Below are 144,179 nucleotides of genomic sequence, written 5' to 3' on the forward strand. Positions count from 1 at the left end.
TATACATTCACGTTTAATCCTAGTTATAGCTAATTCTAAGGATTCATTACTTGAAAAGGTAGTCCAATATGCTAAACTGTCACCTGAGTATACTACAGTCCTGTAGAGGATCAATGGAATGGTAAATAATTGTATAATAACTCAAAATAAATGAAATGCAAAAAAATTAAAAATTGTCGGGCATCGGAAATGCACAAGCCGAGTTGCGCAAGGAATGGGCATAGAGGGAACCGGCAGAAAAGTTTTCAAGAATTATCAAGCAGGGAGCAAAATTTTGCGTACATAAATTTCAGCCGACTTAAATCCTTTGTGACCTTGACCTTTAACCCTTGACCAAAATCAATAGGCTTCTTTGTCTCATCAAGGGCGATAATCCATCTAAGTTTAATTGAGATCCTATAATTTGTTAAAAAATTATAGTGCAGAAAACAAAATTTTCTCCAAATTTCAGTCTATTTATAGCCACTGTGACTTTGACCTTGTGACCCCGGAATCAATAGGCTTCTTGTCTTACTTAATCGATCTAAGTTTGATTGAGATCCTATAATTCGTTCAAGAGCTATGGTGCGGAAAACAAAATTTTCTCCAAATTTCAGTCTATTTATAGCCAGTGACCTTGACCTAGTGACCCCAGAATCGATAGGCTTCCTCATCTTACTGAGGGTGACAATCCATCTAAGTTTGAATGAGATCCTATAATTTGCTCAAGAGCTATGGTGCGGAAATGAAATGTTGATGCGTGCCCGCCTGCCCACCCAAAGGCACTTCATCAGATCATAAGCCGAGTTCGACTTCATCGCAACTCCGCTAAAAATGAAACAATAGTCAAATAATGTTATTTATTGCCAAGGTATTTGGGATATTATACTGAGGCTCAAACAGGGGGTGAATGAACCTGACAGTATGGAAAGCATATAGTGGAATCAGACTTGTGATGCTTGAAATCTATAGTGATTAATAAACTATACATGTACAAGATCCATAACTATTTTTTTTTTCAGTTTGTGAGGGAGAATCCTCATGTTTCTTTTATCTGTAGACAAATAAACAATGTGTTTTGACCAGAGCAATTTCCAATCCTTTTTGCAGCATAAATTCAACATTGTGGCAACTGGGTTAAACTTTGATAGTGAAGTAATACATGGCAGCACCTTATCCCATGCTCTTAAAATTTCTGTTTGACACACACTCATGACATCCACTCAAACATTACAGAGTGCAGCAAAATTCCATTGTAATAGGGATTCAAAATGGATAACTGGTACAAAATATGGTACATACTATTCAAAAAGGATAATGAATTTGACATATTGATGTCTTGGAAAAGGAAATTCTGACATCGGGGCTCTAAGCGTTTTCAAACATTGTCATTTGATAAAAGTGTTCTACATTTTTAAAAATAGATATTAATATGTCTTTACATACATAGGTGAGAAAGTTTCCATTATTCCTAGCCGAGACATACCATGTATGCGCAAAAAATTCATAAACAAATATCACACTACTCACGTAGAAAATGTGGACCTTACCGTCATCAAGCGAAGCGAAACACGCCATTTCGAGATTATAGTCGACGAAAGCTCGGTAACAGTAATGAATAAGGTACACTCATTTTGTATCTATTTTGTGACTTTCTTTATTAAAAGGAACAGTTCTCTAATGTGTAACGTGCAATTACTACGTAATTCAATAACTTGAAGCATGAAGCAGTTTCACTTTGCCACCGGATATAAAAAAAATTATTTCGTATTCCGATCCCAATCGAAAGTTGTTGACTGGGAATGACGTGTTTTAATTCAATCTACATGTAACATCAAGCATTTTTTATATCACATTAAAAAAAACCAAATATATACACATACACAATGTTGTAGAGTTATTTCTTGTAAATTTTCTGAGGTTTCGCACCATATTCGATATTTCGCGCCACGGTGTCAATAGGGCTTGTGTGCAGTTGTCGTTCGTTTCCCTATCAATGTTTATAGGTGACGCTGCGTTACAAACGACAATTTTCAACCTTATCTTTTATTTTTCTATGTCTATCAGTATCAATTTGATCGAAATCTTGTATTCAAATTGATTTGAATACAATATCATTGCATTTATTTACATGTCAATTATCAAAATTAGATTAATTCAGAAAAGTTACAAGGATTATTTAATAGCGGATGTTTATAAAAGTTTATGTTGATTTACCTAGGAGTAAATCAGCTGACACAGAACCCCCGCTGACGACCACTATACAAATCAATACAAATTACTGCGCAGAAAAGTGCGTGATGACCCAGGGAGATTGAACACAGTTCAACTCCCAAAAACACCTTTTACGTTGTTAAAATGTCGATAGCTTCTGGGGGCCTGCGCCCCCCAGACCCCCTGCCTCGGTAATATTCGAACCCAAGCTACGCCTATGGGGATCTCTATCGTGCCACATCTGCTACGTCACAGGACCCCAGTATTTTATGGTCACATCCAAAGGACCGCCCCAATTAGTCGCCTCTTACGGCAAGCAAGGGATACTAAGAACCTATTGTAAGCCGGATCCCCACGTGATCTATATTGATAAAAGATCCTTCGATAAGTCGCACTCAATGTGACTGTGTTCATGAATGCCATCAATCATGCCATGCATATGTACATATAATTACAGATTGAATTGTTAATGAGTTTTTTCTCCAGCCTTTTTCTTATTTTACTTTAATTGTTCTGCAGGTATGGAAATTATACAGATATACATGTATGCACGTACTCGGATATCGACGACGGTAAATTAATTCTATGAGAACATGCACTGACATCAAATTATTCCAATATGATACTATTTCTGTAAAAATAAGAATATATAGAATACATTCCTGATATTCAGAACAGATTATATCCAATGAACAATTCAAATAGGTTTACACAAAGAATGTCTAGCTTTTAGAAAAAGAGCGTCATTGCCATAGCAGACGTCATGCAATAGTCCTGGATCCAGTAGCACGAACGTTAAAGTAAGCTGGTCGTTATCATTTCGATGATTTTCTCCTCAGCGGCAGTCGGTGGCTTAGGTGGGGAGCCTCCGCCTGTCATCTTCGCTTCGCTGAAACTCTTCTTGGCCCCCCTGCTGCAAATTCCCCCACTTAAACTTAACCTGGTCTACTGTCCTCCTCTTCATACCCATTGCGTTGGATTTCTGTCAGCTCCTGTCATTTTTGCGGGGGGGGGGGGTGCGTTTGGTATTAAATTTGAATGCATGGACGTTAAAACATTTTCGTGTTTCTCTACCAAATCCGCCAGAGCGATTATCTTTGCGAGGCTTCTGCTTTTCTTAGTGGCCATCTTTTTATTCAGTAGGTAAGGTAAATGCACGTGCAGACGGATTTAACGAAAGTTTAACAGAGTTTTCTCTGTTAAATATTAAATAAGAGTTAACAACTGTTCGTGCAACCCAATTTTATCTATCTATTAGCTAACTAACAGTTTAAAATTTAACTATTAGTTACAGACTTAACTCGAAGTTAATTTAAAAAACGTTAATGCAACCTTTTCTACGTATTGTTACGTTATGACATAATATCCCTTTTCTCATACATTGGCTCATATATGCTTAGCATAGGCCTAACTTTTGCAGCCATTCACCGGTAATGGTGACGTCTGGATACGAGTGAAAAATTCTCGAGCGGAACGTTAAACAATACACATGTACAACCAAACTTTGGCTCGGGTGAGCTAAAAACTGAGCATATAGGTATATTGAGAATGAAAGCCTCCATCAAAACTGCAAATTTCAAGGTCATAGGGTTAATATCCGGGTGTGTATGGATGATGTATTGAACATGTGATATTGTGTACATATGTAATTTGTCTGGAACATCTAGAAAACTAACTATCTAGTTATACTGAGCATGAAAGCCTGCAACAAAATTGTGAAATCCGTGGGTCAAGAGTTCAGGGGCCTGTTATTACAAAGTCTCAAGTCTTAGATTGCATTGCACAGTTAAAAGTTGAAGTGAATGAATTAAAACGTTTTTGAGACTAACTATCTAGTTATACTGAGCATCAAAGCCTGCAACAAAATTGTGAAATCCGTTGGTCAAGAGTTCAGGGGTCTGTTATTACAAAGTCTCAAGTCTTAGGTAAGGGTTAATGTACGAGTATCGCTCCATTTCTTAAAAGTAATGGACCGAGGCTCCGAAGGGGCCGAGGTCCATTGCTTTTAAGGAATGGAGTGATACGAGTACATTGACCCACTTAAAATTCACTGTAAACATTAATAAAAACTAAACTTTGTGCATTTTAATCATGTCTTACGTTTTTCATTCTTTTGTTGCATGCATTTATATCTACTTGTATAAAGGTTTACCGACTTTCCGAACACTCCATTCCTGAAAAATAATGGAGTGTTCGAACAAAAGAATGACGTTATAGGTGGATTTTAAATTGTATTGCACAGTTAAAAGTTGAAGTGAATGAATTAAAACGTTTTTGAGACTTAATTTTCAGCATTATGTCTTCACTGTTTTGTATTGGGGTGAATGATCTCACAGTAAACGAGAAAATGTCAGTATGTAAAGTTGGTCGCAAGTTATTAGTTCTTTTGTAAAACGCACCCCAGACTCCATAAAGACCATACAATGAAACGTCTAGAAGTATTAAAACTCTTTTTAGTCCTAAACATTTAGGAAACAAACTTTGAAGCTGCATAGTTATATTAGATATGCAAGTTGCTACCATAGTTGTTAAATTGGGGGTCAGGGGATCTGACTATGTAGCTGTACAGGGCGGGGCTAAATGGATCATAGGAAATGCAGTTTCGTAAAAATCTTCTTTACTCGTGAACATCAAGCATAATTATGGTTTAACCATTTGTGTGTGCCACAGTTTCAGTGGATTACGAATTAGTTATGATCAGAACCTGATAAATTAGGCATCTTTTTCTGTCCAGAGGGACATCCACTTTCTCTATTTCTTTATGATCTATGTTGCGTGATATCCTGGTTAGTGTGAAGGCTCATATGTCTCTCGTTCGTCTAATTACTGGTCAAGTCAAATCATCAGTCTGTATCAATGTGTGATATAGTTCGATATAAATTAGCGGTAAATGGCCGAATGATAGACACCAAAATAAAATACGATAATCTCTTGACAGAGCTGGTCTGTAAACCATACGTATGTACTGACGGGACACTGTGTATGTTGGGTTTGCGTGGGCGTTTTACGATGTCAAGTGTGCGATTTATTCCCATTCTGTAAATGAATGTCTCTAAACATTCGTCTGTAAAAGTCAAAATTAAAAGTCATAAACTCAAGAGTTGTTTTCTACGGAAGCCGATAGGTGCCAGGGTATAGAATTAATATTTATTTAACTGGCGGCCGCCACTTAATTTATGTGGCGGCCGCCACTTAATTTAACTGGCGGCCGCCACTTATTATCTGGCGGCCGCCACTTATTAACTGGCGGCCGCCACTTATTATCTGGCGGCCGCCATATAAATTAACTGGCGGCCGCCACTTAATTTATCTGGCGGCCACCACTTAATTTATGTGGCGGCCGCCACTTAATTTATGTGGCGGCCGCCACTTAATTATATGGCGGCCGCCAGTTAATTTAACTGGCGGCCGCCATATAAATTAACTGGCGGCCGCCACTTAATTTATATGGCGACCGAGACTCAAATGAAATCATTTATATGGCTGTCACCAGTTATTCAATTCCTCTCTCTTTATCTCTCTCTCAAAATAAAAGGGGTGCAATCCCTCCCAATGCTTAGTAATATGTATGTGATATATATACAATTAAGAGCATTAAATTATTGTTTTTCGATTGTACTGTTAAATACGTAGAACCAAGGGGCTGACCAGATAATAAGTGGCGGCCGCCAGTTAATTTATATGGCGGCCGCCAGTTAATAAGTGGCGGCCGCCAGATAATAAGTGGCGGCCGCCAGTTAAATTAAGTGGCGGCCGCCACATAAATTAAGTGGCGGCCGCCAGTTAAATAAATATTAATTCTATACCCTGGCACCTATCGGCTTCCGTAGTTTTCTCTCCTTGACCGACTGAAATAAATATTCCTGACTCAAAAGCTCTTATACGCGTGTTATACAGACGACTCGGAAGTTCTTGATCTCACGGTCCGATAGAAATTATGATATGGCACAGTGGGTCTGTTTGTCTGTCTGTCCGTAAAATCCTATTGTTTTCAAGGTCGAGCTTATATTGGTAATTTTATCGGTACAAAACAAGATAGAAAAGGTAGTAATAAGGCCAGTATATTCAAACTTGATGCATATATTCCATCATCATAGATAGTTTGTAATTACTGTATAGATGGTTTGTAATTACGGTATAGATGGTTTGTAATTACGGTATAGATGGTTTGTAATTACGGTATAGATGGTTTGTAATTATGGTATAGATGGTTTGTAATTACGGTATAGAAGGTTTATAATTACGATATAGATGGTTTGTAATTACGGTATAGATGGTTTGTAATTACGGTATAGATGGTTTGTAATTACAGTATAGATAGTTTGTAATTACGGTATAGAAGGTTTATAATTACGATATAGATGGTTTGTAATTACGATATAGATAGTTTGTAATTACGGTATAGATGGTTTGTAATTACGGTATAGATAGTTTGTAATTACGGTATAGATGGTTTGTAATTACAGTATAGATAGTTTGTAATTACAGTATAGATGGTTTGTAATTACAGTATAGATGGTTTGTAATTATGGTGCAGTGTTTCTGGTGTGTACGTGTCTGTTGTCTGTTCACTCGAAGGGAAGGGTGAGATGAGTACTAATAAGCATAGGATAATCAGCCTGGTACATGTACACATAGATCCCATGCATCATCGCAAGTCACGCCTATTGCTTCCGTTTACACTACGTCAAATGTCGTGGCTGTATGATTAAAAAAAATTCTCGACTTCATGAATATTTATGTTCATTAATCAACCAATCGATGAGCTTCCATGGTTTTTTGGTGGAAAGAAAATCATTCGGAGGTCATTGCGTGCTCGTAGCGGAATAATCCGAGGATTGCCGATTGAGAAGGTAGGTACTACCGAACTCAGTAATCGTGGCTAGCGACGTTTATATCCCATGGTGAAGGGAGATGCCTGTTATATCTCAAGGTCATATGATATAGCTAGGATCATCAAACTTGGTGTACATATTCCCCATTGGTGTTGGTGCAAAGCATATATATTTTGAACAGTAAGAATTCTAATTCTGAAGTAATTATTTATCTGACAAAGTCATCTTAGAACTGATATTTTATTAAAACGTTTCGATATGAGAGAGAGAGAAAGAGAGAAAGAGAGAGAGAGAGAGAGAGAGAGAGCGTCAAAATCATTTATTTTCTTTTTATTTTACCGAAGATTGGTTTATTTGGACGTTATAATTCCTTTCTTTGATTATTACTACATTTTGCAGCGCGAGTGTTGCTGTTACACGACTTCAATCATAACCACGATTTTTTATACTGATTCTATCCTGAATTTTACAGGTAGCCCATTCTCTATCGTGTAGAGGAAAATCTCGTATTTATCCGTAATTTTGATATAAAATTGGGAATATGATAACACGTCATTTACATTCTAAGAGCTATCGCCCAGAAGAAGACGGTCTTGATGTATCACGTTGCTACCACCAAGTTATCAACAATGGCGTACACAGAATCACCAGCGGTATATTCCAATACTTCCCAGTTCAGTCAACGAATTCCTTAAATGAATTGTCATTCAATAGAACTATTTAAACATTGAACATGTTTGTTTTAAAACTGAGTGGTGGTATTGCACTCTGCTTAATGAAAAACTTTCTATATGGCAATCCATATTATACCAATCAAGATGTCATTGCACCTCAGCACCCCCTACTCAGATAAACTCAGGTAAACTTAACCTCGCCCGAGACATTTGAGTTCGTCGTACCCTGTGACATTTTCGAAAATCCCGATCTTCAAATACTTGTTACGTTATCGGTCAATAAGGGTGTATTTACTTCCTTCTTGTTAATGGGAACTTCTTTTGCAATCCCTTTTTTAAAATCTGCATTAGCCTTGCATATCCTTAAAGGATCAATTTAAAGTTCATATCATGTTTTACCTAGTCTCTTGCTTTCTGAACTTTTTGCCCTGGTGATAAACGGACCAGGTACGTAAAACTGCACGATAGTTAGTGCTCGTGCTAAGGAGTTAAAATACAGGACGATTGAAAATCAAATTACACGAGTGCAATTGACACCTGTAATCAGCATCAAACGGTCTACGACAACAACAAAAATCTCTTTACAGCACTAAGTCAAATAATACTGCGTGAACGAAAAAATAATAATCCTAGTAATTAGAAAGAGGGAGAGGGGGTTATTAGTTTTGTTAAGTTCTTCAATCAGGAGCTAGTACAGTTCTTGTGGCGGCATGGAGTTTTGCGAGCAAAGGATGCAGGGCTTCCCGACAGCTTTCAGATTTGTGGATTATGATATGTACAGGCTTTCACTTTCGTCTCCAGGGACTAGGTGTTTCAGCACTGAAGTTACGCTGCTTGTTTTTCCATACATATATGTTCTAATTATAGTGATTTGGCAGCATAAAGTTACCCCATTATCGCAATATGCCATAATGATATGGAGCAAATATCAATTTGCAACATATCTTCATTTCATTTTGGTACCTTCGTGGTGCCATTGAACAATTTTAACTAACCTTTCATTTTTACAATTTTTTCCAGATTTGATTAATATAACTCCATTTTTCAAAGCTGTGCTGTAACGTTATCAAATGCGAGATGAAACACTTGACATTTGTTTACTTATTTTGAGTAGAAACGTTTGAGTGTTGCATCTTTCGGTCTTCTTGAAAACAAAATGGGCTCATACCTAGTTTGCCAATACATGTACAACCTGTCATCGGGTCAAATGCTGTCTGAGTGCTTCATACCCCCGTTCTTAACACACCGATTTTTTTTTACTGCGGATTACTCTGTTTACCTGATCAAAATATAGAGCTCTCGGCAGGTGTGACCGTTCGACAAGGGATGGTTACTCCTCCAAGGCACGTGATCCCACCTTTGGTATGTCCAGGGGCGTGTTTGACAAACTCATAATTTTAAATTCCTTATAGGAGTTTTGAGATTGATCACGGACGGTGAGGGTGTACAGTGAGTAGTTTTCAAGTATTATTAGGTTGGTTTTTTGTTGGGTTTTTTTTACACATTCAATATTATCTTCATCCATGTTTCAAGAGTATTTGTCATGTACGTCTTTTCAAATGTTTTTTTTTTTTAAGTTAAGAACTTACTAAGACTATTCTTTTGAACATTTTGGCGCATGATAAAAAAGACTTCATGCGTTTTCTAGATATCATTTCTGAAAATGATCTTAAAAACAGAATATTTGAATGACCTGGGCGACCAACAGAAATAGATCAGAAATGCTAATTGAGTGATATAAAACTGTCCCAGTGTCTTTTAAATTTGTTTCAGATGATGAGTTATATTGCTGGATGTATCGCTTTGTGACAGAAGCTTGAACACAAAATGGTGAGTACACATCTTATTATGTTATATTTTCATGACGTGTTAGTGATGGGGTATAATAGATAGTCCCGTGTGGATCAGGGTAACTTAGAATAGGTCCTCAGTACCCCCTTGCTTGTCGTAAGAGGCGACTAAATGGGGCGGTCCTTCGGATGAGACCGTAAAAACCGAGGTCCCGTGTCGCAGCAGGTGTGGCACGATAAAGATCCCACCCTGCTGAAAGGCCATAAGCGCCGAACATAGGCCTAAATTTTTCAGCCTTTCACCGGCAATGGTGTCGTCTCCATATGAGTGAAATATTCTCGAGAGGGACGTTAAACAATATTCAATCAATCAATCATAACAGATACATTAACGAGAGAGAAAGAGTAAATATCTTTTTAAAATAGACTTATATCGCTCTGTCAGCATGTCTGGTCTCCAGTTTCTTGTTGGTCGCCCAAACCACCCAAACTTTTTAAATATTTTAATGTTCCATACCAATTCTGGTAACTCTCTTAGGTGTGACACGGCCATGGCACGAGCGACACTCGAACGCACCACTTCCCTGTTAAAAAACGAACGCCCTCGCACTGATACTGCGACCGCTGCTTTTGTTTTTAAGGTCATATCCGAAAGTAAGGGAGACAAATCTACAATGTACAGTGTATGTGATAAGCCGTTGACATATTTTTTTCTTTCGGAATAACATTATCCTGGCGACAATTTGTACCAAAGTTCATGGCAAAATTGTACAACATATACTTCTATATTGCCTTAACTTCGGCTTAGATTGATGTGTGTCAATGGCCGAAAATATAAAGACATGTATGATGGGAAAGTCGTCATAAATTAGTATCGGCGATAGTAAAGGCACAGGCAATAATACATTCCACAACTGGGTGGAAAAAATATGTGTCCTGGATGGAAGTAGCCCGACTACACTACATAGTATGATATTTATAGAATTGTAGATGAAGTTTGGATTCCAGCATCTCCTTGAACTTTTAAATCATCCTGAAGAATCGGGTTTGTAAGTAACGCCTCTGTCTTGAAACGATCTTCCTCCAAGAGAAGCACGGCCTCAGCTCTGATTTAACTCTTTCCAGTATTATATGTACTGGTTAGAATCTATCAATGATGATGGATCCAATCTACTGCCCATCCGAGTCTGCTAGAACAAGGCACTACAGAGTCGTTGGTGATGCGAGTGAAATTGACAAGTTTACTACGAACTGTGGTTCGATGAAGATTCAAATTTCAATCATTTCACACTGCCGGCGTTTTCAAACTACAAACGACGACGAGAAAGAGCAACGGTTACACCGAATCCGGACAGACAGTATCTATTCTAACGTGTTACTTGGGGGGGGGGGGGGGGGGGTAGTTAGCGTTAGGCGAGTATTATCCAAATCTCTAACTTGACGCATTCTCTACCTCAAAATTGCCCTAAACGTGTGTCCTAAAGTCAGGTGAACGGAGACAGTTTAGTTGTCACTTCCAGTAGTGTAGTGTGATCAATTTGCTGCGCACTGAAATCCGCAGCCATGCTGTTTTAATTTACTTGTGTAGCTGCAACAGATGAGTCGGTCTAAATCGGGGGTACCCGAGCTAGAATGTTAATGTTTGTTGCAGGGGGACAATGTGGGAAATAAATTGAAATGCAATCGAGTATTTAAAAATGCATTCTTGTATATACATGTATTTTAAAGCCAAACACAAAGTAATTTGACTAGAATTTATCTAATAACATAAATATGGAAGTGAGTTTCAAAGTAGAATTGCAATTTTAGTCAAAAATACTGCAAGTGACAACAAACTATGATTGGGGCAATTTCAGGTACTAAGTATACAATGCGTACAGTGAGGGAGTTATAATTAGAAATGGAGAAGACGTGTTTCGTGCTGGCATAGTATCGGTACATGTAAAATACCCACAAGTCAAGTGGATACCGTGCTCTGTCATCTGACAATAGCTTCATAAATCACAATAAATATTGATCTTAGTCTGCTACCTTGCACCTGACTAAATCATGACAAGGTGAAGGTCAAACATCGCTGAACTCTTATGATTAACCTATATTGAATGAATGATTTCAGCATTCCATTAGTTTATATTGAAGAAGATTGATATTTATATCCTGATAATTACGGACTGCTAATTAATATTAGTAACTACCAGTCGTGCAAGAGTGTGGTCTGTTCTGATATGGGGTTTCAAACAACATGCGTTTCTGTTTTCGTTTCTAAGGGATTGCTGTTAATGTATTTTTAAAAATATTTCCAAAATTAATTCAATACGTACTGGACATTGAAGTTATTGTAAATATCAGCCTTTGAGTTGTATAATCTCTAGAAATGAATCAAGCGTATTTTAAACTTATTAAAAATGTAATAAACATTACAGTTGTCGATTTGTACCGCGTTTGTTTCAGGTTTGATTTATTTGATTTATTACTTTATATCTAATTATTCATTCATGAAATACTAAAAAGGTTGTTTAGTGTTTTGTGGAGTCAAGTCTATTTTTGCGGATTCACACACCTAGCAATATATTCAAGTGATCTTGAGGTGATAAACAAATATAAATGTACATCGCTATCCTTCTTAAAGCGTAAAATTGTTTCTACTATCTAGTTTTGCTTACTATATCAATTAAGATATCTTATGAATTCTTCCTCCTTCATATCGTCGAGTGGTCCGATCTGAAAAAAAAAAATCAAATGGAATGATTTCGTTCATGATATCGTCGACGCTTGAGTGAAGTTGATTTCACAGATATTTTTTTTTACAAAAAAAAAAAAAAAATGCTAGAAAGATGTGTAAAGAAGGACAACTCAATATTCCGTGGCTGTTATTTCGTGTATTTTCACCCCATTTCTATCAATGGATTTCCATGAAATTTTATGGAAGGGTAGAATTTCGTTAAAAGACGACTTGTATTGGTTAGATATTGAGGTGGGTGTTTATACAGACTTTCAGGAGTGATGGATTCTGGCGGTCCATGGAATTCGCGGAAACACCGGGTTATTAGTATTACTGGAAACACCGGGTTATTAGTATTACTGAAAACACCTCCAAAAGTGCCGAAAACACCAATGCACCATCAAAAGTGTTAGTTCATGTATATATTCCAAAATTTCCATTCATATTGATAGAAAATTGAATGATTTATTGAGAGTTTTCATCACCACATGCTTTTTAGTACATATAGCAACTTCATCGGACATGTCGTATTTGCTCTATTTCAGTCATACGTATTTTAATCTTAGGGTAACAGTGAAATGTATATTTATCCCCCCATTGAAAAAAAAGTTGTTTTACATTGATACATCCAAAGTAGTAGATAACTCCATCTCTATTGATTTTGGGGTCACAAGTTCAAGGGTCAAACTGGACATAGTATGATATTGTCTGCTTGTTATCTTTGAAAACCTTTTCCTTGACAGACATCAAACTTGTTACACTGATTCTACTTAAGAGTAGATTACCCCTATTTCTTTCGAGGTCACAAGGTCATTTCATATTCATGGTTTAAGAAATATTTATAATTTTCTCGTGCTGATTTGGAAGAAGTTTTGGGCTCACCTGAGTCGAAGGCTCATATGAGCTTTTCTGACCGAAATTTGGTCGTCGTTGTAAACTTTTTACATTTTCATCTTCTCCAGAACCACTGGGCCAATTTCAACCAAACTTGGCACAAAGCATCCTTGAATAAAGGGCATTCAAGCTTGTTCAAATGAAGGACCATGCCCTTTACCAAGGGGAGATAATAGCAAAAATAGTGAAAATACATTGACGATATTTAAAAATCTTCTCCAGAACCACTGGGCCAATTTCAACCAAACTTGGCACAAAACATTATTGGGTGAAGGGGATTCAAGTTTGTTCAAATGAAGGGTCACGCCCTCCTCCAAGGGGAGATAATAACAAAATAGTGAAAATACATTAACTTTTAAAACTCTTCTCCAGAACCACTGGGCCAATTTCAACCAAACTTGGCACAAAGCATCTCTGGGTGTTGTTGTTTCACCTGAATGGTCACAGCAAAGGAGGGCAAAATTTCCTATCCCAATGCCGAGGGCAGTCTTATATCCATAGGCTTTAGTAACTGGAAGGATTCTCTGCACTGTGGCTGAGTATAGATTTATCTACCTGCTACTACCCAGGAAAGGCTGAATCATTTGATGATGTAGCAAAGGGAGGCTACAGATGCATTGGACAGTTCGACAGTCGCCAACGACTTTGTTTCAGCACAGGATGGACGGAAATTTTATTTTTGGACGCTTTTAAAATGCAATAAAACAATGTATATGATTTAATGAGATAGAGTTTAATCTACATAACTTGCTTAATTAACAATGCTTATTATAAATCAATATTAAATGCTTGAATTAAAGATGATAATAACAACTTTGTGGGTTTTTTTTTAATCAGGTGATGTATTTAAGACATTGAAAGAATGGGGAAAATATCAAGATTCTGGTGGTTTTCTGAAATTAAGTCAAAACACGTTAGTTAATTAGTTAGTTAGTTAAGCCCACATCAACGCAGTTCGCCTCCCCAATGTCAAATACTTACTGACGTCATAATGGCTAACTTCCCTTTTAATTATTAATGAAAATATAAATTTCAACAATATTAGTCTGTTCCCTTCAGATTAAATCGCATAGCTGGGTTTTAAATATTTTCAGATTGCTTTCTACTAAAACTGCATTTTTTAAAATTAAATTTGACAGTTTTCAATTTCAAAATATTGTTGTACATGTCCTTCACTTTTCATCCATATAAAATTTTTCTAGTGTAGCATTTTTCCTTAAGCAGGAATTCATACTTTATGTAATCAAGATTGATTGATTGCATATTGTTTAACGTCCCTCTCGAGAATCTTTCACTCATATAAAGACGTAACCACTGCCATTGAAGGACTGCAAATTCAGGCCTATGCTCGGCGCTTATGACCATTAAGCAGGGAGGGATCTTAAAAGCAATCAAGATATTTGAAGACTTCAAGAGAATAAATTGTATCGATAACTGCTACAAATTGTGTCCGGGCTGTTACTTTTTTTGTCTTTTGTGGTAGGCTTTTGATATTTTACATGAACCGATAAGTGATCATCTCATGCAGATGTATTGGGTACCATGGATAGTGACCTTTGATATTGAACTTTATCAGTTTACGTTCACACAACTTTTGAAGCTTTTATGGGTAAATTCCTTAAGCCGATGTGTCGTGTTTCTAGTTTGTGACCTTGAAATTCCACAGATAACTTTAAAGATTCGGAATGAAAGATCACAAGATGTTGTTGGAAATCGTGGACGAGTCGACTCTGAGGCCCTTGATTATAAACTTTAACCTGGGATATCTTTTAAACCAAGGGGGATAGGGATGGGATATTTCACATATATATGCCCCTTGAAGAGACCTTTTTTACAAAACGTTTGACCTAGCATAGGCGTAGCTTGGGTTCGAATATTACCGAGGCAGGGGGTGGGTGTCGACGTAAAAGGTTTTTTTTTTTTTACCGAGGCAGCTGCCTCGGTTGCCTCAATGGAAGCTACGCCACTGCCTAGTTACCTTGACTTTGGACTAATTTCCAAAAACTAAGTTGGACTACATCTTTTTAACCAAGGGTGATAAGGCTTTGCTATTTCACATACAGATGTCTCTGAAGAGACCTTTCTTTTGTTACCAAGACTTTTTGACGACCTAGTGACCTTTACTGTGGACTTCGACCTCCTTTTAAAAAACCTTTTACCTGGTCTTTATGTTTTTAGGGCTTTGGTATTTTATATATAGATACCTCATGAAAAGATTGTTTTGGTTCCAAAACAATTGACCTAATGACCTTGGACTATCTTTTGAACCAAGGGTGATTAGGCTTTGATATTGCACACATAGATGTCTCATTACAAAGGATTTCTTTTGATACCAGAACTATTGACCTTGGACTTTGACCTTCTTTTCAAAAACTTTAACCTTGGCTATATCTTTTTAACCAAGGGAGATAAGGGATTTGATATTTCATACTCAGATGCCTCATGACCAGGCCTTTCATATGGTATCAAAACTATTGACCTAGATACCTTGGACTTTGGCCTACTTTTAAAAACTTTAACATTTTGAATTAAAGGGGATATGTGAAGTAGAATAATGCTTCCCAGCGAGCTATGTTGTCTTCTGACAACTCTTATTTCATATAAAGATTGCATCAATTAGTTTACAAACTCAGTGGCCCAGGAGACCCAAAAATACTAATAAATCATGTTTCACAAGAAAGATTTAATCATTAATAGAAAATGACAATGTTTAAATTACTGATAATACAAGAAAAATACAATTTAATAAGTAAACAATAACAATTTTCATATCCAGCATAGAAAATATTGGACGGAATAAAATAAAAGTAGTACATCTGCTAGCCTTCTAACGATTATTTTCCTGTGATATTGTAACAAGTTTGCTCATCAGAATGTTTCAAAAGAAGATACCAGTTTTTTTTTTACTTTCTTTTTACCATCAATAAATTTCAGTGAATGCCATATGACATTCAAATATTGAAATAATCATATTTAAGGTGGCTCATGACATTGAAAATTTTAGCCGTAGATTTGAAAAAAAAATAAATAAACGTTACAATTTTCATACATATCTTTTTTTTTTATTAAAAAATTACAGCTTCTATCTAAGTCTTTTAGGTATGTTTTATCAGATATGCATATCAAATTCCAACAAAATCTCTTATTTGCAAACAAAACACCCTTTTTATCACACCAGGAAAAAAAACCCACTAAAAATTCTTATTAAGTAAATTGAGAGCATCAATCAATCTTTCGATGATGAAATCATACTTCAAAGGAGGTGCTTTAACGAGCTATTAAAAATTAAATTTTGGTGTGATGAGCCACTTTAGATAAGTAACGAGACAGAATAGGGATGAGCTGCTAATATTTACACATACTACAGGTTTATCTAGTGATGATCCTGTATTGTTTCAATATAACATATTGATTGAAAAAACCCACAGATCTTTGTATTTGACATAAACAATTAACTTACACAACATGCATACCGGTATCAAGAACAAATGTCTAGATTGTTTGGGATTTGAAAAGAATGGAAGCGTGGGGGTAATGTCTGTATAATTGGCCTATATTGTCACTTATCCCATGCTGCCATTCCTTTTATACCCCTATAAATTAACCACCTACACAAGAGTAAAACCTTGAAATATCATCTTTATACCTTGGAAATGCTGTAATCTTTAGTAAAACTATTGGCAAGTAAATAAACAACCAGCACTGTGTTATAATATCACATTGATACAATAAACATAGTGTATGTGTACTTATTTGAACTGGATTAATGTCTAAGCATTTTGGCAATGAAGCAAGCCTGCTAATTTATGGTTGTGCTAAAGTATGAAAACCTCTTTATTCATCGTCATATAGAGAAGTGCTTAATCATGATTACACCAAATAGTGCATCAGCTCCAACTACGCCAAATTCTAAATACCCTAAAATAAGTACACATACAATAATTCAGATATCATCAAGCATGTCTTTTAGTATAAATACAGAGGCCCGTGGACCACATTGCTTATATGTAGCTTAACCTCTATTCTGCTGTTAATTATTATAATTAAATTTTTTCATGGTAAAGGGGTTTACAGACAATAAATAAAAAAAAAACGTATGGAAAACAAGTTTTAAATTTAATATATCGGTTTCACTGTCCTCATAAAGACTTGCTCAAAATCTCAACCAGTTAAATTAGGGAAAATACTTTTATCTGATTCTCAAGCACCACCATCCTAATATGAAAACTCTTGTATTGCTCAATATTATATGGAATTTTATTGAATTAAATCAAATTTATAAAATTTGTATTTAAACTATTTCTAAATTAAATTATTTATCACCAAACGAGAAAAATGTGGGAGGGTGGTGTTGATGTTAAATTTTTATATAATGCCTATAACTACAGCCTTAAATAGAAACAAAACACTTGAAATTCTTATCACAGGTTTAGTAAAACTGTATAAATTATGAGTTTGTAAAACAGCTATTGTTTCAATTACAATGTACTATACCATCACTGCAGACAGAACTTAAATGAGGTAGAATCTAAACTAAACTAAATGTGACATTTTTAAACATGGAAACCTAAACTACAGATTTTTCACATGCATAAAACAATCAATTTGTGCAGACCAGAAATACACATGTACCAAAAACCATGCCAACCATAAATAATATGAAACAATAAACAATTATGAAAATATACAATATCCTCTAAAAATAAATATCGGTTAGATATATTATTGTCAATATCAAATTGACATAAAAAAACACATTAAAATCTGATAACAGATATTTTCATTTTAGTCACCATATGAAGTTATATTAATGCTTAACATTTTGTATTTACTAATCTTATGTACACGCCTTGAAATACAATCTACTTTTGTGATTTGAAGAGATTATCACTAACAACAATTCTAATACAATTAGATTAGCAAATAATAACAAGTAACATTAATTATGAAATAAATAGACAATAATGGTTATTTCTAACAACTTGTGCATAACTTTATTAATTAGACATAATTTCTCTAATGAGTGATCTTTCTCTTGTATCCAACTTTTTTATTTCTGCTTCAAATACACCATGAGAACCTGTAAAGGGAAAGACCAAGTATTTTTATTGGGTATTTGTAGTTGTTTTGATGTTGTTTTTTCTCTCTTTTCAATAGTACACCAGTTTACCTGCATCACAGACTTTCTGTAACTTCTTCAGGAACTCTCCAAATGCTTGTGTCAATGCTGACTGCTCCTGCAAATTAGGAACATTTTTTTTTTAAAACATTCTCACCAATCAATGAGTATCATGCAACAACTTTTCATCTTGTCTCAGGGACACTATACATTCTCGGGGACTAACATCTTATCATGTATCTAAGAAATATAAAGTTTGTTAACCCGCTTTCTTGTAAAAACAAATATGAAAGGATTCTATGTGTCTCAGTGTATTTGCAAATTAATCTTACCCATACCCAAAGAGAATGAATTCCAAAATATAATAATGCCTGCAGTTTGTCAGATTGGTTCCAGAGTATCAAATAAAAATTTTCATATACATATCAAGTGCATTTCTAATATACAGTGTATGATGTAATAAAAGAGCGTCTTAGTGACCAACACTTTTATATGGAATATTGAACATCTATTCCATAGGGGCTGCTTCATCAAATCACAGGGGGTATTTAACAGTAAAGGAAAACAAAGCTTTGTTATCACCACCCAAGAACCTCATCCCCATCATTAACAGGTGCTCTCCCCTAGCAGTCAGATTTACATGGAACATCCCTAATGATTTATACAGTATTTTGCAACCTTCACTGATGATTACAAGAATTATATTCAGAGTCTTCTTATAATAGCATAGCATTCTACACTTGGCTGATTTACACATATTAAGATTACAATACAAGGTAATCACTGACCTCATTATCATCGTCGTCCCAGCTATCCCAGTCAGAGCTCTCAGAATCTTTGTCAGTTGGAGACTTGGTGCCACTTCTCTCACTGCTTTGGCTCAAAGAGCTTATACGGCCTGAAGGAAGGCTACTGTTGCTCAAATTTAATGTGAGGGATTCTGGGAAATGTCCTGGACTTCCTTTAAAGAGCACAAAAGCTGCTATGTTGTATATGAAAATACATGCATGTAATATTAAAGATTATAGAGAACAAGTCTGGTTTCTTACCTATAATGACAGTGTCTTCCACATCTAGATCACTGAGAGATTCTGAACTATTAGTACTGGTCAATGGAATGTCATTGGACAGTATGCAGAGGTCATCGTTTGGTCGTGGAGAATGATCTACACTGAAGTGTATACCCTGTTGACAAGTACAATATTTTCCTTTTATTTCCACAGATACTTCATAAATGCATAGCATATTAATATGAGACATTGATTCAAATTTTATCGCGTGGATCTGTCTCAGTCTCACTGTAATATATACGTATGAATGCTATTACACTGTGTCTTACATTTGAGTTAAAAGTGAGTTGGATATGGGAGACCCCTCTTGCAGTACATGCATGTAAACATAGTTATTGTAAATGTTACCATACCTCACTGACTCGGGAACAAAGGGCCAAAATAATGGACCGCAGATGCTTGACAGGATTCAAAGGTTTACACAGAATCAGATAGATGTTCAAGATCTTCTGCAGTAGATGTACCTCAGCACTCTGAAAATGGATATAGCCATTAGTCTCTATATATTGTGGCAGATTGATTTGAACTTGATCATTTTGGTTCAACGGGTATCAAGTTTCTATCTGTGTACTTTGAAAGTCGTGACCTGGGTTCATGTTGCAGACAGATATACAAACAAACAGAAAGAGAGACACCAAAAAACAATATTCCACTAACTTTCAATTTAAGGGGTTTAACAGATTTTAAAGTTGATTAACATTTAATACCACATTTTTGAAAGATCAAATTGAACAGAGTACAGGGTACATGCATGTTGCTCAGCCCCTACCTTCATGGTGATAATGGCTGCCAGTTCTTTCAGAGTGAGATGGAGACACATTAAACAGTTTTGTTTGTCCTCCCTGGCCTGTGTTACATACTCCACCACTCTTACCCCCACACTCTGTAAACTACAAACACAGACATTGATTTGAATACTTAGTGCTAGCTTGTAATTGAATACTTAATGCAACGGAACAATATGAATCTCTATAGCACACGTGACTCTAACGATCTGGCACATTCGAGTAAACCGGTGATTACCAGCAACACACAATTATGAGTCAGAATTGCGTATGCATCCCACCCATTGAGTCGGAAAACTTTGATGAGCGTGGACAGCTTCAAAATGGCGTCTTAGAGACAGCAGTATCGAAGTGGCTAATTCTAAGAGATAAGGATTTTAATTCGGGTACACTAGTGAAATAAACAGCACTTGTAAAAGTGTTGGCCTTTTCTATGCCAAATGATTTTCATATGATAGAAAGGCAACATTTTTATTACCGTACTTTAACTAGGTGACTTTATTTTTAGCATATCCCTGGGTACACCCGGCTTAGTTCCACTCGGATCATATCAGAATCAAGCAAGCTATATATCAACATTACCACAAGAGTTGGTCCGGAGGGTGTACATTGCTGTCAGGATCAGTTATATCGGAGTTGTATTGGTTGGCAAGAACGTTTTTCAGCAAAGAACATGAGTGTTTATGTCTGTTTTTCCAGTTTACTTACCACTCTCTCATGTTTTTGCAGATTGAACTCTCTTCTATGAAGAGTCCTGCACAGTGGGCAATAATGGGCATCAGAGAAGATATGCTCTCCACCGGTAACTTCTGAAGGAAACTTTGTAAAGCTCGATGTGACTCGCTGATAAACACTTTCTCAACCTGTGAATTTTGATTTGGTTGATTAAATCTTTTTTTTTTCTTCAGAGCATGAAAGATAATTGGTTGTGACTTCCTACTTCACTTCAGTGAAAATTATATTCTTCTATAAACCTTACTTTAAAAGTTTTTCTTAAGGATTGTCAAAAATTGTGTTTATTGAATCTGAAAAATTCATATTGTATTTAGAAACAATGTCACAATGTAAGGAAACAAATTGTATGAATATATGTAAAAAGCCTCCATTTAGCTGTCATGGTGGATGAAATTATGTCTTACCTGTTTGGCACATTGAAACTTGTTTTCTGGTTTGACCAGACAACAACTAAAACAGAGTAAAGTACAAAAAGGTGAGACATTAAGATATATGTTCTAGATATGTATACATGTATATGTTAAAGCAAAGACCTAAACGCTTTACGTCTATGGTTAAAGATAGGACCACAATGTCAAATAGGTTGCATGATAACTAATATTGTGCAGTCCTGTATATACAAAGGATATCATCATTATTATTACATTTCTGGTAATTAGCATATAAAGGATATTATTTTTACTACATGTATTACATTTCTGGTGATTAATAAGTCCTGATAACTATTTCTGTCAATACATGGATAATGATTTCTATTTTTGTCAATACAAATACAGAACATGCAGAATTTTTAATTTTGGCATTATTAGAGGGCATTTTGAGATTGATAAAATTGAGTATCCCTAACAATTCACTCTGCATCATAGTTAAAAATTCATTCTGCACCAGAGGCAGCAACAATACATTCCGAGGTATATTAATATTTATTTAATTACTACATGTTCAGTATACTTGAGAGCAATTACTGTCAATATACTGGTATCTATTACTGCCAATGTACTGGTAACTATTTTCCAAGTAACATTACTGTGTTTACCTTTCCCTGAATAAAAAAAGCTAATCATCTGAATTACCTTAAGTATCCTTCAAAAGGAGAGGAGAAGAGCCTTATATCCATGCCCTGCTGTAGGAGTTCCTTTGTAATCCTTGTGTTTGGATGGGTAAACCCGAACAACAGCTTCCAGTACGACAGCACCGAAGCAATCTGGCTGACTCTCTAGATAAAAGCATATCTTATTACTAACAAAGCTTATGATACGTTATCCAATGAGATTTCTAGGATTTATCATGTGATGCACTAATATATCTTATGATACTTGCATCTTACGAAAAATACACATGCCCTTTTCAAGAACGAGAAAAATTGGGCAAGTTAATGGAAAATGTCAAATGAAATGAGATCGATATGAATACAATACACCGGTTTCAAGATACACCCGAGTTATTTACCTTTGGAGAACTCTCGTATATAGTGAGGCGCGAAACAATTTGTTTACACGCGGGAGTGGGACTAATATTCATCACTGTGTAAGTGAATGTGTAAGTTTCTCATACACTGTTAGATCACCCGTATTCGACTGATACACAAACTAAGTAAGTTATAAGTATTTAGGGAGTAATTAAATACATAGAATTCTTATCATATCACGTTATTTCGTTGGTCATAAGTACCATGTCTAAGACATTACTTGCAAATATGACATTGTTTTTATGTTTCCACTTTAGTAAAACATTTCTTTCGATAGTATATTGTATTTCCCACATTTACATATTAAAAGAGAAGCCGCTTTTAATACATTTCATCATCTTACTCGCTGACTGTAGGTCCACTCTGTCCCACTTAGTCATTCAAAGTTCCACTAAATGCACCTCCTACACAGAAGAGTTCGTATCTCGAAACTGGCTTATTGTTTGTATGTTAAATACCTGGGTTAAATTGTTTAATAAATGAAGAAAACAAGTGAAATAGAAAAATAATACTGAAATAAATATAATCTTATGATTCAGTATTATCTATAAACATATAAAGTGACCCCTGAGAAACTTTGATCTTTGTGTTCATGCAGTAGAACTAATTTTTGTCCGAGATCAAAGTATCTATCATCAAAAGGCTATATTAATTTATATAATATCTTGTAAAGAATTTTAAATAATCATAGCTTTTATAGCTTATATACCGTATAAGGGATATTTTTAGCAAGACATAAATTCAGAAATTTCTCCATAGAATATGGGTACATATATTTAACGAGAGCTAATTTTAGCGACTTTATATATCCCAGAAAGATAGCTATTACCTTTGACATGAAATAAATATTTTAGCAATATTCAACACTGTTGCTAATAATGCCAAAATTAAATCCTCACTAAAAATTCTACTTATCTGGTATACTTCTTTAGATATTGCCTTATACAAGAACAGTATGTGCAAAAAGACCTGTTGTATTACCGTATACGATATCATTTCTGATTTAGAAATCATGAATAAGGATTCGCTTATTAGCCGTTTACAGTTATCAAAATTGAAATTTTTATAACCTGGTTGGATGGAATATCAAACTGAGCATGAGCCAGAATGATAGTCGTGCAGGTCATGACAGACAGTCTGTCGTATCGTGATCGTTGTACAAGTTTGTCCAGGCTAGGCAGACAAGAGGGTATCTGATCAGTAACAATGGACACTATCTTTTGGACAATCTGTTTACAGGAATCCTCATGCTACAAAAATAAAGAAAATAACTAACTATGATATATATCATAATTGCTGACCAAGTAGGATACTTCAGAGTGACATCAATAATAGATACAAAGATTTAAGCTTTGTAATTAGATTTCATGGAGCACATGGTTCAGTTGCCACAGTTGTCTTGCTAGTAACCAGAAGTTCACTGGTTTGAATCCAAGAGTGAGCACTTGATGTTTTGCATTGGACAAGCTGCTTTATCTGCTTTGAATCAGTCCACCTGGCTGTATCACATACAATGGACTCCTCCCTTACCCAGAGGGAGTCTGTAACTAGCACAAGGGAAACTGGGGACAAGCACCAGTCATACAGGCCTTGTGGGAAGGTTTCAACTTTTTATCTTTTTAATAAAATTTTATATAAAATCAATTTTTTGACTTTTGAATATCACTATTTTTTTTTTTAAAATCTATGTCATACCTGCCAAGTGGCTGGTGGTCTCTGTATCAGTGGATTGAGGCGAGTACAGTGGAGGATGGATTCCTGTAGAAGCATAACCGCAGCATAGGTCAGCAGACTGGGTCTGGGAGACAGATGAGTCTGCCAGATTTCCTCAAGTATGTTTATGTCATACCACCGAATCACCTCAGCCAAGCAAGGCAACACCTACATGTAGAGAGGAAGCAGAAATATTCATATGTCATACCACCGTATCACCTCAGCCAAGCAAGGCAACACCTACATGTAGAGAGGAAGCAGAAATATTCATATGTCATACCACCATATTACCTCAGCCAAGCAAGGCAACACCTACATGTAGAGAGGAAGCAGAAATATTCATCCTACATGATCATATATAGTGTATTTAAGAAATGAATTTCATTTTTTAAGATACATGAGGGTATGCACTGCAACACTTCAAGCTGGCATTCTTCATGAAGCACCTTAGTGTCAGTGGTACCAAAAATCATTCCTCCCAAAACCTATCCCAAAAGTACATATGTGTATGCATCACTGTCACAAGTACAGTATCCACTGCTTCTTGTTCACTTCCAGATGTCTACATGTCCTCAAATTGGTCAATACTGAGCTATATTCTGTATCTTAGTATTCAGAATCTCAGGAGAAAACTATTCATCCACACAATGGACATGGTGGATCCCATGCAGCATTAGAAGCATTAACAATAGTATATTGATTTTAGAATAAACCAGTTGTTAAGATTTTGACCTAGGATGTGAACAATATGACGGGTATAGCATGCATACTTTGTTGGGGTGGGGTATCAATAATCACCTGTTTTGTTATTCTCCTGAGTTCCCACTGTGAATCAGCCAAGCTCTCTATAGTTTGTAGAAGGATTCTGGTCAGGGTCTGCTTTAAGGGAGTTAACTGTACACTGGCCATCCAATCCTCCTCAATGGTGGTCCTTAAGATGGGGGAAATCATTCTATTAGCCTATATTCATATTTCAAGCATCATTAGAGTTCTAATGAAATTTCTTTAAAAATAGCAACAATTACCTGCACTGATCAGATTATAACTTACTTGTTACCAAGGTTGTCTGCAAGTTTTTGGTAAAAAGTCATATTCCTGAACTGCTGGCTAACATGTTGATGCTACAGAAGATTCTAGTAATTAATTGTGGGAATAATAAAAAAAAATATTAAAACAACCAATTCTGTTTACAAAACACTAAATAATGACCCAAGTCCATTTTACCGTAAACTTTATAGGTAAAAAAGAATTTGACCTTGACCTTTCAGTTCAACTACACGTAGAAAAAAGTCCTTCAACTGTATATTTCAAATTCAATGACTACAGTTAATGAACAAGATGGACAGACAAAACACATCAACAGACAGAGCAAATACAAATTTCAATCTCAAGAGCTTTAAAATTCCACATCACATATGATAATATAGTAAATGCAACACCGTGACTAATCCGGTGAACTATGAACATGTCCTACCTTATTGTTGACTGTATGGTCTATGTTCTGTAACTGACTTAAAACAGACAGAGGTATGTATCGTGAGATTTTTCCTCCTCCAAGTTCTCCATTCCTAAAAATGTGTTCAAATATGTATAAATGATACGTTGGTTAAAACTTGGTACATACAGTGTACATTACTGCGATATATTGACCATGATAACAAGAGTTGGATCAAGTGGCGTTTACAGGTACAGGTCATCAGATCACATGAGATGCAGAGCATGAAGTTTTATCTGATGATCCACACTTGTCCATGAGACGTTATCCAACTCTGCAGATCGAGGTATTGAAGTAATGATAAATTCATTATATACCCTCTTACATATATTTTAAATACAAGCTAAGATGATCACAAATTAATCATTGATTGGCAAAAAGACAAAGAATTTTCAATATATGCAGTCCTGCTTGTGATGTGCTCAATCCATTTCCATAAAAACATACCCTATAAAAATATAAATTATAAAAAACAAAAACAAAAAAACATACCCTATAATTTTATATGTGTGCTTATTATTGTGTATATCTAAAGTTTAGTGAAATCTTAGCTGATGCACTGATTAGCAAAATCATGAATTAGCACTTCTGTGGTCTACAATATTATATAGAGATGCTCAGATTTTGGTGCAACCATAAACTAGTGGTCTTGATCAATAAGCACAAAAGGCACAAAATATGAATCCCACTAAAATAGGTGCATATACACAGAATGTATTGTGATGTCATCAATTTCACAGGGTCGTGATACTCATTACAAACAGGGTGGTGATCCAGAAAGTCGGATCACATTATGAAATCAAGACACACAAAAAAGATAATGGGTATGCAATGCAATAATTCAATTTATTCAATTTGAATTTTGGACAAAATCTTACATTTTCTCGTATCCTATAACCCTTAGTCCTCCTTCACTTTTGAATTGCACCTGTGGATGACAAAATTTACTTTTGAATAAACCATAAAAACATCTTAAAGCAAGAACAGACAGCAGATAAAGGTATCGGAATGGTTCAAAATTTCACTATATTTTTCATACAATAATAAATAATAATCTTCATTTTTTAAAGTCGGACTTAACAACAAGAAACATTAGCTACACTGTATATACTAGCTATTTACCAACTTGCAAAGATGTTAACGCAAGGGGTCATTTTATGGGAGGAAACCAGAGTACCCGGAGGAAACCCACATGTCTGAGCAGGTGACCGCTGTACCCTATCACATACAACTACTACCGATCACAGGGATCGAACTCGGGTCGCAGCAGTGAGAAGCGAGTGTGTTAACCACTACACTACCCAGACACATGGGTTTTTTTCTTCAAAATATTGATATTAAGCTACATGTATTTTTGATCAAATGTTTACAAACTTCAAGCTTTAATCTCATAAATGTTTTTAATTTTTCTACATAATTTTGAAATGATCCTGTACCTAATCATTCAATACTTGTATTGTACATGTCTAGTAATCATATTTATTATGTACATGTAATTATAAGGACCTCATTGGAAATAAGTTAATTTCAGCTTTTATATATGTTATCATATCATTCAATGTCAGATTATTATATTAGTTACTCTATAACTGTTATCACTGCATAGTGCTATAGATTATGTCAGGTTTCAAATATGTTTTAAATTTATAATCACGACATTCTGTGATATCTTATACCTGAATAAAATGAATGAATGGAAATTTAATGATCTGATTGCAAACAATGTTATTTGTTTACCAGTTTATTTCTTTTGAACTCTACAACCAAATATTTATATCCGGTGTTTGAATCATATTATCCAGCACTTGTGCAGTAAGAACTACTGTACAAAACCACAGAGAATTCTGAGTTCTAAGTTTAAATTTGATATATATAAATTGGGTTAAAAATGGCTTCACATGAATATTTTGAAAAAATGTTTGTATGAGAAGTATAGTAAAAATTTCAAGTGTTTTTGAACTTTTTTCCACAGTCTGTACATTTTGGCTGTCCTGGGATGATAATGTTCTCTTAAATCAAGATCAGACAAGAGCATGCTCTTCTAGTTTATGAGAATAAATTGTCCTAGCACCAAGGACAAACAATATTACAGTACCTATCAGATATCAGTTAATTGCTTATTTAACTAAGATTCAAACGTGTTCAATAGAAATATAAAAATTCATTGAAAATGAATCGTTATCATATTGCTCTAAAGCAATCATATTATCATGAATTATTGTAACATTACAAGAAGATGTATGATCAAAAACCATCTACATGATACAAGATACCATTTCTGTTCTTCTTCAAGTGGTGGCACAGGATTTATTTATTTTTTCAGGAACATTGTTCTTGAATTTCGTTTGTAATTTATTTATTTTTTTTGCCTTTTCCAAGAAACTGGAAAACCAAGTTTTTGCTTTTACCCAAATACAGCCGAACATTCACATACCATATTAAGATACACATGTTCAAGATATATAAGGCTGTTAATGATATGCGGTATTTAATACATACAACTCCACACCACACAAAATTTCTACACCACAAATCCATGCAAACATCTCCTGACATTACACACACACATGTATAACAATTAGGAACACAGTTAACAAAAATAAGAAAAAATTTCAAAAGTTAAGACTTCTGACCAAAACCTGGTTGATCTTTGCCAAACCTTTAAAACATGTGTACATTGTATTTTTTTTCTTTGGTGGGGGGAGGGAGGGAGGGGGATGCTCCCCCCTTCTATAGCTATATTAATTTATGTATACTAAAGGATTTTTTTTAGAGATTTAGTGCAGTACAGTATCACTTTAGCATGTTCTAAATTTCCTTCAGCAGTGGATTTTTAATGCAACAGAGCCAAACATGCTAGGTGCAGCATGCTCTTTCTATTCCATGCCATATCTTTCAAAGCATATATATTTCAATTAATCTAGTATGGCAGAGCAGAGCAAAAAAGTAAGTGAAAACAATGTCCATGTAGAAGTGTGTGTCAGTACCAACAACAATACTCCTGCTATTGATATTGTTATCTAATTATAAATACAAGACTCAACAACATCATGGTAGACTTTCATCTTCAGTCTCCTAAAATTATCCTTCCAATGTTAAATCTATATAAAATAACAATTTTTGATACCCTACATTTCAGGAGGGAAACATTCCATGTAAAGTTATTTTTATAAATCTAAGCATCCCATTGTTTGATTTCATAACCTGAACATCAAGTTGCAATAAAGGTAACTGGTAGGAATCGGGAAGATTCTTCAAGGTGTTCCTAGATTCTGTCACCTTAGAAACTAGAAAATGCTCCAATTAGCATTGTAAACAAAATGTTTACAGATCACATGCATGGTGTATTCTTTAAGAAATCAGGGCTGCATTCAAGATTGTAAAAAGCTAGCCTAAGGGCTAGGTATGGTGGTGATTTGTGTCATTTTACACTTTATCGTCTTTTTGTTATTTCGAGGCAAAAAGCAACAAAACAATTTTTACTGACTTTCATCCTGAAATAACGAAAAGATGACAAAATAATGATATTAGCTACTTTTTAAATTCAACGTAATGAAAAGTGGCCAAATTGTAAAATGGCACAAATCAGCTACCATACCTAGCCCCTTGACTAGCCGCTACAATCTTGAACACAGCCCAGATTACAAGCACTGTATTAGATTTCTTTCTCCTAAATTTGCTACAGGGTGTCAGAGAAAATGAGAAATAAAGTACAGCTGGAGTTACAATATATATATGCATAATTCTAAAACTCTACAAAATTAAGAATTAAAGCATAAAAAACCAAATCTGGCTACATATTTAGATGCAGTATAAAAGTGTACCTTTCTGTAGAACATTCTTTTCATCTGCTATCAATACACAAGTGACATCTTTACACCATAGATAGGATATGTGGAAGCTACCATATTTCAGTCAAAAACTCTCTTCAGGTCAAATGCATTTCTAGCTAATACATGTATCAAAGTCTATATCTACACAGGCTCTACGCCACAACTGTATACAATATCAAAGTTTGAAAACGCATGTAATACTCAAAAGCCTATACACTGTACTAAAGTATAAAATGCATATATCTATAAAGTAAATTTCAATTTTGAAAATATATGACGGCATGAACCTCACGCTGACATGCTTCGTGAAGCATGTTAGTGCAGCTGTACTTCATGAAAAGCATGCCAGCTTGAAGCATTGCAGTTCATACCCTTATATATATATATTTTCAAAACTGAAATTTATTTTTACATTTACAATCTACTTTTATTTCTGTTGGAATTCCCAGTCGTTAAAATAATTAAAATAGACAAATTACTGGTGTAATATCTACCAACATAACACAGTGTTCACAGCTACATCACAACGAAATGGCTTTCATTACAATTAGTAAAGACATCAGAGGCAAAAACACTGGAAATGTAGATATTTGTATATGTAGTTTTCATCCAGGTCATTCTCTTTCATATGATTTAATAGCAATGTATCAAAATTCACAGAAACACGGATGAAAGTTATGATTAATGCTAAACGAGTAGGTTAATTAATTAGTAATTTTCTTGTCAAAGCTAAATGTAAAATCAGCTGAAAAGGTCAAGCAAGCTATATCAACATAAGAAAAAAAAAATGATATAAAGGTATATGATATGCTATATTATGTATATAGATTTTTTAATTAAGAACTTACTGGTAAGGATTGCTCCGAGGTAGACTCATGGAATACATTATTCATTTTCTCAAGCTCATCGGCCTGTTGAGCAAAATATATAAATTGAAAAAAGATATCATGTAAAAGAACATACTTCTATCTCTTGAATGCTGATAGGCAATTTGGATAATTTTGTTCTACAAATCTTCAAACAGAATTGGGGGGGGGGGGGGGGGGGACGTGGAGGAGGAGGGGGGGGGGGGGGAGGTAGTGAACAAATAGTTTTATTCAAAATCTTCTATAAATCAAAACAACCACTTGATTTCATATTAAGCTACACAGATTCAGATAATTTTGTTTGTTAGCTGTGCTTCTATGGAGACTGTTAAATTGTAGCTCAAACTTACACAAGATATACTCCGAGTTCTTTCTTTACCCGCTCAAACTTACACAAGATATACTGCGAGTTCTTTCTTTACCCATCTCAATCTTACACAAGATATACTGTGAGTTCTTTCTTTACCCATCTCAAACTTACACAAGATATACTGCGAGTTCTTTCTTTACCCATCACCCATCTCAAACTTACACAAGATATACTGTGAGTTCTTTCTTTACCCATCTCAAACTTACACAAGATATACTGCGAGTTCTTTCTTTACCCACTCAAATTTACACAAGATATACTGTGAGTTCTTTCTTTACCCGCTCAAACTTACACAAGATATACTGTGAGTTCTTTCTTTACCCGCTCAAACTTACACAAGATATACTGCGAGTTCTTTCTTTACCCGCTCAAACTTACACAAGATATACTGTGAGTTCTTTCTTTACCCGCTCAAACTTACACAAGATATACTGCGAGTTCTTTCTTTACCCATCTCAAACTTACACAAGATATACTGTGAGTTCTTTCTTTACCCGCTCAAACTTACACAAGATATACTGTGAGTTCTTTCTTTACCCGCTCAAACTTACACAAGATATACTGTGAGTTCTTTCTTTACCCGCTCAAACTTACACAAGATATACTGCGAGTTCTTTCTTTACCCGCTCAAACTTACACAAGATATACTGCGAGTTCTTTCTTTACCCATCTCAGACTTACACAAGATATACTGTGAGTTCTTTCTTTACCCATCTCAATCTTACACAAGATATACTGTGAGTTCTTTCTTTACCAATCTCAAACTTACACAAGATATACTGTGAGTTCTTTCTTTACCCGCTCAAACTTACACAAGATATACTGCGAGTTCTTTCTTTACCCATCTCAATCTTACACAAGATATACTGTGAGTTCTTTCTTTACCCATCTCAAACTTACACAAGATATACTGTGAGTTCTTTCTTTACCCGCTCAAACTTACACAAGATATACTGTGACTTCTTTCTTTACCCGCTCAAACTTACACAAGATATACTGTGAGTTCTTTCTTTACCCATCTCAAACTTACACAAGATATACTGCGAGTTCTTTCTTTACCCATCTCAAACTTACACAAGATATACTGTGACTTCTTTCTTTACCCGCTCAAACTTACACAAGATATACTGCGAGTTCTTTCTTTACCCGCTCAAACTTACACAAGATATACTGCGAGTTCTTTCTTTACCCGCTCAAACTTACACAAGATATACTGTGAGTTCTTTCTTTACCCGCTCAAACTTACACAAGATATACTGCGAGTTCTTTCTTTACCCATCTCAAACTTACACAAGATATACTGTGAGTTCTTTCTTTACCCGCTCAAACTTACACAAGATATACTGTGAGTTCTTTCTTTACCCGCTCAAACTTACACAAGATATACTGTGAGTTCTTTCTTTACCCGCTCAAACTTACACAAGATATACTGCGAGTTCTTTCTTTACCCGCTCAAACTTACACAAGATATACTGTGAGTTCTTTCTTTACCCATCTCAATCTTACACAAGATATACTGTGAGTTCTTTCTTTACCCATCTCAAACTTACACAAGATATACTGTGAGTTCTTTCTTTACCCATCACCCATCTCAAACTTACACAAGATATACTGTGAGTTCTTTCTTTACCCATCTCAAACTTACAAAAGATATACTGCGAGTTCTTTCTTTACCCGCTCAAACTTACACAAGATATACTGTGAGTTCTTTCTTTACCCATCTCAAACTTACACAAGATATACTGTGAGTTCTTTCTTTACCCATCTCAATCTTACACAAGATATACTGTGAGTTCTTTCTTTACCAATCTCAATCTTACACAAGATATACTGTGAGTTCTTTCTTTACCCGCTCAAACTTACACAAGATATACTGTGAGTTCTTTCTTTACCCGCTCAAACTTACACAAGATATACTGCGAGTTCTTTCTTTACCCGCTCAAACTTACACAAGATATACTGCGAGTTCTTTCTTTACCCATCTCAATCTTACACAAGATATACTGTGAGTTCTTTCTTTACCCATCTCAAACTTACACAAGATATACTGTGAGTTCTTTCTTTACCCATCACCCATCTCAAACTTACACAAGATATACTGTGAGTTCTTTCTTTACCCGCTCAAACTTACACAAGATATACTGTGAGTTCTTTCTTTACCCATCTCAATCTTACACAAGATATACTGTGAGTTCTTTCTTTACCAATCTCAAACTTACACAAGATATACTGTGAGTTCTTTCTTTACCCGCTCAAACTTACACAAGATATACTGCGAGTTCTTTCTTTACCCATCTCAATCTTACACAAGATATACTGTGAGTTCTTTCTTTACCCATCTCAAACTTACACAAGATATACTGTGAGTTCTTTCTTTACCCGCTCAAACTTACACAAGATATACTTTGAATTCTTTCTTTACCCGCTCAAACTTACACAAGATATACTGTGACTTCTTTCTTTACCCGCTCAAACTTACACAAGATATACTGTGAGTTCTTTCTTTACCCATCTCAAACTTACACAAGATATACTGCGAGTTCTTTCTTTACCCATCTCAAACTTACACAAGATATACTGTGACTTCTTTCTTTACCCATCTCAAACTTACACAAGATATACTGTGAGTTCTTTCTTTACTCATCTCCTCTGGAATGTTATCTTCATCATCTGAGAGTCTAAAATAATTCCAGAAATTCATTCATAAACATGTGCATAATTCTCAGTATATAGTGCATCTTTCTTCAAATACCTTGATACGGAAAACAGATCGACACGCTCATTATATATTTCAGTTCAGTTTTATTTGCTTGGAAATTGGTATGCTAAAAAATAATTTTATTTCCAAGCAACCAATAACCATGGAGATTTATTCAAAATTTGAAATATCATACACTAGAAAACTGACCAGTCAGCAAGAGCCCAGCTATTTGTTTATTGTAGAGCTGACCATTGTAATAATTCATGACTTTCAAACCCGGCCTGTATCTCCGTGACCTTAATTGACTTAGTGCAAATGATTTTATTATACTTCAATAGGTCACAAATATATGTTATCTTTGTGTCAAATTGTGGTAGTGTGAGTGATATTGGCATTCCTACTAGCTCTTGCTAGTGGGTTAACCCTTTAGCTCGATTTGTAGAGTGCTGGACTTGTGTGCCATAGACCCATGTTCAAGTCCCATCAGAGGCATAAAAATGTCTCTGTTACAAAATATAATAAACAAACATCAAACACTAATAACTACTCTCACAGAATGAAGATGATTGCATGAAACATGCCTTATTATCTGTACAAAAAATGTGAAAACTAGGAAGAATTGCTTTAGCACACTAAAACTGATGTCTCCCTTTATATTTTACATTGATTTTTAAAAACATTTTTAGGGATCAGCTTTAGTAGAAAATTAAGAGTTATGGTACATAACCTCTATGTACATTTCCTTCAACCAAGGAACAGTGTTGTGAACATACCTAATATCAAAGGCCTATGTCAAAAGACAAAGAAGTTATGGCCCGGACAGAGAAAAAAAATGACCCCAAAATTGTATTATTTGACTTTTACATAAAAGTTGAAGGTCAAAGGTCATCAAAAATGGCACGCAACACAATGTCTTATCATGGTATACCAACATACCAAATATCAAAGGCCTATGTAAAAAAAGACAAAAAAATTAAGGTCTGGATAAAAAAGATGCCCCCAAACTTCTATTATTTGACCTTTACATAAAAAGTCAAAGGTCATAAAAAATGACACATGACATACTGTCTTATCATGGTATACCAAATATTAAAATACAGACACACTTTGTATGAGAAGAGGAAGAAGAATTCACACTAAAACAATACATGTATATCCTTCTTCTAGGAAGGGGAGACACAATGAATACACGGTAGACTCCTAAAGCTTACACTGTAAAGCCTAACTTTTAGTAAAGATATCCATGAAATCTAGATAATGTAATTTAATTTAAAGTGAAAAAAGAACAAATAAAATGGGACAAAACACAGACTGATAGATGGAAATCCCATATGAAAAGTGGAAGAAGAAAAGCTAGCAAACCCAGCTGTCTTGACACTTCCCCAACTGTCGCTACGCAGCTTTAGATAAGAATTTGAATAATAGAAAACTATAGTCACATTTATTGGTCAAAAGATAAAGTGGGCGATACCATATAAAACGGATGAATAATTTGAATCAGGATTGAAATACATTACATGAAGTGAAAGTAAAACCGAATCAGACACACGTATCTAGGAGAAAAACATCCCTACTCCTGATTACAACATTCCAAATAAATACTATTTGCTTGTTGAATTTATCTGTGTGCCCCAAACAATGTTTACCATAACCAATTCAAACTAAACAAAATTATAGGTAATTTTGAATATCATGAAATTATGCCTACATTGACTATGTCTCTGTCTAAGGGAAAGATAACTCCTGTGAGAAAAAACAATGACACCTTCGAAAAAGCGGAATGTTTCATGCTGCAGGAAAATATGATGTTTCATCCATTTCAATAATGTGATCAATTCAACCATTCAGATAATGCACTCTACAGAATTCCAGGTGTATACGGTAAAGTGTTAAATGAGTTACAATAATATCATTGCTTAATTTCTTCCACATTTATTGTACAACTGGATACAGAGGAAGATAAACTCTTACTGTTCACTTTCTGTGTTCTGTCTCCTGAGCTGTGAAGAAGCTGCAGGACCAAATGTGTACAGCCAGTGATTCTTGATGAAGAACTTCATAATAAGTTCATATGCCAGTAATCTCCCTTCCCTGCTTTCCCAAGCATCAAGCAAGAATCCTATTTTCAATGAAAATAAATAATTATATAATTTTTTTTTATAATTCAAAGCTTACAAATGATATTCTAGGTAATTATGAATCAACCACAAAACTCAGCATCGCTGAATATTGGTAAAATAAACATTTCCTTCATTTATACACAATTTTAAATCCTAGAGAAACAGATTATACCTACCCTTCTCACTGTTTACAGATGCTCTGATATGACTAGAACAGCCTGGGTCTGTTGTTTTTTCCTCCCTCTGTAAAATGTCCATGCTAGGGATCCACCCTTGGACTAGAGATTGCAAAAGGAGACTGACCAGAATAGCACAGTGGCTGCATTTAGACACTGAAAATCAAACAGCAAAGAATCTATAAACAGGAAGTACAGGGAAACTTATTTGATTTAAGGGTACACACTCATAACTGCAGCTGTGACACTTCCTCTTCTTGTATGTGTAATTTGTCATATCAAGCAGAAGTTCAGCTATAATATTCAGAATAATAGCAGCTATCACATAGTCAAATAGACTTGGAATCTAAGTCTTGAAAGAGTTGTCATTTTTTTATGGTTGTCCACTTATTTCTCCTGTTTGTAGAGGATTTGAATTCATGGATATGCCATACCATGAAAATCAGACACTAACACCAACAACCCATCCCCCAATGAAATTTGTTATCATAACATGATTCTTATAAACAGCACAAGCTTTGCCTCATACATGTATTACCAAGTTACTGCATAGACTTACCCAGGTATTTAAAAATGGAGCTGGCAGCTTGTCTAACTGTAGAGGCAGGGTGAGACAGATACAGTAAAAATGAGTTGGTGTAGGTTGGCCAATTTGACAACATCATTTGTAGGGGCAACACCTGTATATAAATCAAAACAATTCAGGCAAAATACATGTACAGTAAAACTCGAATATAGCGAACACGGATATAGCGAAATTCGCTATATCAGAGTTTTACTGTACATGTTGTGAGAGTAATCCATAGATTAACGAACAATCTCTCTTACAATTGTTTTTACATTTTCATCCCTTGAAAACCATTCATAACCTCGGCTGCACCTTGGTTGACAATGGGTTGGGTTGGGGGGGGGGGGGGGGGGTGAAAATTTTCAATCTCAACCTCAACTACATGCACAATTAATATATTGGCAACTAAGTCATTATTTCTTGGAATATCATAAAATTGGCCACATTCAATCTCTAAGTGATGAGAAGATCAATGATATTTACTTGCACCAATATATTATACATGCATACATATGTATATCTGATGCGGGTTTTGTTCGATGTAGTTGAAGATCAACACTTGGTAGAAGTTTTGAAATCACTATGAGCTTCTTGTATGAACATATTTGATCTTTGTTTCACCTCACATTTAGTTTTCAATTAGTTCTTATTTACACTTTTTTTTTAAAATCTATATGTATCCAAAACTAAAATATATTTATAATCCCCTCTTTTATATTTGACCCCCAACAGGGGAAAATATTTGAATCACATTCTTGATAGATATATTACTTAAAAATACAAGCATTGTACATAATGTATTTATAAGCATAAAAAAAAATACAAGCAGTACTATATTTTAAAAATTTTAACCAATACAAGTATTTCAACATTCTATATATTGTAATCTAATGTAATAGCTTCCGCCTCATTCGAAATAGTACATTTCTTAACACCCAAGACAAGTAAATCTCAATGCTTTTTAATGTACCTTGATAATGGACAAACAGACATTCAACAAGCCTTCAGCTGCATAGGCATCCAGGAACTTGATTGGCAGATTCTAAAAGGTTATGAATTATCCAAATACTGATGTTATTGTCTAATGGGTACTGTTATTATTTATCATCATTCATCAAATGTGACTCAAAGTGAACTGTAATTATTCCTTAAAATACTTACAGTTGTTTGCACCGAGCTGAAAATGTTCTCGGGTCCAAGTATTCCTTTCAGAAGTTGCTGAATAACTTGCTCAAATGTTGAAAAAGCCTCCTGAAATACAAAATCATTTCAAACCACTTCTAATCTAAATCCTTGGGATGTTTGACTTCTAATCTAAATCCCTAGGATGTTTGACTTGGTAAATAACATGGGTGATTGAAATTTTCAGTCACAAACTCACAAATGACTAGGTATCAAACACATTCAACCAGGCATGTCTTAAAGGTGCACATGCTCCAATTCATATGTCAGATTTTAATGAAGATATCAATACTACGGTAGTCTATAAATAAAATGAAACTAAACACTCTATCAAATATGCTTACAGAAAACTATACTTGTAGAGGTATAAATGAAAATAGTTTTAAATGACAGCCTGTCTTTTTACACACTTTCCTTCCGAAACAACGAGTCTTGTAGAGATATAAATGAAAGTAATTTCAAAATACACATTACTTTATATACTTTCCTTCCAAAACGATTAGAGTGCTGACCATGTGACATTCTTATTAGCATACCAATTGCTATTTTCCAGCAATTCTTGGATCTGTGCATATCTAACTACACTTTAGTGTTTTATCTAGCATCATGAATTTATTCTGATAGGTCCTTACTCCTATATAAACAGTGAATGAATTTGATGTTAAACTTACAAATGCCTTTGTTTTCTTTATACCCATGTGTGAAGGAGGCACAATGCAAATATTACACAAATAAGGCCAACCGAAGATGTCCAAGAGTTAAAGAAAGAACTAAAAACCTTTCATTTGGGATGAAATTGAATAGTTTATGTTGCACAAATTAATATACATATATCATCATTATAGATACAATAACTGTGTTAGTTTGGAAACTTAAAAATACTGATTATCAGGACGTATGTACCTTTAACATGATATAAAATTATCTTTCTTTCTCTCCCTTTAGTTGAGCTATCTTTACCTTGATGTCACTACACAATATATAAGTGACAATGCTTTACCTTGATGTCACTACACAATATATAAGTGACAATGCTTTACCTTGATGTCACTACACAATATATAAGTGACAATGCTTTACCTTGATGTCACTATAAGATATATAAGTGACAATGCTTTACCTTGATGTCACTATAAGATATATAAGTGACAATGCTTTACCTTGATGTCACTATAAGATATATAAGTGACAATGCTTTACCTTGATGTCACTACACAATATATAAGTGACAATGCTTTACCTTGATGTCACTACACAATATATAAGTGACAATGCTTTACCTTGATGTCACTACACAATATATAAGTGACAATGCTTTACCTTGATGTCACTACAGGATATATAAGTGGACAATGCTTTAGCTGCATGTTCTCGTATGGTAAGCTGGGAATGATACAATAATTCAAAGACAACAGCATGAATCTCCTCAGATATAAAATTTGGCACAGGTGGGATATCCTGTAACATAATGATAAAATATGTATTGAATAATTGTACTAAACTATAAAATAAATTCCAAACATCTATAAAGTTATTTCAGCATGATAATGTAATATCTTCTTTTAAAAGAAACAAACTTAAACATGTGTGTAATTTACCATTTAATTAAGTTTCAGATATATAAAACTCTATACCAGTGACTGGCTGTGGAGACAAAACTGTGGGGTGTTGGATCTAGAATCTGCTTTCTCTGTGTATTGTTGGACAATGGAATTGATTCCTTTAACACATTTACAAAATAAAAGTCTCAAGTATACTAGAACCTAATTTTAGAAAAATCTGGATAAATATGTCTACATAAAAATGGAATTACACAGAGGCTCAATTTATAAATTCATGCAGAATTCCTTATATTTCATTGTCTTACCCATTACTGCACCCTCTACAGCTTGCCATGGGGAATTCTCAGAGACACAGAGCTGTAAAGATAAAATTTTAGAAAATTTTCACTTTTGAATTCAGTAAATCCAATTATGAAAATAAGACGCAATTTTTTCTTTATAAATAAACGACTTCAACAATCTCCTTAAATGACTAATAATTGATACATGTACTTATTCCATTTGAATACACTCAATGAATCATTTCCTTTTTACCATCATACCTTCATAAAGAAGGCAATCAGGATAAATTTTCTGCCAAGATGCCCTAACAATCTTCACCGAAAGTGCCATAGAAACAGGACACAATGAACCCTGGCATACAAGATGCATCACTGTTTAGCACATGGTGAACTCATTTGAATTAAACTGAATTTTCATGAGGATGTTTTCCAAATTCATTTAATACAGGTATATTGTAGCCATGCTGATCAAGAGAAAATATGAAAGTAGTTTTCCTACATATTCCAATGAAACTTTTAGCCCCCCCCCCCCCCCCCCCTTCAGTTTAAGGGCATTTGAATAAACTTAATTCTACATATGATGATACCTTTGCCTAAATTTTGTAATTTCGGATCCAGTGGTTGAAGAAAAGGAATTTTTATCTGAGCACACCTCATTTTCTCATTTCTATTATTTTCTAACTAACTCCTTGATAATTAAGGGATATAACCCTTTATTTGAATCAACATGAAAACTCATTACTCAAGGCTAGATGTGCCAAGTTCAACTGGTCCAGTGGTTTTTGAGAAGGGGATTTTTAAAATGTAAACATCCAATTTTCATGATTCTTCTTATCTTCCCTGTGTGATCCTTCATTTGTAAAACTTCAATCCCATTCAACAAAGGCACTTTAAGCCAAGTTTGTTTGAAATTGGCTCAGTGATTTTTATTGAGAAGATTTTTGAAATGTAATATCAAATTTTTCATTATTCTTAATTATCTCCCCCTTTGAAAAGGGTGTGTCCCTTCATTTGTAAAACCTTAAATCCTCTTTAACCACGAATGTGTTGTACTAAGTTTGGTTGAAATTGGCCAAGCAGTTATTGAGAAGAAATTCATTATGTGAAAAAGTTAACGATGATGATACAGATGATGAACAAACTTTGATCAGAAAACCTCACTTGAGCCTTCAACTCTAACGAACTAAAATTGTGGCACCAAAGTTTGACATGAATGTTTATATATAAAGCCACCTCAAAACAAAAATACCTTTACAAGCTCTTGGAAAATTTTCTCTTGGTCAGCTAGAGGAAGATAAGAAACTATTGGTCCCAAATTTTTGGCACAAGAATTTCGTATAGCAGACCACACGTCTGTTACTGCAGATATGATTAGCCTCTGAAAAATTTAAGTAGGTATTACATGAAGCAAACATTTCTTACCAACAAAACATCTTTTGTGGTAAGTTTAGTACTAAAACATGATTTATATTTCTTCTTTGGTTTTGTATATTTCTTATTCTATGGGATTAAAAAACCTGAGAATATGAATTTGTGAGTGAAGTGTTCATTTAAAAGATTTACATGTATATCAGCAGAGGCCTTTAACAGTCACCCGAGTCCATGCATCACATTTTCAAAAGTTTATGACTTGTGTGCATGAAATTTTAAAAATCATTAATACACAAACATTTCTAACATATCAATAAGTAATTTGCCATAGGACCCAAAACTCCTACTCTAAGAATATTCAATTGCTTGCTTATGTAATGATACTCAGGAGAAGATTTCAGTAGATGACTAAATGCTCATAATAATCATGCAAATATCTAGCCTCCTAGATGTCCAGAAGTAAAGAGATTTTTCTACAATGTGCATGTAATGCATTTTCAGTATATGACCAACTTAGCCCCACCCTGGGGCATAAACCCTAAATCCATGGGTCATGATTTTCACAATTTTGGTAGCAGGTTCATTGCTTATCATAATCATGCAAACAGTTTGACTGCTTCATATCCAGGAGTAAAGAAGGTTATTTCTAAAGTTTTCAATAATTTTGATGATTTTGGTCCCATTCCTCAGGCCCCAGGGAGGCAGGGTCAATGAAATTCCTAATTTTTGTTCTGCTTTACCCATAGATGCTATGTACCAAATTTGGTTAGAATGGATTCTGTCGTTCACAAGAAGAAGCTGAAAATGTTCAAATGTTCCCAACCAATGCATGAGACAGGGAAAAACAGATAGCAATATGTCATCTGCGTGACTCTGGTGATCTAAAAAGCAAGTAGTTTTACTTCATGAGTGATACTTCTCGTTAAATTATGTTATGATAAATTCTTTTTGTATAATTGGGGATCTACAGTACATCTATTAACTAATGATACTTTATTAACTTTTATTATTTACCTTCAAATACTATTATGGTGTATGTTTGTAGATTATTTTTTCATATCAAAATATAAGAATAAAGAAAATAAATTGTAAATGAATAATTATCAGCATGCAAAATACAAGGAGCAATTTTATTCCATACCATGTGTAGATACCCCAGTATCTTTTTTTAAACTATAAACCAGTACATACTATCTAAATCCTACCTGTATCAAATGGATGTGTTCAAAATCCAAAAGCTCCTCTTTATTTTCCCTCAACCATTCCATAAAGTGGATAATAGTTCTGTTTCGGACAACATGGACATCTGAGACTGAAATAAATATAGTAATGAAAAATCAGCAGGGAAACATCATCCTTAAAAAATGTATCTAAATTTCATCCTAGTAAATATGTGTGTTAAAAATGGATTGAATTTTAACAGATTTTGTGTCACCTTACCTTGTTTCATTGTGTATTCAAATGCATGTATTAACTGAACAGAAAGTGGCTGCTGTATGTACCTGAAAGGTAAAAATATAAGTTTTTGATAATACAAAATTTGCATGTGCAATCTCTTTAATCCCATTCACAATACTTGAAAAAAAACTTGATGGCAGGTCAATATATGTCCTTTAAATCTACCTCTAATTTCCACATACCATTTAATAATATTGTCCAAAAGATCATTCAACATGGCTTTTACATGCCCATCACTGGCTTCAAGTGTTGTTCCAGTGCTGGACATCTTTCGAACTCGTCTCCTACCATCTCTTCCTGCCTCTGACCACCCATATCTTCTATCAAAGACATAACAGGTCAACTTATTTAAAACATTGTCATTGGAAATCAGGGCCACTAGCTGAGTCTCAGTGTGTGGGGCACATATTTCTTCATACACATGATGATTTCCATCCCCCTTTTGGAACCCCTTTCCAGAGTCATCCAGGTTGGAGAGATGCTTGTGAATGGATTTCAACATGAGCTGCTCCTCTGAGGAGGATTTGGCCGACAAAAGTGCAGTAGCACTGCTGAAAAGTCCATCAGCATCTGATGTCATTTCTGTGCGGTGAAGATCATCATGTCTGCAATTTACAAAGCAAATCAGGTGAATTGTTTTCAATTTTTCAGTCGCTGTTAAACAAGATACTTACCTGTGGCTACATGTACGTTAACAAACACCTTTCATTGCTTGTATTGCCTTGGTGATGTGGGAAGTTTGGGCTCGTTTTAATATTTATATAAAAGCAGGAAGCCTAATAATCTTATTACACGTCATTCAATAAAGTCCAATCACTAATTAATTGCATATTGGTAGATGGTCTTCTGGATTAACTTCAGGCCAGGCCAGGTTCATGCATGTTTACAGAATACCGAGTTATAATAAGATTTAATGTGCAAATTGTTTTAAGCCTTTAAACTATTACAATCCAGTAACATTTAAAGAAAAGGATAACCAAATCTTTTAAATACAGCAAATCTTCACGAGTTGTGGATATATTACCTAATGTTACTTCGAGTAAATTCGGCATGCTACATGGGTTGTTATAGACGCTTTCAATCCTTGCACAATTTCACACTGCCATGATATTACGGCATCTCTGCCATTTTTCACAGCTACTAGCTAAAATGCAACTTTGATATACTGATATATGTTTCCATATCATTCAATTTTGATAAACCAACTAGAAATAAAAAATTCTATCCGAATTTCTTTCGAAAATATGTAAACTCCATTTTGTTGACGTCATAGATGAATTTCGATCCCGAGCGGTTCCCAAACTCGAGGATTTCGAACGTTGTTTTTTCAAATGTCAGGCGCATCGAACCAAGGGAGGGGACATGAGGCCTTCCCCTCCCACTTTTTTGACAACGTTCATTTTCCGTTATATTTACATGCAAAGTAGTACAATGATCCCCCTCCCAATTTTGTATGTCAAGACTACCTCACCCCCACGGTTTGGACGTAAAAACATCTTTTTATTTATTTTTTTAAATTGATAGCTGTGGTAGGGTGATTGTTATTGGGTGGGGGTTTTTTTTGGAGGGGGGGTGTTATTTTTTCCTTTGGGGGATGTTTGTTTGCATTTTTGAGGGGGTGTTGTTGGGAGTTTGGGTTTTTTTGTGTTTTTTTTTGGGGGGGGGGGGTTTCTCCTCCCGTTAATTGTTACTCTTGAAAGTTTGTTAATGTTGCGTCCCCCTTCCACTTTGAAAAAATGATGCCACATGTCCGCATGTACTGTCAATCTGACGTTTTCACTAACTGCATTTAGGCCTATACTTTTACTATGAAATGGTACATAATTTAAAAAGAAGAAAGGAAAAACTCTGATTATGGATTGAATTTTAGATCTTTTCCAGTGAGTATTAAAGGAATGTAATTATGGGGGCATATATACACATGTGACAAATAGGACAGCCACGAATGTAAGGGTCGGGATTTTTAAAAATCAACTTGTAGGGAAAGTATTCTAAAATCTACTTCTCATGAAACACCATCTTTCCAAGGTAAGGGTTGGAAACCCATCACATTTCTCGAAAAATGTGGTGGATCACAAACCTAGGTATGTGGTGGATCACAGACCTTGAACCTTGGCGGGATAAAAAAAAGTCACCAATTTCCTGCATTGTTTGTTTTAGATATGTTCAGAAAAATGGGGATGTGACACCTTTCCTCTTAATTCTTACAGACCTAGTGGTCCAAGTAATTCAAATATGGAACTCTATCTTCTGAAAATAGATGCTCTAGCTCTAATCAACATATGCACGTGTATCTCTAAGGGACGGATTGATAATGGGACGGAACGTCTAGAAAGCAAAATATCTCCATTGCTGATTCATGAAAATCTCTCAAATTGATCTTAACACATCTCTCAATCAAATTAGAGATACGGGCCCGGGAATTAAATATTCACAAGCACATGTACAATTAATTCTAAAATAACCTTATATAATATAAATACTATATCATGTCATATTTTAAACGAATATCTCGTTGGTGGAGATTTTAATCGGAACTCGAGTCAACACGGCACAAAATCCGTGATGTAATTTGCATTATTTCTTCTTCTTTTTTTTTTAAAGTTTGACCAGTGATAGTTGTGATGCTTTGGTTGACTCGGGATGTTTCACACACGTCACCTTAAATCATGTCATTACCTGCTCAGATGATGTTCCCATTTCCATATTTGACGTCAATATAGCATTCAGTCAACCTATCATCTTGTGTTCCTGTTTTGACGACCTTTCTCTTTTTTGATATATGAAATGTGTTGGGTCTTTTAATTAACTTTTATATAATTGGATCAATTTAACCAAACATGTAGTCTTAAATTTTAAATCTGAATTTAATATTGATTATAATATCCAGTTTCATGCTATTCTGTGCAGATATTGGCACCTTTGAAACCTGGTTTACCATAATATTCCTTCAACAAATTCCTATAACTCTTATATTTGTTTGGATCTATATATATACATTAGCAGGTATGTTAACTTTTGATGCTTTGTTTAACATTGCATCCACTAACATTTAAATACATATACATGATATATATGCATGAAAAGGTGAAAACAACGTACATTGATGATCACTGATCAATCTCCTATCTTCCTATATATATTAGAATGTAAAATTAAGAGAAAGGCATGTAAACGCGAACCTTTAGACACACCAGAGAATGTGTTTCTAGTTAAGTATCCCCTGGTAACCGGTCACAGTCGTCGTGGGCCATATATAAATAGGGAAGTCGTTGTGGCCGAGTGGACTTACGCACTGGTTTGACAATCTTGCTAGGCGGTGGGTGCCGTACGTCGCTGGTTCAACCCTGGGCTGGGGCGAAAATTTTCAGTACCTAGTTGTGATTATTTAGTGCGTTATATATATAAATAGACTCTATTGTATTTTCTCACCAAGATGGGAACCAATATGTAGGCCTACATATATACTGTGTACAGGTATTTGGAAGTTGTATGTTGTACATGTAACCGTTGATACCTGATTTAGCTGCCGTGGCCGCAAAAATGCAGAATTCACCCCATGCTTCCACCCATTATACAAACAAACGAGACATTTATTCCTTAAATATTTATGTTTTGTAAAATAAAAATATCATCATTTTAGTAGGCCTAGATCTAGATTGATAGTTTCAGTTCTATTTCACAATTTAAAAAAAAAAAATTGTTTTCTCCTCTCAAAATAGCTTAATTAAGCTGTATAGAAGCTACCCAAAATAAGAACATACTCTGCATAATGTTTGCAAAGTTATGGTGAGTAAATTTATACTAATAATTTGTTAAAACAGACGCGCGGCTGAGGCAATATTCGGGAAAGTTTGAATCACCGTTTCCGGTTTTGCTCTTTACACTGGTACTCGATCAACATGGCGGCTCCTTCACAAGAAACAGCACAAGGTGTGAACAAAGCTGTAGCACATGCTAGTCTTATCGAAACATAGCATATTATGACAACTTTTTAATGTTAAGTTGTATATGAAGTTTACAGACGAGTATATAGTTGTTTTACTTGAGTTAGGTGTAAAATGAAGACGCCTTGGTAACGGCCTCTCAGCTTCCTTGTGTAGTCGACACTTTCATTCATTCTTAAATTATATTTCAAATTTTTATGTATATTCTTTTAAACGTAGACTAAGTTTCAAGGAAAGCGAAAAATTATAATCGAGTAAGTCGCACTTTGTCATGAAATATAGATAGTTAAACTCATTCATTTACAGTTTGTAATATATTCTCTTTAGAAAAGTGGACAGGCATAGCTTACATCCATTTCTCTTCTCAAACTTTTTGGAAAATGTGTAAATACCAGAACCAGTGACTGCTTATGCTTTGATCAAAGTATTGTAATTTTACGAAAATATTGATTTGTGTAACATACAAGTAGTTTCGACATTCGATTTCTAGACATTCTGTCCCATTATCAATCCGTCCCTTAGTCGATTCGTCCCTTTACCGATCCATAGTTGATACGTCCCCTAGTCAATCCGTCCCAGAAAAAATAACTTGCCACGTTTTTGAACTGTTTTTCCAAGTGTTATTTACAGTACTGAAATGGTTTAATTCATCTGCGTATTTCCTCTTAATTGTGTGTGCCTCTGACATCAGGTGGTAATCCTTTGATATGCTCTCTGGTATTTATGGCTTGATTGCAGACTAACATAACATAATTCATGATGAAACAACTATTAAGCAATGAAATATGAATGAAATGGTAAACCTTTGTTGCATGTACAATGCTGCCATTTTTTGCACCTTTCACACTCTAATACTTGCTGCCGGGGACGGACCTCCTGGTGACAGTACTGGCATGGAAACTCCATTGTCAGAATGATGGGCCATTTTGAAGATTGGCTTAAGATATCCTTGGTTTCAGTAGATCAAAAAGTATTTCTAAGCTCTGAGCAATTCTTTGAACTTCTGGAGTTTTGTTTTAAAAAAACTTCTAATAGTTAGGTTACTGTAAGCTCGCAATTAATGATCAAAGATTGTAAAACAATGCAGTTATAAAAACTCTTAAAGTGTTGTTTTCATTAAGGTGTCTTCACAATGAGTAATTGCTATACAAACTTAAATAACAATGTTTTTACACTTTTTTATAACCAATTCTACTGATTATCACACTTCACACAAAAATCATAAAGCCTAAGGGTTGTACAAACAATTGTATTTACATACCTAACTCCAACAGTTATTTAATTTTGATAACTAACTGCAATATGTATGCAAAAACTTCCTTTTTTCTTAAGTAATTAATCATTTATTATATCATCATTAAAAAAAATTTGGAGGGGCCGGATCGACTAAGCAAAATGAGCCGAATCGACCATGGGACGGACCGACTGTGGGACAGATCGACCTGACACCCAACTTTAACATTAATTATATGATTAATACAAGAAAATCAACACTTGCTGTTAATCCATATCACATGTTCTCTGTCCTGGATTTGAAGTATGTACTTATCTCTATTGGTGGTTAAAAAAAATCCGAAATTGGAAAAATTTGGAAAAATTAGTGAATATGCATTTTGGTTCTCAGGAAGCTTTTTGACATTTAATTTTTATTCAGACATGCTTTTTTATTTATTTTTTTTTTTGGATATAAACTAGATTAATCTTTTTAACTATGACGAAAACCTTTTCAAGAACCAAAATGTGTGTTTACTAATATTCCAAATTTTCCGACTTTGATATATTTTTTCTACCGCCTTAGATATGAACACCAGTGATTGAAACCAGATCTTTGATCCACACTGATAATCTGATGTCACTAATACAAAAATCGCAAGACATCATGTATAGGGTCACATCAGAATGAACTTTAGATAAAGCAATCAAATCATCGCTGGCAGAATCGTTGGTGGTAGGAATAAGTGACTGAATCCCGAAGTGTTCCAGAGAATGACTTCCAAAGGAACCATAAATGTAGTCTGGTCCCCTCCTTACTGTCTGTTTGTGCACTCTCTCTGACTTCTGTGAATGCTGAATTCTACATGTAAGAAAGGTTTGATTGGTTCCTACAGAAACATTTGATTGGATGACCTCTGGTCACCAAAGTTCATGCCTATGTGACCCTATAAAGGATGTCTTCAGATATTTGTATTAGTTAGCGACATTAGAATATTGGAGCAGATCAAAGATCTGGTTTTAGTCATATTGAAATGAACACACGGTTCTGATATGGGACAGGGAACATTTGGAAATGGATTAAGTGTTGATTTCCTTGTGACAGATGCATTCTTTAATGTTAAAGTTGTGGAAATGATTTGGATGTAAGCTATGCCTGTCCACTTCCTTAAAGAGAATATATGAGTTCTAGTAATAGTATTTGACTTGTTAATGCAGCAAACAATGTTCTTATGTAAATGTATCATAGCTGTCTATGAATATGTTTGCAACATTGACGATTGCTTTGTGTTTTGTTATTGCATTGTCATAATGTTGTATGCTTGATATGGAAAAATGAATAATTAAAAGTATAGTGAGACTATCATAGTCCAATAGCCATAGGGCATGTAGTATAAAATTAGTTCAGTATTTTACGAGGGCTGTTCGATATGTACTGTTAATGTGTATTGTACCACAGCACGATAAAACTTTGCATGATTTCATGGATGATGATACTCTTGAATAGCTCTATTCAATACCTTTCTGATTGGTATATACACGAGCCTTCAGCTCCACAAAGTTTTAAACTTGTAGTCATTTCAATAGATCCAGTCGTTGACCACTGTTGTAAAAATGGTTGGGAAACGGGTTGAGAATATTGAAAAAATTAGAGCTTGTATAAAAGTTCTCACAAAACTCGGTCATTCGGTAATGCAGATTTTTACTGAATTGGGGGAAATTTATGGGTCTTATAAGGTATCTTATGAGACAGTTCATAAGTGGAGAAAGAAATTTCTGACTGGCAAAGAGTCCGTCAAAGATGCAGCAAAATCTGGACAACCTGTGACTGTAACAGACAAGGCAAATGTCTCAAAAGTCAGGGAAATAATTGAAAATGATGGCAGATACATGATTCGTGATATTGCCAAAGCTGTTGGCATATCGCCATCGCGGGTGCATTTCATTTTGAAGCGTATTGTGAAAGTACGAAAGATTTCTGCTAGATGGATACCGCATATATTGACAGATGACCAAAAATGTGTATGAGTACAAACCGCTAAGCAATTGCTCAAAGGGTTTCCCAAATTCAATCAAAGACAATTTGCGAACAATGTTACTGATGACGAAACGTGGGTTCACTATTTTGAACCAGTAAGAAAAGTTGGAAACAAAATACGGAGCCGTACAAATTCCGGTGCCGAAGGGCAAAAGTGTTACAGGTCGGTATTACCGAGATGTTATACTAAAACAGCTCAAGAAATATGATCATAAACGACGCCCTGTGTCAGGATTTAGGCATGTTCGTCTGCTTCATGTTAATGCTCCATCACATACATCTGAGCTTGTGAAGCAATTTTTTTAAGTTGGAGAAGGTTACTGTCTTGCCACATCCACCATACTCACCAGATCTAGCCCCATGCGACTTTTTCCTTTTTCCAAAACATAAAAAGTTCTTATCTGGTCGTCGTTACAAGTCCCGACAAGCCCTTGGCTCAGCCATTAGTCAGTGCCTCAGAGGTCTACCTAATTCAGCGTACCGTGACACATTTCAGAAATGGATTTTAGAGATTGAAATTATGTATTTCAAACCCCAGAGAATACTTTGAATGTTCATTTCACTATTTGAGTCGAATGCATTTGAGATGTACAATACACATTACATATCGAACAGCCCTCGTAATCTTGTACTACCACCTTTATTCTGTATCAAAACTCCATTAAATCTATATAATTCTGGTTATGAATATCATTTAGATAATGAATATGATAAAATAATTCATATTATTGGAATAAACATTCTTTTTGAAGAATTTATCGATGTGTAAACTCTGGACATTTTACTCACAAACTGAATAAAAGTGCAAAGCACTTTTATGTTAAGTTTGCATCACCGGGCATGCCAAGGAGTTGAAACTAGTAAATAAATATGATTGGTTACACTTCAGATGTGTAAAAAACAGATTTTTATTACTGTTACACAAAACAATCTCCTCATTAGATCCATCACTTCCTCTTTTGTATGATGAAATCAATTCAAACGAAGACAATGTCGTCACATCTATCCTCTTGCCATTTAGTTAATTATTTAAACTGAAAGCTGAAATTGAAAAAAAGGAGATTTGAAAATTCTGAAATATGTAAATGTTACTAATTTTACATTTAAGATTTTTGGACTGATTTATGTTTATTGTCGGACATTCATGATTTTTATCAGCAAATTTGACACTTTTCAAAAACTCTGCCATGTTTTCTCGACACCACTGATTCTTACAGTACGATAGGCATGATGAAGAACCTTTACAGCATTTGGCAGAATTTGGGTTTAAATTATTAGACTAACTCAATATAACTTAAAATTAAAAATAAACCTTTTATGAACTTAAAATTTAGCCAACAAAGTACATGCTTAAGTTGGGCCTAAGTGATTTTAAAAGTTTTAAAAAAACATTTCATTATCAACTACTTTCAAACTAGCAAATATCAAATGAATTTCTTATCAAATATGTATAATGGCGATTGTATTTTCATTATCATATTAGTTTGAAGGTAGAAGCTTGTGTAAGCTTCTCTAATCAAAATTTTTCTTCTGTCTCTTCGTAAACTTTCTACATTTTGACTTCTCAAGAACTACAAAACCAATTTCAACCAAACCTTGGCACAAAGCATTTTTGGGTGAAAGCAATTTAGATTTGTTAAAATAGAGGGATCACATCCCTTTCCAATCAGATATGAATAAGAAATACATGTAGTAAAAATTGGAAGTTGCAAAAATCTTTACAGGAGCCACTGAACCAGAAAAACTATACTTTGCTTAGAAGCTTCTTCTATATTGAAGATTCAAGTCTTTTTTAATTAAGAGCTACCTGAGTTCATTTTGTTAAACTAATATATACAAATTCATCTTGTAGTGTAGATTAGGATGAGGTTCACATTTTTTTTAAAATGATCTTCTCAAGAATCAAAGGGTGCAAAATGTCAAATGTGTATGCATGAGTCCTCATGGAATGTGCGTTTAAGTTTGTTCAGGGTGAGATCACAATCGGAGTTCAAAATGTTACATGGGAATAAATATATTTCCACTTAAATCTTCAAGGTCCAATAAGGCTCAGTGAAGTTGGTGTGTAAGAAGCCTCCTGTTGTGTTAGTTCAGATTTCTGCAGGTCACGGCCACTGGGTTCAGGGCAGAACCTTATATAGTGGTTCAACATTTTATGTAGGAATATATAATATGGGAAAATTCTTTGAAAATTTTCTTCTCAAGAACCATTAGGGGAACATGGCAAATTAATATGCAAGCATGTAGACTCAACTGTGCGTGGCAGTGGTAAGGCCATGATTAAAATTCAATGTATACATGGGAAATTGCAACTTTTCAAGTGTGTGATAATCTGTTAACAGAAAGTTAAAATCATGTTAGCAAGTGGTTGTTGCAGTAACACAGCAATACTGATAGTGAGTTTCACGAAAATATGAGAACATGTACATGTATTTCCCAGGATTTTGTCAAACCTGAATTCAATATCAACTATCGTGCAGTGCATATCATTCTTATCATATATTTGTATTTTCAGTTCCCAGAAACTTTAAGCTGTTGGATGAACTTGAACAAGGACAGAAGGGGGGTGATGGCAGTATAAGCTGGGGTTTAGACAATGATGATGATATGAGCCTGACATATTGGAATGGAATGATTTTAGGTCCACCAAGGGTAAGTGAGCTAAGAAGAGAATTCAGTGTTTCAGAATTCCTCAAGCCAGATATCCAGGACTTGCTGGTTTCTGGTTTGAACTCGACCATTAGAAACACCACAAGTCTAAAATAAAATAAAAATTTGACAAGACGGAGGTCAATATTGTAAAATAGAAGTGGTATTGTTGTCTATAATTTCATTGAAGTTTGTGTTGTAAGTAATACTTCAACATATACAATGCCTGGGCTGTCCAAAAAGTTCACGGACAGTGGTGTTTTATAAAAGTTCACGGACAGTGGTGTTTTATAAAAGTTCATGGACAGTGGTGTTTTATAAAAGTTCACGGACAGTGGTGTTTTATAAAAGTTCACGGACAGTGGTGTTTTATAAAAGTTCACGGACAGTGGTGTTTTATAAAAGTTCACGGACAGTGGTGTTTTATAAAAGTTCACGGACAGTGGTGTTTTATAAAAGTTCACGGACAGTGGTGTTTTATAAAAGTTCACAGACAGTAGTGTTTTATAAAAGTTCACGGACAGTGGTGTTTTATAAAAGTTCACGGACAGTGGTGTTTTATAAAAGTTCACAGACAGTGGTGTTTTATAAAAGTTCACAGACAGTGGTGTTTTGTCATTTTGATTGGGTTGAGATCTACATACTGTATACCAAAATATTTGTTATGAAATTCCAAGTCAAACTAAGTTGGTTTTAAAGTTTTCACTTAAAAAGTATTGGAGGGCATGCACTGCCTAGGAAAACAGTTACAAACTTTGGAATTAAGTTTTTGCATTCACTTGGTTATATCTTTTGATAAAACAGGTCAAAACTACACAGAATTTAAATGTGATGTAACAAAAACAACTACTGTCATTAGTGTCAATTATATGACAAATTAAGGAGGTATCAAGAAACAACTTTATTTAAGAAATAGATCTCTATAAATGCCCCCAAAACTGGTGTTGGCCATCCAAACGGAAGAGCATGCAATGAAAGAAAATTTCTGTGTTGACCTGTGAGAAGCTCGGAGATGAAAAAATAATGAAAGTAACGGGGAATATTTGGAATATACCCAGGTTGTTGATTTACAATTGACATGAACAGTTTTCCAATGATTTGGTAGATGTTGCAAGAAGTGAAAGACCACTTTTATGTAATGAAAATGTGAAATCCATATTCCTGACGTTACTGTGAGAGACAGATAGATGTCTTGTGGTGAGAGAAGTCGTGTCTGTGATGTCCTCATCGAGAACAGTAAAGCATATTCTAGTGTATTCGATTCTCAGCTAAGGAGATGTGAGAAGTGTGTACAGCAGACTGCATTGAAAAAAGGATATTCATGATCACAACGTAACAGAAATGTTAATCTGGCTATACATTGGGCTAGACCATGTGACTTGTACTTAATACAAAGTATATCTGCTGATAACACACTAAAATGAATTGTGCATTGTTCTGATATTTGTATATTTACATTATCAAGGCCCATATTAAACTGTTATCCCACACAACTGCCACAGTCATTAAAGAGAAAAATAGCATGTGTCCACAAACTTTTTGGACAGTCCTTTTATTTTCTATGCATTAATCAACATGAGTGATTCACCATATCAAACATTTTGTAATTTTGAATTTAAAAAAGCTAGGATTATGACATTCTACAACCAAACTGGACACATAGCCAAATAGGAATTGATCACTTGCTAACATCACAGTACTAGTACTACTGGAAAAATACTTTTATGTAGCTAATCTGTAATAAATGTACTTCCTTTTTAAGGCCAAGTGTAGCATATAGGCAGTTTTTAGTTCACCTGAGTTTGGTTTAGGGCTTAATGCTCATCATAATCATGCCAGCAGTGCAGACATAAAGTAGGAGATTTTCTAAGACACACAGTGTATTGCATTTGAACATTTTGGTCCCACCTACCCTACCCATTAGCAATAGGTTACATGAGTGACTTAGGTGACCTTAAAATATATTTATAGAACATAAATAGAAAATTGCTTTTTACTGGGATGTGATCAAACATACTGACTTAGAAAGAATTCTAATTTTTCAAATGTTTAAGATAGTTATACCAGTATATCTATCATCTAGTACAAAGTATAAAAATGGAAAAGTTTAAAGCAATACAAGCTGTAACTTATGGTATTTTTTCAACTATCCAATTATGCACCAAATAATTATTAATAATACGTGAAAGGTGTGATTAATATAATCATTAAGATCTGATGAAAAATTCAGCAAAAGAAACAAGAGAATATTGTTGGAGAGCATACCTACAATAAGCGTTTCATATAAACCATTATAGCATCGTATACACAGACATAGGAACATCGGGTTGCTGAGACTGAGGTCATATACAACGACGGAAACTGGTGTGAGTGACTGCACGTCCACATTTTGTTTATTCTATTTAAACTATTACATTGTGTCATGAATGACTTGAAGTATTATAAGTGTAAGAAAGTAATTAAAAATCACGCGAATGTGTCACTGAAATGAAATTTTGATAATGAATTTGCTGAAAAATTGGCATATTGAATTGTTCGCAATCCGACACGTGCAGTGCCTCTCTTTTAGGGCTGTGCGGTGCACCGAAAATTTCGGTGCACCGCGATTCATACCATTCGATTCGATGCACCGATTACAAATTCCGGATTTCGGTTCGGTTCGGTTTAGATTTTACTTACACCAAAACAACAAATATGGCGTCCGAGTGATGTTGAAAACATGTGGGTTTTTTATGCAACGGAGATTTAAATCACTTCTGTGTTAAGAGTTAGCATTTTCACCACTCAGATACCAACAGAATATGGTCCGTAAGATCATTGCAGATTATCTTTACATGGCATATAGCATTTCTGTCAGTGGTGGAGTGAAATCAACATCGTAGGTAATGACACAGATTTGACAGTTAACATGAGAGAAGTAAATCAATAAAGGAGAGATTTTCAAAGACTCTCAATTGATAGAATTGTTGAATTTTTGCATATCAATGAAAACAATATCATATACATTTTAGATTCACTATAGATTTGTTTAATAATCCAAAACTTATGCAGCACATTAATATAACAAATTTTGATAGACTGTCAGTGTTTTCTTTTTTCTATCAAAGTTATAAAATGCCATTATGAATAGATATGATGTTTACAAATGACAACATATAGTTATATAACTTGAATTAAATCAAATCAAATATGCTACTCATTAAAATTGTTAATTTTTGTGGTGTCATTAGATAAATTGAACCTAACATGAACCGAATCGAAAATAACCGAACCGTGCTGTTCTGAATCGAAACCGAACCGAATCGAGCTAACCCTGAATCATCCCAGCCCTACTCTCTTTCACATTTTTTACAGGTTTATTGCTTCAGATTCACCATGATTCTATCAAGTTACAGTAAAATATCTCGAACGAGTCGAAGTCCAAGGGACCTCGAAAAAACTTAGAGATATCCGGGGGTTCGAGATATCCAAAATCGATCTTGAATATTTATTTTTTGAAGGAGGATATTTGATGCATAGTATGAGATTTGCATTATAAACAACAACCTCGTTGCCGTTTCTTATAGTTTAATGCATTAAGTTGATATATTAATATGGTGGAATTTCAAAGACAAACATTTCATTTTTTTTAATATACATGTATATAAACATCCTATTGAGTTCACAATGTGTTTCAAAATAAAGATGATCGTGCTTGTATGCTTACTTTTTAAAAGTTTACTGATGTCCAGGCTCGACTGGGATGTAGTTATTGCGCTTTAGTGAAAGAACCTAGCACGTAAGAAACAAAAAAGACGGAATTTAAAAAGAAAAACTTAATTGTATGATTAAATAACTTTAAAGTGTTTTCTCTTTCTAATTTTAATGATGAAGTGTGTATTATGAAATGCATTATCGTTATTAAGAGCATTATCTTCAAGTGCACTGCGACAATTTTGTGCGTTTTTCTAACCCACATGTTAATGATATAGCGTGCATCATTCAAAACACCATCCCAGGAATCGAGTGTGTTAGTTCATAATTGGTGGTGAACTTTAGCCGTAATTTTGGAAGGCTTCACTAATCACCCAAGCCTATGACCCATTTATTGCAACCTGGGTCTACTCAGAAAAGGCAAGTGTGGATTAGCAGTCATTAATTATAATTGGTGTAGCCACGGGTGTGAATGTGTGACATAATGATGCCAGGTATGATAAACAGAGCGGAAAATTGACCGCACTTCGAGATAAACCAGGTGAATTTAGGGTATGGGACCTTGAAAATACTTCGACATAAGCGGGGTATTCGAGATTAATGTGTTCGAAATATCAGAAGTTTTTAAAATCATTTATATAGGGAAAATGGCCGGGACCAGCGGTCAGCTTCGACTCAAGCGGGGTATTCGAGATACAGATATTTTACTGTATATATATTCAACCACAAATATGTTACTATATTTGTTATTTTATTTTCAATTTATTTACTGCCTGTTACAGCTTATATTGCTTTAAAAAAATGTTCATATCCAGGTGACTGTTTAAGGCCCATGGGCCTCTTTTTTTAATAGATATTTTCAATAAAGGTCAAAATTATACTGTGTTGGAGGCACAAGTAACATTACTGTACTTTTGGTGGTCATTATTTTCATGACAGTTTGCCATAAAATATTTCTATTTACTTTCAGACGCCGTTTGAAAGTAGGATTTATTCCTTAAAGATAGAATGTGGCCCTCAGTATCCAGATAGGCCTCCCACTGTCAGGTTTGCCACTAGGATAAAAATGACGTGTGTAAACGAATCTTCTGGAGTAGTAAGTTATCCTTAATCATATTACCACACATTGTCCTGAAAGTTTTACGTAGAAGAAACGAAAGATAACATTTAAGAAGGATATAGATAGCAAGTCAATGGGAGATGGAAGTGAGTTGCGTTCCCGTTTCCCACTAGGCGGCGATACTTGTCCTGGTTCAAGAACATCTTATTTACATTGGATGCGAGAGATAACAGTGTAAAGTTTCTTCTCTTATATTTCCAATCAGTGCAGTGAACTTTTCAAAAAATTATCATGAAGAGTTAATGAGTTCAGTTTAAAAACGAATTAAGAAAAAGAAATATGGGAACCTTTGGTCAGAGGAGAGAAACTTGTCGACAGGTAATTTGATACTTGCGTGAATTTAAAAAAAAAAAAAAAAAAAAAGAAGGGTTTTTTGGGGGTTTTTTTTTTTTCAACTGTTAGAAATACCAACTTTGGAAAAGCAGAGAATCTTGACCCAGATTTTTATGTGACACTGCCTAATAACAATACATCCTCGGACATCTGTATTCAGATACCCCATCATTGTGTGTTTTGACAATCGGTACAATGCATAAATATTTTGATAAGAACTTAGTTACTTACAGGCGTAGCTTCAATTGTGGCAATGAGGCAACTGCCTCACTAGACTTTTCACAACCCCACTCTCACCCCACCCACCCTTTCATCAAAATAAATGCTGTATGCAATTTTAACACTCAATGATATTGTTATAAAGTAATGTGTATTGAACAAACAATTAATTCTCTACCATCAAGCAATCGGCATGGAGATTAGTTACACTTATAGCAGTTAATATAAGTCAATTAATGTTTCAATAAAGTTTGGGATTAAATTAACTTCAAAGAGATCAAACTCTAAATAGCTCTGATAAATAAACAATTTGATAAATAAATAAAATAGTCATTAAAAAAAATTTTTATGAAAAGGAAAATAGAAGTGTACAGTACTATGTCAGTTGGTTCTTTGCCTTGCGATTGAAGATCGTTTTCTACAATCAGATGTCTTAAGCATTGGAGCAGGTCTACTATGAACAGTGATCTTAGGCTGGTTGGTCTTGCTTTGCTGCATTCAAACTAAAATCAGATCTTCTCTAACTGATACACTCTAGTGTAATGGTTAGAGATATCTTATTTTAATGTAGATTTGCTTTGCTGTGTATTCACACGAATCAGACAATTTCAAGAATTCTTGATAGATTTGCGTTTTTTTATGACACCTGTTACTGGTGGAATTTACAAAATTGTGTGCAGAAAATGCATGATTTTTGCATTCACTATTCCTAAAATCTCTTTTCTCTCATCTTCTTTAGTGCTATTGATACTAAATTGAAAGTAAATAGATATTTAGGAAGAACAGGTAGTCCTTTACTAAAATTGTATTTTTGATTATTCCAGGGGTAGGGGTTTTGGTATCAGGGTGGGGCCAAAATGGTCAGTTATTAAATGTGTGAACAATAGACATTTTTAACTTCATCTTGACAACTATCATTCCAATTCTTTTCAAATTTGGTATGAAACATATTTGGAACAAGGGGAACATAAATTGTAAATTTCAGGATTCCTGCACCCCTGGGGCCTTAGGGGTGGGGCAAAAACTGCCCCAAAATGACAAATTTTCAAAAGTCTTCTTCTCAAGAACCACACACATATAAGAAAAACTAAATGCATACGTGATAGTAATGTAGAGCAGGAAGGTCTCTACCAAAATTGTAAATTTCATGATCCCCGGGGTAGGGGTTCTGACCCCAGGGCGGGACCAAACCTGGTTATATATTGTTTATATGTAAAACACTTAAATAACATCTTCTTTAGTGCTATTGATACTAAATTGAAAGTAAATAGATATTTAGAAAGAACAGGTAGTCCTTTACCAAAATTGTAAATTTGATTTTCCCTAGAGTAAGGGTTTTGACCCCAGGGTGAGGCCAAACTTAGTATATATGGTATTTATGTGTAAGTTTGCTGATACTGTATAAAATCTAAATGCATACTTAGAAATAGCAGAAAAGGATGTACAAAAAATGGTGAATTTCACAACCCAGGGTTATGACTTTAGGATGAGTCCAAATTAGTCTGACATATATTTTGATGTTTTAATGTTAATACACCTATTATTTAATGCCTTGCATCAGTGTTTGCACTTTTGAAGGCAGTGAAGTTTTAAGAACACATCTTGTTTTATACTGTTGCAGAACATTAGAATTTAGCTTAGATAATCAGAACAGGACATTTTTTCTAGATTTCATAGCCCATGGAAGTAGTGATACTTTTTCACTAGTATTCAGGTCACCGATAAGGCCTGTGGGCCTCTTGTTTCATGAGTGTTTACTCTTGGATCCAATCTAATTAAAATCAGATCATAAGATACACTCACAATCGCTACAATAGGATCTTACAAAACCCCACAGGGGTCACATCTGCATGACCTTTCGCTTGGAATATCCATGAGAATTATCAATTGGTCAGATTGCACCATACAGACAGTGATGGCTATTTAGGCCGTTCCCGGCAATTCGTAAACAAGTTGCAGTAATCTCTCTCCCATGAAGTTTATTCTACACTATAAAATTGTATATTCTCATTAGGAATTTTAAACTTTGGCAATTATAATGCCTTATTTATTCAGTTCATACAAACAACAAACCGTACGATATAAAATACACCCAAATTAAATTAATTGTGAATTGTGATTTATGTATGAATAGGGATGGGTACGATTTGAATAGTTTTCAAGTTGGTTTACTTAATTAACGGAATATATCGCCAGTCGATGTAAACGGTGCATTGTGACGTCACATCTAGCTGCGATGTTTTCTTTCAAACCAAACAATTGTAGCCATTTTCCTTGAATTGTGAACACCGATGATTTCATAGGTGACACGCTGATTGGCTAACATAAAGTTCACATGAACACGACCCCTACAGTCAGGTTATGTCAGATCTTCTTGCGTAGATCTAAGAAGTCTGATTTTAATTAGATTGAACTTGGACCGGGACACGTAGGACCACTATTAACAACAACTCACTGCTATCCCCCGTTGTTCACTGTAATTATGTGCATGTAAATTCATGCATGATCCCGTGAAAGTCATTCATTTTATATGTTGGTGTCAGCATGTAGAGGTAAATATATTATCTAATCACTGTCACTTTTTCAAAATTTGAAACACTTATTTTTATGCCCCCTTTGAAAAAGAGGGGACATATTGTTTTGCACCTGTTGGTTAGTCTGTAGCCCTAGGCTTGTCTGCTCAATATCTTTGCCTGACAGATACCAGACTTGGTACAATGGTTACCCCTAGAGAGTACTACTAGATTTTGCATGTCACAAATTCAAAAATCAAAAGTCAGTCTGTTAGTCTAAACCAAGTCCTGTCCTCTCAATATGTAAAGAACCCTTTGCTTGACAGTTACTAAACTTGGTACAGTAGTTGCCCCAGGTGAGTAGGTGACCCTTATTGATTTTCAGGTCACAAATTCCAAGGTCAAGGGTCAAACTGGACATAGTAAGATATTGTGTGCTCAGTGTCCTGAAAACACTTTGCTCGACATACATCAGACTTGGTATAGTGGTTTTGCCTAAGGAGTAGATGACTATCGATTTTGAGGTCAAAAGTCAATGGTCAAACTATTCTGGACATAAAATATTGTTCCCTCAATATCTTAAGAATCCTTTGCTTCACATACATCAAACTTGGTACACTAGTTCTACTGAAGAGATGATTCCCACTGATTTTGAGGTCACAAGGTTAATGGTCAAACTACTCTGGCCATAAGATATTTTCTGCTCAATATCTTGAGAACCCTTTGCTTGACAGACATCTAATATGGTATATCATATTAGGTGTAGATAACCCTTATTGATTTTGAGGTCACACAGTCCAAGGTCGTTGGTCAAACTGCTCTGGACATAAGGTATTGTCTGCGGTATCGGAAGAATCTTCATAAAACTTTGTACACTGGTGCCCCCTAATGAGTAGATGATCATCATTGGTTTTGAAGTCACAAGGTCATGACTCAAATCACTGGTTATTTGGAAATGTCTGCTAAGTATCTTCAGAGATCAAACTTAATATATGGTTGCCTCTGACAACAGTAGATAACCAATATTTATCACTATCACTACAGATATTCTAGATGTAAAAGTTAATCTTTTTAATATTACTACAAGGGGGCATATATGTTTGTTAAATTAAGGAAGATGCATATACAAGTATGTATTTTCTAGTAGATGTATGGACTTGCATCTGTACTCTAGCCAACATAGATGTGAACCTGTCATTGTCAATGCATGTCTTTTTTCAGATCGAGACAAAAAAACTAGAAAGTGTGAGAAATTGGAATAGAAGCATGTCAATAAGGAACGTACTACAGGATATTCGGCGCCAAATGACACTAAAGGAAAACAGTAAATTGTCTCAACCCCCAGAAGGAAGTTCGTTTTGATTGGACTGTACAATAATTAAAAAAAAAAGTGCTAGATGATTTTGAATTGTTTGACTGGAACATCACAAGAGAAGATTGGTTTGTGGACCTTTCTTGATACACTAGAAATTTACTATTCTAGACAAAAATAAAATTTGAAGGGTAAATCCTCTACTGATTCTGTTTAAGTGTGTACGCTGTGCATTATGTTTTGATCCTGCGTACCAGAATACTGAGATTGCTTGTAATTTGTAGGCATTTCTGTCATTGTTCAATGTCAATCCGGGGGAGTTTTCAGTATCAGAACACAAGAAATTGCTAGTATTTTTGTCTAGTGTATTTTTCATCCATAAGAATTGGTATTTGCTTTTTCAAGGATTAAGATTAGGAACTTGAATGAAATGTCAAAAAATTTTATCTTTCGAAATCTGATTTATATCCTGATGCTATACTATGAAGTGCTTACATACTGATGTGTTACATGTAAGGAATAGGATTATGGCATAGTTTTCCTCCCAAAGTATTGAATTATTCACATTGCCAAGGTCATTAAATGCCGAAAGCTGTGGATTTATTAAAGGGCATAGCAATACAACTGTACACTTTACTGCATCAACATCTTATGTTTTTGTTTATTTCATTTCTGGTAAAAATATGCAATAGCTCTGACATGAATTATGTTGTCATTGGTTTAGGACAATCACTAGATTAACTAGAATTTTATTAAAGTATCATTCAAAAGAATAATCACTAGATTAACTAGAACTTTATAAAAGTACCATTGAAAAAAAAATTATAACTGAAGTTCCAATCCCAGAATTTTTTATATAAATAAAACTTGCTAGTGCCACCATTATTTACTTTCATGCAAGATGAAATAATTTTAGTATACAAATGTATAGAAAATCACCAAAGTCATTTTCACTTATTGGAAAAGAATTTTTGAACTGTTTTCTGTGAATGTTACATTTAGTTTCTGTGTGATAAAGTTTTCTCCCCTTTGTAGATGGGATACCACTTCATCAGTTGGTGCAGTGGGGTCTTCATATTGATGCTTTACTTGTAAAACTTTCATCGTTAGATGAATGCTGATGATTGACACATGTATTTGGTTCATTTTGTCCTACTCTTGATAAAATAAACTTATTCTCAATTTTTTGGCATTTGGTTCTCAATTGTTTAGTGATAACTGCAACAATTATAGATTATTGACTGAAAATCAGGAAGTATTCCCACCTGAGTTTGTTGCATGGCAAAACGGACCAAGCTCGAGAGGTTTGACTCTATAAATGAAGAGATTTTTGACAATCTAATTATTAGCACATTCAAACAGATATTCAATGCCTTCTATTAAAATTAACATAGTTTTGTTTGAATGTGGGCACACAATTACTGATAAATGTGGGAAGAAAGCATCATTTTTACACATTGAGAAAATAAAAATACTTTATGGTCATTTATAAGACATCATATTCTGTTAGCAAGAGGTCCATGGACCAAACTGCACATTTGAGTCACCTAATTCACAAGATATTCATACCACTATCATACCCAATCCAGGCTCCATGGTGCAAATAGAATCCCTACAAAAAATTTACAAACCACAGTCTAGACTACCCCAGGACACCTGCACATTGTTTTGACCAATTGTAGACTGGAGCTTCTTGAAAATGATTTCTTCCAATATTTATACCATGTATTCCTCTGGAAATCTTTAAACCCAAATATTGGCCCCACCCTTGTCTCTGGGGTTATGATTTGAACAAACTTGAATCTATGCTACATAAGGATACATGCATATTAATTTGGTAAATTAGAGAATCAAAAAAGGGGTCATCGTCGGATACCCACGGCTGATCTAGTCTTCTACTTGTCACATGATTAGTAGAAGTCGAAATCAGCTGTGGGTATCCGACGATGAAAAGGGGTTCTTATATATTTCTATGTAAAACTTTTAAGATGAATCTATACTTGATCCGGATATGTGCACACCAATTTGAAAATTTGTAGACATTGCTATCCTCGAAAATTTGAAAGATTTTTTCCTGTATCTTGCTAAATCACAGTTGTGGCCTTGCCCTTTTGGAAGGAATCGTGGTTCGAGTAAACACTCAAATCTTAATTGTAAAAGGAAGCTTTGATACATGTTTTGGCTTTTAAATACTAGGTGCAAGTTTTACTTATCAAAAAAGATCTGACTGAAGAATTTAGCAAATTTTGACTTTTGAAATTAGATATGATACTTCTGTTTTAATAAGTTAAATGTATTTTCTTAGTATAGGTAGTTAAAAATTTGATGATGACAAGAAGGTTGGCCTTCATTTTTTCTCGAAATCTCCTGAGACAGCATGAGGGCAGCCATTTTTCTTTAGATGAAAGAAAACAACAAGAGACCCATGGACCACTTTGCTCACCTGAGTCATCTTTGCCCATATCAAAAGATTTTCCACATATATTCACATGTAAAACTTTGGTCCCTATTGTGGCACCAACCTACTGGGAGCCATGATTTTTACAAATTTGAATCTGCACTATATATATGTCAGAAAGCTTTCATGTAAATGTGAACTTGACTGCCCCAGCAATTCTTCAGATTTTTAATGACTTTCCCTATGTAAAACTTTTACCCCCCATTGTGGCCCCACCATATTCCTGGGGGGAGGGGGGCATGATTTGAACAAAGTTGAATCTACACTATGTCAGGACACTTTCATGTAAATTTTTAATTTCCTTGCCCAGTGGTTCTTGAGAACAATATTTTCCCTATATATTTGCATGTGAAACTTCAATCCCCTATTGTGGCCCCATCCTACCCCTATTGTGGCCCCATCCTGCCCCTGGAGGCCATGAGTTTTACAAACTTGAATCTGCACAATGTCAGGATGCTTTCTTGTACTTCCTGGCCAAGTGGTTCTTGAGAAGATTTTGCCTATATATTTGCATGTAAAACTTTTATACCATAATGGGCCCGGGCCTATCCTACCCCCTGGGGCCATGATTTTAACAAACTTGAATCTGCACTATGCCAGAAAGCTTTGATGTAAATATCTGCTTTTCTGGCTCAGTGGTTCTCGAGATTTTTCCTAAATATTTGTATGTGGCCCCATCCTACCCCCGGGGATCATGATTTTAACAAACTTGCACTGTCAGGAAGCTTTCATGTAAATTTCAGCTCTTCTGGCCCAGCAGTTTTTATGACCCCACCCTATTTTCATGATTATCTCCCCTTTGAAGGGGGCATGACCCTTCATTTGAACAAACTTGAAAGCCCTGATGCTTTTGGCCAAGTTTGATTATAATTTGCCCAGTGGTTCTGGAGAAGAAGTCGAAAATGTAAAAAGTTTACAGACAAAGGCGATCAGAAAGCTCACTTGAACTTTCAGCTCAGTTTAAGTTTCTCCCAGACATGATTACACAAGATATTTTTATTAGACTGATTTTAACCAGTAATATGTTTACAGTGATTTTTTAAGACCCATTTTAGGTCCAAATATCGGCCCTTTTCCTCTCCCAAAAATTACCAATTTTTAACTTGCACTTTTCCCAATAATAAAAACTGGCGAAAAACATTTGTTAAAAAATAATTCAATGTAAATAGTTTATGTATGACATGACAAAGATGCATCAATTCTAGATGATTTAGAAAGAATAGTAAAAAATCTGAAGAGCTTAAAGAATGGAAGTTAAATATGTAAAATAAAAGCAGAATGACATCAATTTGTGTTTGATTTCTTGTTTGATATGATATATTTAGCATATTTACAATAATGACCAGATTTTCCCAATTTGATCAAAATGTTGACAATTTTCCCCAAGTTGAAAGCCACAGGACCCTTTTGAAAAATCACTGGTTAGTGAAGCACTTCCTCCTAACAACCATGGTCTATTCCAACTGTGGCAAATGACCTCCGCCTATCATAAATATTTGACCCTGAAATTTCAGCTCACAAAGTAGCCTATGAAGTTTCTACCTTGTATAAATCAGTAGTAATGACCGAAGTACTACAAACAAAATACACCAAAATTGAGATCTCAAAATGAAAACATGTCAAAATTTAAAACTTTAATGTTATACAGCACTTGACTTATGATAAAAACCTTTTTCACATATATATTTATATTGCCTGGAAGATGGACTTTTTACTGTGTATCAATTATTCTGTGTTTCAAACACAAAACATTGTAATGCACAATAATTGTTTCACATCAACTCTATGCCCAAAGTGAAAAAAGATGAGTTCAATTTGTTAAGTACGTTTAAATATGAAAATGTATTCCACTGTTAATTGGCGAGGAATTCTCTTTCCACAGCTTCTGCCATTTCATCATCAACAGAGCCAATGGATTCTGCAAATGAATCCTGTGTTTCAGACTCTGAGTCAGGTGCAAACGCTGCCACCGTTTTTTCATATTTTTCTAGTTCATTTTCACTCTCTTCATCCCGTTGATCTTTCTTTTCTTCCTTATCAGAGCTACTGTCCACTGATTTGGTGGATGTGTTCCTCTTTTTGAAGTTCCATCCTCTAGGGAAATCCCCAGTCATGCTGTCTCCACTACTGGAGTTATCATCTCCACTACTTAGTACAGACTGTCGGATTCTCTCATTCCTGTCAATGTCATCTTCCTCCGATTCATCACCTTCTTCATCCATTAAATCTTCCACCTCCTTGTCCATGCATTCCAAATCTTCATCTGAGAAAGCTAACATTGGGTTATAACTGGTCGAGAAGCGAGCAGTGGTGATTTTGGCTGCTGATGGCACATTAGACGAGTCTCCCTCACTTTCATTTTTCTCTTTTTCAACCACTACATCCATTTTTTCTTGAGCAGAGTCCATGTCACCATCCTTGTCTTTCCTGGGTCTTTTTGCTGACTCGGGTTTTTCTTCATTTTTGCGTTTTCTATTAAGGTGTGCTGCATCAGGACTTTCACAATAGGCATTACCAGATGTGGAATCATTCAGTGGATAGAGCCTCTCATCTACAAGCTGCATCCTCTCTGCACATGTCCATAACCACTGCGGATTCACCAATTTCACATGTTTATGTTTTTGGGCCATTCTGACCTTCACTGTTCCTAGTCTAGCTGCCACTACATGAGTCGTGCAATCGGATTTATTTGACCCATCTTTTGCACGAAGAATAAAATCAGTATGAATATTTGCTCCAAGCATTTTAGCCACATGGAACGCCCTGCTCTTTTCTAACTGGACATTCATAGGGAAAACACCACTAAATAATAGATTCTTTCCCTTAAGCACTTTTCTTTTAACATATGGTAAAATATTTTTCATGTCGGGTTTTTCTGCATTCTCTCCCTTTGAATTTAGCTGGTCATACATATCATAAAAAGCTTTATGGACAGTGACCAAGATATCCTGTAAGTACATTAAATAGTCATCATCATCATCCCATTCAATCTCCACACCTTCTCCCTTAGCGTCTTCTTCTTTCCCCATTTCTTCATCCTTGGTTCCCTCACATTCATTTTTCTCATCTTTGCTATTCTTGCCTGCATCCACTTTTTCACACTTAGCTTCTGTCTTAATTTCCTCTTTTTTTTCTAAATCTGATTTTTCTGTCTGTTCACTTTCCTCATTATCTTTGATTTCCTCTGATTTAATCTCTTTTTCACTGTCCTCCTCCTTGGTTTTATTTCCCTCTGTACTACTCCCACTCTCTACCGGTACATCAGGTTCCTCCTCCTTGGCTTTAATCGACTGTGAATCTACCGTTACATCAGTTTCCCTTTCTTTGTTTTCTTTATCTGATTTCTCCCCAGCGTTCTCTCTACTTTTACTTTCACTATCAGCTGCCTCAGGACTCGGTTCTCCCGTCTCACCAGTTTTGCTTCCTTGTATCTCCTCTGTGTTCTCTCCACATTTGCTTTCATTTTCAGCTGTTTTAGAACCCTGATCTTCTGTCTTTTCGCTGCTGTCCTCTTTACTATTAGACCTTGAGACAACGTGTACTTTATGAGTGAGTGGTTCCTTGTCATGCTCTGTTTTATCCAGTCCTGGTGGGGCGTTAATATCAGCGGTGCCTTGGAAGAATCGGTACGGTTTTACATGGATTAAGTTTGGGGAAAAATTCCAGACATCTTCTCTATCATCAATAATACAGACCATGGAGTCTCCACAAGGAAAGAGAGCTCTGGAAAAAAAAAGATAATATTATTCTCTGTGGTGTGACAAAAATTCGCTACCCTTATGTTTAAGAAAAAAATTAAGCTCTTGTTTTACAGAACAACTCATCTACTTAATATAAAAAATATCACATTTACACAACACGACACCCATTAAAATCACTTTAAATATGAATAGATGTTTACTTTAAATTTGCCATTTTGGAATTCTGATTGAAGCACTCATCCCGGGAGAGAATTCTGTGAGAAAAGTATTTGCCCTCTGGATCTAAGAACTTGGCAATGATGTGAGCATACATGCGAGATCCAAATGTACAGATGTGTAGCTCATACAGTTGGGATACACTCTTCAAAAACTTGTCTGTTGTTGGACGAATCCGGGTATGATACCATGGCATCATGTTCCCATGGCTAAGTTGGAAGTGGTACACATCCTGCAAAGAGGATTTAATAACATACACCACTACAAGGTAGAAACATGTGTATCAGGCATGGTACAGCAGACACAGGGTATGATTTTCAGAAAGCTGAACTTCTATAACATTTTTTTTCATGATCCATCCAATCTACTTAAGATTGTGATCCATCATACTCCCGGTTCACTCTCTGTAAACTTGTGCATATACATGTACATATAGTAACAGTATAAAACAAAGTATCATGTAACCAGAGTCTTTGCTAAGCATGGAATCCTAACTTAGTCCCACAAAATCTTCAAAGAACATGAACTCTCCAGATGAATCCAACATAAATATTGAAATTTCACAATGATGGTAATAAAATTTCAAACATTACATACTGAAATTATACAGAAATATGTGATTACAATATTTTCTTGTAAAATTACCCCCACACGTACCATTCCCATCATTTAATATGCAATTAATCAACTGATGATGAATGTACTGACATCACGTAATTTAACTACACACATTATGGTTCTCAATGGAAATAAGTGTAATCAACAACAAGCAGACATACCCATGTTTACAGTACCATAAGTGAAAGTAGACAGAATCCATGACAAGAATGTCAATGAATCAGATCTGTAATATTGTGTCTCTCTTTTTCACTAAAAACTGTGTAATTTGATTATCAAGTCCTTGAAACACAACTTTATAAGTTTTATTTCTGACACAAGTTACCTTAATCACGATATAATAATTAATGACAGTCCCAAAATGTGCATCTACCTGTATAACATTCCTCCATGTTTATGACATTATGTACTAAAACTCGTGTCTGGAGGTGTGACACGTACCCATCTAGACAAACATATTCCTAAAATTTAACAAACCACAACACCACACGACTTCTCTGCTGACACTTAGTAACCCTCAGTGTACAAATTCAACCACGACTACAAGTTTTGGACTGATTATCTGTAGAAATGGGATCATTGGGGTGTCAATAAATATTTGATCATTTGAACAATTTTATATGTCCCAATATTTGATTATTCTATGAAACATTACACTTAGTGGTGCACTGAATTTTCGAGCTAGGAGACCACAAGACTAGGATGATAATCCACGTAAGTTCACAATCATATTTTTGACAAGGGACTTCTGGGATTGGCATCAAAAACATTTTCTGGTTAGCTCGGATTATTTCCCGCGCTCTAGTCATTAGAGCTCGCAGTACGAGTTCTATGAAATCAGGTTTTAAAACTTCTATTACATATATCATTTGTTGAAGAACTCGAGATATGAATAATTGTACGTTGATTAGCCTATATTTTGTGTTGTAATCACTTCAAATTCAGCCAGCCCCAAATGAAATTATTTCAACCTGAGATTCTGAAAAACAGATAAAACATGAACAACATATTTAGTTATGTTAAAGATTTTGACATCCCTAATTATTTCCCTTTGTGTGCTTTGGTATCAGTATTTATGACCTGGATATAGTTGACTTGAATTTGTAAATTTAAAAAATTCCACCGACACATCCACTTTCACAAGTCCAGTAAATCTTTCTGTGACCAGTCAGCAAAATCAGTTTACCCTGACTGGCTTCTGAAAGTTTGAAGCCACTTGTTGTCACCTTGAGATTGGGAGGAATGTTGTCGTTGGTGGTGTGAATCAGGGTTTGGTCCAGATCTACCAGTAACACAAGCTTCCTTGTCTTTAGTAGTCTCTCTTCATCCATCTTCCCCAGCTCCATGGCTTGCTACCACAACAATACAAACATTTCATGTTTCGTGAATCCAAAATCTTGGATAGAAATTGAGGGAAATCATTGTCTTTACAAGTCAAGAATCTGAGATTTATAAGTTTTATTTTAATTTTCTATTATTAAGATGAGATAAATAATCAGATAAAGAGCATTACACACACGGGACACACTGAATGCATTTCAACACCTGTGACAGTAATTTTTCATAATCTGGCATAATGCACAACTACAGGGAAACTTATGAACAGTTCTGTATGTACGAAGGCCACAATTAAAAGAATGTTTGTTTCCCCTCCCCCGGGTCTAGTTATTAACAGTTCTGTATGTACAAAGGCATGCTAAATAAAGCATTAAAAGACACTTCTCTACAATGGACTATCTAGACACTCATAGCATTACAAAGGCATGCTAAATAAAGAATTAAAAGAACTTCTCTACAATGGACTATCTAGACACTCATAGCATCATAAACAAAAATTCTCCATCTAAATACACAAGTTTACCTTTTCACTGACAATGAGCTCTGGAATGTTGTGTACCATAGCAACTGAAGCGCTAACTGGTTCTTTTCTGCTACCTGCAATCCCAGCTTCCCTATAAAATAACCCTCTACATAACAATGTTTGTCATTAATTATCAATACATCAAATAAATGAAAGTTTTATCCATCATATGCAACTGGAAGCAATTCTGACATTTTTCTAAAGTGAACAAGATGCATTTCCTAAAACACAGTCTATTCCTATTACATATTCTGTAAGAAAGGCCTTGTCATAAGAATTACATTAACAGATATAAAAAAAATTCCCACATAAACTTTAAAAAAATTATTAAAGCAAATTTTCAAGATTTTGACAAGGTCAGACACTTCACCTATTACATTTTCCGATGTAAAACATAAATCCCTATTATGGCCCCACCCTGAATGTAAGGTTCATGGCCTGAACATACTTGAATTTTCCGATATATTTCTAAATATTGAATCATCATCTATATATTGAATTTCCTCTTTGGCTCTAGAAGTCATGATGTTTTCTATCTTTAATATAATCTAAATGAGAATGCCTGCTTATTGACTATATTAATTTGACAAGATGAATCTTTATGATTCTCAAAATTATCTTAAAAGAATATTCCTACATATTCTAAAGCCACGAGGCTATGGTATGCTCAAGTAAGTGATCCCTGTACAAACCTACCGCTAATGCGCATGTAATTTTTATTCAGGATTTTAAATTTTTAGAATGTATAAATCGTGAAATTTTCAGACAAAGTTATTTTTGCCTAGGGTAGACATATTAAAAAAAGATTCCATCTCATCTTAAATTCTCATCTACTTCAGCGTAATGAGTAAATTTGAATTCACCCAGTTTTGAAATTAATACATTAAAAAAATGACGGAGAAATGAGGAAAAATGAAATGGGAATAAAAATATTTTTGATACACAGTATATGCAATAATTGCAGTTAAGATGTCTAATAAATTACTGTCGTAAGTCAGCTCCACAATCTGCACACATGTCCTTCATCACAGTGGGATGTGTACAAGACTCCATCTTCACCAGGCCTTCACTAGAATTCAAAATAAATTATCGTAAGAATCTTGAAAATTGAGTCATATAAGAAATATTTGTAGGAGCATCCAGTCAGATAAAAAGATAAATAATAATACCCAATCACATTGCTATCCCCCCCCCCCCCCCCCCCCCCCCATCAAATGTCAGAACAGAGGCATTATAAATTGCAATGTAAATCAACAATACAATGCATTTTGGTTGGTGTTTTTGGTATATAATATGATGCTTTGGAATGCATCTAACTAGAAGTAATGAACCCTTCAGACTCAAACTTTTACCATCAACTTGGGCTGACACCAAGAATCACAGTGTACGCGAATGATTTTTAATTTTATCACACATTTGGTCTGGTAAACAATCTAGCTTTACCAGACCAAAAATGAATTTACTAGACAAAATTTTCTTATGTGCAAAATTCAGTCTTTGCGCTTAATGTTTCTGACTACAAGCCTATAGGGTAAGTGAGAGTACAAAATTTGGTAGCCCAAAATAATGGCAAATAAGATTTTACTAGCCCAAATGCTGTGTAGGAATGATTCAACATCATTCGAAATTTCAAGTTTAAACATTTTTAATGAGTATAACAAAACAAGTTCAGCTCTCTTTCAACTTCTAATTCTGTCATTTCACAGTCAGTATCTTCAGAATCCCCCAATTCTGATTCTTCTAGTTCTTCATAATCAGTCTATGCGAAAGTTTTTTGAACCACACAGGACATTCGGTCCTGTGTAATCAATGAACACACCGGACCGAACCAAATTTTGTCCAACCGAAAAACCTAATGTAAAAAAGTGAAACACGTGAAAATGCAAAACCAAGGAAATCTTATTTATTATACTAGTATTTACGTATTTGGATTTGTGTGATATTTGTTTACTTATAACAAACATTTAAATGACTCCACGTCAAAATAGTAAAGCTCAAAACTGGACACCGAGACATTGCAATGTAAATCAACAATACAATGCATTTTGGTTGGTGTTTTTGGTATATAATATGATGCTTTGGAATGCATCTAACTTGAAGTAATGAACCCTTCAGATTCAAACTTTTACCATCAACTCGGGCTGACACAAAAAAAAATGATACATTGGACCTGAGGCATTGAACATCAGTCAGGTCCGACAGTCCGATGTCTTTTGCATAGACTGAAAGTGAGAGAACATTTCTATTTTTAATTTACCGTACTTTACTGTAGGATGGAAACGATATGTTCCCTTCAGGATACGTATTGCAACACTTATGCCACAATTCAATATTTTCAATACGATACAATTTACATATAAGAAACCAATAATAACTTTGAAGAAAAATCTAATTTAATATAAAGATTCAGTCACAAATTTAAAAGCAAAATATTTCCTTGCCACTGAACAGTAAGATGCCTTTTGGCTCTGTAGTTTAAACTGATTAAGTTCATTATTGTTTTTGTCAACCTCAAGACTAACGACAGTCTGACCGTTATCGGACACCATTTTGTCCCTCGTGTATCACGTGTATGTAAAAATAGTAAGTACAGGTCAATCCAGATGCATTTTACCGAACGCAATTTTAAAAACCGCATTGAACCAAAGATCGCGGTAATGAATCGAACATTGAATCGAGTGTTACTACAGAACAGTATTGATATTTCAGTGAATAGTTTCAGCCTTACTTAACTGAACATGATCATCACTTGGAACATGCCAATGACCATTTCATGCTTCGCTCAGTCCAACTGTCACATTGTTATGCATATAAGATGTCTGAAGGTATATCTTGATATACGTGTAGTGGAGAAATGTATCAGGAAATCTTAGATGTTAAAATCCTGGTGATGAAAATGAAGATGAGATACAAGACCCGGAAAAGCGCAGAAAAAGTCACATTGTAAATAGAAGGTTTTACAAAATGTGATCTGTTTTCATTTGATTTATCCCTATTGTTTTCTTTTAATGCTACAGTTCTGCGGTTATACCTTCCCGGGATAAAATCCTCTTTCGTTTCCAAGACGGTACCAACCATGTTTGACTTCAACTTCAAGTTTTTTTTATCCCCTGTCTCATACAAACAAAGAAGTGTTCCCTTTCCAACCCTTGAACCCTGTTTCACTTTCCATTTTGTTACTGTAATGGGTTTATCATCTGTGGGTGTAATCCATGAGACAGTTCCACTGTCTCTAGACTCCATCTTGAAATCCGCGGGGAACCGTCTTTATTGAATATTGAGCCCGACCTTCGGAAACTATTTAGAATTTTTTTTTTTCTTCATACTCTTTCAGTTCCATCCCATATTTTTCCTTTGTAAAATTATTGACTGTTAAACATTGACCGTATCTATTCATAGCTTCCAATGACCTACATTGCTATTCTTCGTAAGTTGAATACAATACTGAATAATATTTGTTAATTTTCTTAATCAATTTAATTTTGTCCGATTGCATGTGACAATCAAAAAATGTGTTGGGAATAGGCGAAAAATTGAAAATAAGAACCCAAGACAATAATCGAATTTATCATTATTAATTTGGTTGTATTAATTTTGGCTACATGTATTTGTCAGGAGATTCCTATTCTCTCTGATCGTTTGGTCATGTAAGCTGACTCTAACTATTGATTTCTGCGTTGAACATTATTCAGCACTTTTACGTGTAGGCCTACTGGAGAATTAACATGTCGTGGATAGGTAAGGCAACACGTGTTGTATGATTTTAAACGGTAGCACTCTTTATTTTGTCATAGTCAATTTAAGCGAAAAAAGGAGAAAACACGGTTAATGTTCAGAACCAAAGCTTTAAGGAGATATACGACATCGTCAGATAATGGCTGACATCTTTTTAAAACATTAATGGAAACATAAATATGAGAACCCCCCTTTTATGATAATTATTTTTGTGGTAATAATTTCTCTGAAATGTGTACATATGTAAATTCCCGGTCTATCTCATCCCTTTTTTTATTCATGTAATCGTTTCACGCTTTTTGTAAGCTTTAGAGAATGGCCCGAGCTACCGGTATTATAAATAAAATGCATTATACCGGTAGAAGGTCAATCTCTAAAGCTTACAAAAAGCGTGAAACGGTTTCATAAATCGAAAGAGGGATGAGATGGACCGGGAATTCACACATTTCAGAGAAATTATTCCCACCAAAAAATTATCAAGGGGGGGGGGTTAGTAATATCCATACTTCAGGTGTCTGTACTTGCTGCTAATCTGTAGATTGCGGGTTCTAGTTCAGCAGAAGTTTTAACTCCACCCCACCCCTTAAGATTACTTTACTACTAAAACTGCATTTTTGACTAAATAAAGTAAATTTGAAAGTTTTCAACTTCCAAAATATTGTTACATACATGTCTACCATTTTTCATCCATATCAAATTCTCTGGTGAAAGGGGAAGTTAAAGAACAGTGATCAATCTCATAACTTCTATAAGCAATACAAAATAGAGAGTTAGGCAAACACGAACCCCTGGATATACCAGAGGTGAGATCAGGTCCCTAGAAGGAGTAAGCACCCCCTGTCGACCAGTCACATCCGTCGTGAGCCCTATATCTTGATCAGGTAAACGGAGTTATCTGTAGTCAAAATCAGTGTGCCAAGAACGGCCTAACAATCGGTATGAAACACGTCAGACAGTATTTGACCCAATGATACGCTGTATTGGCAATCTAGATCGTTATAACGACCATATGTGTAGCATTTCTCCTTAAACGATGCATTCCCTTTGTGACGAGGATAGATTTATGGATTTATATTAATTTTTTTCATTGTGTGATTAGGGGGATCCATACATGCTATCCACACTTCAGGTGCCTGTAATGTGATCAGGGAGGGCTGAGTTCCGACTTTTCACACACACACACACACCCCTCCCACCAAGGGGGGGGGGGGGGGCGGGGGGCGAAGATTCCCTAATGGGAATTGTTTAAACATTTTCGTAATAACACCTACCGGCTATTCTCTGTGAACAATGTGATTTTTACTAATATCTCTTCGGAACAACTCGATATGGCGGGGTTAAACAATGACGGAATATGACTTTGGAAGGGGTATAATATACATAGATCTTGGGCTGCAGACGAAGTCAAAATGGAGACGGGTTTTCAAGAAAATTTGTTTGTGAAGATTCGTACAAATGTACGGGGAAAATGCTGATAGAACTAGTCTATAGGCAGAGGATAATATCACAGAAACTAGTGGTAACTTAGGGGAGACTTCAGTCTATAGTCAGGGGATAATAACACAGAAGCTAGTGGTAACTTAGGGGAGACTTCAGTCTATAGTCAGGGGATAATATCACAGAAACCAGGGCCGTAAGTAGGGTTCTAAATCAGGGGAGGCAGGGGATTGGGGGCCGCCGATTGACTTTACGACTGAAAATGACACTTTTTAAATCCCAATTTATCATGTTTGGGGGATTGCGAATTAGCACAGAAAGACGGACAGCGCAGTCAACGTGACTGAATACCTCTGAACTTCGTTCGTTGGTGTATTTGATTGTTTGACTGGTTGAATGGGATTTAAGTCACTTTCAGCAGTATTTCAGCCATACCATTTAGTCGGTAGAGGAAGCCAGATTACCCGGAGGGTACCACTCCAATTTTACTTTACATGCCACCGACCTTTGGCAGGTAACTGGTCAATTTTATCAGAGCGTAGTTTAATGCATCACTATGTACTGAAAGAGTCCGATATGACGAACCCCTCGAAAATAAATTATGATTATAGTTTTGACACTTACCGTTGAATTTAGCCACGGTCTCAGGACTGTGAACTGTCACGATTTCGCGGGAAATAAATAATTCAAGAACTAATGCCGGTTTACTGACGAAAAAAATCCGACAAAAAGATCGATGTCAATATTGATGTAGACAGTGTCACATCAAGTTGAAGTAAACACCTGTCATTATAAGTTTAACTATTCCTACTCAATTTTCCCTCTTCATTTCCTCTTTTTCTCTGACTTTTATTTTCTTTTTTGCCAAAAAATCAGACGAGGCAGTTGCCTCGTCTGCCTCATCGGCAGTTACGGCCCTGGAAACTAGTGGTAACTTAGGGGAGACTTCGGTTATCCAGCTATCGCCTAAGTCTGTCACCTCAGAGGAACACTACTGCAGGATAATTATCTATTCCAAATGATTAATGAACTTAATAGATGTAGAGGAACCAACACCCTTAGCCCTTTGGATCTATTCATAACGAAAGAGGAGAGCAGGATAGACAACATGGAGTACCAAAGCCCACTCGGCAAAAGCGACCAATGCGTGTTAGTATTTTTAGTATTATTAGTATATCTGCAATATACATGTCACTAGAGATATTAGAATGAGAAGCTACAAGAAAGGTGAAGATAACGAATAGCAATCAATCTCATAACTCTTGCAAGGAATACAAAATACAGATTGGGCGAACACAGATCCCTGGACATACCAGAAGTGGGATTAGGTGCCTAGGAGGATCGAGTAAGCATCCTCTGTCGACCGGTCACACCCACCGTGAGCCAGGTAAACGTAACAATCCGTGGTCAAAATCAGTGTGTCAAGAACGGCCAATCAATCAGAATGAAACATTCGGACAACATTTGACCCAATGCATCGTCGGAAATGGACCCAATGATGAGACCGGCGAACATAAAGTGAGCTTTAGAGATTGGCCTTACAAAAAGCGTGAAACGATTACATAAATCGAAAGAGGGACGAGAGAGACAGTGAATTCACACATTTCAGAGACATTATTGTCACAAAAAAGTTATCCCCAAAGAGAGAGGGTAGTAATATCCATACTTCAGGTGCCTGTGTATATAATAAACATTTGATTAAAAGAAAAAGACCTACAAAATTAAATTTCAATTCGTTTTAATTTTTCATTTTAAAAATCCCCAGTCAGTCCCTGATGAAAAATGTTCTCACTCGTGCGCGGCGATAGGCTTAGATCTTTTCTCCCAAACTTCTCGCAGAGAACTATGGGTAGTATGTCTTTTCTCCGTCCGCCCATAGTACTGTGACGTCAAATGTCTTGACTGTAACAGATGAGCATCACGAATGCTGTACATACATATATTTCATTTCTCGCCACTTTATGTTCGTCGGTCTTGGGTTGTATTGGCAAACTAGATCATTATAACGACCGTAGGATTTGCGAAATGCTGACTTTAAATGAGATTGTGTAACATCAACTTGTTTGTTAGTAGCTTGTCCCGATTTAAAAACTGATCATACGCAGAATAGACTCTTGCGTATTGAATCATTTGAGAGATATAAACACGATATGCAGGTGATAATGGAATATTGCTATGTAAATATGTGGAGTTAACAACGGAGAAGCTAAAAATCATCCCATTTATCATAAAGTTGTTAGTTTGCCGTTAATATTCATTTTCAATCAAATATCCAAGTACGAAGCAGATGTGGAGGACTCTCTGTGGTGTCGTTTATCTCGAGTTCACAGGAATATATTGAAAGAATGCCCTATCTATCCACCAAGGACACAAGAGTAAGAAAGAATCATAATAGAGTGGGGAACCAGGTTACAACGCTAACAAGGAAAGCTAGGAAATTCTATGCACCTGATCTATCAGCAGAAGCAAATCCAAAGAGAATATGGAAATACATCCAAAATCAGAAAAGACAGATAACGAGGAAACGGCTAACATATTAGCGGACCTTTTTAGCAGTGTCTTCATCGTAGAACCAAGGGAAGAAGTACCGTCCCTCGAAAAAAGGGAGATAAGCACAGAGTGTTTACATTTAAAAGGTCTAAGAACAGATAATCACCAGGAATTGATAACAAACATCACGTCTACCGAGGGAACTGTCGGAAAAACTTTCTTATCCACTCTGGGTTATTTTTAACAAAGGTTTAAAGGAAAGAGCAGTATCGCCTGATTGGAAAAAAGCAAAGATAAGTGCTATCAATGGAAAGGCCGGGTATCAAAGCACCGACCAGTCAGTCTTACATCTGTGGACTGCAAGCTGATGGGAAAAAACTTGTAAGGGGTGGTATCATCGATCATATAACAAGGAATAATTTGTTTACAACCGAACAGCATGGATTCATGTCAGGGCGTTCTACTGCATTATAGTTACTAAGAGAATTGGATGAATGGACTGAGGCAATTAATAATGGAACAGGACTCTCAAGGGGCGTTTGATATAGTGCCTCATCAAAAATTGCAAAAGAAATTGGATGTATATGGCATTGGAGAGGGAGCTGTTGAGAGGATAAGTCACTATTTGAGTGGAAGGACACGGCATATATCCGTCAACGGAGCATCATCATCATCATGGAGAGATGTAACGTCCGGCATTCACCAGGGATCGGTGATCGGCCCCCTACTGTTCGTTCTCCTCATAAACGATATTCCTGAGATTGTAGAATCTACGTTGTACGTTTTTGCTGATGATACGAAGATCTTCAACATTATTCATAGGGAGGATGACAAATTAAGGACACTCTGCAGAGGAATTTAGACACGTTGGCAGATTGGAGTACTATGGTTTCAACCAGAAGTGCAAACAGATGCATATAGGAAAACATAACCCAAATCAGGACTATGAATACATGTATAACTTTATGGAAGATAACCTAGAGGAAGTCACAGAGGAAAATGATTTAATTAAGAGTGATAATTGATGACAACCTTAGTTTCCCAAAACACATTAGTAAAAAATGCAAGAAGGCAAATTCTATGTTCTCATTCATCAAGGGGATATTTCAACATCTGTACACGATATGTGTACCTCTTTATAAAGCATTAGTACGTGCACATTTGGATTATATACAGGTTCGGCATTGACACTATGTAAGAGTAAACTCATTGACCAAATAGGGGGAGTCCAACGGACGGCCACGAAACAGCTACCGGATACGAGAAACCTTACCTACCCAGAAAGGTTACACAAACCGGGACTACCAACACTTAGCTATAGGAGGGTAAGAGGGGACATGATTGAAATTTATGTCAGTCAGTGGAGAATACGACAAACAAACCATTTATAAAGATCCGGCAATAAAAGCCTCAACTCATTCAAGAATAGATTAGACAATGGATGGGATGATCCGAAATTATCATCGGAGGTCATAAATTAGTTTCGGAGGTGGAGTCCGATAAAGAGGATCCAGAAGGAGCCCGCATCGGAAATCAAGGCTAAGTAAGTAAACGAATGCTCCAGCATCTCAGCTTTAATCTGTTATAGCATTATGGAAGCAACGTTGTTCGTTTTGACGCTCTCCTAGTACTGATATCCAAATACGAACTTGACCTGTGTAAGCCTGTGACGTGTCTATATCCTGAAGTTGAATCCAAAATGTTCATGTGTGACTGAGAGAATGAGCGGAAACTATACAACTAAACAGCGACCCGTAAAGATGTCATTCGCCTCTCCTTCGGTTCCAGATCTTGGACTTGAATGCCTTACCAGAGGACATCATCTCAACCGAGTCCTTAGAGGATTTCCGAGCTAAATTAGATCATGATGGCCCTGTAACATGAGCTAAATGTGCATGTACATAGTTTTAATCTTTTGATAAGGACGCAAGCTGTTTTTAGCTCACATGAGTTGAAAGCCCAAGCGAGCTATTCCGATCACTTTTTGTTTGGCGTCAGTCTCTCCGTCCGTCCTTCTGTAAACTTGTAACATTTTCGACTTCTTCTCCACAACTACTGAGATAATTTCAGCCCAACTTGCCACAAAGTATGCTTGGGTAAAGCGGATTCAGATTTGTTTAATTGAAGACCCACGCCCCTTTTAAAGTGAAGATTATAAAGAATTAGTCAATATATTGCGACATCTTTCAAGATCTTCATCTCAAGAACCACTGGGCCAATTTCAAACAAACCTGGCAGAAATCATCCCTGTTCAAATAAAGAATCATATGCTCCCTCGATCCAAAGGGGAGATTATTAAGAAAAGGTGAAAATAGGGTTGGGTCATTTAAAAATCTTCTTGAGAACCACTAGGCCAGAAAAGTTGAAAGTATGAATGCTTCCTGACATGGTGTAGATTCAAGTTAATTCGAATCATAGGTAGGATGAGGCCACAATTGGGGACCAAAAGTTTCCATGGTGATATAGAAGATCCTCCTCTCAAGAACAATAGGATGTTGATTACTCATATTAATATGTCGGCTTTCTCAGGTAAAGCAGATTCAAGTTTGTTCACATAGTGGTCCCCGGGGATAGGGTGGGACAACACCAGGGGATCAAGGTTTAAAACGGGATATATCGGATAAATCTTTAAAATCTTCTCAATAACAACAGGGCCATGATTCCTCAAATTAATCTCCAAGTATTCCCAGGTAGTGGCGGATTCAAATTGTGGTCCCTGGTAGGGCGAGGCCACAATATGGGATCAAAGTATTACATAGAAATATATAGGAAATATCATTTTAAAAAATCTTACAACAGGGCTGTGCATACTCATATTACATGTAATATGCAATCATCCCCAGATAGTGCAGTTTTAAGTTTGTTTAAATCATGGCTCCCGGGGGTAGGATGGGACCACAATAGGGAATGAAAGTTTTAAAAAGGGATGTATAGGATAAATCTTTAAAAATCTTCTTCTCAAGAACAACAGGGCCTTGATTACTGATATTTTATATGCAAGCATTCCCAGGTATTGTAGATTCAAATTGTGGTCCCTAGGGTGTGGTCACATGGGAATATATGTAGGAAAAATCTTCTCAATATCAGCAGGACCATGAATACTCATATTGATATGCAAGTACCACCAGGTAGTGCAGATTGAAGTGTGTTAAAATCACGACCATTCGGGGGGGGGGGGGGGGGTACGATGGGGCCACAATAGAGGATCAAAGATTTATATGGAAATATATAGGGACACATCTTTGAAAAATTCATACCATTGTTTTGTTGTTGTTTTGGGGTTTTTTTTTTATGTGTTACATTGTATCATAGCTAAGTGGGAGCCACAATATGGGGTCAAACCGGAGGCAGAACTTTTTATGGGAATAAGGATTGCAATTTTCTTTTTAAATTACAATAGCCTAGGAATAGCATGCAGGGCCAATTTGACTCGTAAGCAATGTGGCCCATGGGCCTCTTGTTACCTGGGTCGGAGTTTAAAAACACCCAAAGATGAGTTTAACCCCAGAATGGAAGAAGAATGGTTTGAAATTTTCCAAGGGGCACAACTTTGTCAGAGGTTAATCAAGAATTCTCATGATGTATTTCAGTTGAATTCACTTTAATATTTAAAGTGACAGAATTAGATTCCCCCTCCCCCTCGTGGCTAAAAATGATAAATAAGATTCGACTATATATGTTATTCATTTATTTTATTACGTATATAACTAGTAAAATATCCCATAAAAGTAACCTAAAGTCTCAAAACCCTGGAGTCCCCAGCCTAATGTTCCCCCTTCAACAAAGCCTGGATCCGCCACTAGTATGTGCATCCGTAGTCGGTATAATGAGTGGAAACTGAATTATGACGGAAGGGAAATATTTCATGACGGGGGCATATAAAGCACTAACTCTCAAATAACATGATTATACTATTTAGGCAATGATGACTCGAAGTCTTGATCTCAAACTCAATTTTATATACATGTAACGTAAAGGGTTTCGATATGTTTTTGATTTAAAAAAAAATGTTTTGATTATTGAAACAATTATTAGGTGATCGATAGTATGCACACCATCCATTAAGCACTATGTAGATTGAAATATTTCAAGTTGAAGCAACTTTGATTTTTCAGTCGTAATTCGAGCGTTGATAAAAGCACAGAGGCATGATGGATTTCTTCCTTCGCTTGCTCTTGCACGCATAAATGTACAATATGTTATAAATTATCAAATTGGCCTAGTTATAGACAGTTTGTATTAATCAACATCGTCACTTGTCATATTCAGATATTTTAAAATTTCCAAACTGTAATTATAAATTTGTACGGTACAATGGGTTTGGGTCCGTTATCATTTTATCGTAAACTTTACCTATACTCCCTGATACACGTGTCAATGTCACTCCGTAATTTTCCCTCACAGTCGCCTTGAACCTGTAGAATATCACAGCCAACTTTTAATGGCATTTAATCTCATGAATATTCAGTAGTATATTATTTCTTTCAAATCTCAAATAAAGATATATTTGTATGTAAAACTTGCCTTTTAAATTAAAAAAAAAAAAAAAACAACATTTATTCAGCATAAAACTATAATATTAATTCAAATTTACCAGCACAAAAATGGGATTTTTAACAAAAGGAAAAATAACATACGTTAACTAAAGATTTAAAAATAGACTGTCTGAAAATTAAGACAGTCACGTGATTGATTCCAGCTTCACAGGTATGTATATAAATGAAGTTTGAAGACCATCATTATGCTACATATTCATATATATTTCAAACATGCCGGTACTGAATGGTAAGAGCACTTTCATATTTAGTTGTACATTGCAGTTAGATCAGATTAGGCAATGTTGTAGGTTTAATGATGAAACGTTTTTAACATTTAAATTGTCGTGGGTTTTTTTTTTAAAATAATGATTAACATTCCGTTGTATATTTATATGTGTGTGTATGCATATATATATATATATATATATATATATATATATATATATATATATATAGTCTTATGTTGTATTTTCTTTTCCAATTTACCGGATGATTAAAATATTTTGAAATACAACATATTCAAAATAAAACATATGGCATTTGTATTAGGAATGCTAAATGCAGGCGTTCGTATGTAGAAGATGAAAGATTTTACTTTGAAGACATTTTTGCAACGGAGCATATAAACAATATGCATATTGAATTTGTTTAACACTGAACCTGTTTCTAAAATAAATACTCGTCAAACAACGAATATTAAAGTATTCTATTGGATTTGAAAAAAAAATTGTTAAAAACATTCAGGTCAAGCCGCCCCTTAGTTTTCACTTGGTCATTGCGTGACCATTGTCAGGAAATACCGATTACAAATAGTGAAATTTTGCAGGTGTATATTTGACATTTCTTTATTGTACTCGTCAGAGGCGCGTACTGCAATGGTGGAGTACTGGCAAGACCATTCCAAAGACGGGTCCTTGGAGGAGATGATGCTGGACAACAACGCCGCGACGGTGGCCGAGGAGGAGCTTCCGGAAATTCTCTCCTACATCCCCGACGTCACGGGGAAAGACGTGGTGGAACTGGGAGCCGGAATAGGGTCAGTTAATATATATAGAATTAAATACATGTATGTACATTATATGCAGTAATTATTTCCATATGCATGTATTATTTGTGAAATTTCCATTTTTGATAATTTTGTGGATAAAAGCATTTTACAGCTGTCTCTGCTATTTAAACAAAAATTGATTAATAGTCGAAGGGCAATTTAAACTTTCTTTGTCATCATATACCTCTACGTATACGCCGACTTGCAGGTTGACCTAGTTTAATAATTTGGACTACCTGGACAGTAAAATTTTAACAGGGTTGACGAATTGGGACATTTCTAACGGTGGCGGATTTAAGGGGGGCGACCTAAAATTTTCAAATATAAGATAAATCATGGTCTTTATTTTTTTTTAGAAAAAAAAGAATAAACGACAATGATAAAATTACAAGCATTTTTTTTCACTCTCAGAAAAATAAACGCCATCTTTTGATGTATTGTACTTTTATTAATATTTTATTTAAAACAAAAACCTTAAAATTTGTGTCATTTTGTTAATTTTACTTCATTAAAACTGATAGAAAATATTAAAAATGACTTCATAGGAGACATATTTCAAGTCCTATAAAATCCAGGGTCGAGCTTCCATGGGCTTCGCACTGGGCCCACTGGAAGGCCTTAAGGCGGTCCCCAGACACCCTGTCTCATGAAATTGCGCCTCCCCCTTAACTTCAATACCTGGATCCGCCCCTGTCTGCAGTAAGGTTATGGTAACTGCAATGGTTGTTACAACATAATTGAAATTGTGAGATAATTCAAGTTGTTTATGTTACACAAATCTCCTTTGACAAAAATATTTATATATCTGCTGAAGCCTTTCTGTTGTTTTTGTAAAATTTAAATTAAACTGTGCAGTGTAGTGTCATTTTCCAATTGACAGATCGCGAACCACAAATAATCAAGTATTTAGACATTCAATGGCCTAAAAGCTCTTGACTGTCGACATGACGAAAGACCTTTCTTTCTTTCTTTCTTTCTTTATTTCCTCCAGATGGAGATTCTAGTGCAATAGTAGTGCATTAATCAAGACATATGCAAATGTGCAAAATAATATAAGGAACACAAGTGATTACAATGGAAGAGAGGGAGAATACAAAAATTCCTAAAGAACATATTAGAAGCATATACAAGATTTAGTTACAGTGTAACTCGAAGTTTGTTATAATACATTGCTGCTGCATCTCTTATCAAACGAGAGTTCAGAAGATGTAGTTCTGGAATGTTAAAATCCTGCGCATACTGTTTCTTGTTGCCAATTTTAAAAGAATTGAAAATGAAGAATTTTGTACACAGCAAATGAAATTTGTAAGCAGTAGACAAGAATAGTCCTTTATCACACAAAGTTTGTTACATCAGTATTGTGACACGACTAAAAGAATGCACGAATAAAAACATCCTTTCATTGTAGACGATTCACAAAGGAATTGGCCAGAGATGCAAAGTCGGTTCTAGCAGTCGATTTTGTCGACAAGTTCATAGATAAAAACAAAGTGGAGACATCAAAATTTGGGAATGTTGACCATAAATGTGTTGATGTAACCCAACTAAAACTTCCAAATATGAGGTAAGAGCACATCCAATATCATCATCCCTGTCAAAGAAATTCTGAAAGTAGACAAATTGCAGATTTTATTGATAAAGGATATTATACTAGTAGTTTGCCTAGTACACTTATAAACAAGATAGTTGTATGTACATGTATATGAAGAAACGGTTGGTATTATTAGCAATAATTGAGTTCAAAGAATGACAGTTATTTAGCATTAATAGATGAAAACTTCAATGCAGTATTTGGTTTTAGCGCTGACTTTGTCTTCTCCAACTGGTTGTTGATGTATCTACAAGACGAGGAGGTTAAGACTTTGATCAAAGAAACACTTTCCTGGCTTCGAGAGGACGGATACCTATTCTGCAGAGAATCTTGTTATCATCAATCAGGTACGAGTTCTTTATCACCATCAAATTTGAATACTAAGTAACCAATTTCACATATCATTAGTTCTCATTAAAAAGTGCATTGATTTTTGTTTTAGGCAACAAAGACAGGAACTCAAATCCCACTAAATACAGAGAGCCAGGAATGTACGAGGCTTTGTTTACATCCATAGAAATTCCAACAGAGAACAACGAGGAAGTGTACGGATATGAGTTGGTGCTACAAAAATCTGTAGATGCGTACTACAAGGTTCTTATCTAAGTCCGCCATCTTTCCTGTTATTTACAGCTGCAATGAGGAAAAACACCGGGATCTTGTTTAATATCTTGATGTATATTTTTAGCTAAAGAAAAATAAAAACCAAATTGTGTGGTTATTGCAAAAAGTTAGACGAACAAAGAGCTGCAATCATGGTTGTCGGACGTTCCAAGAATTTTTAGACACAAAACAGTATTCAATGAACGGGATCCTCAGATATGAAAAAATCTTTGGGAGGACTTTCGTCAGCACAGGAGGGTTTGACACAACAAAGGTACGTATTGTTTTCTTTTGTTTATGAACAGTACGATATGTGATGTTTAATGTTATTAATTTTTATTTTCAAACTACATTTTACAGGAATTTGTGGACAAGTTAAACCTACAAAAAGGTGAAGTGGTGCTAGATGTTGGTTGTGGAATTGGTGGAAGTGCTTTCTACATGGTTAAAGTAAATATTGAACTTAATTCAGATGTGGTTCAATATTGTCCACTCGCAATAACTTCTAATGTTACTAGTAGATTGTAAACTCCTAAATGCTTAGTGACGGATCTAAAGGGGATTCTAGGGATTACAACCCCCTCCTTGGGTTCGGAATCTTTACCAGAGAAGGATTCTGATGCCATGATATGGACTGCAATCCTGTCTCTTTCTTCTTTCAGTTAAGATGTCCCCTTTAGATTTTGCAGGGATTTTATCTAAAGTTTTGCTGATATAGTTTCGCAACAATACAATCCGCGCAGTTTCAAAAATTTAAATACTTTTACAGGAATATGGGAGCAAAGTTGTAGCAATAGATTTGTCTTCCAACATGATCAAGATTGGCATGGAGAGAGCAGAGGAGGTGGGCGTGTCGCTGCTAGATGTAAGAATTCAGAATTGAATTGTTTCAAATTGCATTTAAGTAATCAATGTATAACGAAAGGAGATGATTTAATTCAAGATAAATGATAACGGTGAAATTCACATAACTGGTAAATTATTAAAACTTGAAACTTTATGGAACTTATTTGCTCTTTATAAAAGTTACAGAAATCGATTTTTTTTTAAAATCTGCATTATATGCTTAATTTTATTTCATGTCTTTATAGATAAAGATAACGTTTAAGCAACTTTTCAAAATATTTCAGTAAAATATACTCTTCCTACAGGCTTCAATGTAAAATTCTAGGTGATTTAATCAAGCAGTCATTAGGATTTTGTGAATTCCTGTAGTGGGTTATTTTTATTTGATAAACCGCTCAAAATGATACCATTATTACAAAAAATACACCATTCATTTACTACCGGTAGATATGAATGTGATTGTTATACATTGAATACTTTATACTTTCATTAAATCCTTATAGGTTTTACTAATATGAAACAATACAAGTCTGTGATTAACCTATTTAACAGGTTCAGTTTGAGGTAGCAGATGCCACGAAAAGGGTGTACCCTGACGACTATTTTGATGTTGTGTACAGTCGGGATACAATTCTTCATATCAACGATAAGCTGGGCCTGTTCAAAAGATTCTATGTAAGAAACATTCTACATAAAACTAAGCTTCATTGATAAAACTTGACTACTTTAACAGCTGTTTAATAGCTGTATATATCCTTTTACAAGTAAACAATGAATGACAGTCAATCTGTGTGGTCTTTTCAGAGGTGTTTGAAGCCAGGGGGTCGACTGTTGATTTCGGACTATGCATGTAGCCCTGATGAGCATTCTGAACAGTTCAAGGCTTATGTCAAACAACGAGGATATAATCTACTTTCCCCGGAACAGTATGGAAAGGTGCAGTTGTGATTTAGAATACTAGCCTTCTATAAAGTACAAACGTGACAATAGCAGACCGAACTTTTATTAGTGGACAGGTTTTTTTTAGTCCATGAATTATCTTCTGCTTATTTGAAGATTTAAACAAATGATTTCTTTCTCGCTTTTATACTCACTTAGTTCCATTGTATGAACAGGTTTTAGAGGAAGCGGGTTTTGTCAATGTAAAGGCAGACGACAGAACAGACCTATTTGTTGAATCACTGGAAAAAGAACTTACGAGAACTGAAAAAATAAAAGAGGACTTCGTTAAGGTAAAATTACAATTTTGATTTACATTTTTTTAAAATTCCAAATCGCATATTTTTGGGAAAATTTCGGTGGGTCCCCCCCCCCACCACCACCACCACGGTTTTATGTCTGGTGGTTTGTCTGTTTGTAATATTATGTCTTTGGTCATTATACTTTTGGAACTGTGAAACTAGAAATATGTAGGTCAAAGCTTTATTCAAGGTCAAAGTAAAGGTGAAAGGTGAAATTTTCCTTGATTATCCATGCGGTATAGTATTTCGTGCTTTCTCACAAGTTTTATGTTATTCCTTTCGGCGAATATTTTTTTTTTTTGGTTGAAAATTCAAGAAGTCACATACATTATTAGTGACACAAAATGTCAAGGAAACAATTCATATCACAGAGTACAACCGATATATATACATATCAACTGACAATAAGTAAAGCCGCTATATATGTAGATATCAATTTACAGTACAAAGTACATGTCTGTATCAATTTACAGTACAGAGTACACCCACTATATCTTCTTACAACACAGATTACAACCCCTATATGTACATATCATTGTTTCTTTTCAGGAATTTTCTCTTCAAGATTACAATGACATTGTCGGGGGTTGGAAAGACAAACTAAAGAGAACAGCAGCCGGCGATCAAAGATGGGGAGTTTTCTACGCCGAAAAACCTGCTAACTGAGATCTAATTTGACCGTTTCTATCTGCAAATATATTAGAGAGTGTTAGATCAGTTCTACCGTAGACTTCTATATACTGGAGTAAAGGACTCACTAACTTTTCAAAATGAAAAATCAAATGTTGAAAAGTAGGCAATGAATAGATTTTTTATATGATTGTGCCAAATATTTCTAATATTTTCAGGTATAAAGGGTCGAGGTTTACCTGAAAAATTATTTTACCGCATCATTCGGTGTGACAGGTGTAGATATATATATATATATATAGTATTGTTGTCTGTTGAGATGCTTTGGTTAGTTGTATTTTTTGTTTGTGTTTATGTTATATGATGCATATTGTATCGTGACAGAACATTTGCAATACTTACATTTGTTAAAGTTAGTACATGTTGAGCGAAAATAAAATTTAAAAAAAGACTTAATTTCTGTACTTATATATCCGGTAGAACGGGATAATCAGCCTAACTTCAAACTGAGGGCTTCCTCTTTCTCCCCATATATATACACTGTTATATCTGTCTGTGGACTATTTAATCACTTTTTTATCTTAATCCTCGTGTGTACTTGAATCCAAACATTCAAATTATTTTAAAATGGGTCGAGTGACAACTTTGTTATTTATCAAACAAATACTGCAGTTCTTTATTCAAATTAAAACATTCTATTTGTGACGTGTATACACCACAGGGAATTACATCGCGCTTGTTTTCGAATTTACTAATAAAGAGTACTCTCTAAAAGTAAATTCGAACCTTAGCGATATAATGGCATGTGATATAAACTTTAAAATCTTTTTCGAGACATATTTGATATATCCCCTTCTAATAAAATACTATTCATATTTGAAGTATGACTATTCATTCAAATATGTACATACCAAGATGGGCTTGAAATCTCATTTCCCAATCCCAGGAGATTTCATATTTGAATATGCACTTCGGTATAGGAAAGTTTGGACCATGTGAGAACTTAGAAGATTTTTCATTCAAGTGTCTTTGGGGACAAGAAGAGCAAACTACTGGAGGAAATAATTTAAACAAACTTAATTCTGTCCTTTAAATAGTGAGATTGGCTGCACGTTTAGTAACATTTTCCCCTGTAGTCAACCTGTTCTTTAAAAAGCATGTTGGACGCTTTTTCAAAGTATACATGGTATCTTTAAACAAGATTTACTTGTGAGACACAATGTCCTTCTAAGCTTAAACATTGTTATTGTTAATGCATAATGTTTCACAGATAGCGGTAGCGCGGTGGTGAGCGCAGGTCACTTTGCAATCAGGAGGTTCCGGAGTTTTTTGTAAGACTACGGACGTGTCCCTTCAATCATGAAGTCCCGGGTGCTTTTTATGATTACGGACGTGTCCCGTCAATCAGGAAGTCCCAGGGTGCTTTTTATGATTACGGACGTGTCCCGTCAATCAGGAAGTCCCAGGGTGCTTTTTATGATTACGGACGTGTCCCGTCAATCAGGAAGTCCCAGGGTGCTTTTTATGACTACGGACGTGTCCCCTTCAATCAGGAAGTCCCAGGGTGCTTTTTATGATTACGGACGTGTCCCGTCAATCAGGAAGTCCCAGGGTGCTTTTTATGACTACGGACGTGTCCCCTCCAGTCTTTTGTACTCGGGTTCACGCTACCGTGGGTAACTGTTCCTTCCTTCGCCAAGCTCCTGGCCTCAGAAATGAAAGTCACGGGATCCTGAAAAACCGGAAGTCCCGTTTCATGGTAGGCGTTAGCGCAATACAGAACCCTTTGAGTGCCATGCATAGGACAAACTCTGCGATATTTCACCTTCAGCTGGTGAAGTCTCTGTTTAAAAAACCCCCACCTCGAATCGGACGTAGGGCAACAAACAAACAAGGAACAAACACGATACCTCCGATCGTTCAATTGACCAATCACTTATAACCTGATGTGCATATATACCTGTGACCCTGGCTTTTAGTTGACCGAGTGTGTATTTGAAGTGTCTAGCTTGTTCCATATTACTGACTCCGATCTTTTAGGATACAATTATGACTCTAAGCTCTATGTTTAATTGATGTTTCTTTTCGCAAAAAGGTCAAGTCATAGTAGATCAGGAAGAAAGGTAATATAGTAGATCCGAAAGAAAGGTCAAATCAGAAACGATCCGAAAGAAAGGTAAGGTCATAGTAGATCAGGGGGAAAGGTCAAGTCATAGGAGATCCGAAACAAAGGTCAAATCATAGTAGATGAGGGAGAAAATTCAAGTCAGAGTAGAGAAAAAATTAACTGAAGTAAAAGCATTTCATCAATCACGGTATGAAAATCAAGATGATGTATTACAAGAAATTGATCTTGATAGACCCATAAGCAATCATGCAATTCCAGGAGTAAATGAGGGACTGGAATGAGGTTTTGATAGATATATTACACCATGAATTGCTGTCTATTCTAAAGAGAACGATAAGGAACTCGGTGCAGATGGTTTCACAGTTAATCTTTTTGGTCGGACTCGTACAAGCATAGAATACTAGTAAATTCTTAATATTGTAATTTTATAAAACAAAAATTATCTGCATGTATTTCTTAAAAACGAGGAATCATTTCTATGCATTTGATAGAATTGGGGAGGGCGGGTATCGTTATATAAAGATTTTCAAAGAATGTATATGTATGGGATAATAAAATACGTAAAGTGGCAAAATAATGTATCACTCACAGCTATGAAAATGGAAGATTAAGAATCATCAGTTTAGAATTATTTTTTTTTTTTTTGTTATCCCGAAATATCTCTCACTATTGTTTTATGTACTGTCTAATATAGAAAGTATACATTCTTCTGGAATAATATGTATGAGAGGGGAGATTTTCCATGCACAACACTTTCCTCATATTTTCGTTCCAATTTCAAAGGGAGAATGGTATGGTGAATTCAGGCATTGCAATGATAGAAATAATGCAGTAATTGACCATTTAAAAATTCAGAAATATACCCCCCCCCTTTTGTGAAATACATTCTCTTTATCTAAATTATATTATTATTATATGCATATGTTTTTTCTACCGAACATGTTCCATAATGTGCACGTTCTGCAAGTCCGCTACATTTCTAAATTCATGTAATGCAGAAAAACATACCCAACACAGATTGTTACATTTAGTTGCCAGTGTTTAGATATAGCTAAACCATACCATTCTCCTTTGAAATTGGAACGAAAATATGAGGAATGTGTCTCAATACATCAACAAAATTCCGAAGTTCAAGAGTATACTAAATAAAAATTGTTATCTTTGACTTCTGTACATTTTGTAACTTACATATGCAATGACCAGAAGGCGTCTATTTTGGGAATGTCCTATGTTCAAAAATTGTGAAATGATATTACAGAATGGGTCAACAGAAAAAATAATATCAGTTGCCACTGATCTAAGAAAGAAATGTTATAACTTGCAAAGCCACCAAATGAAATATATTCGTACAATTCTAAACTTGACAATGCGATATCCACCCCCCCCTCCACACCAACAATAGACATCCACCTTATTTAGTAGCTGCAGAACTGTTGCTCTCTGAAAAAATATGTTGGCGGAACAGAGAGCTACAGTTCCACCCCTAATAAAAACCGATTTACGGCGCACAAAAACTGCGCACCGTTGAGACCTAAGTTTTATGGCCCCAGAGCCTGATATCGTTGTATTCTTGTGTTGCTGTCTCATAAATTTAATATAAAAAATTCTTAACATATTTTCCTACTATAGTTGTGTCCAAACATACCTTCAAATATTCATTAAAGCCCCATACGACCCGAAAACTCCCAGCTTCAAATGAATGACAGCAACACAAGAATACAACGATATCAGGCCTCAACAGTGAGCAGCTTTTTGTGCACCGTAAATCGAAGGTTTTTGTTAGGGGTGGAACTGTAGCTCCATGTTCCGTCAAAATATATTTTTCAGAGAGCCACAGTTCTGCAGCTACTTATTTAGAAACTACTTTTTATCGTAATATTCAATATTAATTGTATACCAAAAATGATAATTTCACTAAATATAAAAATGGATAGGATATTTTTTAGGGGTGAAACGATGCATCGCGATGTGGCCGAATCGCGATGTAGAGGTCTCGATTCGATGTTCGATTTATTCCGGGTCTATTTCGGTTCGATACGATTCTAGAATCATAGCATATATTGCTTTTGATAACACGGTTTCTGATTGGCCAATGGAATTGACAATTGCCCAATCAACGTACGAGTAAACTTTGCTGAACCAATATGGACACAGTCGAGTTGAAAAATGCACCCCCAATGTATAAATCCCGGGTATAGTGACAGTTCAGTTTTAGGACAAGTGATACGAGTGTTGCTTTATGTTAAATGCTTTTATATTATGTACAATTTATATGCAAAGAGCAATAAATACAATAAACATAAAAAAAATCTAAGCATTATAAAGAATTTGGTATATGCTATTGTATCGAATCGAAAATCATCAAATCGAGACTAAAGTATCGAAAATCGAATCGAATCGAGAAGGTACTGTATCGTTTCACCCCTAATATTTTTACATATTGGGAGTTACAAATCCCCCGTATACATCTTAATGACATTTCTCCCCCGACGTATAGTTACTTTTTGATGACACATATCTGGTGTGTGTGAGCTGAGATGGGTCACAGATTAAGTTCTAGACAGAGTACAAGTATGTAGTTTAGTTCCAATCCTAAAGGAGTTGCTCTTGATTTCTTTTATCTATCCACTTTAAAAATTCAACCGGTCACGTGAATTTGTCATGCAAAACTAATTCTCGGATGATAATCAGCTTGGTTTCGAAAAGAAAAAATCCACGCTAGTATAAGTGGGGGAATACTTGTCCTTGAGCCACATATCTCTATTTTATTTCAAATAAGTTTACGTGTCCTTATTGAAAGGAAATTTTATATCGCAGCTCTCCACTTCGGTGGATTGCAAAATACTAATACTATTAGTATATACTGAGCTATGTTCAAACCTCTTGGTACGATTTGCATATTAGCAGTATTAGGAGAAATTATTGCTTGACCCACCACTGAAATCTTTGCAGAAACATAAAAGGGCGGGAAGGGTAGCGTATATTCATGTACTAGGCCTAAGTGATAAAAACACGCCGTTGGAATTTATACCTTTTCTGCTTATTCGTAATGAATAACGAGATGAGGAAAAACTGAATAAAATTTATAATATGAGGTATAAATTTGAACAACTCGATATGTGAAAACCCCGACATAAATAAACTATAACTCAGCTGATCTGCAACTGAATTATGAATACTGTTGATGGGGTATGGACAGTTTCTTTATGTTATATAATAAGGTACTATTTGGGATGGGGTTAAAATACCATTTGACTTGTTCAAATATGATTTCAAGATGTAAAATGTAGGGAAAGGAGGGATGTGAAGGACCGTACAGTCACCCCAACCCCCACTCCGAAGTGTGAAAATTTTATTCCATTTGAATCTGCTATTTGTGTTAGACTTCAATCTATTTTTTGTCATACATTTACACGTCATACACCGATACCGTTGTTTTATCGTATACTACTGTCAACCGGATGCAACCTGAGCGGAAAATTTAGGTGTATGTTTGGACTGATAAGATTGTACACTTAACGGTATTAAACCAAGTTCACCATGATCCCTTTGCCTGACATACTAAGTAAAGTATTTTACATAAGCAAGTGGACATTGCTTTATAACGTCAGGGCAATGTAACGCGAGTTAGTCATTTAGAACGGTCAATATCAATGATACTTCATCACAAAATCAGTACAGTGCCTTTTCCTCTGGAATACCTGCAGTTGTTCAAATGAGCACAGATAAAACCGCTCATTACAAGTTTTTTTTTTTTTTTTTTTTAATTGTAATGTAGCTAATTTGAAGTTTTAAAGCAGGCTGCTCATCGGGGGGTGGGGGTTACATACATCAATAATATTTATCGCTTGATTATGTTTACTATGTAAGGTTTTTTGTATAGATCTAATTATAGCAATGCTTTGTTTTAATTAAACAATCAGATTTGCCAGTCTGTTCTTTTGCCGGATGAAGCCGACGAACCCCTGACCAAGAGAGACTAAAGGATCCATTTGAACAATGTATAGTTCAACTAAAGAAGCTGTCATAACAATTTTTCAACTTTTGTGATTAAAATTACTTTTTAAAAAATGAAAGACAAACATGGTGACGTCACAATCACTTACGTTGGCAAAAACATCACAATAACCAAGATGTGACATCACAATTACTTCTGTTTTCTTAGTCACGTTAGTAAGGAATTTTGTTGTACAAAATGGAAGAAAAAGAAGGGAAACAAATGTCCCTCTATGGGAAGTTTATTCAGTCGCCTGTGGATATGGCAGAGTCGTGGAAGAATGTTCTTTGTGTAAGTAGTAATTTTCAAGCCTATAACTCATAGGCGCTCACCATCTATCTTAACTAGATAGTGAAAATAACGTGAATAAATTCATCCTCTATATACATATGTATTTATTTTACACAATTTTAATTGTTTCATATCAGTTTATCTACGCAAATTGGGCAATTTAGAACTCCTGGATGTTACAAAGCATATACAATACATATACAATTGGGAATATATTTTAGAGGACAGAAAATATTCGTCGTAATCACTTGGCAAATAAGGGAGATGGTTCGTCTCTTTGGCCCGGAATAAAACAGTGGTCAAGAAACGAATTGGAGGATAAGAAAGATTCCTACTTTGGAAAGAGAACTAGAAACACTGTGGTAAGAATAGATCTATATATAATCCACTCTAGTTAAAAAGGGAATACCCGGTATTTATTATGTTTCTCAACAACAACAAAATCATATAAAATAACCGAGAGCTTGTATCACCCTTTCGATGATGAAATCATTCTTCATACGAGGTGTTTTAACGAGCCATTAAAGAAAATGTTGGTGTTATGAGATACTTTAATTAAATCACCAACCTACACGCGCATGCACATGTGCTTCGTTTGAATGTTGTTGTTTATTAGTCAAAAGCAAATACAGTTTATAGACAAAGTATGCGATGTAATAAATCTAAAATCATATAAAGGTCAAGAAAGAATAGAAAGTGTGCTTATACATTGGTATTTCTAATTTCAAAGGAATTCTTAATAAATTTACCCAAGTTACATAATTCCTTTACATTCTGTGTCGATAAAAGTTGAATTAATTTAAAGGGTCTGATATAATAATGCTTTTTCAAAAATTTGATTTAAAGAAAAAATAAAACTAGTCTTCTACATTTAGGGTACATAAAGGGCATAAACGTCTTTCTAAAGGAACATTTTTGTATCTACCGGTTTCAATAACTAACCAGTGAGACGATAATCTTAACTTACAAATAAGCTTTTTCTACCGCATAGGAATTCTTTTAGTTAAGTAGGATTGCAAAGTAAAATGATCAATCAAATGTTTATAAATTCTACATGTTGAGGAAGAGATTGGGTAATGCTAAAATGCCATGGATGTAAATAAACTGATATTCACAGCATAGGTAGATAATACAAATCAGGACGGATCCAGGAATTTTTGGAAGGGGGATTCTACCATTAATTTTGATTTTCAAAGACATATTCACATGAGTTTCTTGTCTTATATTTGTAAACGAACATCGGACATCGCTCATTAGGCACTATATGGACATGCACTATATATATGGACATGCATCTTCATTGCTGATTAGAGGGGTTGACACACTTCATTGTTGATTAGAGGGGATGACACACTTCATTGTTGATTAGAGGGGTTGACACACTTCATTGTTGATTAGTATGGAGCACCAAATTAACTTAAACTCAAATAATTGAAGATATCTTCAATTATTTGAAGATATCATCAATTCAATTATTGCTCTCTTTAATTGAATTAATGCGCGCATTAAATCAATTATTGCTCTCATCAAATGAATTAATGTGCGCTTCAATTCAATTATTGCTCTCATCAATTGAATTTATGCGCGCATCAATTGAATTAATGAGAGCAATAATTGATTTAATGCGCGCATTAATTCAATTATTGCTCTCTTCAATTCAATTGTTGAGAGCATCAATTGAATTAATGAGAGCAATAATAGATTTGATGTGCGCATTAATTCAATTATTGCTCTCTTCAATTCAATTGATGAGAGCATTAATTTCGTAGAAATGTTGTTCGCAATAATTGATTTAGAGCTCGGTATAAATAATTTGATGATCTCTTTAATTCAATTGAAGATATCTTTAATTATTTACAATGCTTTTGTATAAGGAATTAATGCGCGCAACAATTTTTTTTTAAAGAGAGCAACAATTGAATTAAAGAGATCATTAATTCAATTGTGGATATGTTGAATTGAAGATATCTTTAATTATTTAGTTGCTCTCTCTAAAAGAATTATTGCTCTCTTCAAATGAATTAAAGATATCATTAATTCAATTGAAGAGAGCAATAATTGAATTAATGCGCGCATTAAATCCATTATTGCCCTCATCAAATGAATTAATGCGCGAATCAATTCAATTATTGCTCTCATCATTTGATTTAATGCGCGCATTATATCAATTATTGCTCTCTTCAATTGAATTGTAGCGCGCATCAATTCATTTGTTGATATCATTAATTCATTTGAAGAGATCATTAATTCAATTAAAGCGCGCATCAATTCAGCAGAAGAATTAATGCTATCATCAATTCATTTAATGCGCGCAATAATTCAGAATTGCAGATATCATTAATTATTTGAAGAGATCTTTAATTAAATTGTTGCGCGCATCAAATGAATTGATGATATCTTCAAATAATTGAAGATATCTTCAATTATTTGAGTTTGTGTTAATTTGGCGCTCCATAGATTAGAGGGGTTGACACACTTCATTGTTGATTAGAGGGGTTGACACACTTCATTGTTGATTAGAGGGGTTGACACACTTCATTGTTGATTAGAGGGGTTGACACACTTCATTGTTGATTAGAGGGGTTGACACACTTCATTGTTGATTAAAGGGGTTGACACACTTCATTGTTGATTAGAGGGTTGACACACTTCATTGTTGATTAGAGGGGTTGACACACTTCATTTCTGATTAGAGGGGTTGACACACTTCATTGTTGATTAGAGGGGTTGACACTCTTCGTTGTTGATTAGAGGGGTTGACACACTTCATTGTTGATTAGAGGGGTTGACACTCTTCGTTGTTGATTAGAGGGGTTGACACACTTCATTGTTGATTAAAGGGGTTGACACACTTCATTGTTGATTAGAGGGGTTGACACACTTCATTGTTGATTAGAGGGGTTGACACACTTCATTGTTGATTAGAGGGGTTGACACACTTCATTGTTGATTAGAGGGGTTGACACACTTCGTTGTTGATTAGAGGGGTTGACACACTTCATTGTTGATTAGAGGGGTTGACACTCTTCGTTGTTGATTAGAGGGGTTGACACACTTCATTGTTGATTAGAGGGGTTGACACACTTCATTGTTGATTAGAGGGGTTGACACACTCCATTGTTGATTAGAGGGGTTGACACACTTCATTGCTGATTAGAGGGGTTGACACACTTCATTGTTGATTAGAGGGGTTGACACACTTCATTGCTGATTAGAGGGGTTGACACACTTCATTGTTGATTAGAGGGGTTGACACTCTTCGTTGTTGATTAGAGGGGTTGACACACTTCATTGTTGATTAGAGGGGTTGACACTCTTCGTTGTTGATTAGAGGGGTTGACACACTTCATTGTTGATTAGAGGGGTTGACACACTTCATTGTTGATTAGAGGGGTTGACACTCTTCGTTGTTGATTAGAGGGGTTGACACACTTCATTGTTGATTAGAGGGGTTGACACACTTCATTGTTGATTAGAGGGGTTGACACACTTCATTGCTGATTAAAGGGGTTGACACACTTCATTGTTGATTAGAGGGGTTGACACACTTCATTGCTGATTAAAGGGGTTGACACACTTCATTGTTGATTAGAGGAGTTGACACACTTCATTGTTGATTAGAGGGGTTGACACACTTCATTGTTGATTAGAGGGGTTGACACACTTCATTGCTGATTAAAGGGGTTGACACACTTCATTGTTGATTAGAGGGGTTGACACACTTCATTGCTGATTAAAGGGGTTGACACACTTCATTGTTGATTAGAGGGGTTGACACTCCATAGTAGTAAATAAACGAGTAACCAGTCTCTTCATTTATCGTAAATAAATCAAATGTAAATTCAATGAACAAATGTTAACGGCGCAACTTTAGTGAAAATAAATGAATATAAATTTTAAAAAAAAAAGCGAAAGTACTTTGCTGTTTGTTTGAAAAAGTTCAACTTCCAGGAGTGCATTCTGCTGATTACGTATAGAATGTACATGTGTATCACAGATCCCGAGGTATGTTGAAGTGAATTTTCTGTCTTCTTGATAGTTGTATGCCATTCTCTGCCTTGTTGCGGGGATGCACGGTTTAGGTGGGTTTTTTTCCCCCCACTCTTCTACCGGTCGCGGTAGCTCCGCTTCGTAACCAGGAGGTCGTGAGTTCGAGCCCCGCTCGTGCTATGTCAATATAGGAAAAGATTGATTCTTCGCCAAATGCTCGACATTCAGAAGTAGGAATCGCGCGTCTTTCAGATAGATATGTCCCTAAAAACGTAGATTCTTTGCCGCAGTAGGCGTTGGTACGTTAAAAAACCCTCACTGTTACGGTTGAGCGCTAAGCATGGGTTTGAGGTAGTACTTCACCGTCAGATCAGATGGTGACGTCGCAATATGAGTGATTTCTCGACGGAATGTAAAACAACCAGTCAACCAAACGTTAACATCTAACATATCCCCCCCCCCCCCGAGTTTCTATGTAAACCTGAAAAGGTGTTATGGCTCTGTCCTGCCCCTGGAATTATGGTTTTATGGTTCTGTCCTGCCCCGGGGATTATGGTTTTATGGTTCTGTTCTGCCCCGTGGATTATGCTTCAGTTCATGTATAGGAAAGTTTCAAGCATGGACGTTTTAACTAATCTTGTCCAACTTTTCTTGAGAAACAATCTGAAAACAAATATACCCAACCTCTTTTCAATATTTCCTGAATAGCCCCCCTTTGAAGTACATGTATCTATGTTCCTTTATTTGGAGAAGCATGTATCTATTTCATGATGCCTTGTGTAAGGGTTATTTGACATCTGTCCTTTAATTCTTGGGGAGAAAAAAAGTGTATTGTAGTTTATGTGAGATCGACTTAAACGTTGACGTCACAATGCTAATCCGACCAATTACAATGAAGAAGGCATTCCTGGCTATGGCATGGCTATTCGAACACGTTGACTGCTAATCACGGAAACGTTTTGGGAAACGGAATATTACAATGACATTTTCAAATTTGAATTTAAAATAAATTTAAGGGTTGATATTTTTGTTTACATCTATTACGCTAATAATGCGTAACGGTCTTCAAACTTTTCGTAACAAGATAGCACGCGTTGGCTTAACTTGTCTGCGTACACCTGAGTGTTATCAGCCCAGTAGACGCAGAAAAGAAAATATACCTTAATTTATTGCTTGAATACACGACAGTCAGAAACTAAACCTCGCCGAAGCCATCGGCTCAAATAGATATCCAAGATGTTACCAAATGTCTAATTTCCCCAATAAATTCAATTGTACAACGGCATAATTACATTTATCGAGTACCTGTAACATAATCTGTGTGTTATGTAAACATTTTGTCGATTATTGCATATGTAGGTTGATACATGTTCAACTTATGAACGGCTGTTCCATCCAAGCACCCAAGCATACGATAGCAAGATTCATCGTGATGATCGCAACAACACACTGAAAATCGGGAGAGCCGTCTACGACGAGGTTAGTGTCGTAATTTTACTGTATAACTTCATGTACATTTCATTATATTTTTGAATATTGAAAAGAAATAAGGGTGCCATCATAAAAGACGTGTCAGATTGTGGTGCCTTCAAATCACCTGTGGAGTGGTTTTACAATTAATCATCTGTACACGACAGGTATTGCATTGAACAATCTAGTAAGAATGTAGTGGATCGGGCATTTTACAAAGATGATGAAGTTCCTTTATTTTAAAGAAATGTACCATAATATATATATGTTAGTGTTTTCAAGCTCTAGTCAACTGAGGCTTAGATCGGGTGGTGGCACAACAAACAAGAATTAACCCACAGGCCTTATTGGTCACCCGGGTATTAGTTAAAAGTATCACTAGTTAGTCCCAAGGCTACAAAATATATTATAATTTTCCTGTTCTGCATATCTAAGCTAAATTCTAATATTCAGCATCAGTATTAAACAAGACGTGTTCTTAAAGCGCAAATGCCATACAGGCGAACGACATTACATAATATGTGTTATATTAATTAACACCATATGACCATTGTGGACCCGCCTTCGAGTCGGGACCCTGCCGTAGCAGAATTCATAAATTTTAGTAATCCTTTTTTGCTTTTCCTAAATATGCAAGCCCGTGGGGATTCGGTTTAGAATAGGTCCTCGATGTCCCTTGCTTGTCGTAAGTGGCAACTAGATGGGGGCGGTCCTTCGGATGAGACTGCAAAAACCAAGGTCCCGTGTCACAGCAGGTGTGGCACGATAAAGATCCATTTCTGCTCAAATGCCGTTAATCCGAGATTCCTCTGACTCTTAACCCCGCTTTTATTTTGTGACTTCTGCGGGGGAGACCCGCACATGTCAAATATAAAAGCGGGGGTAAGAGTCAGAGGAATCTCGGATTAAAATGCCGTAAGCGCCTCAATTTTACAGCCCTTCACGGACAATGGTAATGTACCCATATAGGTGGAAAATTTTCGAGCAGGACATTCAGGAGGTACTCTACATCGTTATAATGCCTGACTTCCCTTTAAACCATGAATGAAAATATAAATATCATGCAGCAACATTTGTCCATTCATTTCAAATTTCAATGCCAAGCGGAGTAACTCAGTAGGTTAGCACGTTGACTGCTGAACTGTAAATCGCGGGTTCGAGTCCAGTAGGGGTTTTCATTTAAAAAAAAAAATAATTTCTACTAAAACTTAATTTTTTTGACTAACTAAAGTAAATTTACAAGTTTTCAATTTCAAAATATTGCCGACCTGTACACAACCTCCGTTTTTCATCCACATAAGTTTCTCTGGTGTAGCATTCCTCCCTAAATAATATACAACGAACCCACCAAAATATGTACAGTGTATCAAGATTTATATACTATCAGCCGAAATAAAAAAAAATTCAAATGAAGACATTTCATCAATCTGACCCTGACCATTGTGGCCCCACCAAAATCCCTACCCCTGGGATGATCAAATTTTACAATTTCAGTAAAGGGCTAGCTAACTGCTCCTTCTAAATATCATTTAATTCCAATTTATTATCAATAGCATTAAAGAGGATGTTATTTAAATATCCCAAGTTTGACCCTGTCCTCGAGTCAGAGTGTCCCAGGGATCATGGAATTTACAATTTTGGTAGAGGGCTTTCTGCTCTACATGAAAATGTATATAGTTTTCCTTACAGAAGAAGTTTTTTAAAAAACAAAAAATATCTCAAGTTTTGTCAGTTTTTGCCCTGACCCTAAGGCTTTGGTTATGCAGGAATCCAGAAATTTACAATTCATGATTCATACCAAATTTGATAAGAATTGGAGTGGTGTTATCAAGAAGTTAAATATGTCCAATTGTTAACTCACGACGATCGACGAAGACCAATGCAATAGCTGTGCAATGTCACTCGAGTTACTTAGGTGACAAAACACTTCTCAATACTAGAGCATTGAGTGTCATGCATAGATCAAAGTCAATCTAATTAAAATTAGATGTTAGATCCACTCGTGTACTCATGCATGTGTGGGAGCGGATCTAATTCTAATTAGATTGAGGTCAAAGTTTGTGGCACATCATCTACAAGGTAGTGACGTCTTTAACGAGTCAAAGTTTGTGGCACATCATCTACAAGGTAGTGACGTCTCTAAACGACCCCCCCCCCAAATAAGACGTAAAGAAACGAACAAGGAATACAACAGTATGACATGCCTTAATGGTTGCAAGGTGATGTCCCTTTTACGGGGCCCTTTCTGTATACTAGTACATAATAATGTATCCAATGTACTTAATGAAAGGGATACAATAATTAAGACTAGAAAACTCCCTGTATGTTGTGGGGTTGTGGGTATCTTCATAGTCCAAGCTTCAGTCTTGGCAATCTTACGTGAGATGACCCAGTGCTTCTCTGTTGGTGTTCTACAGTTCGAATTATTCACCTTATTTTTTTTTTCGTTTTTGAGCAGGAGAAAAAGAGAGTGTTGCCTTTACTAAGTTCTTCTGTGTATGGCCAGAGGGCGTGTCAGTTGTTTGAGCCACCGTGTAGAGCACATGTTCGGATTGCGCACATTGCGCAGAGCTTCTACCGCAAGCGCGGAACAGGACTGCCCCCTATCGAGAAACCGTGAGAGGATGTATAGAAAGCAACATTATATTACTTATATGTTAAAATGCTATTTGAATTGTACTGATAGTATCCAAAAAGAATTGTAGAAATGAAATACAATGTATAGTAAAAATAAAGCAGTTATTTATAGAAAGTTTTAACTTCAGTCAGAGTTATAGTTCTTTTGATATAGATTGATCGTCACGTTCAAACGAAGGCTTAATGTGACCTTGGTGATTTATTAACAGAGGGCCGATAGCATGTACGGAGAGATTATGATAATTAATCTTGTCATTAGACACAGCAATTACCATTTTCTCATTACCAGAATATGGTTTTCTCGCAAACGTTGCTGGATTTTATTTTATTTTCAATTAACGGGAACTTAGTAATCATAGTTTTTGGCCAACGATTACCAATCTGTGTGGAATGTTGTATTTAATGGAAACAAAACGCGGCAAGAGGCCGGGAATCATTCAGTAAATAGATACAGCACCACCGTGAATAAAACAAGCTTTCATAGCGGTTGTTTTCGTACAGTATGTTCAAAAAGTATTTTACAATCGATTGATATTTCACTGGTGTGGAGACAATGAAAATCAGAGAAAGTCATTGTATAGGAATGCAGATCTCAACGGAATCCTATTGTCTTTATACCCCTCTAACGCACGTATACCCGAGCTATGCACCGAACAGTCACTTTGAAAGGGGTGGGTGGGTGGGTTAGTTCGTTTGAAATCGAATTTGAAATTCTACCATGTAATACTTTAGTGGATATATATACATGCAGTTTGTTTTTCTTCGGGGTATATATATAGAAATGTAGATTGAAAAGAATCATATACAGAGCAATTTTTGTGACTTGGTGTGAACGTTCGTTAGATATTCATTTCCTAGAATATTTTTAGGCCTTTTCTCAGACGGTACACATATCACTCTCGTGAATGGCGACTCCTTGGTTAATTTTGTCATGATTGTGTGCAACACAAAGTGCTTGATTAAACTCCCAAGCAGTTAATGAAAGATTCGGTCTCGACCCTTCCGTCTAATCGATAGAATTAGTTAATCCAATCGCCTTTCATTTGCACTTTCTGGTAGAAACCCAGTTCTAGATAGAATTTCTGCTTTCTCTTTCATCAACAAATGTTGTCGTTTAATTAGATTGAAAGGCATTTTTGTTCATTAACTAAGAAAACCCAAAATAATGTGGACAGAGCGCCGAATGTCTATAATAGCATGCTCGCCCCCTATCGTCTGCTACGACGGGCGTCCATCTCAATCCCCAGAAGTGCTCAAACGAAAAATATAATTTAGAAGACGTCAATGAAGAAACGTAAAATTAAGTATACATTCATCAAAAGTTAATCATAGATCAGTGATTTACGGTCGTAGTCCAACCATCTTGAGATTTTGTTGGCAGATCTGTATTGTCCAAATGACCAGCTTGGAAGAAAAAAAATAATCATGAGGCACAGATGAAATATTGCACGTTGTTAACAGTCCCATATAGAATTTCGTACTAGTGCGAATTTATAATGTTAGAGGACTTTTGACATCCTAAAAACCACAATAACGCAAAATCGTTAATTTTCGATGGTGTGTAGTAACCGTTATTTTCGATGGTGTGTAGTATCCGTTATTTTCGATGGCGTGTAGTATCCGTTATTTTCGATGTGTAAACACATTTTAAAATCGCAGCGTTATTAGTGGTGTTACAAATGGCAAAACTAGATAATGGAAGCAAAAGTAACTTGTAACAACCTACAGACCAAATGTGATATTCTGAAAACTAGCTAGGTTTGGCATTTCATTGTGGTCAGGATTACTAGCCATAAAGATAACAAAACTGCCAGGCATAAATATTTAATAATGGAAAGAGATCCAATAGAAAAGTATTATCAACTGAAAAGGTACTCTAGTATCAGCTGTATGTACAATGTACAACACATAAAGACTGGAGTGAAAACAAATTAATTAAAGTTTTTCATTATGACAAAGTCCCAAAGTTTATGCCAAGTACACATAAATCAGATACAAAAGTAGAGATACTCAAATAAGATGAATCGTTTTGAACACATTGTAAAGATACTAAAGATACATGTATTAATTTATTACAACAAGAAATCGGAGGGAATTGGCAATAAATATATACATACAAAAGCATACAACAGTATCACAGATCATTATTCAACATTAAATTCTGCAGATACACCAGATCTTGATTGCAAATACACAATGTGGCATCAATGATCATCCATAAAGGTAAAAGATGACTACAGGTGGACACATTATATTGAGACAGATAGCAAGCATTGCAAGAAAGCACAAGACTGTTGAAGAACAATTCATTAGACAATTCAACTCATTCTCTATATAAAAGTCATTTCTCAAAGATCAAAAGAAGTGTGCTAACAAATTTAAGAATAGCAGTTTAATTCTACCAATATGCCACACACCATGCTTAATGGTGTGTTAGAACAAAGTTTCAAGATTTTCATTCAAGGTTACAGTTTAGACGCAATACTACATACAGAGTAAATTTTGTTCCCATTTTATTTTCACACATTTCACCATTACCCTAAATGGGTGATTTTATATCTGGGTGACTATACATTTACTAAAAGCAGCAAGACACAACTTTGGGTAAATTGAAATCTGGGTAAAATCATGTTCAAATATCGTTGGGTGAAAATAACATGGGGTGAAATTTCTCTTTATACAAGAATCTAAATGGGCTTGATTTTACAGCAAATATTTCTGAAAATGTGTAATAAATGTAAAAACATATATCTAAATGATAGAAATAAAATGAATAAAAAACATTGACAAAAAAAAAAAAGATGAACTTTATAAACCAACAAAATAATTTTCACCATAAAATAAAATCAACAGAGCAATGATAACAATTAACAACCTCATTCGCGATTGTCATATCTTTACAATCAACAATTCATATTCCCCTCATTTGTTAGTATCTTGTGAATGTAAACTTAATCCTATACTGAACTAAATCATATACAAGTATACGGAAGTGACACCACTGTATGTGCACTAATTCTAGCTTATTCCAAAATCTGTGCCAAACGATTGTCACGGATACTAAGCTCAGATCTAAATTAGCACCATCACTACTGCTCTCTATCACTGCTATACTATTCTACTGTGGCACATTATGAGCACCACTAACATCAGTACACATACGGTGTGCCACCCCTGAATTAATCTAAGATATAAAGCATGAATATCGAAGATATCGCCGTCTTTGATTACATGGATGAAGCTTTATTCCATCTACAGCAGTGGAGTTGTATATAACTGAACTATAAAGCATGCATATCTGTGTTTGGTTATACATGGGTTACATGGATGAAGCTAATCACGTCTAGATTTCTTCCACAGGAGGTATGATGCCACTGTCCAGGAGTCGTGTATATAGGTGGTGGTGGTTGTCATATAGATAGTGTGGAATCTTCCCGGCACAAACTTCATTATTTAAACCTGTAAATAACCCATAAAGATCAATCAGATTTAAACAAATGCAATTAAAACTATTTTAACAGCTGGGAATTCCAACAGAAATGAATTTACTAAATTTATTTATATATTGCGTGTTTATAATTACGATAAGGACTTTGGTATGTATGTTCCATTAAAATTAAAAGTGAAATAAGGTTTTCTAAAAACTGCAAATTCAATGAAATACATTTTTTTAAATTTATTTTACTCCACTGAAAAAAGAGCACAAAGTTTACTATTTTTGGATGGATTTTTTATTATTTATTGAAAGCGTGGAGATGTTATTTTTGTTAGCAACATCTGTAAGATGTATACATTCTTTTGACACATAGAAGGGTGTCATGATGCTTATTTTTGTGTCAAGATTGGTTCAAGGGTACACTTTTCTTTTCAAAGGACCTTGAAATTCCATTAAAATGTACAGGCATAAATTGCATACACTGGTGATTTATTACTAATTTTGTCCAAATTTGCATCATAAACATTGTGTATAAACACATTTCTGTCTGCAAATGAACTAATGAACACGGGAAAGAGAAAATGATTTTCACAGCCCCCCCCCCCCCCCAAAAAAAAATAAAGGGGGGGGGGGGGGGTAGCTGCAGCTCTAGAGAAAATATTGGGACAAATCTCTGATCTGTCCCAATATTTTGTCAGAGAGCTACAGTTCTGCAGCTAGGGGTAGAGCATCTAAAATGTAGCAAGTTCAAAATACTCTGAAAATTTACCATACCCCGTTACTTTTGTCAATTACAACTTATTCCCATAGTTTTGAAAAAAAATTTTTGTGTTTGTGTTCTACTGGAGAGAAAGGTCATTAATTGATATTTAACTAAGTCATTGATTGAAAATATAGTCCCCTGTAAGTAACAGTTCTTCAGACCCCATTTTAGCATAAAATTTTACAAGTGTAAGAAAGAGCAATGTGACATTATGACCCACATATTTCATAATTGAAGAAAATACATGCAGATATGATGCAGAATCATCTAATTTGTCTGAATTACGGCAAGAATCCATCCTTAAGGAATACATGTCTTAAGTTGTTTATACTATGGGGGTATATAGACAATGGAGGCATGGGATGATTTGTATAATCGGTAAAGTCAATTATACAGAAACTACTCCATGCTTCCATGTTTTGAATACCCTCTATAATACAAATTGCCTAGCCAGACATTCCTTTTATCTATACATATTTATAATTTCACTTGTATCTTTTTATGAATATTTAGGGTTTTATGAAAAGTTGAAACAGCATACTATTATTACTGACAAAACACTGGGAAATGTAAATATTAAGAATGACTGGTTTCCAATATTAATCTAAAATTATCCATTACAGGATTGTGATGGAAAAAGAGGAAATCAGATGAGGAGGAGGGCAAGACCAAAGAGGAATTGTGATTCATGCAAACTCAAAAATCCTCACGAGATAATTCAAAAGAAACCCAAATGACAAAGTGTGTTTACTGGCAAAGCCAAATGAAACCACATCTTCTAAAATCCTTTTCCTTTGTAGTCTACACTAATTCTTACGAGGTACATATTCCTGGGCTGTCTTAACAACCAGGCCTTATTTCCTGCTAATCAAAGAATGAAAAATAAAGGAGATATATGAACTGCTAGTATTCTAATTAACAGGAGTGATATCCTATTGCTCTGTAATGAACTGTCAATTTAAATGGTGTGCCACCATTGATTTTCCTCCTGAATCATTACAGAAAATTTTCACACCAATTAGCTCCTTCATCATTCAGCCCACTATGTCTCACAGCCAAATTATGACTCTTGATGAAATTCAGATGCAAAACAATTAACTGCATGGATCTGTGGGTCCTCTTTCTTTTCTGTTAAGCAAACTCCCATGGAATGAATTAGCAGACTGTTTTGTCAGCAACAAGGATTACTTCTCTTAGGTTGCAGACTGAATTGCATTAATGGGCTGAAACCTGTACATTGTCAAGAATGTCATATAGTTCCACTGTTTACGAAAACACACACACATACTAAAAGCAAACACATAACTTGTTGGTAGAGAAAAGCATTAAAGATATCCACTAAACTCAACAACATATGAAATACAGTGTAGTATGTGAAATGCAGTCAATTTCAGAACAGAATGATCTGTTTCTTTAAAATAACTGACTAGTCGTTTTTGCTAAACTGTTGCAGAATGATAACAAAGTGGAAACAAAATTCAACAGATCTACATTCCTTGAATCAGGCTGTGACCTTCAGGGTATTAACTAATAACTTCTCCCAAGTAATTAGAGGTCAGATAGAGGTACAAGCAGATCTGTGTAGTGATATGGCTATATACCTGTTACACTTCTTGCACCAAGACATGTTTTTCCCTCCTACATCTGAAAACTCTCAAATCCTACAAAACACAATTGTGGTATATTAAAATTTCTTCTTACGAGTAATAAAAATTGACAAAATAGCTTTTACTATCATCAAAAGCAAATGCTTCTCAGTATTATGTCTATAATAATGCAATTTCATTACTCCACACGAAATCCAATACATGTACAAGAATAACACATAGAGGACAAGTACAAATTGGACGAGAAATCTGACCTCACTGAGTGGGTAAAATTCCAGTAATAATATAACTGAAAACATCAAAAGGTACTTGGGGGTTTCCAAATACAATCACGCCCTAAGGTCTGAAAGGTGCACAAATAAGGTAGCTGTCTCCCTTAATGTGAGAGCCATACCTCATAAATATCAGAAGTATTTGGAATAGGAAAAAGCTCAAAACACTTCCATCTTGGTCAAAAGTAAAACTGAGGGATGAAAGAATTTGAATCTGAAAGGTATTCTAATAAAGAACTTCAAACTATCAAAGTCAAACCTTTAAAGGATTAAATGTTCTTGGAATTGGATTAACTTTAACCAAAATGTATAACCTTGACCTTAACACATGTTCAAATTGAAGTAAAGTAAGATTTGGACCAGAGGTCATGACAATTTTCTCTGAAAAGTAATCGTTCATGACTTAAGAAATGAAACTTATAATTCTTTATTTGATGCATGTATCAAACAAAAAATTGGACAGAAAACTTCATCAATGCGCATAGCGCATTGATGAAAAAGTTTTCCATCCAATTTTTTGTTTGATTAGAGTATCACAAACACGTCCTCAATTTTCATTTTGACAATCTCAAAAATTATTGACCAGTATTATTTTCTTTTTACAATTCTTGATATTCACACTTGATAAGATAACAGAACTACCAATGGCCTGCTTTATTTAAGTTTCTATTTGTAGTACAGAAGGTGGGACTTGGAAGTCCCATGTGGGTTATCAAAATCTACAAAAGATAGCATCCTATTGCCACTCCTAAACAAAAACAAACCATTTTGGGTCATCACTTGGATGACACTGTGAAAATGTGATTAATTTGTCATAAATGTATTCTGAGTAACAACTAACTACGTAAGAGCTGGCAAAAATTCTCTGACTTAACTTGGATGTGTAATATGGGTGATCAACAATGTGTGCGATTGTTCTTATACAATGCAATTTCAGAAGGAGGACAAAAAACATACTCTTGAACAAATTTACACTGATTTTCTATGTCAATTTTTTTTTATTCCTTCATTTTCTTTTAAATTATCTATCATCTACATGATTTTGAATCTGCATTAATTAATGTGTTTATTTACGGACCAAAGTTATTTACATTAAGTAAAAACAAATGCTTCTGTTCTTTTGTTTAAATGAAAATCATGGTTAAGTTTTATACAGTAAAAAAAATCCTATCTCTCTTATTCATAATTAGTAACAGATCCAAATTCTCCCCTCAAAAGTTGATTGCAATACCACAGAAATTTGATTTCGATTAAGATTAATCTGGGTTATGGAGAGGCTTGTATTTGGTAATCACCCTGGAAGCCCTGGCATCAGCCCCCACTATCAATGCAATCAAATGCTATAAAGTCTTGCATGTATTTGGTAATCTATCTTGGCCTGCACTCCAAGTTATTTGGAGTTTTAGCGATATTCATTTGATAAATGACTATCTTGTTTTCACAAAGACCAGTGATTGCATTAACAAACATTATTAACTTAGAGACAAAATTCCTGCAATTTCAAATCTTATGACTTCATTTATGATTTATAATGGAAGTAAATCTCACAATTTTCTTATTTTTCGTCCATCAATAGTTAATTTGAATTCCTTATTTATCTCTGTACATTACCCCAAGATCTGCAACTCTGCTCTCATAATGAATACTGTAATTTTTTATGACATAAATTCTGTCTTTGTTTTCTCAATTACAGACAATTGGACCTTCTTTTATTACAGACATTCAAAAACTTGTCTTAGTACAGGCCATAAATCAATTCAGATTCTGTTTCATTTATTAATTTGTCATGAATTTTGGACACTTAACAAGAATTTCTACCATGCTCCAAAAATCGTGATGGGTGTACGGAATAAACACTGGGCTGGAATTGCAATCAAAGCTAGGCAATACATCATAATTCATTATTACCCATCCAATCTAAAACATAGTCAGTCCTAATAAAATGTTAAAATAATAGTAGCATTTCTGGAAACTTCTAATGAAGGCAAGAAATAATGACTTTTGGGCCAAATATGAGAATTATCTGTTGAGAAATGAAATTCAATAGGGAATAGAGTTATAAAGTATTGGTGTACAGACTAATTCAATTAGAGATGCTAACCTAAAATGAGTGTCTAAGTCAACATGACCAACAGTCTATCTGTAAAGTTATACTCAAACACCAGACAGATGAAAACCTCTGCAAATCTCACTCACTCAAATTAAATGCAATCAAAAAATTTAGTTTTCCATTAAAATGTAAATAGGGATGTGATCACATACGAACTTTAGGGCTACAAGTAACATTCGAAAATCAGCATTCTGTAACAATCCACTTTTATTTGTTAATTGCCGACATGAAAACTGTCACTTTCAACATTTGGGGAAAAAAAAACCCCACTTATCATTTTCTGCCTATTTACTGTAAACAAGCCTTTATTTGTGTGCGGGAAATTTTCGGGAGAACTTCATCATCTTGAATATTTCTCACTGCAAACTTTAATGTTTCCTTTAGTGTTTCTTGTATGTTAATTTTAAAAAGATAATCTCGGTCTTGAAAATTAATCGCCACACACCAGTTCATCACCAGTAAATCGTGAAATCAAGTCACTGCGAATATAAGTTGGTTTACAGTATATTGTACTTAATAGTCACTTGAGTACAACACAACAGACAGGAACCTAAGATTATAAAGTACATATTTTTACAGGACAAACAGAAGAATCTTTCACCTACAAACTGGCCTTTAACTGCGGCCATTCCCTTTTCTACGATCTTTATCAACAACTCAAATTGGCACCTCATCTCACTCCAACCCACCCTTAGGGCAACCATTCTGATCCCTAAATCCTATGGCATGTCATTTGTTTACTTTCCTAGAACCTCTTATCCTCAAGTATTTTCAAATCTATTAACCCCAATAACAATTTTGATGGACAAAATACAAGAAAGAACAAATTAAACAAACAAATGCAAAAAAAAAAAGATTCCAAAAGACATGGACATCACTTACACAACGAAGTGTTCAGTATAATGATGGTGCAACTGGTGCATTTTCAAACTGTGAGAGCTGGATGTTGTCTGTTTCTTGTGATCAAAAGTGACAATCATTACTTCTAGGTTTCTCAATTAGTAGAATAGATCTAGCTTTTCTTTTATCATTGACTTTGGCCAATAGATCTTGGTTCAGGTCATGACACACTATCTAGTCACAAGCAACCATTATAATAAATATGAAAGTCAAATGACACTTCATTTCATAATTATAGTCTGGGAAAAATAAATCTACATTCCTTCTTTTTTTGATAAGTTGTCATATGCAATCATTGTGCTAAGTATGAGCTTTCAATGTCTTGCTATTATGAACTCATGGCCTAAACTAATATTTTCTACCTCTTTTATGTCACCGAAAATGAATATTACGAGCATATGGTTTTTTGGTCGGTCTGTCATGTTACAATTTTACCTTGTAGATCAGAACTTTTCTCAGTATGCAAGAAAAAGACTTCACACTTAAAGAGCTAAAATATCAAGGTCATTGCTATGAGACTGCTAAGGTCAAGTAAAATTGCCACAGTTGAACAAGGCTATGGTAAGCTATGGAGATTTTGTGTTATTTTTTTTACTATGACAATCGCCAAATAACCTTGACTCAGGGTCGCAACATAATGTTCGATTATAAGCAATGTGCCACGCACGAGTGTATAATGTCTCTCTATTACATAGTTATGGCCAAGACAACTATTTTTAACCTTTTTAATTTGTGACCTTGGCCTTATCTAAATGACTCTCTTAAGAACCTTTGTGCCAAGTAAAAGCATCTAGTGTCTTTTCATTACACAGTTGTAGCCCAGACAAATATTTCTCTAGTTTTTTTTTATTATTTGTGATCGTATACCTTAGCCAAATGACCTTGGTTGGGGTCATGACAAATTGTTTGGGCATAAGAAATCTTTGTGATGAAATATGATTTTCTATTATCTTTACCAAGGAAGATATATATATATATACACATGTATTACAATAGGTCAATTAAGTGATCTAAGTATAAACTACACCCAGTCTGAATAATCATTGATCTGCATTGTAATTATATCAGGAACTATTCACCAATACTCGGATCATCCATTTTGTTTGGTCTTTTTTCATATATAATGTAGTCTGTGTACAAAGGTGACCATGGTCCACCAATAGGTGAAAACCAATGCTTTTCATTCATTTTTAAAACAATGAATTTTAAAGATATATTACCAAGCTTCTCAGCCATCAGGGTGATGGTGTTGAGGGCTCGTGGGATCTGTGACGTGTCTGATGCCATGACTTCAATTTCTCCAACCTGGTACCCAAAATCTGTTAGATCTAAGTCAATAGTGCATTCTGGGAGGAAGTAAGTTTGCCTCGTTGTTGTAAACTCCACAAAAGGTTCTAAGTTCAGTCTCTGTATAACTTGGTTGATTGGTACATTACTGAGGTCTGCTCTATGGAAATGGTTGACTAAAAAATCTACTATCTCATTACTTTTTGTAATTTCTTGATATTGGGAAGCTAATTTTATTAATTTTCCACTTACAACCTTTAATTCCCAAGAGCCATTCCTTTGCCGTAGCCAGCAATCTTTTAAAGTGAGGGAATAATCTGGGTTGTCATAGTATCTGTCAAGAAAGGCCCTTTCCTTATGAAGTTCAGCACCAAACTCTACTAGTTTAATCTTGGTGTCTGCTGTGACTTTGAACTTTCTTTCCACTTCCACAGGATGTAGTTGAACATCAGAATGGCTGGTGACAGACTTGTCTGATTTGGGGTTTAAATCTGTGATGACCTTCTCCTCATTTTCTTCTAAGGAAACACTGGGATCACCAGGACATAAATACTGTTGAGTATGGGAGGTGTCTTGATTCTTCTGGACGCTTTGCTTAATCATTTCTGATTGCAAGGACAATGGAGATTGAACAGCTTCAGTCACCACAGCATCTCTCTTCTCATCTGTTGAAGTTTCAGTACCTTTGTAGACTTTTTCGTAAGACAAGAACATGGATGAGGCACTAGTAAATTCATACAGGGAGCTGGATTTCTTTGTACTCTCTCTGTTATCTGAAGAAGTTGTCAAATTTCTGTCCTCACAACCATTCATGACAATGCGCTCTGCTTCTGGTCTGCCCGCCTTCTCTTCAAATCCTGAATCTTCTAGTGATTGGGATATTTGAACTCTGTTCTCCATACCTATAGTATTGTCAGAACGACGGAGCTCTTCCAGCAAAGCCTCAGAGTCATCCCTTACAACTTTGTTACCTTCCACATTTTTCACCACATCTGGATTGCCATTCATGTCATTTTTGATATCCTCCAGTACAAACATTTTCTTTTTGTCTGGAGACTGGACTTTTGGTCGCTCTGGAAAGCTTTCCTTCCTCTCCAAATGATCGATAAAACTTAAGCTCATGTCCGTCTCCATCTTCAGGACTTTAATTACCTAAAAAACACAATAAAACAAACTTATGGAAGATGAAACTGTTCAGGTTCTTCAATACTTATATCTTCCTATATGCATCTTTTAATCTGTGTTTATTATAAAAATGTCTGTCTGTATGTTATATGCAGGACCATATTGAAAACTAGTGTTATCGCTAAATATGTAATCCTGGATAAATAAAGGTTTTATTATTATATTATTATCAAACCACTCAATATTTAGTATTTACTGAGAGCTTCTTTCAAAATACTTACAAAAATCAAATTATCTTGGATTTAACTGAACAATTAAGGTCTGTAGCACAGTAAATGCATCGATTTGAACTAGACTAGACATTTGTGGGGAATCTTTGTCTATTTATAGTTACATGTAAGGCTATAGTGTAGACTGACTGCTACCAATTTTACACAACTTCATTACATGTCTGTAGTTGAATACAGTGTACATAAATTCTATATGGGGCTTGAGCTTCCCTCGTCGAATATACTAGCCCAGAAACATATATAACAGAGAACTTCCCCAGGTCTTGTATTATCTTGAGGACCCGTTTTTCGGTAAAAATACACACCCTGATTCAAATTACGTAAACCATCTTGATAATGAAAAATATACCTTAAGTTCAAACCTTCCAAATCCTATCACAAAAACATTTAAGATACGTACAATATAAGTATAAACAATAAAATGCTTTCTTTGTTGTTTTATTAAGTATGAAGGTTGCAATCATGGCAGAAAAAATTTGCATAACCCACTAATGTGGGTTATACGAATTTTTTCTGCAATGCTTGCTACTTTCACCACCTGATACTACAACAACGAAAACATTTCATTGTTTAATTGTATTTTCAAAAGTGAAATTTATATCTTAATAGGCTGCGTTTACGGAATATATATGGTCTTCACATGATCAGTGTTAACAATGATACCTTAAGAAATTTGCAGTAGGTAAGAAATAACATCATGCTTGGAGCTGTCACACAATCTAAGCAACAAGAAGCTATGATAGCCATTTTAATTTTCTTGAAAATTGAAAAAGATCCTATAGTAATCTAAAAAAATCGGAATTATATCTGCCTGTATGTTTTTTGTGTGAAATACACAGCTAACATTATTCACATATTCCCCAATACTAGAACCAAAACATTCTGTGTATATCAAAAAACACTGCATAAAGCAATAGCACTTTTAAAAATTATGAGAAATGAATTTAAGGAGGTACTCTACATCGTCATAATGGCTGACTTCCTTTTAAAACAATTGGATGAAAAAATCAATATCAGCAATATTAGTTTGTTCCTTTTGGATTTAAATACCTAGCCAAGTAGCTCAGTTGGTTAGCATACCAACTGCTGAACTATAGGTCGAGGGTTTGAGTCCAGCAGGACGTAAAAAAAAATTTCAGATTATTTTCTACTAAAAACTGCATTCTTTGACAAAATAAAATAAATTAAAAAAAATTTTAAATTTCAAAATAGTGTTGTACATATCCTCCACTTTATTTCTCTGGTGTAGTATTCCTCCTTATAAACAAAACACTTGAGTTAATTTCATCATATTGAAATATAAGATTTACGACAGAACAGGAGCAGTGCTAATTTGGTCCACATAAGCCATAGATAAGTCAAAGTTTGTAAAATAAACCTTTGCATAATGCAAATCAGTCTAAAATGGGATCAGTTAGGGCTTCGTGATGTAATGAACGCAACAGTTGAGATTATAAGTTTGCCCAAATTCAGTTATAATTACTACCAAATCAGACCCAACTATCAGACATCAAAACTAGAAATTCTTCCAAACAAGTTCTCCTGCATTTTGCTTTTCTAATGAAATATCAATCATAAATGCCAGCAGTCACTTGAAGTAGGAGAAATTAGAGGCTGCAATTTGTGAAAACGAATTCTTGGACTAATGAAAACTGACACACCGCTATAGGCACAGCCATCAAAACTTGATTATCGCATGATGCATACTGGTGTCGAATAATTTGTCAAACTCTGTTTGCCATTGTACAATAAAAGAACTTAAACTATATCAGTTTCACATGCTAAACATTTCCATATATGTATTAGCACAGTGAATTCTTCACAGTTTTAATAATAATCAACGTTGTTTGATTGTACCCTTATGTGTCATTTTTTTCTTAAAGCTCAACCCTCATTTAGAATGAGTACAACAACATAAAGCGAAATTTGCTTTAAAACAACATGGTTTATTTTCCTCTGTTCTCATCATTAAAAGTCAATCTCTGATCAAATGACACGCTATATGCATGATTATCTTGAAATCAAAGGCAATCTGATGAGGCAATTATTAATGAGGACTTACAGCCTGAAAACAAGGGTTTTAGATTACATAATAAATCTCAGAATTATGACAGCACCAACAATTATGTTGAAATAAAATTGCAAATGACTCTCTCTAAATCTACACAGACAGCAGTTGTCTCTCTTTGATTACTACAAAATGGAAGCCATGAAATGTCACATGCTGAGCTAGAAAAATAGATATTCCCAATTGTTCTAGGAGTTTGATCATGACATGCTAAAGTCATATAGTCAACTGTTTCTAGAATCTACTCTCCAAACTCACAACTTAAAATATATCAGAAACTCCACAGACTAGCAGAGACAGCTTATATAAAGATGGAATTCATAGACATATTGCCTGTTGCTCATTTCCATGTTTACGTATTTTAAACCTGAAAATGTGGCATTCAACTGGACGCTCTGCTGTCATGGTTGGTATAGGAGTTAAATTTCTCTAGATTTGCAGACAGTCGACCAATTTTACATCCACAACTTTTCTCAAGTTTGAAACAATCAATCATTGAAGTTTTACCATCGATTTAACGTAAATGTTACCTTCTGCTAGAAAAAAAATATTAATTCAAAACCAAAACTCTACCATTACTGATCCCTAACTATTTGTTGTCTATGGTACTGTCTCAAATTAATACCCTTCCATAGATCAAGCCATATAGATGCCAGAACTGATGAGAAATTTCCTTACCTACACATAATGCTACACTAGTAAAAAAAAAAGTCATTCTGGTGTTGTTATGGCCAGCTAGCCTACTGATCTGAGAAACCAAGTTTAAACATGCCAAAACAGATTATGAAAGGGATTAAGAAGGAAGATCACATGTCCCATTTATATAAATAAACAAGGATTATCTAGTGAATAGCAGATTATCATCTTTTTCCCCATTGTTTTCAGAATATCTCCCTGCAGTGATGAAAACATCTGATCTGGATAGTTACCAAGTACTGCACATGTCACCATAAGAATGTTTCCACAAAAACGTGAAAAGACTAACACTCAAAATCATCAGGTTTATTCCCAAATAAATAAAATCTAGGAATTTAATCAGTACAATATATCATGAACTTACAAGATACAAATTGTGACTTTAACTTTGCACTTCTTAATTCTGATGGACTAGTGGGGATATCAATGATTTAGAAAAATTCTCCTCAGTGATATATACTTGTCATCCTATTGGTACTGAGAAACCCCGGTACTCGAGCTTCCTGATGTCATAAAACAAGCCTATAGATTTAATTATTAAGTATATTCTCTAATATTCACTGATATCTAAATTCCCCGATGTAAAAAAGATGATCTACAAATACATTAATTGATCTTTCTAAAGATATAATAGGACTCGATTAAAGCTTGGAAAACTATGTAAATGGATAGTATGTGAAAATGAGCCACAGATATGTGAATTTCAGAGAATTAATGAGAAAACAGATTTCCAATCACAGCATAATTGTCAAATTTGAAAAATAATTGCATAGTGAAATTACCAAGATTTCTGTTTTTAATTGCATGCGCAAATCCTTACCCTTTGCAATTTCATGACATTGGAGACATTTAATGCTTTCCATAAAACGGGTTCAAATGATAAAGTAGGGTGGATATACATATAAATGCTTTCAAACTCCAAGACAAACCCAAATATATCAATTAACATAGACTGTAAACCTATACACATGACACCAGTCATTTGTTAAATTTTTTATCTTCCAAGTTTGGAGGAAAAATTTCTGAATTAAACATCCATCACTGTTTGTTCTCTAAACATGCAACAGGTGACAGAAACATTAAATTTTAAAAGGATAACCAATAAATGCAGGTATGCACAGATGAACCAAATTACATATTTATTGCCTTTTTAAAATTTTGTCCAAAAAAGAATGGATTGATGATTGAACTGAAACTCGTCAAATGTTTCCATGCTAAGTTCTTGATGGCCTTCAAGTCCGTGCATAATATACTGACCCAAAAATCAGAGAAGTTAATCAGTTTGGGAAATTTTATAGTGAATATATTATTTATTTTTAGCATCTAAGGTAGTCGATGTGCGAGATAGTGGCAGTAAATTTTGTTTTTAATTTTACACAAATTGCATACCATTCTGTGATAAAATATTGACAACGTTGATGAAGTAGTATTAGAACCTTAAAGAAAAAGAAAAAAACTCGACCAAAATGCATCTTCTGATTTTCAGTAATTGACCTGGATGATCAGCTGAATGACATACAAGAATACAGGTAGTGAAATTCAGTTCTATAAAGCCACAACTTCTGAGTTGCTTTGTATAAAAAGCATTTGGATTATTTAGTATGTGTATCCCCTTATGGATGCTGTGGGTGGTGGGTGGGGTGTGTGTGATCGAAATGTGCAAAAAACATTTCATACCATGAACTGCAACTCTTGTAAAAGACTGTATGTGAACTGGTGTGACATGTACAAGTCACATACTTAAAATGGGCAGATATAGAAAGCGTGGGTTGCAACCCCCCCCCCCCCCCCTTGTGCCATAAATGGTAAATTTTTGCAATTTTGGGGTTCTTTACCCACCCCCTTTTTTCAAAACACATGTGCACTCAATTTTTTTTAATCTTCCATTATAAATCAGAGATTTTCACTACAAGAAGCTAGGTATACAGGTTTCTCAATATCTCAGTTAAGGAGGTATACAATAAGTTAGGTACACAGGTTTCTCAATATCTCAGTTAAGGAGGTATACTACATCGTCATAATGGCTGACTAATCCCTTTATAACATGAATGAAATATAAATATCAGCAATATTTGTCTATCCTGTTGATTTAATTGCCTAGCTGGGTAGCTTGGTACTACAGGTTAATGTGTTGAATGCAACTCTGTTTATCTCGAGTTCCAAGTCCAGCAGGAGTTTTAATTTCCCCCCAGAATACTTTCTACTAAAACTGCATTTTTTGACTAAATAAAGTAAATTTAAAAGTTTTTAATTTCAAAATATTGTTGTACATATCCTCCACTTTTAATCCATATCATATTTCTCTGGTGTAGTATTCCTCAAGTCATAATGACAAAAGTGTGGAAAAAGTGAAGGAAAGTCCCCCCCCCCCCCCTTCTCCCCCCAGTATCACAGGGAGAGGACAGTATACAACATTTCCGACTTTATATTGAAGCAATTAAAAAGATCCACCACTCTACAAAAAGATGCATTGTTGGATTTTCAAAATTTGAGACGCTTTGCAAAGAAATATACATAGTACATGTGTTTATGATGACTGTGCCCTTGATCTATTTCAACGAACTTCATTACCAGTGATCATGGTGATAGTTTGTAAAGTTTTTTTTGTGGAGGAACACTGGTTTTCTACATTTGTTACATGCCAGAGGAGGAATTTAATATCTCTGTAATTCCTAAACATTAGAAAATGCTAATGAATAAGTGTTGTCCCTCCAATGCAGAAAATCATTACGCTCAGATTTATGCTGAAAGCTTTGCTATATTCCATAACGGTATTACTCAGAATAATTAAGTTGACTGAAATGCACTCACATTTGCAAGATTAAATTCTGAAGTTCTGCATACTAATACACTGTAAAATGATTTTCCTATAAAAGAACAAGACCCTAACATTCTTTTATGCAAAAACAGAGAAATTAAACTTCTTTATCTGACTCAGTGAGATCAATACATTAACCAACACGTAACATAATAGTTTAAAATTATAATTTAGCATGCATCAGATCACAAATTATCTCCCCCAATGCATTTCTTTGTAAAAGTGTTACCTAATTGATTAACAGTTCAAGATTTGGGTTGAATTGATATTTTCTCTAAATGCTCAATGTGTGCCATACCACAGTGTATTGATTCAGAAAGACCCCGATCCTTGATGACTGCAAAGTTTAATTAACAAGCCGCATAATCCATACATAAATAATGACGAAAACTTGACTGATATCATTTTATGTCATTAGCGCTCAGAAGTGTGAAGCTTTGTTTCAGAGGAATCGATTCTTGGATCTGGCCTAATTGTATATGATATTAACCCATTGTTTTTGATTGGAACGAACCCAACAAATTCTCCAATCAATGTACAAAAAAAAATAAAAAAATAATAATACAAATTAAAACAAAAGCTTGAATTTATCCACATGATCTACTGTTCTTCTCTGTGATCAATACAACACACTAGGTTACAACTTTATAAGTTTTTAAAAATTCTGTCTGATGGCTAGCTAAATATAAGTACAACATCAATACCAGTGTTGTAATCATTGTATCTAGAAATGGATATGTTGGGAGTGGTTGCATTCTATCACAAAATGGGTATTATGCATGAAAATCAAAAATACTCTGACTAGTGCACGTACTGTAAAACACCGAGAAGAAAAGAAAATAACAAATGTTTTGCAAAGATATATGCCCCCCCCCCCCCCCCCCCCCCCCCCCCCCCGTTTAACAATATTGAAAAGGATAAACTTTTTCATTCAAGGTTTGTAGGGATAATGGAAAATATGGGTTATCTTCTAGTCTAAGGCAACAATAATTTTGTTTGATCTCACAAGATACTGAGCAGGCATTTCCAAACAATCAGTCATTTCAATTATGACCTTTGACCTTGCGATCTGAAAACAAATGGGAACCATCTATTCTTTCTGGGGCACCAAGTTTGATGTTTGTCTGACAAGGAAATGGTTCTCGAGATACTGAGCAACAATATCTTACTATTTCCAGTTTGACCCTTGACCTTGTGATCTCAAAATTGACACAGGTCATCTACTCCTTAGTTAGAACCAATGTACCAAGTTTGACGTCTGTCAAACAAAGCATTCTCAAGATAATAGGCAGACAATATCTCACCATGTCCAGTTCAACCCTTGACCTTAAAATCAACAGAGGTCATCTACTTCTAATTTTATGCCTGTCAAGCAAATGGTTTTCAAGATATTGAGTGGACAATATTCTATTGTGTCGAATTTGACCATTAACCCTTGATCTCAAAATACGGATAATTTACTTCTTAAGTAGAACCATTGTACCAAGTTTGATGTCTATCAAACAAAGCATTCTCAAAATATTGAGCAAACAGAATCTTACAATGTTCAGTTTGACCCTTGACCTTATGATATGAAAACCAATAGGGACCACATACTCACTAGGGGCAACCACTGTACCAAGTTTAGTAACTGTCAAGCAAAGGGTTCTTTAGATATTGAGTGGACAATATTTATCATGTCCAGTTTGACCCTTGACCTTGTGATGTCAAAATTGATACAGGTTATCTACTCCTTAGGTAGAACCTGAGTATACAAAGTTTATTAAACATTTATAATGTCTTGTCAAGCAAAGCCTCAATATTTTGAGCAGACAATATTGTACTATATCCAGTTTAACCCTTGACCTTGTGACCTGAAAATCAACAGAGGTCATCTAATCTCTAACTGTACCAAGTTTGGTCATTGTTAAGCAAAGGGTTCTTGAGATATTGAGTGGACAGACTGACCCTTGAACTTTCACTGAGGTCAATAGGAGTCACCTACTCTCTAGGGGCAACCATTGTATCAAGTTTGGTAACTGTCAAGCAATGGATTCTTTTGATACTTAGTGAACAAGACTTGGTCTACAGACTGATGGACAGGTGCAAAACAAAACTTCCCCTCTTTTCAAAGGGGGGAATAAAAATAAATTATTGGTCTATGTTCTGGTTGGACAAAGAACCAAGATGGCTGCCTATAGGCCTATGCTCTGGTTGTACAAAGAACTAAGATGGCTGCCTATAGGCCTATGCTCTGGTTGTACAACAGGGTTCGAAATTAACTTTTTCAAGCACTAGTCCGTACGGACTAGTCACTATTGATGTTCACTAGTCCGCAAAGCATTTCACTAGTCCGTCCAGTATATGATATTAAATGATCTTCATTTTATTCCATAGTATTTAATGAAACCAAACACATCACAGTTGCAAGCAATTCAGTTTCTGACACCTACAGAAGAAAAAGACCATAATACTTTATTTTGCATTCAAGATCTCCAGAAGCATAAAGTAACCCCGAGCTAATTCTTTTATAAACGTCCATAAGTATGTTCGATATCGACGTTCGAGGACAGTTGTTTTCCTGCTCAGTTCTTGGAGTCACAGTAGTCGAAATTTTATCAATAAAGTCAATAAAATTTACTCGATTGACCGAGTCATAAGCTATAGTGTTACGAACTCCTGTGTTAGAGTCACTAATGATGAGAACATGTGCGCACAAACGTGCCTGTTCTTGAATCACACTACTTGCAGTTCTTGTACCTCGAACCAGTTATCGTGATGCGTACTCGGAGTTCGGAATCGGCAAGATTTTGTGCTTGTTCGAAGAACAGCGGTCTTGAACTCACTCCATGTGTTTGATTATTTTAAGATCAGGATGTCATAGTCACACAAACACTTAACCATGTAGGTAATCGACCACAAGTTCAAACATCTAAGAGACTCAGACAGATCTTGCTAAAATCTTAACCAATTCAAGATTGATTTCCGGATTTTCACTAGTCCGTATGGACTAGTGCTATGGAGAGTTTACTAGTCCGACACGTTTTTTACTAGTCTTGGACTTACGGACATGATGTAATTTCGAACCCTGTACAAATAACCAAGATGGCTGCCTTAATGGTTGATTTACACATCATTGAATGTTGCACAGTGCAAGTGATTTGTATTCCTCAGTATTGTACACATTTCTTTAAACAGAGGCTTGTAGTTTTGCATTAAATTATAAGGAATGAAGCTTATTTTTACCTTGTTATACGATATAACCTATAACTTGGGTTAGTTTACACTTTTTTATAACCAGCTTTGCAGATTATAAAAAGTAAACAGCCCCAAGTTAAGTTATATTTAGCTGCAATAATGTAGCCATCTCCGATTTCTTTTCGGGAGAGGGGGGGGGGGGGGGAGAGAAAACGTCAGAAAAAATATATCAGATAAGGCTACATTATTACAGCTAAGTTACATTGTATAACATAGAAAACAAGATGTGTTTGTGAAACACAAATGCCCCCGATAATGGCCAATTCCAAAGATGTAGTTAGGTCAAACTCCAAGGTCAAAGGGTAAAAACAAATCTTAATATCCTGAACTCGATTTCGTATCAATATGAAAGATTAATTCACTGAATGTTAAATTCATGGAAACTTTGTTTCAGGGAATATAGCGAAAATTAACTCTCAAGTTAATTTCCTGCTGTACAGTATTTTCACACATGTAAGAAGATGACACTATTCAAGTGAATCAAGGCACATGTAATATTGTTTAGAAATGTAAATTGTGTAAAATATTAAAACAGAAATATTTTAATTACTTATGGCTTGAAAACCGGTTTCATGCAAGTTGCATGAAATAGTGTATCTAATTCAACAAGAGCACCGCAAACGGTACATAATACGCCCGTGAAATGCTTACATAGGGTGTTTTTCTTGTGCTATAATTTGTATAACTTTGCTTCAGGTGGTATCAGCCATCATGAGGCTGTGACAAACTTTCATATGATCAAAGGGTCTTAGCTTAAAAATCGAGATTTCCTCAAGATGGACCAAGTTCAACCTGTAATTTTTTCAAAAATGGAAGGAAATCAAAATCCTTCCCCAGATGCACATCTTCAATACCTATACAAACACTCCATAAAATAAGATGGTCCTCACTTGAAAACTGTGGGAGGAGTTGGGCGGACAAATTATGTACCCTCCATAGAATATTAATTTCCAAATAGACTAAGTTCAACAACCTGTAATTTTCTCAAAAATTGTAGAAAATCAAAATCCATTCCACATGCACATCTTCAGTACCTATACAAACACTCCACAAAATAAGAAGGTCCTCACTTGAAAACTGTGGGAGGAGTTGGGCAGATAAATTATGTACCCTCCATAGAATATTAATTTCCGAATAGACTAAGTTCAACAACCTGTAATTTTCTCAAAACTTGTAGAAAATCAAAATCCATCCCACATGCACATCTTCAATACCCATACAAACACTCCACAAAATAAGAAGGCTCTCACTTGAAAACTGTCGTCGGAGTAGGGCGGACAAATTATGTACCCTCCATATAATAATTATTTCCAAATAAAGGGGCAAAACTCCAGGAAAAAAGGTCGAAATGGATCAAAATTGCAGTGTGATCTAGAGTGACCCACAAAGAAGCTACACAGCAAGTTTCAGCCTGATATGTGAAAGGGAAATTAAATTAAAGAGAAAACCTCGAATGGACGGATGGACAGACGGACGTACGTACGTACGTACAGACATCGCTGTACCATAATATGTCTCGTCTAAAGACGGGCGTATAAAAAGGGGCACAACTCCCAGACAAAACAAGAGGCCCATGGGCCACATCTCTCACCTGAGTCACCTTGACCCATATCTGAAGACTTTCCATATATAATTGCATGTAAAACCTTAGTCCCTATTATGGTCCAAACTACCCTTTGCAAACTTGAATCTACACTATGTCAAAAAGCTTTCATGTAAATGTCAACTTCTTTGGCCCAATAGTTCTTGAGAAGAAGATTTTTAAAGCTTTTTCCTATATTTGTATGTAAATCATTGACCCCCCCCCCCACTTGTGGCCCCATCCTACCCCCCCAGGGGCCATGATTTGAACAAACTTGAATCTGCACTATGTCAGAAAGTTTACTTGTAAATATCAGCTTTTCTGACTCAGTGGTTATTGAAAAAAAGATTTTAACTATATATTTGTATGTAAAACTTTGATCCCCCTTGTGGCCCCATCCTACCCCTGGGGGCCATGATTTGAACAAACTTGGATCTGCACTATGTCAGAAAGTTTTCATGTAAAAATCAGCTTTTTCTGGCTCAGTGGTTCTTGAGAAGAAGATTTTTAAAGATTTTTCCTATATATAATTGTATGTAAAACTTTGATCCCCTATTGTGGCTTCATCCAACCCCAGGGGCCCAAGATTTGAACAAACTTGAATCTGCATTATGTCAGGAAGCTTTCATGTAAATCTCAGCTTTTCTGGCTTAGTGGTTCTTGAGAAGAAGATTTTTAAAGTTTTTCCCTATATATTTGTATGTAAAACTTTGATCCCCCCTTGTGGCCCCATCCTACCCCCGGGGGCCATGATTTGAACAAACTTGAATCTGCACTATGTCAGAAAGTTTTCATGTAAAAATCAGCTTTTCTGGCTTAGTGGTTCTTGAGAAGAAGATTTTTAAAGTTTTTCCCTATATATTTGTATGTAAAACTTTGATCCCCCCTTGTGGCCCCATTCTACCACCGGGGGCCATGATTTGAACAAACTTGAATCTGCAATATGTCAGGAAGCTTTCAGGTAAATTTCAGCTCTTCTGGCCCAGTGGTTCTTGAGAAGAAGATTTTTAAATGACCCCACCCTATTTTTGCATTTTTGTGATTATCTCCCCTTTGAAAGAGACATGGCCCTTCATTTGAACAAACTTAAAAGCCCTTCACCCAAGGATGCTTTTGGCCAAGTTAGGTTGAAATTGGCTCAGTGGTTCTGGAGAAGAAGTCGAAAATGTGAAAAGTTTACGGACAGACAGACAGACGGACGCCGGACAAAATGTGATCAGAATAGCTCACTTGAACCTTCGGTTCAGGTGAGCTAAAAATTGATTAAGAATTTCCTGTGAATATGCATGCCCATATTAAATACAAAGTTGCATGAAATTCTGTTTCAGCAGTTTTCAGGAGTTGTACTGACAAACTATTTCAGTAGTATATTTAATTTTGGCCAAACGTTCCAAAATCAAAAGGGGCATATCTCTCACAAACCTTCCAAAATCAAAAGGGGCATATCTCTCACAAACATTTTCTTGCGAAAATACATATCTAAACAGTATATCCTTATTAACTAAATGTTCTATAAAAGTGAGAAATTGATCAAGTGAGTTTGTCCAAGATTTATGGCCCTGGTGCATGGACTGACGGAGGTCAAACTTCTAGGTTCAAAAGGGGCATGACTCACAGAAATAAAATTTAATCAGAATTTCATGCGAACATGCAAATTTAAAAATAAGTGGCAAATTTTCTATTTTGGCCTTTGATCTCCAAGTATGACCTGAATGCAAGCTGTATGAGTTATATTCTGAAGATCACATTGATATGTGTAGTGTGGATTGTCAAAGATTACGTGAGCAAATATTGTGGAAAGACAGACAGACAGGACAACGGCACCCCTTCATTGTTCAATGATGGTGGAAATAGTAAAATTGTATTCAAATGGAAGAGAAATCATGGGCGCCACAAAGCCAAGTGGACATTCTTGAACCTGATTTAAAAAGATAATGATCCTGACAATTACAATCCCGTAGCAATACAAACTCACAACCTTGTGAACATAAGTCACATAGCTAGTATACTCTACGCCAGGGCAAAGCATGTCTTTATTCAGAGCAACAGTTGGGCCTTCCATTGTGTAATTGTGAGTGTTCATCACCAGTATCAAGTACTTCCTACTGCTTACACAGTACACTAAATTAAGTCCTGGTAAATAATATCATTATTGATTACAGCTTTATTTAATTTTCAGTCGAGGGATCAACTGCATGTGTTGTTTCATGTCCTTTATTAATTGTCAGCAGCTGTTACAATTTTGTTCAAGTAATTACAAAACAGTCATAAACACTAATGCGCACACAGATGAAGAAGCAGGTATTATGATTCCTCCATACTTTTCTTGTGCTAGTTCATCAGTTAAAACATCTATATAAATTATGTGCAATCAAGTTACAATAGAAAATAAATAATATTTTTTATTGATTAGTTATGCATATAGGTACCACATGTCATTTCTATAAATTGCTATATTAATATTTTCATGATTTTAAAAGTTCCTTTTGACAGTTTGTCTAGTGGTAAAAAAACCCACAACAACACCCCATCATGATGCTATTTCTTAACAATGATGGGTTCCTTAAATAAAATCTAAATATCTGAGGTGAAGGTAGAAAAGATAAAACATCAAAAAATATGTTATTAAAAGAGAAACATTAAAAAAAACTGGTCATTGAAGTTTACTTTCAGTTTTTTCTTCACTCCTGATGAGCCTTTCTTGACTTCACCCTTGCGTTTTTTTTATAGCTGCCATGGATAAAACACTGTGTAATATTTTCACTCTATATTGTGGCCTCCCACTAAAACAAAGTATCCCAATAGGCCCCACCCTGGCCTCAGGGACACATACATTGGACTTACTTATGAGTAAACACTTTATAGGGATTGATGCTTACTTCTTACTTTTACAAACAATAGACTTCGCATTCTGGACAGGATTTGATGAGATTAAAAGTTTCATATATATATATATATATATATGTAAGACTCTAAAGTGCGATGGTCGCTCCAAAGTGCGATGGTCACGCCAAAGTGCGATGGTCTGCGCTAAAGTACGATGGTTTGTCAACGTTACGGACACCAAAGTGTGATGGCCACGCCAAAGTCCGATGCAATCGGATCACGCGCTCGTCTTTTTCCGTAACCGGTAAGAAGACTCGGACGTGGATCGGCGCAAGAATTGCATCAAATCGATGCATTTCTTCGCCGGAAGCGCGCCCGTGGATGAGAGTAAAAGGCCATGCAGAACCGAATCCCTGAATAATATGTTATTTATATTTTCACCACAGATTCAGTTTTGGTATCATTAACGTCTTATTCACTCTAATACATAACATGTAAGTGGAAATTGATAGTGGTACAATACCTTAGATGAATTTGAAAGTTCACGTTTCATAGTGTAACGTACGACTGTGACGTCAAAGTTACGTTTATGTATACGTAACAACCAACTCTGATGGCGTCGATCCACATACGAGGTTCATTTGCAGTTACGGAAATAGCCGAGTAGTTACGATTGAGTCTGATGGTGCGGAGTTCAGTGATGTCACGTCATTCTTAATGTCTTTCAAAAATGCAACACGGACTGGCAAAGTACATTTGTTATCGAACTATCTACTTCGCCCAAACATTCTTTAATTCTTTAATTCATGATCATTTATTACTTGTGACGTACACATAATAAAATCCTGGAGATATGCTATAATGCAAAACATTCTATACGATTTCGCGTTGGAAAGTTAACTAAATGGTAATGTAATAAGTTGAACTTCTTATTTTTTATGCATGTGTTTTCCACTGATATTTGAGTGAAACAACACACCGTTGGTACAAACCAATGCATTTCGGCGTGTCAGACCATCGCACTTTGGCGTATGAGTGTGGACCATCGCACTTTGGCGTGTCACACCATTGGGGATTGGCGCAGACCATCGGGGTTTGGCGTGACCATCGCACTTTGGAGTCCCATCGCACTTTGGAGTCTTACACACACACACACACACAGATATATATATATATATATATATATATATATATATATATGTATACTCTTGGGTAAAAAAACTTTAAAATCCTATTGCAACCTTAGATCTATGACACTTAAACTTAACATCTGTATAATTCTGTTTCACCATGAAATTCAACTTTATGTTCTTTGTGAATTGGCTGCCCCCCCCCCCCCCCCTAACTTTACACAGTGCAATCTGAAAGACTTTCTACTCCAACACAAAATTGGTCTTCCACCGATGTTGGATTAAACAGGTTTCACTGTGCAAGCTCAAATCTAGTTACTTAATGATGCTTTCACTGTAAAGTTTTATTAAAAATCATTTCTGGTGAATTCTTAGGAAGGGATTTTAGGAACTTTGCCTTATTTTCATCATTTCTTATAATCCCTTTCCCCAAAGTAATTTACTATTTGAATGCTTTTACTAAATTTGGCTGAGAAAGGTTAAGTGGTTCTGTAAATTAAGAATTATGCGTAAAAAGTTAGCACATGTCAAACTTTGTATGACAAATAAACTTTTATGAAGAAAGATAATTTGAACTTTCAGCTCACATAAGCTAAAAATAAACAGTAACAAGTGCAAAAAGGTTATTAAGTTCAACATAAGCAGAAGTCATTTGAAATCAATATGAATACCTTTGACTTTTCTTGGCTAACAATACAGTGAAAAGATTTCAAACTTTTCAACAATAATAGTAACAGGAAATTCATGCACTTGTGATACGATCCCAATAGTTATAAAGGGAACTCAAACTTCCTCAATACAAAAAGAAAGAAAAATCAAGAAAATAAATGCACTCTGTTTTTGACACCGTATCAGATATATACGTATAAATATATAACTGTATGTTCTAACTAAAAGAAAAACATGTTTCCTAAAACTTCTTAATCTTTTAATGAAACTAGTTAGAAATAGAAGCCTTGAACTGCCAGTTGCCTGTAGATGAGCAGAAGAGAATACACTAAAAGATTACGAGACACTGCCTGCAATGGTGTGCAGGATTATCAGCAATGGTAATATTTTTAAAATGTTTATAAAAATATCACTGTGCAACACTGGAAAAGTTATTAAATATTTACACATAGCAAGTGAAGCTCTATAGCTTCCAGTCTGTTGGTTTACCATCTTAGTAAAAATGGAATTGATAACTAGATAAAGTTTTCTTTTTTGAAGTAAACTGAAAGATATGGGTTAAGCAATCAAGTCTCATGGTTAAATAATTAACATTTTGATTAACTGAAGTTAATTTTCCACACAACCATAGGATTATCAGAACATTTGCTACAGGTACTGAAAAATCATTTACTTTTGTAATTTTTGTTGAGATTTAATTTTCATTGAATTGAATTTTTTGAAATCCTCCACAACCAAAAGAAACTGAAAGTTCTGAAAGACCATCAAGATGAAAATTTGAACATATGAGGAATAATTTAAAGTGTGTGGTCTGACTCATGTTTGAGTAATTTTTAACATTTTGTGTAATCATTAAAACAATTATTAAGGTTTAAAATATGATATTTAAGTTTTAAAATTCATATGCTGATTTGACGACATAAAATGAAAAGAATTTTCAGCTGAAACACCTTAAATTGTGTGTACATCGAGGATTTTGTGCATGCATAATATCCTGAGTAACCTCATCTTTTACCTGATCACTCTAGAGGATCCAGAAAATGCTGTTCTGATGCAGCATTTCAATCATTAGTGATTGCGTGCATCCATTTTGCAAGTTTGAACATTTCCAAGAAATGGTTCTCCTGAAAACAATGTAGGTGCACAGAGCTGTGGAAAACTGCCGGTAAGACCGGCTTAATTTGGCCAGTCCCAAAATAAGTTGGTTAAATGTCGAACCGCATGACCGATGTTGTTTGCACCGCCCGCATTAAGAAAAACTCAAAATGCCACCGCGGAAACAGTCTTTATCCAGAGTTGTCGTTTCTTATGCATCGGTAATCCTCGGATGACTTCACTGTATACGCAATGCTTTAGGCCTATACAATGTGTGAGGTGGAAGCCACTCGAGGATCTCCAAATGAAACTTTTGTCTGGTTCCCTGGCTCACTAACAACGACGCATAGTAGGGACAGGAAACCAGGCAAACTAAACCGCGCGAAAGTATGGCGTCGTGGCCGATCAAATTTACACCGGTAATTGATTAATATTAGATGAGAGACAGAGTGTTACGGATGGAATAAGAGTAGGTGAGAGAATGGATGATGAAGAGAGTGAGTGTGAATCAGAGTGTGAGCAAGATTTTGATGAGAATGACAGAATGGTGAGAGAGGTTGTGGGAGAATTAGAAATTGAGTTTGAAAACTAGTGTAAGACATGTTATAATAAACTTCTAAAACCTGTGATCTGTGTGTTACTTCAGTTTTATAAATTATGTTAATTTTAACTCTTAATATTTGGACAGGCTTAAATCTGTTTGGACAGGCAAAGTTGATAAACATGTCTGTCCGAATGACAGCCTTCTGAAAAAAAAATTCCACAAATCTGGGTGCAGATGCAGCCTCCAAAGTATTAGTAATTCTGTGAGCATCAACAAATGCATAATCCAAGCAAACTTGAGCCGTGTAGGTGAGAGATAGCTTTTGGATCTGGACCTCCTACAAAAACTTTATCCTGACAGACCATTCATCTAGAGACTTTACCTACAAAAACTTTATCCTGCCAGACCATTCATCTGGAGACTTTACCTACAAAAACTTTATCCTGCCAGACCATTCATCTGGAGACTTTACCTACAATAACTTTATCCTGCCAGACCTCTGGAAAACACGGGTCAGATGCAGAATGATTATACACTTCACATATTCTATTGATGACTCATCCACACATGTAGGGTCTAAAAAGGATTATAAATGCTCTATGTTTACAATTATTTGTTTACTTGAACAACACAGAAGTAAAGTAAGCATAATTTTCACCAAAACTATCACAACACTAGAGTTTGTATTCTTTGGATACAATGTATTCACAGTATTTCCCCCTGATCCTTTCACTGGGCTGACGGTTGTGTGATTAATGGGTCAATATATTTGTTGGATATTTTGAATAAGCAGCAAAACCAACAAAAAACACAAAATAATTCTGGAAAAAGGTACAATATACGCCCGTCGGACAATGAAATTCAACCTGGAAGCATATTGTGCACTCTGAATTGATACAACACACATTCTGAATAGAAAAGCCTTAAAGTGGGTCATGGTACACCAATCCATCTGACATGTCAACTGATTATGTATTTCTCTGAGAGGGAGGTTGTAACAAAATGTCAGTACAATATCTACATGTATCTATGATGATAAAAAGTCCAGGAAACCATTTAATCTACTTTTAGCCCTATAAAGTAGGTCATGGTGCACCAATTAAGTTGAAATGTTAACTGATTAAGCATTTATCTGACAGGGAGGCTGTGACTAAATTTCAGAGCAATACCTGTGACCATACCCCTAAAGTACTGTTGGTCACAGTGTGCCAATCCACCTGAAATGTTAACTTGTCTTCCTCTGAGAGGAAGCCTTTGACTAAATATCAGGGCAATATCTGTATCCGTAATGAAAAAAGCCTGGGAAACTGTCTGACCTATTTTTAGTCCAAAAGTAGGTCAAGGATGGACCAATCCAGCTGAAATGCAAATTGAACTTTGAACTTATAATCATGACATTTTGCGATATTTCATATCTGAATGAAGTGAAAAGAAACGAATTAGTTTGATGTTTCGTTGTTCATACAGTTGATACATGTAGTTTTCATTCCATTTTCAAGAATAAACAAATATTCATTCTTTACAATTTTACAAACAAGCACTATTTTATTGACCTCCAATTTTTTATTTAAGAGGAAGTGAAGAAATTCTATTATTTGTACAACTTTTCATACAAAGTGAATTACAAGCCTCAAATTACGAAAACTCATTTTGTTACTGGACATTTTTTAACCTCAAAATTGGAAAAAATCGATAGTGTTTCGCATAGGAAATGGTACCTTTCATCGGTAGCAGTTATATAAGGAAGAAAAAAAACCCTGGTGAAATGAAACCCCAAGAGAAAGTAAGATACATGTATTGTAACACCTTCTTTTAATTAACATTATAAAACAAATTTCAAATACTTTCCTAGGTATGCACAGCAAAACCATCAGTAAATGAAAGAATTCCACATTTGCTATCAGGCTTACTCATTGGTCTCTTTTACTATCAATTGCAATGCATATAGCTTTCTTACTCTAAGCGAAAAAATTAACTGTGGGCACAGTTTTCTATATTTAGTGTTAGCCGGATGACCCTGGCTGGTATAGTCAGCATGGTCAGGAATGCCCATGCCTGGCAGGCTTGTAGAATTTATGACAGTGACTTTCATTTCTAAATCACCTAACCTGGTGTCTTACCTGTAATTAGTAGTAATAAAAACAATGCTAATTGTGTGTGCCAAGGGACAGTCTGTGGTTGACTAGTAGGTTTATAATTTTGAACATCAATTGAAAGATGTATGCATTGAAGCATTACTAATCAGACTGAAAATGTGGATAGTGCAAATTGAGGGGGGTGGGGGGTGGGGGGGGGGGGTTAGTTATGAATAAATTATTATCAATGAGTTTCAAAGATTAAAGTAAATTTGTGTTAGATTTATGTGTTGATTTTATAAGCATATGACCATCTTCATTAACCAGCGATTTTTTTCTACCCACTGGTACTGGTACCGGTACCCATTCAATTGTGAAAAATAGCGTCAAAATCGAATAAATTGGGAATTTTCTACCAATGTATCGGCAAATGATTTCAACTAAACGAAAAGAAAATAAAGAGAACAAAACAAGTAGTCATCTCTTTACAAACTTTTTACGGTAATATTTGCTGTTGTGAAACATAAGGAATCTTTGTAAGCTTGTTTTAGAATCGTCGTATCTCTACAAAACACGCACACTGCCATGATCTGTACTTTCGATTTAATACTGAAGTGAACATTTTTGTTAACTCAAACGATGTTTCAGACTAAGTAAATTACGATGACAGCAGTCTATTTTTCGGCAAGAATATTGGGAATGTTTTGTCTCAAAATTGGGAAAAATCATTGGTTTTTGGCATTGGGAATGGTACCGTTTATCGGTACCAGTTATATAAGGGGGGAAAATGCTGTTTTAACTAAGGATTATGATCCATCCAGATTTAGAAATGCATAGTTACATATACAGGGAAAGGGGGTGGTATTATTTTTCTGATGAACGACTAAATTTTTTTTAATGTAGTTGTCTACAAAACTAGGGTAGGTAGATAGGTAGGAAATAAATTATATTTTTTTCCTAAAACTTTATTCTCAGTATACACAAAACATACTAACCACAATCTCCTTGCAGGTATATATGAGTGGCTCATTTTTCACTATCAATTCCATTACATGTGCATACTTGCCAACGTTTATGAGTGACCAAAAGGAACATCAGAGTGCCAGAGCAGTGCAGCCAATTCCAAAACAATGTTAATTTGATAATCTCTTGTACAATTTGACGAAAAAAATTTATGGGGGCAGGGCTCGAAATTACCTCATGTCTTTAAGTTCAAGACTAGTAAAAAAAAAACATGTCGGACTAGTAAACTGTCTATAGCACTAGTCCATACAGATTTAGTGAAAATCCGGAAATCATTTCTGAATTGGTTAAAATTTAAGCAAATTTGTTCCAAGTCTTTTAGATGTTTGAACTTATAGTTGATTACCTGCATGGTTAAGTGTTTGCATGACAATGACATGCTGATCTTCCAAACACATGGAGTGCATTCGAGATTGCTGTTCTTTGCACGAGTACAAATTCCTGCCGATTCCATGCCACGTACGCTTCATGAGAATGGGTTTGAGATGTAAGAACTCATACCACCTCTCTAAGTAGTGTGGTCAAAGAATACGTTCGTGCGCACATGTTCTCATCACTCGCGACTCTAACACTGGTGTTCGTAACACACACATGTTCTCATCATTCGCGACTCTAACACTGGAGTTCGTAACACACACATGTTCTCATCATTCGCGACTCTAATACTGGAGTTTGTAACACACACATGTTCTCATCATTCGCGACTCTAACACTGGAGTTTGTAACACACACATGTTCTCATCATTCGCGACTCTAACACTGGAGTTCGTAACACACACATGTTCTCATCATTCGCGACTCTAATACTGGAGTTTGTAACACACACATGTTCTCATCATTCGCGACTCTAACACTGGAGTTCGTAACACACACATGTTCTCATCATTCGCGACTCTAACACTGGAGTTTGTAACACACACGTTCTCATCATTCGCGACTCTAATACTGGAGTTCGTAACACACACATGTTCTCATCATTCGCGACTCTAACACTGGAGTTTGTAACACACACGTTCTCATCATTCGCGACTCTAATACTGGAGTTTGTAACACACACATGTTCTGATCATTCGCGACTCTAACACTGGAGTTTGTAACACACACGTTCTCATCATTCGCGACTCTAATACTGGAGTTTGTAACACACAGGTCATGGCTTGGTCAATCGAGTGAATTTTATTGACTATTGATAAAATTTCAAACTCCCATGACTCTAAGTACTGGGGGGGGGGGGGGGGGGGGGGGGGGGGGGGGGGGGGGGGGGGGGGGGGGGTATAATTTAGGGTCAGAAGAAATACAACTTTTTAAATTTTATGCCCAATGACATTCTATTATGTCCAACACTTAACAATGTGCTAGTAAAATTTCATTGAGGCTTGTACTCTCACTTGCCCAGGGGCTTGTAGTAAAAAGGATTAAGTGCAAAGATTGTGGGTATCAGACAAGGTTCACATCTTGGACAACTCTCACTGCTCCCCCTTTATTTATTCATACATTAAAAAACCAGATTGTCAGTTATTTTAGTGCTCTTTCTTGGTTTGAATATATTTTAATGCATATCTAATACACAACAGGTTTGAACACAAGTTCTTACAACTTACGAGGTTCTCACCTTAAATTAATTGACAACAATTGTCATAAAACATATGTATAGACAAAATGAATACATACTCTTCCTTATGGCTAAGTACAATCAGATCTCATATTAGAATTTGGTACCCTATTGGTAGAGACTTCATGAAGTAACATTTCATTACCGAAGTACATGTATTTTCAGTCTTTGGTGTCGACCACATCTCTCCAATGCCCATACTGGAGTTTTCTCTTTACAAGACTTGATAAATGTGTATATGAGTAAAGTTGCATATACAAAAACAAAAATTATGTAACCAGTTAGTGTGTTATTAGGACAGAAACAATCTGTTCAATCAAAGCACCTGTAACTTATTTTAAACAGTTAATAACTGTTTATGCTAATTATAATGTAACAAATTGTAGAAAAAATATCAATGATTCCTAATACAGTTGCTGTTGTTTTAAGAGCTACACATATTCCATACCTAACTAATTACAAGATGGACCATGCACTATGTTTATATCAAGTTGAACAAGCCATTTCCGAATTTCGCCGAGAAAATTCGAAATGAATCATGCAACCCAAATTAGTATCGATTCCCCGTTCGTATCGAATAGAAAGATAACTTATATTACATTAAGATAGTGTAGATATATAAAAGGTAATATCAAATGATTGTAAGGGCGATGAAATAAAACTATTAAAATTACCTAATCTGCATGCATGTATTACCCGACAGGAAGACTAGCAAATAGTTCTCCAAAATTGAAGAGTTCTCTTTCCCGCCATCGTGTCATGCATGTGAAAATCGTGCTCATCCAGAGCTTCTTGAATGCCGAAGATGTAAGTAAATATGCAGATACATGCACTGAATAGCTGCCTGTATCATTTTTGTGAGTACTTTGACTACTCTATGGATGACTATGAGGTTCATTTTTGTATGTCGAGGGTTAATAAACGTTATGGAAATGTATGTATTATGTAATGTATTTCGAGCGGTAAAATTGAAAGTTAAAAATGAAAGTAATCGTCATAGTTGTCACAAATTAAGGTATATATATATATATATATATATATATATATATATTTATATGAATATATGGTATGAATTATTGACGAATTATGGACCCACAGTGGGCTGCATGAAAGAACACTTGCATGTATAAAACATACATGTGTAACAAAGTTAATGATAGAAGGTTGTTTAACTTTGAATGTATTTTACATCGTAATCTGACATATTATGGTAAATTAAAGTATTTGTTTGTTGCATGGATAATTGGTGGGTTTTTTTCCAAATTGTTCTTTTGTTTAAATGAGAGAAACTTGCTTTGATCATGAATTGATCACAGTATGCAACTATATTTATGTCCCACATTTTGCTTTGTCACCAGAGGAATATTAGGTTGTCTGTCAATTTGTGCACAATCCAAGTCACACACATAGACAATCAACTCGTTCACAATCAGCAAGTGTACACAAACTTGTACATAGACAATGAACTCGTACACAAACTTGTACATAGACAATGAACTTGTACGTAGACAATGAACTTGTACGTAGACAATGAACTTGTACGTAGACAATAAACTTATACGTAGACAATGAACTTGTATGTAGACAATGAACTTGTACACAAACTTGTACATAGACGATGAACTGTACACAAACTTGTACATAGACAATAAACTTGTACGTAGACAATGAACTTGTATGTAGACAATGAACTCGTACACAAACTTGTACATAGACGATGTACTCGTACACAAACTTGTACGTAGACGATGAACTCGTACACAAACTTGTACGTAGACAATCAACTTGTACACAGACTTAGAGAGTGAACTCGTACACAGTAGCTGATTTGTTACAATTTTGAAACGTTTTGTGTTTTAATTGAAATAATACATTTAGAATCTGTCCTGCTCTGAACCATTGAATATGCTCCCTTTGTGCTAAAGCTTTTATATTTCACATGAGTATACCAACATTTTTGACCCTGTGACCTTGACCTTGGAGTTTGACCTACTTTTTGAAAACTTTAACCTTGCTTATAGCATTTGAACAGTAAGTGCCAGAGCTTTGATATTTCATATGAGTATTCCTTGTGACAAGACCTTTCTGTGGGTACCAAAATTGTTGACTTTGTGATGTTGACCTTGGAGTTTGACCTACTTTTAAAAAATTTAACGCTGGTCATAACTTCTCAATGGTAAATTTTAGACCATTCATATTGCACATGAGCATTTCTTGTGACAAAATCTTTCTACTGGTACCAAGATATCTGTCCTTGTGACCTTGGCTATCTTTGGAATTCGGGGGCATTTGTGTTTCACAAACACATCTGGTTAATCATATAGTAATCAAACATTCTAAAATAAAGTGATTTATAGGATTATATTGTTACAGTGCTGTTAAGGATGTACATCGTCAAAATGGCCGACTTCCTATCAAAACATGAATGGAAATAAAAATATCAGTTGTAATTGTCTATTCTGTTTAGATTTAATTACCTAGCTGAGTAGCTCAGTAGGTTAGCATGTTGACTGCTGAGCTGTAGATTGCAGGTTCAAGTCCAGCAGGGATTTTAAATTTTTTCCAGGTTACTTCCTATAAAACTGCATCCCCCCCCCCTACTTTTCAATCATAACCGCTGCGGTGCATGGTCTATAGGTTAGAGCATTTGCCCCACATGCGGAAAGTCGAGGTTCGAATCTCAGTCGAGACAAACCTAAGTCATTAAAATGGGTAGTGACAGTTCCATCGCCAAATGCTCGGCATCAGGTGTGAATGTCACGAGTCCTCGGAGATTACCTTAAAAACGGATGTCCCGTGTCACAGTAGGTGTGGCACGCTAAAGAACCCTCAATGCTCAATGGCTGTAAGCGCCAAGCAAATTTGGCCTAAATTTGAAGCCCTTCATCGGTCATGGTGATGTCTCCATGTGAGTGAAAAATTAAAGAGACATTAAACAAGATACAATCAATCAATTGATCAACCATATCAAATTTCTCTTGTGAAGCATTCCTCCTTAATCACAGGGTTACTGAAATTACAGCTCGTTTACCTTTATAGTGTCACCATACTTCACAGACTCGATACAGAAGGTGCATGATCCCTATCTAATTTTGGGTAAAAAGTTCAAAGGTCAAGCAAACTAGACAATGATGTGCATAAATGATTTCTTTTCCTCAATGTTTTTCATCTGAAATCATCATACTTCACATGCAGACTCGCTAGACCTGTATTAACATTTAGGACAAAAGGTCAAGAAAATTGAACTCTGGGGGGGGGGGGGGGGTGTCTTTTTGGGTCAGGAGTTATTTTTCTTTTCAACCATCAAAGAAGCATGCTTCCACCATTCCTTGATCTCCATCCCATTCATAAGGTAGAGCATTATCTTCCTGAGCAAGATCAGGGTTTAAAATTGGTAAGGTTTGGATCTTACAAACTTTTCAAATGCTTGATATTATAGAATCTAAGCAAAAAAAAAATCAAAAAGGTATTTTTAATGTTGGATTGGAGTTAATGTGATGGTAATTTGCATGATAAAGATCTCTCACTTGGTCAAAGCATACCTAAGTCCCAAATTTAGCAGTTACTTCTATAGCGGGCTTTTTTAATATATTACTTATTGAAATACTAAATTTTCACAGGGACGTGAAATTCCGTAGAATCAATCAGGCCTAATGGGCATTAGTTTAACATACATATGAAACAATTAAGATGGATGGACTACCATTTTTATGTTAAATAATACTTTTGCAACACAGGCCTATTATTTGGGATATTGATCTCCTTTGTCATTTAACATTTCTGTGGTTTCTTTGTCCATAAAATGTAATTATCCTTATAACCTGAACTTTCATTTAGAAAATTGCAATCCCTTGTTAGTATTAATTCTGGCATAATTCATTAAAAGCTAGTTTTATGACAAAAGATTTATATATTGTTTGTCTGCCTGTCTACAGAGACCAACAACGTTCTGTATATTTTCTTGATTAGCTGGGATAAAATGGCAAGTTTCTGCTCAATTAGACATATCTGAGATTGGTCAAATCTAAATCATTGCACTATTATTATATTATACATTGGTTTCTCAGATTTGACGGGCACACATTGCATAACTCAGACATTTTTTATTTGCCATTTTTCTCTAGGGAACCCGATAACCAGACAAATGTAAATTGAAAGGAATGAAGAAGTAGGGAACCTCAATATAAATAACGAACAGTCCTTATGATTGTCAATTTTGTTAAGTCAGTGATTAAGATGGCATATATAATTTCTAAAGAGTGCCTGAATATGGTGCTAATTAATTCATTATACCACCAGTATAGTATATAACAGCATTTATGCACAAAATATTTTCGTTCAAAATAAGACAGAGAGCCACATGTGCAATGATTATCATAATTTTTTCACTTGTAATTTTAACCTTAAGTTGGAGAGGTTATACTTACAACAGGCACCTGTTGTTCACTAAAAGTAAAATCGACTATGGAAGTCTTGGGAAGTATTCTGACATATTTTAAATAGTAATTTTCATATACGGAAGTTTTTTTTTGTTTTTTTTTCCATAGTTAACAAGAAGTGTAAGTGTAAATAAACTTTAAATTACATTTCTGCTAAAACAAATTCAGTGCACTTTAGGCAGAAGTTTTTATACGCCTGTCTTTAGACAACTTCTTTCTCCCTCAAGAAGTGCAAGAATGTTTGCTTTTCAGCTGGATCGGTGCACTGTGACCTCCTTTATAGCTAAAAGTAGGTCCAACAGTTTTCTGGACTTTTTTCATTATGGATATGGATATTGCCCTGAAATTTAGTCACAAACTTCCTCTCTGACGAATACAAGTTCAGTTTGCATTTCAGAAGGATTGGTCCGTCCGTTGGTGACCTACTCCAGGGCTTAAAGTAGGTCAAACAGTTTTGCAGACTTTTCACCACGGATACAGGTATTGCCCTGGAATTTGTCACAACCTCCATCTCAGTGAAATACATGATCAGTTCACATTTCAACTTGATTGGTGCACTGGGACTTAATTTAGGACTAAAAGTAGGTCAAAAAGTTTCCTGGAATTTTTCTCATCATTGATACAGATATTGCAATCTCCCTCTCTGAGAAATACATAATGAGTTCTCACATCAGATAGATTGGTGCACCATGTCCTACTTTAAGCCCTTGGTGACATCTCCAGACAAGGGAAAAATTCTCGGGCGCGGCATTCAGTAGGTACTCTACATTCTCATTTTAAGACAGCCAATATTTGTCTATTCATTTCAAATATCATTGCCTAGCTGAGTAGCTCAGTAGGTTAGCACTGTGACCGCTGAACTGTAGATCCTCAGTTCGAGTCCAGCAGGGGTTTTCAATTTTTTATGCCCCCACCACAAAGTGGTTGGGGCATATAGTTTTACCCTTGTCCGTCTTTTCGCTACACCCAGTTTTCCGGACTTTTTTCTAAATGCCTTGAGATATTGACTTTTGTATGCAGGTGTGTATTGATGAGTTACAGATTGAGTTACACTCGGAGTTTTGTTCTGGTTAGTTGATTTTTATGGAGTATGCCCCTCTAACGTACAGAAAAATTACTGTTACGACCAATTTTTCAGACTTTATATGCTCCCCAAAAAAATTTAGGGGAGCATATAGTCGCTGTCGCACCTGTCCGTCCGTTCGTTCGAGCTCATATCTTCTAAACCTTTCATCAGAAATTGATACAATTGATCACAAAAGTTCCTTGAGACAAGGACTTTTGGACCAAGGCCTTTCAAGTTCATTTTGAAAAAGTCAAGGACACTCAGAACATATAAAATTCCTTATTTCAACAGTTTTTGTTATCAAAGTTCCCATCTCCTAAACCTTTCATCAGAAATTGATCATAATAGTTCATAATTGATCACAACTATTCCTTGAGAAAGGGACGTTCGGACCATGGTCATTTTGGAAAGGTCAAGGTCACTCAGAACATATACTTAATATAAGTAAAATTTCTTTATTTTGGCTGTTTAAAAGGTACTGATCATATATCACACAAATATGTAATTAGACAAATGGCTTTCAGACAAAGGTCACTCAAGGTCATTTTGTATAGGTCTAGGTCACTCAGAAACCTCATCTATATGAAAAAATATACTTCATTTCAACAATATTGCAACAGTTATTGATCTTTTAAACCAAGGTCTCACAAGGTGATTTTGCAGATGTCAAGGTCATTCAGAACATAAACCTTATATAAGGAAAAAGTGCCTGTTTCATCATTTTTTTTAACAGCTATTGATCATACATCACACAAATTAATTATTACTTTTGTGTGAACTACATTCAAGGTCATTTTGTAAAGGTCAATGTCACTCAACATATACCTTAGATATGAATAAGAAACCTTCCTTTCAACAATATTTTAGCAGTTATTGATCACTGTGTGAGTCATTCGTCATATGAAGTAGTTCTGACATTGGTTAGATACATTTTGGGGAACATCCATCAATTTACTGATATTCTTGTTTTCTAAATGCCTTGAGATATATTGAATTGATTTTTTTGTATGCAGATGTATATTGATGAGTTACAGATCGGGTATGAATTTTGTTCCAGTTTGTAGATTTTTGATGGATTTCTACCCCTTTAACTTAGAAAACTTACTGTTATGACCAGTTATACAGATCTTTTTCTAAATGCCTTGAGATAATGAATTGATCTTTTGTTCGAAAATCCCCTAGTGATCTAAGTTTTACATGCGAATCTTTTGTTTGAGAATCCCCTATAGGGATTAAAGTTTTACATGTGAATATATATATCTAGGGAAAAGCGTTGAGTAAGGGCCAAGCTGACTCAGGTGAGTGATGTGGCCCATTGGCCTCTTGTTAACATTTTAATCTTCTTGATTAATGTAATTTGATATGAAGTATCTTTGAAACAAAAGTGACAAAAACTGAAAATTTGAGGACTTGCGCATTTCTGGGGCCTTGCAGTGCTCCAAGTCGCATCAGCTATCAGGTCGCAAAATGGCGACCTAGAAATATTTCTGGTCGCCATTTTCAAATTTCTAGTCGTCATTTTCAAAATTTCTACTTGCCATGGCAAAAGATTTTGTAAATAAGACTTGCAAGAAAAAAATCAACACCCATGCATGCGTTTTGTTTGTTTTATTAGCTCTTCTGAGCCGAAGGCTCAAAGAGCTAATGCTATGGCCATTTGTGCGGTGTGCGTAAACTTTTTAGAAAAAGGGCTATAACTCAAGAACCCCTTGGCCAATTTTTTCAAATTTGTTACAGGGTATCATTGGCCCAAGGGCTTTCATACATACTGAATAGAGGGATGTGACCCTTTAACAAGGGGACATAATCAGGAAAATAAAAACAAAATTAGTGGTTGCTAAAAAATCTTCTTCTCAAGAACCACTGGGCAGATTATCACCAAACTTACACATAAGGATGAGGATATGTTGTAGATTAAAAATTGTTCAAGGCATTACCCTGGAGCAAAGGGCGTGGTCTCAAGGTCACTTCAAAGTTGACCTAAATTTATATTTCCTTAAATCTTTGATATTTTAGTCATTATAAGGACTAGGATCATCAATTTTTGACAGTTGATGCATCTTAGGACCTTGTGTCAAGTTATCTCAAAAGTAGGTCACGGTGACCTACTTTTTAAATTTTGCAGGTATTTATTTTAAAATTAATTTTGATGCATATCTTGGACACTTTGAAGCCTATGATCATCAAAACTTGTCAGTTGGTGGATCATGGGACCTTGAAATGCGTCAACTGAAAAATAGGTCACCGTGACCTACTTTCTGAATTTTATGGCTTATCATTTATAGATATATTTTAAGTTGTTATTTCAAATACCGAGAGGTTTAGAATCATCAAATCTTGTAAGTTGATGCATCTTGAGGCCTTGAAACATATTTATAAAAAAAGTAGGTCACAGTGACCTACTTTTTGAATTTTACAGATACTCAAATTTCACATTTTCAATTTTAGATGCATATTTTGGGCAATGTAAAACCTAGGATCATCAAACTTTGTCATTTGATGCATCTTCGGTTTGTGTCGACCAAAAAGTAGGTCACCGTGACCTACTTTTGGTATTTGACAGCTAAATTACTATATTTCAGACACTATTTGACCTACAATCATCAAACTTTGTCAGTTGATGCATCTTGAGTCTTCGGAGTGTATCGACCAAAAAGTAGGTCACTGTGACCTACTTTTGGCATTTGACAGTTATATTTATATATTTCAGTCACTAATTGACCTACAATCATCAAACTTTGACAGTTGATGCATCTTGAGTCTACGGAGTGTGTCGACCAAAAAGTAGGTCACCTTGACCTACTTTTGGAATTTGACGACTATATTTATATATTTCAGATACTATTTGACCTACAGTCATCAAACTTTGTCAGTTGATGGGTCTTACATGTTCGAAGGGTTTCGACCAAAAAGTAGGTCACCTTGACCTACTTTTGGAATTGGACGGCTATATTTATATATTTCAG

The 144,179-nt window shown here is 35.3% G+C and overlaps 7 protein-coding genes and 1 long non-coding RNA gene across 12 annotated transcripts in view; 5 read left to right on the forward strand and 3 right to left on the reverse strand.

Moving 5' to 3' along the window:
• Positions 1 to 8,691: 8,691 nt before the first annotated feature.
• On the forward strand, positions 8,692 to 21,608 carry LOC125654520 (uncharacterized). The gene is made up of 2 exons (XR_008796248.1): positions 8,692 to 9,532; positions 20,812 to 21,608. It is a non-coding gene; the product is annotated as an uncharacterized LOC125654520 (long non-coding RNA).
• On the reverse strand, positions 15,777 to 43,286 carry LOC125653195 (uncharacterized). Of its 3 annotated transcripts, none has more exons than XM_056141958.1 (31): positions 43,006 to 43,286; positions 42,164 to 42,586; positions 41,964 to 42,025; positions 41,729 to 41,835; positions 40,402 to 40,530; positions 39,177 to 39,228; positions 38,944 to 39,029; positions 38,630 to 38,767; positions 37,289 to 37,378; positions 37,098 to 37,169; positions 36,119 to 36,239; positions 35,560 to 35,715; positions 35,235 to 35,382; positions 33,174 to 33,240; positions 30,175 to 30,237; positions 29,318 to 29,341; positions 26,372 to 26,421; positions 25,473 to 25,566; positions 25,049 to 25,119; positions 24,797 to 24,929; positions 23,981 to 24,166; positions 23,356 to 23,535; positions 21,891 to 22,033; positions 21,222 to 21,267; positions 20,791 to 20,945; positions 20,067 to 20,187; positions 19,651 to 19,770; positions 19,277 to 19,412; positions 19,016 to 19,188; positions 18,279 to 18,345; positions 15,777 to 18,188 (listed from the first exon to the last, which is right to left on the reverse strand). In XM_056141958.1, exons 2-31 carry the CDS (start codon positions 42,559 to 42,561, stop codon positions 18,106 to 18,108), a joined length of 3,471 nt encoding a protein of 1,156 aa, XP_055997933.1. In that variant the 5' UTR covers positions 42,562 to 42,586; positions 43,006 to 43,286; the 3' UTR covers positions 15,777 to 18,105. The 3 variants fall into 3 exon arrangements, with proteins under 3 accessions (XP_055997933.1, XP_055997926.1, XP_055997936.1); XM_056141951.1 differs by having other exon boundaries at positions 29,318 to 29,344; XM_056141961.1 differs by lacking the exon at positions 29,318 to 29,341.
• Positions 43,287 to 45,851: 2,565 nt separating this feature from the next.
• On the forward strand, positions 45,852 to 62,201 carry LOC130047324 (ubiquitin-conjugating enzyme E2 variant 2-like). The gene is made up of 4 exons (XM_056142004.1): positions 45,852 to 45,914; positions 51,694 to 51,830; positions 56,491 to 56,616; positions 60,927 to 62,201. Exons 1-4 carry the CDS (start codon positions 45,884 to 45,886, stop codon positions 61,065 to 61,067), a joined length of 435 nt encoding a protein of 144 aa, XP_055997979.1. The 5' UTR covers positions 45,852 to 45,883; the 3' UTR covers positions 61,068 to 62,201.
• A 2,895-nt stretch (positions 62,202 to 65,096) lies between these two features.
• Positions 65,097 to 73,150, reverse strand: LOC130047304 (RNA polymerase II subunit A C-terminal domain phosphatase-like). Its single transcript, XM_056141965.1, has 6 exons — positions 72,903 to 73,150; positions 70,857 to 70,940; positions 69,872 to 69,962; positions 69,237 to 69,362; positions 67,377 to 67,624; positions 65,097 to 67,198 (listed from the first exon to the last, which is right to left on the reverse strand). The coding sequence occupies exons 1-6, from the start codon at positions 73,112 to 73,114 to the stop codon at positions 65,329 to 65,331; spliced, it is 2,631 nt and encodes an 876-aa protein (XP_055997940.1). The 5' UTR covers positions 73,115 to 73,150; the 3' UTR covers positions 65,097 to 65,328.
• A 9,788-nt stretch (positions 73,151 to 82,938) lies between these two features.
• LOC130047309 (uncharacterized) lies at positions 82,939 to 88,479 on the forward strand. Its single transcript, XM_056141979.1, has 11 exons — positions 82,939 to 83,107; positions 84,528 to 84,683; positions 84,921 to 85,057; positions 85,153 to 85,304; positions 85,399 to 85,587; positions 85,674 to 85,763; positions 86,083 to 86,178; positions 86,712 to 86,834; positions 86,964 to 87,095; positions 87,275 to 87,391; positions 87,950 to 88,479. Exons 1-11 carry the CDS (start codon positions 82,947 to 82,949, stop codon positions 88,064 to 88,066), a joined length of 1,470 nt encoding a protein of 489 aa, XP_055997954.1. The 5' UTR covers positions 82,939 to 82,946; the 3' UTR covers positions 88,067 to 88,479.
• A 5,874-nt stretch (positions 88,480 to 94,353) lies between these two features.
• On the forward strand, positions 94,354 to 102,667 carry LOC130048528 (cilia- and flagella-associated protein 90-like). The gene is made up of 4 exons (XM_056145387.1): positions 94,354 to 94,446; positions 94,668 to 94,808; positions 99,796 to 99,915; positions 102,365 to 102,667. The coding sequence occupies exons 1-4, from the start codon at positions 94,354 to 94,356 to the stop codon at positions 102,524 to 102,526; spliced, it is 516 nt and encodes a 171-aa protein (XP_056001362.1). The 3' UTR covers positions 102,527 to 102,667.
• Positions 102,668 to 104,351: 1,684 nt separating this feature from the next.
• On the reverse strand, positions 104,352 to 136,493 carry LOC130047314 (uncharacterized). Of its 3 annotated transcripts, none has more exons than XM_056141992.1 (4): positions 136,383 to 136,493; positions 112,852 to 114,070; positions 108,344 to 108,403; positions 104,352 to 106,002 (listed from the first exon to the last, which is right to left on the reverse strand). In XM_056141992.1, the coding sequence occupies exons 2-3, from the start codon at positions 114,050 to 114,052 to the stop codon at positions 108,381 to 108,383; spliced, it is 1,224 nt and encodes a 407-aa protein (XP_055997967.1). In that variant the 5' UTR covers positions 114,053 to 114,070; positions 136,383 to 136,493; the 3' UTR covers positions 104,352 to 106,002; positions 108,344 to 108,380. The 3 variants fall into 3 exon arrangements, with proteins under 3 accessions (XP_055997967.1, XP_055997973.1, XP_055997961.1); XM_056141998.1 differs by lacking the exon at positions 136,383 to 136,493 and adding an exon at positions 122,655 to 122,760; XM_056141986.1 differs by lacking the exon at positions 136,383 to 136,493 and adding an exon at positions 122,369 to 122,758.
• LOC130047291 (zinc finger homeobox protein 4-like) overlaps positions 129,171 to 144,179 on the forward strand; it is a 182,491-nt gene continuing 167,482 nt past the window's right edge. The window contains exon 1 of the mRNA XM_056141941.1: positions 129,171 to 129,739. The gene's annotated coding sequence lies outside the window, so the exon portion shown is untranslated. The remainder of the gene's footprint in view (positions 129,740 to 144,179) is intronic.

This window comes from Ostrea edulis, chromosome 1 (genome assembly GCF_947568905.1).
Source record: "Ostrea edulis chromosome 1, xbOstEdul1.1, whole genome shotgun sequence".
Taxonomy (NCBI): Eukaryota; Metazoa; Mollusca; class Bivalvia; order Ostreida; family Ostreidae; genus Ostrea; species Ostrea edulis.

What these genes read in the sequence shown, in the direction of transcription:
- LOC125653195 (XM_056141951.1), bottom strand. Translation starts at nt 42,561, where the DNA reads ATGACATCAGATGCTGATGGACTTTTCAGCAGTGCTACTGCACTTTTG. An exon ending in AAAGAATGTTCTACAGAAAG is followed by an intron (nt 26,422 to 29,317) that starts GTACACTTTTAT and finishes TGTCATCCACAG; the next exon opens with GTGCAATTCAAAAGTGAAGG. An exon ending in CAGCCATTATCACCATGAAG is followed by an intron (nt 19,771 to 20,066) that starts GTAGGGGCTGAG and finishes ATCCATTTTCAG; the next exon opens with AGTGCTGAGGTACATCTACT.
- LOC130048528 (XM_056145387.1), top strand. Translation starts at nt 94,354, where the DNA reads ATGGAAGAAAAAGAAGGGAAACAAATGTCCCTCTATGGGAAGTTTATT. An exon ending in AGAGAACTAGAAACACTGTG is followed by an intron (nt 94,809 to 99,795) that starts GTAAGAATAGAT and finishes TTGCATATGTAG; the next exon opens with GTTGATACATGTTCAACTTA. An exon ending in GGAGAGCCGTCTACGACGAG is followed by an intron (nt 99,916 to 102,364) that starts GTTAGTGTCGTA and finishes GTTTTTGAGCAG; the next exon opens with GAGAAAAAGAGAGTGTTGCC.
- LOC130047324 (XM_056142004.1), top strand. Translation starts at nt 45,884, where the DNA reads ATGGCGGCTCCTTCACAAGAAACAGCACAAG. An exon ending in TTCACAAGAAACAGCACAAG is followed by an intron (nt 45,915 to 51,693) that starts GTGTGAACAAAG and finishes TTGTATTTTCAG; the next exon opens with TTCCCAGAAACTTTAAGCTG. An exon ending in TAAACGAATCTTCTGGAGTA is followed by an intron (nt 56,617 to 60,926) that starts GTAAGTTATCCT and finishes GTCTTTTTTCAG; the next exon opens with ATCGAGACAAAAAAACTAGA.
- LOC130047309 (XM_056141979.1), top strand. Translation starts at nt 82,947, where the DNA reads ATGGTGGAGTACTGGCAAGACCATTCCAAAGACGGGTCCTTGGAGGAG. An exon ending in GAACTGGGAGCCGGAATAGG is followed by an intron (nt 83,108 to 84,527) that starts GTCAGTTAATAT and finishes CTTTCATTGTAG; the next exon opens with ACGATTCACAAAGGAATTGG. An exon ending in GCCTGTTCAAAAGATTCTAT is followed by an intron (nt 86,835 to 86,963) that starts GTAAGAAACATT and finishes TGGTCTTTTCAG; the next exon opens with AGGTGTTTGAAGCCAGGGGG.
- LOC130047304 (XM_056141965.1), bottom strand. Translation starts at nt 73,114, where the DNA reads ATGGAGTCTAGAGACAGTGGAACTGTCTCATGGATTACACCCACAGAT. An exon ending in ACATTCCTCCCAATCTCAAG is followed by an intron (nt 67,625 to 69,236) that starts GTGACAACAAGT and finishes TCCTCTTTGCAG; the next exon opens with GATGTGTACCACTTCCAACT. An exon ending in TCCAAAATGGCAAATTTAAA is followed by an intron (nt 67,199 to 67,376) that starts GTAAACATCTAT and finishes TTTTTTTTCCAG; the next exon opens with AGCTCTCTTTCCTTGTGGAG.
- LOC130047314 (XM_056141986.1), bottom strand. An exon ending in CCTGATGGCTGAGAAGCTTG is followed by an intron (nt 108,404 to 112,851) that starts GTAATATATCTT and finishes TGTGTTTTGTAG; the next exon opens with GATTTGAGAGTTTTCAGATG.